Below are 144,179 nucleotides of genomic sequence, written 5' to 3'. Positions count from 1 at the left end.
CCCGCAGCACTTTTTTGCTGCGGGACGTCCCTTGGGGCCTTAACCTTAATCCCACCCACCTTATATCTAAATGAACAAGTAAATTATTTAATTTTGGTGGGTCAATCTAATCCGCCATTATTTTTTAACAACTTTGCACATTTCAAGTCCTGCCCTTTACCAAATAGTATCACCATCAAAATGGAGGGGCAAATTAATTTATACGCCATCTATTTGTGGCCAGTTTACAATGGACAGTCCTACAATAATAGTGACTGTAGAAGAGATAAAATTCAGAAATTTTCCCTGCAGAACAAAAGGCATAACCATAATGAACCTGCTGGAGCTGTTAAAGGGGTTTGTCTGAAACTGACAATTAATGACCTATCCTTAGGAAAAGTCATTTGACATCAGTGAGAGTCCGATACCCAGCCCATGTACCGATCAGCACAGTGTACGGAGCTAAAAACAGATGGCTCCTTACACTGTGAACTGCTCTGACTACACTATGACAGATTAGCTACCATTTAAAACTGCACAGTGTATGGGGCACTCTACGCTTGGCTTTACATTTGGCAGCTGCCATGATAATTTGACTCTCCATTCTCAAGTGGGTGGTGACAGGCAGGACTCAAGAAAGGGACCTTATTCTTAGCTTAATCCACCACAGATTGGATACTGTTAGAGTGCTCAGAATCACGTACCCTTGCCTGCACCTGCTTGAGACTGCCCAATAGACAGTACAGAGCTTAGCATATCAGACACAAAAAGTAACTGCACTGTTTGGCCAGGAACGTTGGGGGCTAGAGAAAAATTTGAAACTGAATTGCACCTATAAGGCCGGGCTCACACGGAGTATTTTGGCTCGTAATTTGGTACGTAGAAGCCGCGGGATCTTTTGCGGGCCGTATACGCTCCCATTGTTTTCAATGGGAGTCGGTACCGTATATGCGGCGCTATTTTGCGGTACCGGTACCAGCTCCCATTGAAAACAATGGGAGCGTATACGGCCTGCAAAAGATCCTGCGGCATCTACGTATCAAATCACAAGCCAAAATACTCCATGTGAACCCGGCCTTAAAGGATGCAAAGAGTTAAAGGTGATGGAGGTCATAAAAGGACCTCTTTAACCACTTCTAGACCATCCATAGACTATATACTATACGATAGACTATGACCCCACATTTTCGACATGGGGCCTTAGCCTGTGCCGGATTTGAGCTTTTTCCACGCTTTCGACCAGATCATTTCTTAATCAATACTGACCAAAACACTGAAGTGAATCAGGCCTTATAGGGTTGATGTTGCCGTAACTATTGTAATGTGGCATTCTATCATTATAAATTTGACTTGCATATTGGCCCAACATTTTTATATTTCAAGCATGCTGTAAAAATCGTATAACATAAGTGAAAAACAGGAGAAATGTTCTATTTTGTGTTTATTTTCACATAGTAAAAAAAAAATCCTTATGAGGAACAGCATTAGCTTGGCGATATAGGTTTAGCCTCAGGCGGAGATTACTGAGAACAGACTTGACGGGATGGTTGTACAATACGTTTCGTGGTACAATAGTCTTTTTGGAACATCTATGAATCAGCATTCTTATAATGCTTTTTATGGGGATATGTGAAATATATGAACCATAGAGCAACAATTGGAAGCAATTAGCTCTGAAGTGTTTGCATTTTATCCTTTTAGACACACAATCATTTTTCACGTTGAAAGCCGCGATTTAGTAACAGCCACCAAAGTGCTTTTGTAAATCAAAATAAATATAAAGTTAACAACAATCTGAATTGTCGATATAACAGAGGTTACATTGCCGCAACTAGAATATGTAAAAATGAGCCATCAGGGGAGAATTATGAGCCGCAAAACTCCCAGCGACTGGCTAATTATTCTTCAGAGCACAACGTCCGACTAACCAATATCAGAACTGTAAAATGAAGATTTTGTTTCATAGAAAAGCCTATGAGAATTATTCCTTTATTTCTACATCCAATTAATAGCCGGCCCCTGATCATAAAACCTTTTTGAAGTCTTTCTAAAAAGATTTCTTCTATTTTACCATAAGTTCTGCTTTACTCTTAAGCCTTGTTCACATGTCCGTATTTGGCGAACTTGTGATGTCAAACACGGAAAATCACAGGCTCTATGCCGGCACATTTATTGTAATGGTCTCATGAAGATGTCTTCTAGTTTTTCTAATGAAAAACGGACATGAACGGACATGATCTATTTTGTGTCCAACGAAGCTTAATTAAAGTTTATGAGTCCGTGAAAATGTCTGTCTGCCTATCATGAACCCACAGACAATAGGACAATATACGAAATGTAAAACAAAAAAAGTTGATTTGTTTTTCGCAGATGATCCAAAAACAAGCAGCATGGAGTGCAGATATAACAGATATCACATGTCAGCAAATACAGTTGTGTGAATAACGCCTTAGGCACCATAAGGGTAAGTTCATACGGGGTTTTTTGGTCAGGATTTTGAGGCCGTATCTGCCTCAAAATCCTGATCAAAAAGACAGCTCCAATTGAAATCAATGGAAGCCAGGCAGTTCTTTGCCTCGCAATTCGGCCTGAAGACACTCCCTCCTCCCATTCACTGGGCCTAATCTGGAGCAGAGTGCGCGACTGGATGCCAGTGCAGTGCACCAGCATTCAGTCACGGCTACCCGTTTTTTGGACAGGAACCTGAGGTGGCATCCGCCTCAGGTTCCGGACCAAAAAAACGAGTGTGAAGCCGGCCTAAGTGTCTATGGGTCTATTCCACATCAATTTCACGTGCCATTAAAACTGACATGCTCTATCTTTGTCTGTTTTCATGGTCACAGATACAGCCATGTGAAAAGACCTGGAGATATTCATAGATTTTAGGCTAAGGGTCAGTGCACACTATTGGGAGACTTTTTTTGGAGGCTGATTTTGAGGCAGATTCAGCAACAAAAAACTCCATGCGCACTGACCCTCAGGCCCCATTTTGCGGAAATGCAGGATTTTTCTTACAGATTTTGTTGTGGTTTTTGAGCTAAAATCAGGAGTAGATTAAAAAGGAATGTAAGATCTTAGGGTCCATTCACACGGAGGAAAATGGTGTGGAATTTGGTGTGAAATTTTCCACGCTGAAAAAAAAGCCTCCCATTGATTTCAATGGGTTCTGCTAACTTTTTTTTCCACTAGCGGAATTTTCCACTAGCAGAAAATTCCACTAGTGGAAAAAAAAGCTAGCAGAACCCATTGAAATCAATGGGAGGCTTTTTTTTTCAGCGTGGAAAATTCCACACTAAATTCCACACCATTTTCCTCCATTTGAATGGACCCTTAGGTGTTTCCTTTCTATTAAATCCATCCCTAGATTTGGCTAAAAAAAAAACTAGCAAAATCTACAACATAAAACAATGTGGTTCTGCAATGTGAAGCCTTAGCCTAAATCTATAAGGAAATCTGAAAATCTATAGGTAAAATTGAAATGCTGTGTTTTTCAAAAACGTGTTTTCCACAGTGTTTCTTTTCCCCACAATTTGTGGACGGGATTATCCAGAATCTCATTCACTTTGCTGGTACTGTAAAACACTTTTAGGCTAAGTATACACAGTCCTTTTTTGATGAAAAACTGCATTTGGCTTTTAATCATAGTATTGCATAGTGCATGTTACTGTTTATGTGCATGTTACTATGCATTTCACCTGTATATCAACCAGTAACGTAGAAGTTTTCAGTTTAATGACCATTACCATACAGGTGACATGTAGGCTAGGTTCACATCTACACTGGGCTTTAAGTCGTTCAGGTCTGCCAGATGTCCACCATATTCATACTGAAAATGACAGAGCGAAAAGTCCACCACTATGCAATGTATGGGGCTGTTGCAGAGCTTCTAGTACTTGAATAACAGTGGTGCTGCATGGGTCGCTTGTCCACTAGCGGCTTCCAGCACCTAGAAGTTGCTGGAACAGATGATTTATAGGTAGTGACAGTGTCCCCCTGTACACAGGAAGGGTGTGCAATATGTGCATATGCCCTAAGGACTGTGTGTCACTATGGAAAGTAAAGGAGGGCATTAGAACTGCAGCTCACCTTTCCAGAATTGCCAGATAGAACATCAGGACTCAGGATCTGTAGATGTCATAGGATCATAGCAGTTAGTCTGTGCCCAAGAGTTAAGGAAGGATGGAGAATGGTGTCAGACTGGGAAGTGTAGGACCCACCAGTGGAATTATTTCAAGGGGACCATCGCTAGCACCCCTGCAGTATAATGCAACACAGAGGCCGCCACACAGTACAATATGCTGGATGGTGGCCCCACACAGAATATGCTCCAAAGTGGCCCCCACAGAGTACAATGTGCTCCACAGTGGCCCCCACAGTGTACAATGTGCTGTAAAGTGGCCCCCAAGGAATATAATGTGCTTCACAGTGGCCCCCACAGAGCATAATGTGCTCCACAGTGGCCTGAGCGGAGTACAATGTGCTCCACAGTGGCTCCCACACAGAATAATATGCTCCCCACAGTAGCCCCAAACAAATAAAATGCTTTCAAGAGTCCACCTTAAGCCACTTCAGGCAAACCCCAACAAACATTCATGAGGTTCAGCGCTCCAATTAGTTTTAGTGCTATTATTATACACTCAGATCACCTTAGACCCCAGAGTATAATAATCAGAGATCCAGGGAAGGTGATGGAAAATAACAAACACTTATACTCACCTTACCTCACTTCTCCTTGGCATTGTCACTCCATTCACCTGTCTTCTGCAACCTCTCTTTCTGCATGCGACTGAAGTCACTCACTCCAAACATCACTGCTGGGTAATGTGATTGGGCTTCAGTGGTCATGTGGGGCGCTGACGATGGCACGCCCCACATGACTGCTGGGGCCCAAATACAGGACCCAGCAGTGACGTCTAGGGAAAGTGATGTCTGGAAGAGCCTGAAGAATATGCTGGGAGACATAGGAGTGCCAGGAGAGGTGAATATTTGTTATATTTAATCACCTCTCCTGGGCCTCTGATTATTAAACTCTGAGGTCTGAGGCAGCCCCAGTATATAATAATTGCACAATTGGAAAGGCGCTCAGCATTATGTCATGCCCTTGAAAACAGTGCTGTTATTAAAAGTGATATATAGCAGTCAGGGAATCAGGCTTTCCTCGATTGCTGCATGGCCTGGCCATCATCAGACTGGTAGGGCCCACTAAAGGCACAGGGGCCACTGGGTATTTCACTGGTTCCCCGGTGGGCCAGTCCAACCATGCAGAGCATACAGAAATGAAAACTATGAAAAAATATAAGTCATGTGTTGTCCAGAAATAGAAATACACACATGCTGTATTATTGATGTATGCGCAATTTGTTGAAAGGTTAGCTACGCTTTGCAGTTGGAGAATCAGACAGATTTGCTTATAACTGGCTATGATTATCGTGATTGTGCAATTTGTAACAGTAAACGCTGAAATATTACATTCATATGCGCCCTGGCTAGAACACACAGCTCTGCACAGTAGTCTATAGCACATACCATTCACCGGATCTAGGACAAACATTAATTATTTCCATAATGTGACAATTTTGGAGACATCTGTCCGACTATAAGAGAATAGTACAGACAGTCACAGCCTCAGCATGTGATAGTGTTTAGAAATGTCTGGCTATAGCTATAGCACAACACATGACAAGTGCGGGCTCTATTATCTGCAATGCTTACTACCTGGGGATTTCTAGATAGTCTAAAGCAAGTACCTAAAATTTACTAAATCACATTAACATGACTGCCATCATCCACATTATAAACAACAGAACAGCGGCACTCCAGATGTAGTAAAGATGAATCTAGAACATAAAGATATGGAGGTTTGGAGTATTTTTGCTTCATCGTAATTGGGGATTCTTCTTTCGACATCTGGAGTGCTGCTGTTCTTTTGTGCTCATATAAAGGCACATATTACTGTGTTTCGTCTGGATGTGAATCCCCCTGGAATAGTCTACAACTATTTTTTCTTTCTTTGCTGTTGCTGATGTTATACTTAGGCTGGGTTCACACTACAGTCGCTGTCTGTCCCTGAGTTTCCATCGTAAACCCCGGGGAAATTGGACAGGGAACGGTTTGCCAGCGGTCAGCTTTAAAACTCATTTATTTGAATAGGTTTTTAACGGTAACCGTCGGTGTCCATATGCGGCCTCTCCGTCTGGAAACCATTTTTTTTGCACGGACACAAAGTCCTACATGCAGGAATTGCAGGTAGGATAGCATGTCCTCATTGGTAGAGAGATCTGTGGCGTTCTATCTATAGCCTTATCCTACATCCTGGGATTGTACTTATGTCTCAGCAGCAATAGCCATGACTAGAGATGAGCGAACCTCTCAAGATTAGTTTCGGGTTTGGGTAGCTTAGGTCCAAGATTTTCTTTCAAGTCGAACAAGTTCGATATGAGTCACATGTCATATTGTAGAATACTGTCAAGGCTCCTAGGAGCCTATCTAGTTCTCTACAGCAAACACAGTCAAAATTATGGCAAAGAGAATGTGACACGAATATCTATGGAAAAACGTATGGTAAGCGAGAAGATACAAACTCCGAGATTAACCATAAAGTGCGCTGACACACGCTTTTACACATTTTCATATTAAAAATGCTCTAAAAAATACCATTTTACCCCATGTAAGACACGTGGTGGATATTTTGCAAAAAACAATCGTTTTGTTGAAAAATTTGTGCATTTTGATGATTTTTAAATTCTACAGGCTTGTTGTTATTTATGACATGTGTGGTAGTACTACAGGGAATAATATGATGGACCAGGCCACTTGGCATGTGTGGCTGAGCGGAATGGCACAATATTAGGGACCAGGCCACAGGCAGGATATGTGTGCCTTAGTGGTGGCAGTGGTGATGAGCAGCTGTGGCCACATGCATGGCAGTGAGGCATAATTTGATGGCTCAGGCCACAGGACTGCCTGGCTGAGTGGCAGCAGTGGCGGTAGCTGTTTAGGAGTAGCAGCCAGCATCAGCAGTACAGTAAATAGAACATGATGATAAAGGGAGAGCGTGACACCACTATTCAGAGGCATCAGCCTCTTTATTAATTTTGACAGAAGTAATCGTCTCCCTCTCCTTATCAAGTTTAAAGTCACAGTTCCTCTACCATAATGACCCTTACCCAGATCCCCATTCCCTTCCATCAACACAGGGAGATGAAAATGACGAAAATGTCTTCTTCCATCGCTCATTGCAAAGTGTTTAATGTAGATATACAATAGAGGGATCACAATGCTGGTGGCTAATTCAAAGGGCTTGAGAAGCCAACACACTTCCCTCATGAGCCTTCAATTACATATCTTGAAGTGACATACTGTCCCAGTGGTCTGCTGCATGCAGCATGTTTAAACTGAAGTTGCACCAAGCTGATAAGGTGGTGCAAAGGCAGACTGTTTTGTCGCTGTCACATTAACTTTTCTGGCCATGAGGAACACCCCTTTTAAGCCACTATACAAGTTAATAAAGTAGCAAAACACCAGATTAGGGACATGTGCCACACAATGACAAAGTGTTATTCATCCTAACTGCAGCACAGCAACAATATTATCACCATTAAGGCAACACGGTGACTCAGTGGTTAGCACTGCAACCTTGCAGCACTGGAGTTCTGGATTTGAATCCTGCTAAGGACAACATATGCAAAGAGTTTGCATGGATTTCTTCCCATATTCCAAAAGACATACTGATAAGGAAATTTAGATTGTGAGCCCTATATTGGACTCATAATCTACCTTACAAAAAAAATAAAAATATTATTGTCATTGGCAACACTGTCCAGTTGGTGGGGAACCATCCATCAGGATACTTGCTGAAGGATACAGCAGCACCTTCCTTGTGTGGTTCCAGCTTGCCCTGGTGAATATAGTGATGGTAAACGATATAGAGTGGAAGGTCCATAGGAGATGGATGGGTCATGCATGGTGTTGGAACAGGACCTGTACAATCAGGGAGGAACTACCACCAGGCCTTGTTGCACTTCTGGACTGTGGCCATTACTGTTTAAAACACTGACCCAGTGAGATAGGAAAGCCATGTTTTGTCCTTGTCTATAATTGCTGCTCAACATGTTAACAGTGTCTGGCACCATCACCAGAATGACATATCGAAAGGTACAGTATATTGTGTGAGCACCAAAAAAAAAAACACCATTGTATGAGGGCTACCAGGGGTTGTTATACTGTGTGGGTCAAAATGGGGACATTATACTATTAGGGCCAACTAGGTGGTCTTTATACCATATCTCTCAATTGTCATGCATTCATAAGGATGCATAAGGTCTAGGATTCCAGGTCATGTCTAGCCGTCCTGGTCGGCGGAAGGTATGTCGCAATGGTGAAAAAGGAGCCATGGGCTTCCTGCTTCAACACTTTGTACCTTTGTGTTCCAGCCCCGGGAGCTGTAGGTGTAATGTGATGACATCACTCACATCGTGCCGACAGATCCCTTAAGACTTCAGGAGCAGAGAGTTCTGAGAAGGGAATGGGGCTAGGTGAGTAATAGGTTTTTTTTATGTTTGTTAGCAGGAAGCAGACATTAAACTGTTGGGTCTGGAGGGGGATATTAAATTGAGGGGGACAGATGGAGGGGGACATTAAGCAGGGGAGGTAGATGGAGGGGGACATTAAACTGGAGGCAGCTGGAGCAGACATTAAACTAGGGGCAGATGAAGGGGACATTAAACTAGGGGCAAATGAAGGGGACATTAAACTAGGGGCAGATGAAGGGGACATTAAACTAGGGGCAGATAAAGGGGACATTAAACTAGGGGCAGATGAAGGGGACATTAAACTAGGGGCAGATGGAGAACGAGATAAAACTGTGGCAGTTGGATGCGGACATTAAATTGGGGGCAACTGAAAGGGAGCAGAGGCATTAAACTGTGGAGGTTGTTGAAGCAGGACATTAAACTGGGACAGCTGGAGGGGGATATTAAACTATGGTGACACCATGAGGATGACATTACAATGCGTGGGCATATCATGTTAGGGTGATTGAAGGGGCACAAAGAGAAATGGATGGGAATGGGCAGAGTCAAAGTAGAAATGGTTGGGGCTAAATTTGCGGCGACACACACAGCGCATCTAAGCTTCTGTCCAGCTTTCTGTCTTTTAAAATAGGATGTATGTTATATAGAGATGAGCGAGTACTGTTCGGATCAGCCAATCCGAACAGCACGCTCCATAGAAATGAATGGATGTACCTGGTACTTCCGCTTTGTCGCCGGCCGCTTAACCCCCCGCGTGCCGGCTACGTCCATTCATTTCTATGCGAGCGTGCTGTTCGGATCGGCTGATCCGAACAGTACTCGCTCATCTCTAATGTTATACTGTGTGACCCACAATGGGGACATTATACTGTGAGGGTTACAATGGCGTCATCATACTGTGAGGACTAAAAGGGGATTTCATACTGTGTGTGGCCATGAAGAGGCCTGACACCATGTTAGGGCTTGTAAAGGGATGTTGCAATGTACAGGGGCACATTGTTCGGGATTGTGGTTCAGAATGAGTGAGCCTAGAGGGTCGTAGGTGAGGTTGGAGGTGTGATTTATAACTAGATTTGGATTTTATCCTCCTTTCAGTCCTTTGAAAGTTGGGAGTTATCTACACCAGACCAAGAATTGTGAGGACTTCTACTTAATAATAGGTAAATAATAATAACACATATCCCATGTCAATATCAAAGCTTTCACTAATACTCCATGAATCTGGTCTGTTCTTCTATTGCTCCTAGAGAGCTCTAGTCAATGTGAAGACACAGAGAACTAGGCTGCTATTGCTTTATATTGCAAGTCTTTATAACCACCGGGTTCGTACAAATGCCACTAGAGGGCGCTCCTTCACTGAAGTCTGGCTGTACAGCGTCTTGTTAGTTCCAGGGTAAGATTATGGTTGTCCATTCAGAAGAGCCGTGTGCCCAGGGAAACTTCCGTCGTGTCGTGTTGTGGTGAAGCAGAGGCAGTTCCGGAAACAAGTGAGTAGTGTGTAGTGTAGTATATACTGTATACTATGTATAGGACTACACAACACAGCTTGTCCTGTATCTGTATCTATTTGTATGCACTGTGTGTTCATTGTATGTTTGTACAGTGTGTATCTAAGGCTTAGACCTGCTGTATAAGACAGATTGATATATATTATGTATGATGACATGTACATGTGAGACATGTAAATATATATATTATGTATGATGACATGTACATGTGAGACATGTAAATATATATATTATGTATGATGACATGTACATGTGAGACATGTAAATATATATATTATTATTGTTATTATTGTTTATTTATATAGCACCATTAATTCCATGGTGCTTTACATATATATATATATATATATATATATATATATATATATATATATATCCCGGAAGATATTAAAATAACAACTCTGTGGGGTCCTTTCCCTAAACAAAGTCAGTCATTTGATCAAATCCCCAAACTGTTTTAGTGAAATGATGAAATAATATTAAGATATGACAAGTATTTATTTAGTAAAGCAGCGTTATTACATGTAGAGCAAGTAATACAACAATAGTCATTGAAACACAAATTAGTCTAAGTAGTTGCAGCTAATTGTAAATTGTTCAATGACTGTGAAGCTTCTTTTATCCTTATTTGGGTCCACAAAGGTTTTATCATGCCACTTGTTCAAAACACGTCCTGATTAGAGATGAGCGAGTAGGTACTCGATCGAATACCACTAGCTATTTGCAGTAAATATTCGATTCAGAGCCAGCGTTGATTGGCCGAATGCTATACAGTGTATAGCATTCGGCAAATCAACGCTGGTTCTGCAGCAGGCTCGTCCTTCCTAGTCAGGAGAGCTGGCAGCTTGCTGTTACAAGGGAGCTGACTTTTTCTCATAGGAATGAATTGACCAGCGTTGATTGGCCAGTGTATAGCATTCAGCCAATCAACGATGGTTCTGCCGGAGGCTCGTCTGTGAGGAGGCGGAGTCTAAAGACCCATTCACTCTACGGATACGCTGACTGATTCTGAACATTAAAACACGTTCAGAATCAGCGCGTATAAAGCAGATCCCATTCACTTCAATGGGAGCGCTCGTAGAGAAAAAAGCAGCCCATTCATTTCTATGGGGAGCGCTCGTATGCCGGCTCCCATTGAAATGAATCGGATCTGCTTTATACGCGCTGATTCTGAACATGTTTTAACGTTCAGAATCAGTCAGCGTATCCGTAGTGTGAATGGGCCCTAAGATCGGACCACAGCAGTCTTCATTGTGGTCCAATTTTAGACTCCACCTCCTCACAGACGAGCCTCCGGCAGAACCAGCGTTGATTGCAAGGCTATTCACGCATATGTGGGGCTCTATCAGCATAATTTTGCTGATAGAGCCCCTATAAGTTATTTTCATTTAAGGTTTAGTTCACACTTGCGCCATGTACTTTGTTGTTTAGGTCTGCCAGGACCCATAGTTACCTACAGACCTCATAGTCTATAATGGTGTCCTTCAGTTTTCTGCTGTTTTTATACTGAAACTGATGAAAGAAAAGTTTTCCATGCAGGACATTTCTCTCCACTGGTGGAATCTGCAACGACGCCAACGCAGATGTGAACTTAGCCTCACTGTGATCACCATAAAGACTTACATTTTGCTGATCACAGTGATGATAAAAGAGGCAACAGTTTCCATAATCTAAGCAGAACTCTTGGACACATATAGATATATTAATTAATGTGCTATGTTTTCTGTTTTCACCGAGTTGTGCTTTCATTCCTAGCATAAATATTGTTACCATGGCTGAATATTCTCGTGTAAAATCCACCAAGCTGGTGCTAAAGGGAGTAAAGGATAAAAGGTAAGAGCCAAACAAGTCAGTTGTGTACAATAATAATGATTGTCTATTAGGCCTACTAACCATTTAGGACAAACTGTGTAGTGGCCAAACTGGGTTACTGCGGCTCACTTCACAATTACTAGGCAGCAGCTTATCTGCTGCAAGAGAAAAGGATTGCCATGTTGAAATTTAACTGCGTGATCATTCCTTCCCCTTTACATCAGCTGACAAGGAGAGTTGGGACACCCTCACACACATTAGATGAGTGGCAGGGTCAGGTGACATTCTATTAATGTGTATGACCAACTTCGACTGGCACATAGAATGGCAAACGGTACATATATAAAGTTATGGTATATACAGTGCCTACAAGTAGTATTCAACCCCCTGCAGATTTAATAGGTTTACACATTCGGAATTAACTTGGCATTGTGATATTTGGATTGTAGATCAGCCTGGAAGTGTGAAAGGCACTGCAGCAAAAAAGAATGTTATTTCTTTGTTTAATTTTTTTTTAAATTGTGAAAACTTTATTCAGAGGGTCATTTATTATTCAACCCCTTCAAACCACGAGAATTCTGTTTGGTTCCCCTAAAGTATTAAGAAGTAGTTCAGGCACAAAGAACAATGAGCTTCACATGTTTGGATTAATTATCTCTTTTTCCAGCCTTTTCTGACTATTTAAGACCCTCCCCAAACTTGTGAACAGCACTCATACATGGTCAACATGGGAAAGACAAAGGAGCATTCCAAGGCCATCAGAGACAAGATCGTGGAGGGTCACAAGGCTGGCGAGGGGTACAAAACCCTTTCCAAGGAGTTGGGCCTACCTGTCTCCACTGTTGGGAGCATCATCCGGAAGTGGCAGGCTTATGGAACTACTGTTAGCCTTCCACGGCCTGGACAGCCTTTGAAAGTTTCTTCCCGTGCCGAGGCCAGGCTTGTCCGAAGAGTCAAGGCTAACCCAAGGACAACAAGGAAGGAGCTCCGGGAAGATCTCATGGCAGTGGGGACATTGGTTTCAGTCAATACCATAAGTAACGTACTCCACCGCAATGGTCTCCGTTCCAGACGAGCCCGTAAGGTACCTTTACTTTCAAAGCGTCATGTCAAGGCTCGTCTACAGTTTGCTCATGATCACTTGGAGGACTCTGAGACAGACTGGTTCAAGGTTCTCTGGTCTGATGAGACCAAGATCGAGATCTTTGGTGCCAACCACACACATGACGTTTGGAGACTGGATGGCACTGCATACGACCCCAAGAATACCATCCCTACAGTCAAGCATGGTGGTGGCAGCATCATGCTGTGGGGCTGATTCTCAGCCAAGGGGCCTGGCCATCTGGTCCGCATCCATGGGAAGATGGATAGCACGGCATACCTGGAGATTTTGGCCAAGAACCTCTGCTCCTCCATCAAGGATCTTAAGATGGGTCGTCATTTCATCTTCCAACAAGACAACGACCCAAAGCACACAGCCAAGAAAACCAAGGCCTGGTTCAAGAGGGAAAAAAATCAAGGTGTTGCAGTGGCCTAGTCAGTCTCCTGACCTTAACCCAATTGAAAACTTGTGGAAGGAGCTCAAGATTAAAGTCCACATGAGACACCCAAAGAACCTAGATAACTTGGAGAAGATCTGCATGGAGGAGTGGGCCAAGATAACTCCAGAGACCTGTGCCGGCCTGATCAGGTCTTATAAAAGACGATTATTAGCTGTAATTGCAAACAAGGGTTATTCCACAAAATATTAAACCTAGGGGTTGAAAAATAATTGACCCACACTTTTATGTTTAAAATTTATTAAAATTTAACTGAGCAACATAACTCTTTGGTTTGTAAGATTTATGCATCTGTTACTAAATCCTGCTCTTGTTTGAAGTTTGAAGGCTCTAACTTATTTGCATCTTATCAAACCTGCTAAATCGGCAGGGGGTTGAATACTACTTGTAGGCACTAATATATATATATATATATATATATATATATATATATATATATATGTATATATATATATATATATATATATGTATATTATATATAAAGTTAGTTATATATAAAGTCAGCAGGTAACTGAAAGGAATCCTGAGGTCCATCAAGCATATTGCAGCAGATAAGCTGCTGCCTAGTAATTGTGAAGTGAGCCGCAGTAACCCAGTTTGGCCACTACACAGCTAAGGCAGGGTTCACACTTCTGTTGGATTCCATTATGGATTCCGTTTAAAAAAAACAATGGACACCTGTCATACATAGACATTAGCGGACACTAACTGATGTTAATGTGTCCGTTTTTTTTTAACAGATCCATTTAATGGATCAAGTTTAAAAAAAATGGACAATTTATCATCAGTTAGTGTCTGTTACAATGTCCGTTTTGTTTTGTTTTTTATTCTTTTGTTTCTGCTTTCTGAGCATGTGCAGAAAAAAACGGACAGTAAAAAATGGACATTAACGGACACCTGTCTGTTACTGTCCATTACCCATAGACTTTAATGTTAGAATAACTGATGCTTGACATCCGTCATGAAACCGTTTTTCTTAACAGACACAAAAGTCCTGCATGTAGGATTTTTTGTCCGCAAAAAAAAAAAAAAATGAACATGTGACGGATTGGATGTAAATGGACATTAGTGGACACTAGATAAAATCCCATTGAAATGAATGGAAATTATAACGGATTTCTGACGGTTCAGCTAGTGTCCATTGCTAAATTCTTGTAGTGGACAATAGCAACGGACACTACTGACGGTCACCAATGGTAGTGTGAACGCCCCCTAAGGGTAAGTTCACACAGTTTCTTGGTCAGGATTTTGAGGCCATATCTGCCTCAAAATCCTGACCAAAAATATGGCTCCCATTGAAATCAATGGGAGCCGGTCAAGTCTTTTTTCCAGGAGCCGGGAAACAAAGACAAGATGCTCGCGATTCGGCCTGAAGACACTCCCAACTAGGCCCATTCATTGGGCCTAATTCGGAGCGGAGTGTGCAACTGGATGCCTGTACAGTGCACTGTCATTCAGTCGTGGCTACCCATATTTTGGAACGGAAACTGAGGCGGCCTCCGCCTCAAGATCTGGTCCAAAATACTCCGTCTGACCTTACCCTAATAGAGCTGTGCTTCTGTCTCTGTTATCTGTGTTGGTTCCAGCCCCTGTGGTTGCAGCGAACAGCTGATTAGTAGAAGTGGCCCTCAGACCTCAGAATGGGCCTGAAAACCTCTTTCAGCTGTATCCTAGTGTATTTAGTGTACATAGAACTGAACTAATGATTTCTTTTCAGCAAGAAGAAACATAAAAACAAGAGGAAGAGAGAAGAGTCTAAAGAAGAAACCATGGATATTGTTGGTGAGTAAAGTATTGACCTCTACTGAATTTGAAAGGATTCTCTGACAAACACCACTTATGCCCTATCCACAGTATGCGGTGGGGGTAGGTGACTGGTCACATGGGGTCCCTGCTGTGAGTGTAGTGGCTGTATACATATGACTACTGCTATTTTCAGTATTATGGGACTGCACTATAATCTGCTACCTCTGTCAAAAGAAAATAGATTGGTGATCATACATTCATACAGGCGACTTGGTGGACCCCCATTTTCATGGTTGCTAGAGGTCAGACCTCCCAGTGATCAGAAAATTGTCCCATCCTAGGAGGCATGGAAAGCTTGACAACATTCTTAGCATGCAGCGAGGCGCTTCCGGTTGTAGTGTGACATCATTAGGCATGCATGAGGACAAAGGGCTGTCCTTCATCCTGTGGTGGGTGGACTGTAGATGAAATTAGGGGCTGTAATCTGCAGCGCTGTCCGAAGCCCAACCTTTCACTACCAACTTCAGTATTTCAGTAGGTACTTCTCCACTGGCAACATTGGAATATTTCTCCATCTCTCATTGTTTCCGAATAATCAGTACTGTTAGTCTGAGCACATTTATGCTCTCTGCTGTTAGGTGGTGATCCCTGTTTTACTGCTCCAGCCTAGGACCATTCACCCAGCAGTATATAGTATAATTGTTCTAAAAGTAACGTATATGATTGTTCTGTAGCAGTTGTGGCTTGTGAAAAAAAAATAAGATTATAGGGGCTCTATCAGCAAAATTATGCCGTATGAGCCACACATATATGCCTGAATAGCCTTTAAAAAGGCTATTCGGGCACCGTTAATGGTATTTTAACCCCCCCTGTTTTAAACTAATACCCTAAAAACCAATATGCAAATTATACTTACCGTGCACGCTGGGCGGATCATGCACTGGTCAACGTCATCTTCGGTCCCGCCTTCCGCTGGTGTCTTCTTCCAGCGACATCCTCCTGGGCTTGCTCTTCCCCGCCTCCATCTTCTTATCTTCCTGCGGGCTGTGATGAAATCCCGCACTTGCGCAGTAGCGCTCCGACGCCGTTTTTGTTAATGGAAGTTCAGAGTGCCCGCAGGAAGATAAGAAGATGGAGGCGGGGAAGAGCAAGCCTGGGAGGATGTCGCTGGAAGAAGACACTAGCGGAAGGCGGGACCGAAGATGATGTTGACCAGTGCATGAACCGCCCAGCGTGCAGGGTAAGTATAACTTGCATATTGGTTTTTAGGGTATTAGTGTAAAACGGGGAGTGGGGGGGTGTTAAAATAAGATTAGAGGTGCCTGAATAGCCTTCTTAAAGGCTATTCACACACATGTGGAGCTCTATCAGCATAATTTTGCTGATATAGCCCCTTTAATGCCTATTGGAGGATGCAGTGAGTAGAAGTTGTGGAAGAAGTCTTTAGCATGGCAGCATCCTTGTATTATGACCACATTAAAACTTAAACATTGGCAGAGATTTATCAAGACTGGTCTTCCCTACACCGGAGTAAGATGTGCCTGATGTATTAAGAGACTAGGAGCTGTCTGACCTAAATTATATTAAATCTGCTGAGCCGTGGGAAATCTTGCGACTTGTACATTCAGATATACTATAGCCTAGATACACTTGGAGAAATAGGAAATAACATAAAAACAGTCATGACTGGATAAACAGTCCTCTAGACATGACTTACTTCATAGTAACCTTGACCTCAGTGTGGAAATAACTAATTTCAGTCATCTTTGTGGTCAGCTTTGGAGAGTGTACTGGCCGGGGACTAAGAAACAAAGTCATGAGCAGCAGGAACTAGTAATAATTTTAAGAAAACTATTTTTTGCTATATAAATTCTAGATTATTACTTTTTGTCAGACCATACATATTTCACATGGATGGATATTTTAATAAGAGCTTCCTATTACTGGTCGTTTTTCACTTTTATGATCTTTCAACTAGTTTCCATAGTAGCTTCTATTCATTCATGTATGGCCACCTCTCTGTAGTCTATATGATTTGTTATGTATTCATCCACAAGACTGGGCTTTTTGTTCGTTTGTGTTACATTATAATTCCGCATCTATTTATTTCAGGAAATTGGTGGGTGGTCAGATGCTTTGGTGACATTTCAGGCACAGTGGCCATTGAAATGGACAAAGGAGCTTATATCCATGCTCTGGACACTGGTCTGTTTACAATCGGAGCCCCGCACAAGGGTGAGTATTTACAAGAACAGTTTGCTTTTGCAGCATTCCCCTCCAGTCATGTCAGTCGGCATGTGGTCTGTATAATTCACAAGGCCTAGTTTAGCGCTGACCACAACTGGGGTTGATCTGGGCAGTTCACCATGTGATCATGTGAGGGCGGGTTCACATCTGTTCCCAATCTCCGCTGTCAGGTTTCTGTCTTCTGCCGACAGGAGACAGAAACCCGGCAGTCAGTGTCCGCCTGTGAGCGTCTTCTGGTCTCCGCGGCGAAACAATTTATTTTTTTTTAACCAGACACAAAGTCCTGCATGTCCAACTTTGTGTCTGTTTAAAAAAAAAAAAAAAACGCTTTCACCGCGGAGACCACAAAACGCTCACGGGTGGACACTTCACATGAATGGGTTTGAAAAGTGACTGCCGGTTTCCTTCTCCTGTCCAGTTTCTCGGGCAGAAGATGGAAACCTGAAAGCGGAGACCGGGCGCAGGTGTGAACCCGCCCTAATAAAGGTAATTGTACTAAGGAGGTTTCTTGGTGAAGTAAAATTGAAAGGGAGCCGTCTCATCATTACTAGGCACAGTGCCATCCATTTAACAATTAGGTGAATGGGACAGAGCTACAAGTTAGGTCTGGGCAAATAAATCGAAAAATATCCAAAATCGACCGTTAATCCAGATAACCAATGTGATTTTGTGCACGTTGCTTATGTCGGTCTGTTACAGTATTCACAAGCTTTTGCCTGCAGTTTTGTTTAGACTAAAGATATCCGAATGGAAACTGCTATTATTATACTCTGGTTCTCTTGAGACCCCAGAATATAGTTATCATAGGCCCATGGGAGATGAGCAAACATATAAAACTGGTTTACTCACCTCCTCTGTGTACCGGCACTGGTTCTAGTCTTCTTCAAGTTCCCTGAAAGATGTGAGGCACTGCTGATGCCTCTGATTGAGTGACACACAGGAGCAAGCATGCCCAACATATACTCTAAAAGGAGTGTGGCCTAAATAATCAACATTAATTCGAATTAAGGTAAAATGCCCAATTGATTTAGGTCATAATAAAGCCCTACTACAAGTAAGTACCAGGTACCACCACTAAAGAACATACAGTGCTGTGACTGGTAATAAAGAGGCTAAAGCCCTTCCTGAGACCCCCTACCCACCATTCAAACAGCCAATAATTTGGGGAAACTTGCAATCCTTACTCTTTAGGTTGTGACATTGTACAGGGCTGTATATCTCGGGTCAGCCAACTTCGGCACTCCATCTGTTGTGAAATTACACCTCCAAGCATGCATACTAACTCTGCTGTTCTTGGAACTACCATATAAGTGAATGGAGCATGTTGGGAGTTGTAGTTTAATAGCAGCTGATCCCTGGTTATATAAATGATGTCATACTCCATTAGGTTTATGGGCAATTCCTTATGTAGCTGCAGAATTACAGTCTGTAACATACTCATTGCCTGACAAGAATAATTCAGTAATAAGCCAGTTCAGCTGAATACCTACTGAGCAGCAGGTACAAAATATTGTAAAATAACCTGTGTCTTCTAATGTGCTGTAGGGGAGTTAGTTGGTAAGTCGATAAATCACTTTTTTTCTCTATAATAACTTATGAATTATTCAAATATTACTTTTAAATAGGATCATGTTCATATCTTTCCTTCCAGATGATGATGGCCCAGCTCCCCCGGAGCAGTTCACAGCTATTAAGCTATCAGACTCAAGGTAATGGTCATGTATGACAATGCAATCATATTTCTACATATACTGAACTTTATTGGACATATATTATTTATTTATGTATTTTGAAGGATTGCACTAAAGTCTGGATATGGGAAGTATCTGGGAATAAACTCCGATGGCCTAGTCCTTGGTCGTTCAGATGCCATCGGTGCTAGGGAGCAGTGGGAGCCTGTGTTTCAGGATGTAAGTTCTAATATCCAGATAAATCTGTAGCGTGTATTCTCATCTAGTTATTGTTGGGTCAAAATGTAGCACGAATTAGGTTTGTAAGATATGTTTGCAGTGCTCATTGGTTTGTACTGCAAAGTCACAGCAATAAAAGATAACATGCTGGATGCTTGTTACAAATATTAGGGAAGCTTACTGCGTACTGTTAAAGGGATTCTATCATAATACAATAAATGCACGTAGGAATAACCTTAAGATAGTCTATTCTTCTCCTACCTTGATTATTCTGATCTGCGCTGACGTTCCTGAGAAATTTCTTCTTTTTTCCTTATGCAAATGAGTTCTCTCGCAGCACTGGGGGCGTTCCCCCTCTCTCAAACAGCACTAGGGGCGTCTCCAATGCTGCGAGAGAAAACTCCGACGACAGCCTCTATCTTCTTCTCTGCCTCACACCTCTTCTCTCGCGCTCCTCTTCTCTTGGTCCAAATGCACCGACTGTGCATGTCCGTCGGCCATTTTCCTGTCCCACCCCTTCCTTCTATAAACTGCAGCCTAACTTTACCAAAAAGGGCCTGCACACTGAATTGTGCAATTTTTGCAGGGAAATGAAAGAGCAGGAAAGTAGAGAAAGGCTTTTTACTGATAAGTTATATATAAAATTTGGAGACTGACACCAGGTTAATGCCAATGAGTACTCAGATAAAAATGACTGTGTATTGTATTACGACTTCCTGCTTCCAAAATGGCGCTTAGAGCAGTTTATGACATTTTCAGCATTTCTTATTAGATCTGTAATACATTAGGTATTATAATGCAGGTGCCGATGGATTAAACTGACAAGGGGTTCTCTGATTACTTTCAGGGGAAAATGGCCTTGATGGCATCAAACAGCTGTTTTGTCGGCTGCAATGAAGAAGGAGACTTGGTAGCATACAGTAAGACAGCAGGTGATGCCGAGATGATAAAGGTATTTATGTTCCCTATCTACTAGTTATTCCTTTTTTTTTTTTTTTTTTTTTTTTACAACAACATGCATTTTTCATATCAACATCATATTAAACTTTATTACAACCTATAACATTTTTTTTTATCTTTAAAAACTCATGACATGGTGGCACAACAAAGAGAAAGCTTTTAATTGTTAAGACGATTCATGCTCCCCTTCGCACTCCAAAAAGCAGTTCTGCAGGAGCTGAAATCGATATTGAGTTTGTAGTCGTTACATAAATGATTAGGAATATGAGAAGTCACCCTAGACTACTGTGACCTATAAAAGAGTAGCCTACAGTTTGTTTACCAAATGTTTAATTTTCTAACAATTTAGCACGGTGCGTCTAAGTTTCCTGCAAGCATCATTCATGGCTAGAGGAAAAATCTAAAAAATTCATAAAACCTATATGGCAAAGTATAGTAAATATCTCCAGGGGGGGAAAAAGATGCTTTATGACCTAAGCCCTTTTATGATGTGTGAAAACAACTAGAATTTTATTTCTAAAGCAGTATTCTAGATATTTTAAAGTCTTATTCTAGTTATTTTAAACTTTTGAACAACTTTTGATTTTCTGGCAGCATTTGTGGCAATAATAATTATACTTTAACAGATTTTGGCTCCTTTCTGTGAAATCCTGTGCTGAAATCTAATTTCTGACCATTCTGTATGCTTTCCCTTGTTTCTTTCAGCGCCTCTTCTAGAGTAGGGATGTACAGACTCTTTTATAATGCAGGGGAGCTGAGTCTGAGGGTCACTTTTGGGTTTGGTGACAATTTGGGATCAATTCGCCCTTAAGGAGTCTGTCTATTCTGTTTTATAACAGAATTGTTAAATGAAACTTGCCCCTTCTGGCGGGTCTTTCAGTACGGCACCCGCTCAAAAGCAAGAGTGAGTGCCCTAACTGCTGGATCCCTGTTGTCCTGCACTACATCTTGTGCCGCAAAGAAAAAGACACCTTGCTCAGTTGCATACATGGTCAGAAAAAAGTCAAGAGTTTCAGAAATTGGCAACTAAAATTCAAGGTTCAAATTGAAAATCATACCTAGGGTTGAATGAAATTGAGATGTTATTTTTTGTCAAAATTGTCCATTCCTACTTCAGATAGCTGTATCTCAGGCTTTGTAAAACATAGAACAATAATTCTGGTGACAGATGAAAGATAATATTCATATGACACCAAGATTGCAGCTTTACTTGTTTACAGTCGTGGTTGGGAGCAAGTGCAGCACAATTAGGATTGGCATGAGAATCTGTCAGCTGTTCTGTTATAATGCCTGAAATATGACTGTTTAGTGCCCCTTCAGCCCGCCTCAGCTTCCCTGCTTTATACAAGAGCTCTTACTCCTGTGAGAAGCAGTCAGAGAAACAAGGGAAAGAGTACAGAGAGGACAGAAAGTGGATTTCATGAGAAGGAGTAAAAATCTGTTACTAATGTACATTACAACATGTATTAGTGTCACAATTGCTGCCAGAAAATGAAAAGTTGTTGGAAAGTTTAGCTACGTTTTAGGTTATCCCCATCCACTGAATAGGGATTAAGTGATCTGATAGCTGGGACCCTCACTAATCTCAAGAATGGGGGTCCTGTTCCCTGACTGATCAGAATAGCAAATCAATCATATGCTTTGCCATTCCAGTCATTCTTGGTGACCCTGCCAGAGATGGCCAGGCCATGTCTAGTAGTAAGGGGAGATAAATGGAAGATCAACATGCATACTTGATCTCCTGCTCCATTGAGGTGGGTGAATGGGATCTCCGTTCTCATGACCAGATAGGGTACTAACACTGAGAAACAATGGCTAAACACAAGGAGGTCCAATAGAGTATACACATTGATCACTTAATTCTCCATTTCCAGGCAATAGGGGATAGCTTAAAACTACCAGACTACCCCTTTGTGTCATGTGTAATGGCAGTCCTGAGTAATTATAGAATATAATCTCTTTATGTTCTTTTCTTTCTGCAGATCCGATGCTGTACAGAACGTGAATCACAGAGAGAAGACAACTTAGCAGATGAAGATAGGGGCAATGTTAAACAATGTGAACTCAATTATGTGTAAGCTGAATCTTGTGCTTTTAATAGCTTTACAAGTAATTGCAGAAATACCATCTTTCCATTCCTCACTCTTATTTAAGATCTCTGGGAATGAGAACACTTTTGTTTACATCCAGAGGCTGAACATCCATAACTAGTCCTTTTCTCAGTGAATACAATTGTATCCAGCCATTGAAATGCTCTGTGAGCTAAACAACCTGGACTTGGACTGATAGATTTACAATACTTTGTAATAACCTGTCAGAGAGATTTATGCTGCTGCTGCTGCTCCTGTGTTTTTGGCTATAGTCACAGCTGCCATTTGGTACCTCTATCAGCTCCGTTTTTCCCTTCCAAGTGACAGGCACATTGGTGGAACTAGACAGACTCCATTATAGGTCAGTGGGATCTGTCAGGCAATAGCATTGGGGTTTACGTTCATAATGGAGAACACACCGGAGATGTGAACAGAGCCTAATTTACAGAGCATTGCCTAGGCCGATTACAAGTGTATCCACCTTTTAAAGGGCTATAACCATCTCTGGAAATCACTGCCTAGATGGAAGTATCTGTTCCCCACCCATGACCCCTTGGGCAGGACTTACAGGGACAGCAGAGGAGCACTGCTCTATGTTGTTTCCATAACTGCCATGGACGAGGATGGGAGATACAGAATTAGCATTGCAATGCTGAATTGGAAATAACATTTTTGTACTGAGAGCAGGACTAGCTATTAATAAGTTTGCAGCTTCTGAACACAAAACAAGTGGCTTCTCATTCACTGACAGCAAACAAAGATCTTTAAAATTGTTTGGAATTAAAACCCAGTGTATATTAGAAAGTAGCAGATTTTATTTTAGGATACATTCACACTACCGCTGGTGAGAGTCTGTAGTGTCCGCTGCTAGTGTCTGTTACAAGATTTTAACAACGGACTCTAGCAGAACTGTCACAAATCCATTAAAAATCCAATTGATTACAATGGGATTTTATCTGTTGTCCTTTAGTGTCCGTTTACGCCAAATCCGTCACATGTCCGTTATTTTTCAAAGACACAAAAATCCGGGGTGCAGGACTTTTGTGTCCTTGAAAATTAAGGGTTTTATGATGGATGTCAAGCGTGCGTTATGTTTTAACATTAATGTCTATAAGTAATGGCCGGGCGTCCATTATACAGTCCTTTATTACTGTCTGGTTTAGTTTTTGTTTTTTTCTTTGCATACTCACAAAGCAGAAAAAAACAAAAGCAAAAAAAATGGACAGTATAAAAACGGACATTAACAGACACTGACTGAATGTATCAGTTGAAAAACGATACATTAACCTCAGTTAGTGTCAGTTAATGTCAGTTATGATAGGTGTCCGTTTTTTTATTTATTTTTTTAACGGACACTATCATTGTGAACTCACCCCTACAGTGATAAATCTGGAGAGGGGAAATAATGTTAGAATTACTCCCTTTACAAGCAGTAGCGTACCATTTCCTGCACTTGTCAAGGAGGTTCCATATGCAAAAATGAACCACAGAGACTGACACATGTCAGCAGATCGCTGTTACTTACAATGGGAGTGACTCCAAGGTCTGTAACATCTGTGTGTCAAATACAGTGAAGGCCTATTCAGAAAAACAAATGGTGGCATCTACCACAGCGTAAGCTCCGGTGCGCGCTATCTTGTGAGCGATGTCATTCATTGAATTTGCTGTCTATTCACCATCATTACCTAGAGGATTATAGCTGATTTTATCTTCTGTAAGGATGAAGCTTCCATATCATTTTTTTGCATATTTGACATTAATGATGCTATGTCATTACTTTCTCGCCAAAGTACAGATTGTATAGAAGATATAAATAAGATTCAAGGGAGAGCACAAAAACCTTAGTTTTGAACTAGAAAATATGTGATGTTGAGATAGACATACGTATAATATGTAATTAAAAGACTGAGATTAAAATGGGGTCATCCCTAGGTCATATGCAGGGTGCACTTCTCTCCCTTCAATTGTCGGCCATGTTGCCTTCCCTATACAATAATGTCTCAGCCACAGACCTCCGCCATTATATGTTAACCACAGTGCCCCCAACCTTCCTCTCTGGTGTCAGCCGCATTGACCCTTCCTTCTCAGGTGTCAGCTGCATTGCCCGTCCCTTCTCAGGTGTCAGCCGCATTGCCTCTCCCCTCTCAGGTGTCAGTCACCTTGTCCCACAGTGCTTCTTTTGCTCCTAGATTTTAGCCACCTTACCGACCTCCGTTGTCCACCACAGTGTTACTTACTATACTGCACAGGCACACATACAGACCATAGTGGCCAGGAGTGAAAGATCACTACCTTCTTCCCAGTATGTGTGTTTATATCTAGGTAATATTTTTTTTTATCTGTGTGACTTCGAAAAAGCTCTTACTCTAGGATCACATTAGCGCTGGCCTATCCATTGTTCTGGGCCGTCAGAGGACCACCATAGTAGCACCACTTTGGCTAATGAGGAAGAAGCCCTCCAATTTCAGGCAGACATTGCGACAATGCAGAAGTGCACTAAGCCTTAGAAGGACAGAGAGGAGACTGCATGTCCCTGTGTACTGTGGATGGGAATCATACCTGTAAATGTGTACATTTATTTTATGCACTTTCTGATTATTTTGCAGTAAGAAATTTCAAAGTTTTCAAGACCATAAAATTAAAATAAGCAAGGAAGACCACAAGGAACTCAAAAAGGCCAGGAAGGACGGCTCTTTCCATGAGGCACTTCTGGACAGGTAAATTATGAGATCACTGTTTTTTATGCTACCGTTAAAATACAATACTGGGAAAAAGTTAAGGGGCTCTATCATTGGGAAAAGTCATTTTTAAGTAATCACATCCTTGCATAGCCCTTAGAAAGGCTATTCCACACCTACCTTTAGTATATAGATTGCCTCAGTGGTTTCTGAATAAGTCTGTTTTTATTCATATGCTGATGAGCTTCCAGCCAGCACAGGAAGTTCCCATCAGCACTCGTCCCTGCTATTATCTCCTATGTGTGTGCAAACAGGAAGCCGAGTCATCAGCAGCAGCCTGTGCATAGGAAACATTAGCAAAGGGGTGCACAATGCATCGTGCATCAGTCTAATTAGCATATGAATAAAAACGGACTTATTCAGAAAGCACTGAGGCAATTTACATATTAAAGGTAGGTGTGAAATAGACTTTCTAAAGGCTATGCAAGGATGTGATTAGTTAAAAATGACTTTTCCCAGTTATAGAGCCCCTTAAAAGGTGTGGAAAATTGCTGTAAAGTAAGAATGCTTTGAAGAATGATGGAGGATGCCAAGATCACTGGTCTGTGAGGTCCATATCATCACTTCCAGGACTCCTCCACCATAGGGAGGTCACACCGAATATTGATTTGGTTTAGATTTCTCTTTTGCTCATTCATTTATTTTTATTAAATGACAAATGTACTATTGACACTGCCTAAAACATTTGCACTGTATTGCATGTCACTTAAATATACATTGTATTTCTGTCGACATTTAAATACTGAATGTTCAAAGCTGTTCAGAAGTAGAACACATGAAATGAATACCAATGTGACATGACCTGATGTTATATACCATCACAAACATACTAGGGCTGGAGATGGCGGGCTTACACACCTCAGCTCCCCCATTATATGCTTGTCTGACTTTCACTAAGTCCTAATGATTTCTCCGCTGTTAGCTTGAAGTAGTCCATTAACATTTCCTATAACAAAAATTGCCTTTCTAGCTTTTTAATCCAGTTTTCTACTAACTGGATAAAATCTTTGTATGTGATTGTTAATATTAAATGCATTCCCTTTCATTATGGCTTGGTGGCAGTAGAGAAATGTGAATTACCTTACATATGGCGAGATGACACTGTTATTGGAATAATAGGAATACTCACCTGTTAGGATTAGCTTCCATACACTCACTGGTGACTAACCTGCTGCGATGTACAGTAGTGACAAAGTGGCAGGCACTATCAGCAGCATTGTCGTCCCTTTGTGTCAGAAAACATGAACACATGATCTTACATACACTAAGGCGTGTACTGTAAATTTTTTAAATTTGGACACCGTATAGCCAATGCCATATGCCAATGTATGCAATAGGTTTCAGTAGTAAAAAAAAAAATTATGCAATGCCAAAAATGAATGTGGCCTTAGGGATTCATTTGGCAGTGTGAACATTCCCTTACATTACCAGTTAGATTTGTTAATATGCTCCATAGTAATGTTATGTGATTGTGGCTGCCAGTGACCTCAGTATGGATGGACATCCCAACCGCACATACAAATAGTACTATCTGTGTAAGAGTAATACAAATTATTATTAATACTTTGCAGGTCATTGAAATATGTAATTCAGATGTGTTTATCAGCCTCATACTAATTTTTTTTCTGTTCTGTACAGGAGATCAAAATTAAAAGCAGATAGATACTGCAAGTGAAGACAGTACTTCTACACGTCCGTGTGGGGGATGGAGAGAATCAGTTTTGTTTATTTTATTCCATATTGTTTTGCAAAGTAATTGTAACTCATTAAAGATTTTATTAAAAAAAAAAATAATTAGTAGTGTGCATTCTCTATGGACCCTTTTACACACCTGTTAGGGCGGGTTCACACTTGTGCACGTGCATGCTTTAGGCAATCCTGCTGGGTTTCCGTCTTCTACCCCGAGAAATTGGACAGGGGACGGAAACCCGGCAGTCAGTTTTCAAACCCATTCAAGCAAATGGGTTTGAAAAGTGAGCGCCCGTGAGCGTTTTGTACCTCTCTGCGGCGAAACCGGGTTTTTTTTATGTTTTTATTCCCCGGGGTCTCCAATTATTATACTCTGGGGTCTGAAAAGACCCCGGAGTATATTAATTGTTTATGGGTGTCCACTATGGGCTATAATACTGTGTGCAGGGGCCACTAAGGGACATAATACTGTGTGCAGGGGACACTATGGGCTATAATACTGTGTGCAGGGGCCACTAAGGGACATAATACTGTGTACAGGGGACACTATGGGCTATAATACTGTGTGCAGGGCCACTATGGGGGATAATACTGTGTGCAGGGGACACTATGGGCTATAATACTGTGTGCAGGGGCCACTATGGGACATAATACTGTGTACAGGGGACACTATGGGCTATAATACTGTGTGCAGGGCCACTATGGGGGATAATACTGTGTGCAGGGGATACTATGGGCTATAATACTGTGTGCAGGGGCCACTATGGGACATAATACTGTGTGCAGGGCTTACTAAGGGACATACAGTCCTATGAAAAAGTTTGGGCACCCCTATTAATCTTAATCATTTTTAGTTCTAAATATTTTGGTATTTGCAACAGCCATTTCAGTTTGATATATCTAATAACTGATGGACACAGTAATATTTCAGGATTGAAATGAGGTTTATTGTACTAACAGAAAATGTGCAATATGCATTAAACCAAAATTTGACCGGTGCAAAAGTATGGGCACCTCAACAGAAAAGTGACATTAATATTTAGTAGATCCTCCTTTTTCAAAGATAACAGCCTCTAGTTGCTTCCTGTAGCTTTTAATCAGTTCCTGGATCCTGGATAAAGGTATTTTGGACAAACAATTCAAGTTCAGTTAAGTTTGATGGTTGCCGAGCATGGACAGCCCGCTTCCAATCATCCCACAGATGTTCAATGATATTCAGGTCTGGGGACTGGGATGGCCATTCCAGAACATTGTAATTGTTCCTCTGCATGAATGCCTGAGTTGATTTGGAGCAGTGTTTTGGATCATTGTCTTGCTGAAATATCCATCCCCAGCGTAACTTCAACTTCGTCACTGATTCTTGAACATTATTCTCAAGAATCTGCTGATACTGAGTGGAATCCATGCGACCCTCAACTTTAACAAGATTCCCGGTGCCGGCATTGGCCACACAGCCCCAAAGCATGATGGAACCTCCACCAAATTTTACAGTGGGTAGCATGTGTTTTTCTTGGAATGCTGTTTCTTTTTGGACGCCATGCATAACGCCTTTTTTTTATAACCAAACAACTCAATCTTTGTGTCCAAAATGAAGTTGGCTTCTCCAAATGTGCTTTTGCATACCTCAGGCAACTCTATTTGTGGCGTACGTGCAGAAACGGCTTCTTTCTCATCACTCTCCCATACAGCTTCTATTTGTGCAAAGTGCGCTGTATTGTTGACCGATGCACAGTGACACCATCTGCAGCAAGATGATGCTGCAGCTCTTTGGAGGTGGTCTGTGGATTGTCCTTGACTGTTCTCACCATTCTTCTTCTCTGCCTTTCTGATATTTTTCTTGGCCTGCCACTTCGGGCCTTAACAAGAACTGTCCCTGTGCTCTTCCATTTCCTTAATATGTTCCTCACAGTGGAAACTGACAGGTTAAATCTCTGAGACAACTTTTTGTATCCTTCCCCTGAACTACTATGTTGAACAATCTTTGTTTTCAGATCATTTGAGAGCGGGCTGTCCATGTTCGGCGACCATCAAACTTAACTGAACTTGAATTGTTTTGTAGAAAGAAATGGTCCAAAATACCTTCATCCAGGATCCAGGAACTGATTAAAAGCTACAGGAAGCGACTAGAGGCTGTTATCTTTGCAAAAGGAGGATGTACTAAATATTAATGTCACTTTTCTGTTGAGGTGCCCATATTTTTGCACCGGTCAAATTTTGGTTTAATGCATATTGCACATTTTCTGTTAGTACAATAAACCTCATTTCAATCCTGAAATATTACTGTGTCCATCAGTTATTAGATATATCAAACTGAAATGGCTGCTGCAAACACCAAAATATTTAGAACTAAAAATGATTAAGATTAATAGGGGTGCCCAAACTTTTTCATAGGACTGTAATAGAGTGCGGAGGAGGGGGTCAGTCGAGGTCTTCGGTGTCGGTTGGGGGGGGGGGGGCATGTCAAAAGTTCGCCACGGGGCCCCGCCATTCCTAGTTATGCCACTGAGTGTGAACCAACCCTTATCCACAGGATAGGGGATAACATGTTTTGTTACGCTTTTTTGAGCCAAAGCCAAGAATGGAGGAATGGAAAATATATGAGAAGCTCTTATACCTTTACCTTCTGCTCAATCCACTCCTGGCTTTGGTTCAAAAAACCACAGAAAAATCTGCAACAAAAAAGCTGCATTTCTAAAAAAAAAAAGCCGCAAAATATGAAAAACACATCGTGTGTATGACCTTTTAAATTTTACTGTTGAATACCCTGCAACATTTGGCACCTGGATACGGTTTTTGTGCCAAAGAAAGAAAAAAAAATGTACAACCACCCTAAGGGTAAGGCCCCTACGGGCCACAACAAAAAGCACTGTGGGAAAAACCATGGCGGCTGCAGGAAGTCCACAGAGGTTTCCTCTGTAGACCTTCTGCTTTTATTATACCTATAGTGAAAACGCCGGTGTTTCCGTATGTAAAATTGACACTCTGCGATTTCCAGAACCGATGTGCATATTTTTCAGCAATGTGTGGATGGAATTAGCTAGAAACCTCCCATTGATTTCAATAGGTTCTGCTGCTTTTTTTTACACTAGTGGAATTTTCTGCTAGTGGGAAAAAAAAGCAGCAGAACCCACTGAAATCAATGGGAGGCTTTTTTTTCAGTGTGGAAAATTCCACACCAAATTCCTCACCATTTTCCTCCATGTGAATGGACCCTGAGGCCACATGATGTGGAAAAGCTGCTTTTTTTTGTTGCAGATTTGGTGTGTGTGAGGTTTTTTTTTTTCTCTGAGCAATGTATGAAGACTGTAGCCATTCCTCTGGCCCCATCCACATCCCATCAGGGAATGCCCTTTCACACCACAGTGCGCCAACAAACCGTCCACTTTTGGGGTTAATTTTACCTAATTCCTGGACATCTATGGAATTACAATTACATACACGTCACATTGAACACACAGATATGCAGAACTGGAACTATGTTCAAAAATGGCTTAGGCTTGATGGTTGCACCTTTAAACGTGCAGTTCTTGGTGGTTCTAGTAATTTTAGTACAATGCAGCTTTGCCGCTATACAGCACATGGTCTTCACCGTTGCAATAGATGAAACTTAAGATGAAAGTTGAAACAATTGAGACACCAAGACCCACCGGAGTCTATGCCCGTGGTGTTGGGGATGGATTAGCTGTGATATTCTGTCAAAGTTGTCACAACTCCAATTGCGTCACTGACTACCTGGCATCGAGAAGGAATGGTATGCTTTATTGCCACGAAAGAATAGTGAAGGAGTCGGGGGATTTAAAGAGATTGTGGCAAGAGGTGATGGAATACTACTTGACATTGCCTAGGCTTGATACAGTAATTGTCCCCAGTGTGTACAGCTCCTTTGTTACCACTGCCTTCTAAATTCAAGAAACCTCCCTCCTTTCATCAAGATACGTAAAGCCAAGTGCAATGTCACATTGTATTTTTGGTATTAGTATGTTGCAACAATGTTGTGTCACATAGTTTACAACCTTGCATAAACTATTGCACAGCTATTACAAAAAATAACAAGAGGCAGAGCTGATTGCGCATGCCGAGATTTTAGATAGGTACAGCGTAGTGTCAGAGGCACAAGTAATGGAGAAAAGGAGGAGGGGATGGAGCACAAGCATGAAAGGGGCGGTGGCAGGTATGACACTGGGGGTGCTCAGAGCGCTGGGGGGAGGAGGCTTCCGGGGGAAGTAAAGGTAGGAGTAAGAATAGCCTTTTTAACGGCTATTCCAACGTGCCTTTAGTTGAAAATGAGTTTTTACAGTGATAGACTCCCTTTAAGTGACTGCAGTTTTGCAGATAAGCAGGCAATGATAATGGCTGCACAACTGAAACCAACTGGTGTGCAGGCCTAAAACTCACACAGCAAGCCACTTTGTGCTGCAGTTTTTTCGTTTGTTTGTTTTTTTACAAAGCATGTGAATGGGATTAGTTTAAATTCCATTTGCTGTACTGCAACAGTAAATCACCACGAGATAGCCGCTGAAATCCCAATGTGTCCCCAGCCCAAAGAGGCTTCCCTCAAATTAAATTTATCATCTATCCACAGGATCATGCAGATCCATCCACTGACTACTAGAGTAGTGGTCCGAGCACCCATTTCCTCTTTGCTGCACGACCACTAGGAGGAGATCAAATGGAGCAATGATTGGCTATTTCCATCTGTCCCATAGGCACTCAATGAAGCATTCAGACTGCTCAGGAGCTAGGTGATCGAAACCGCAGAATGGTACCAATAAAAACTACATTTTGTCCTGCAGAAAACGTGCCCTCACATAGCTCCAAATATAAAGTTAGAAGAAGAAATGTTTGCTTTTTTTTTTAGTTTCAAAATACTAAAATCTATCAAAACCATATACGGTACATTTGGTATTGCAGTGATATTATTGACCACAGAATATAGGTCACGTCATGGTGAACTAAACTCCTAGGTAAATAGGACAATTACATTTATTTTTCCAATGACACCACATTCAGAATTTTTTCCAGTTCCCAGTACATTGTACTGAACATTAAAGGGGTATTCCCATAACTCTTGTTCTGCAGCCTGAAGGCTCTGTACTCTCTTCAATTCCTGGATTTCTCGCACATTGGTGGGTGGGGTTTCACTTGCTCTGCTATCTGCTATGATCCACAGTATGACGCTGATGTGGAAACTGATGTAGCAGAGCTGGATTTGAGTCAGCTTGCATTACATACAGAGGTCTCCTTATCTCAGCCCTTATCAGCCAAATTCAATTAAACCGGCTGATAAGTGGAAAAACTGAAGATAGTCAGCACAGTAATCCAGGAGCTCTCACCTCATATATCAGGAGCTCTGTTGCTTGTCAGCCCCTCCCTCCCCCCCTGAGAGAAGGCAGCTACCTCACTTGACAAATGAGCAGATAATCCCAAGGGCCAGTGTCAACAATGAAGTGAATAAATTAAGATAGTGGCCAAACAAAGCAGTTTTGATAAACCAATGTATTTAAGAAAAGTCTTATATCCACATAAACTAGCAGTATAGATAAGATCCTTGTGACGGGACAACCCCTTTAAATGGTGCCATTATAAAGTGCGATTTGTCCTGCCAAAAAATAAGCCCTCATATGTCTCTGTGAATGAAAAAATAAAAAAAATTATAACTTTGTAAGGTGAACAGTAAACATGAAAACCCCCTTAAGGGGTTAAATATGTCAACTTATGCTGCATTTTTTAATTTTACGGCATACAGAGTATGGCTAGGATTACATGGTGACTTTGGCTGACGTGCAAGCAAAGATCGCCAAGGGACCCAACAACTCCTTCTCTAATGTTTGTGAATGGAGTCACATTGCGACCTTAAGGTTACTACAACCATGACTTCTAGCTGCAAAATGGACAAACAGAGCTTGATATTTTTGTGACTAAAAGCCATGGCAGCCTCGGGTTTGCAGTGCGACTATATTGACTAACACTAGTGAGGAAGTTTTCGGGTGCCCCAGTAGTTTAGCTATAGGGGGGTACCACAGAATTAATCACTACTGGGCCCTGGACCCCGAGGGGGCCCTGAAGGTCTCTCTACTACATACACTATACAACTGTTTATTGTAAATGGCAGATCGGTAGGTCTCATTGTAGATTTAGCATTGGGAGCTTCAAGTTACACCTTGTCCCAGAGTTGTGTAGTCACAGGACAGAAGTCACCATGTAACCCTATAACCCCTGCAAGTAGATGTAGCCAGTATCATGACAGGTCCCTGAAGGCCATTGTACATGGTTTAGCTGCATTAGTTCCACTGCAGGTCACACGACACACAACCACTATTACAACACTTCTCTCTGGTGAGGCACGGACGGTCCCATGACAGGCAGTGCTTCTGTTTTCAGAGGTGAATGAAGCATGTGACGCATTCACTAGCCCCTCCCCCTGTCGTGGTAAATGGTACATCCCGGGCGCGGTCATGTGACACCAAGATCAGGGAACTGCCAGGTTCTACACCAGTCACTCGGGAGATGTCGGGGGCAATGTCGGGCTCTGTGCTCGGGTCGTCCCTGCTGCTTGCAGTGTGTATGGTCAGCCTGGGCCAGGACGTGCCGCCGGTGAGTGGGGAACGATCAGCCATACCAAGCAGGGGGCTTGTCACTGGAGCTATGGCTGGCATGCTGCCTGTGCTGCTGCTGGGACTTGTAGTTCTATCACAGCTTCGGGTGTGACGCGTCCTGGAGCCCGCCCTGTGTGCAGGTTATGTGACTGTTGTGTAATGTACACTTCCGGGTAGTGCTGTATACATTACAGGTGATGGGTGCTTTATACATGAGTCCCCCTGCGAACTTCCGGTTGGCACATGCGCAATGGAAGGGCGGCAAGAAGACTTCCTGTTCCTTAGTGAATTAACCAGGGCTGGGTATGTACTTCAGGGTATGGTCCTCGGGTTACGACGAGCCTGCTGCAGAACCTCATTTTCTGAATGCTATACAGTGTATAGCATTCGGCAAATGAAGGCTGATTGTGTAGCAGGCTCGTCCTTGCTACAAGCAGGTAAGTATGCTGTTACCAGTTGACTTTTTCTCATTGAAATGAATAGACCAGCGTTGATTGGCCAGTGGCCAGTGATTTGGCCAATCAACGCTGGTTCTGCCAGAGGCTCGTCTGAGGAGGCGGAGTCTAACATCGGACTATTCATTCCAATGAGAAAAACTCTTGCCTGCCTGTAGCAAGGACGTGCCTGCTGCAGAATCAGTGTTCATTTGCCGAATGCTATACATATATATAGCATTCGGCAAATGAATATATATACTGTATAGCATTTAGCAAATGAGGTTCTGCAGCAGGCTCGTCGTAACCACGAAACAGTATGCCTATACCCCTGCTAGACATGGCAAACTCTCAAAACCGGAAAGAGATCTTCGACCGGAAATAGGAAGGGCGGGACTTAATCCTTTGTTATTGTTGTCAAAGGGGGACTCATGTATACAACTTCACTATAGGGGACTGACTGCACCCAGGGATGTCAATGGACAGCAGAGCTTATATGTGATGTATACTGGAGTGTATAGGCACTGCCATGTATATGAGAACACCTGGCACACAACATGCAGAGCTTATATGTGATGTATACTGGAGTCTATAGGCACTGCCATGTATATGAGAACACCTGGCACACAACATGCAGAGCTTATATGTGATGTATACTGGAGTCTATAAGCACTGCCATGTATATGAGAACACCTGGCACACAACATGCAGAGCTTATATGTGATGTATACTGGAGTCTATAGGCACTGCCATGTATATGAGAACACCTGGCACACAACATGCAGAGCTTATATGTGATGTATACTGGAGTCTATAGGCACTGCCATGTATATGAGAACACCTGGCACACAACATGCAGAGCTTATATGTGATGTATACTGGAGTCTATAGGCACTGCCATGTATATGAGAACACCTGGCACACAACATGCAGAGCTTATATGTGATGTATACTGGAGTCTATAAGCACTGCCATGTATATGAGAACACCTGGCACACAACATGCAGAGCTATAGAGCGGCCACATCTCCGGGAGAGAGTTATCATAGCTCAGATATAGAGTCGTAATCAGGGATGTAGTTATCCTTCCAATAATGTGTGAGGATAGGGTCCCAACCCGGCTCAATATAAGGATGGACTTCACATGAATGATATAGATAAAGAGCAGTCCTATCTCAGGTAGGGAGCCTGCACATCTTGGTTAGAGAGCAGTCCTATCTCAGGTAGGGAGCCTGCACATCTTGGTTAGAGAGCAGTCATATCTCAGGTAGGGAGCCTGCACATCTTGGTTAGAGAGCAGTCATATCTCAGGTAGGGAGCCTGCACATCTTGGTTAGAGAGCAGTCATATCTCGGGTAGGGAGATGCCACATCTCAGGTAGAGAGCAGTAATATCTTGGGTAGAGAACCGCCACATCTCGGGTAGACTGCAGTCACATCTAGGATAGAGAGCCTTTATGGACTTGTCCACCTATCCTGCAACGCTCATGTCTATCAGAAGAGAGCAGCGTCTGTGACAGCCATATTGTTTGTTACTTATCTAATGGAAGAGGAAGTTATACCTTGGCAGGACTTTTTCTTTAGAAATGTAATAAGACAGAAGAAAGCCTCCACCTTGTATTTAGCATAAAAGTGAATGAAGATGGAGGGTGCATTTTGTTCAAGTTTCAGTGCATCTCTTTGATCTAATGATGGATCAGAACAATTGACTTCACTTACATAGTATCGTAGCAGATAAGATAAAAACACAAGTTTATCAAGATTCGAATCGGGTCCGTGTGGTTTCCACTCAGTTTCCACATGAATCAGGCAGAGAGAAAGGTGCTGCTTGAAGTACTTTTTTCTCCGCATGTTTCTTGTGGTAAACCACATGGACCCTATTATGGTCTATGGGGTCTGTGGGTTTCTCAGGTAACCGCTTTTTAACACATATAGGTTTACGTTCCGACTAGAAACCCGAACACAGATGTGAATAGAGCTTAAGTCCCTGGATCAAAATCCTATTCCTAAAATTTCTAGTTCCTATAATCTATGATATTATTACCTTCAAGAAAGTCATCCAGGTTCCTCTTGAACCTGCACAAGTTTCAGTCTTAACCACATCCTGTTGTAGTGAGATCCATGGTCTCATTGCACTTACTGTAAAGAAGCCCTGCCAAAATGACACTTCTAAAACCTTTCTCCCTCTACATATAGAGGACATACATAGATCTTGTCATAGTTACAGGTCTCAGTATAAAGAGATCAATGGGAAGGTATCTCTACCTTTCCTTGCGTATACTTGTACATATTTATTAGGTCGCCTTAAGCTGTTTTTCTTCCAGCCTGAAGAGGTTTGATAACCTGTCTTTATACTCTAATCCACCCATCCTCTTACCGTAGTACCTTGGTCTCCCTCCTCCACACCCTCTCTAGTTCAACTATATCTTTCTATACATTGGTGATCAAACCTGTGTACAGTACATGTGGTCCGACCAGTGATTTGTATACAGGTGACATGCTATCCTTGTTCTGAGCATCTGTTGCTCTCTTGATTCAGCCCCAGTTCTTGGTGCAGCCCCTGATTTTATTTGCCTTGGCAGCAGCTGCCTGGCACTGGTTGCTAAAGTTAAGTTTACTCTCACCCAATATCCCCAAGTCTTTTTCAGTTGTAGATTTGCTCAGTGTTTTATTATTTAATACATAATTCTTGTATCCATAGCCCAGGTACATCACTTTACATTTTCCTTCATTAAAACCCATCTTTTATTTCTCTGCCCATGCTTCCAGCTTCTCTAAATTCCCCTGTAATATTTTACTATCCTCCTTTGTGTTGACTTTACAGAGCTTAGTATCATCATCAAATATTGGTATTGTACTCTGTAAACCCTCTACCGGGTCATTACTAAATATATTAAATAGAAGAGAACCTAGTACTGACCCGGTGACACCCCCACTGGTGACTGTAGTCCTGTAACACATACAATTGACAGAAGTGTTAACATAACCTTACCGGGAACAAGTGTTCTTACAAGTGCTCATTCCCTATAAGTAACCTCTGTAATATGGTCTTGATCTACTGCTTGGCTATTCTCTCCAACAACAACAGGATCTGCCAGATAAATCTTATGTATCGGGTCATTATATCTACCAGAAATCTAATGTGATTAGACTGTCACAGAGAGGAGTCCTGCACTTGCATGACCTGAAGTAACCTAAAGAAATGGCACATGTCAGCCTCGTGGCCGTGGTCAGCTGATAACTTCCACGTTTTCTATAATTCTACATTGGTGTTACTAGTGGAGATCTGATAATTGTTATAGGATTATGTTAATGGAAGTATAAGTATACTAGTAATAAATAAGAGATAATAACTGAGCTGTAAATGTCTTGTTCCAGTACACAGAAGATTGCAGAAGTGGAATGTATCCTCCCACTGGACCAACGTAAGTCACCATTACTTGTTACAGGAAGTATTTTCTGTTCTGTTCAGCTATGTTATCTGTATGGAAGGAGATAAGCAGCTGCCACACATACCTGCTGAACGGGTCTAGTCACATAGGTGAAAGAGGCCTCATCTGTGACCAAGCTTTAGGCTAATATACATGAGGCAGGTTATAGATATGGGGACACTTTGCATCTCAGATGCCACATATGACACTCAATAACATCTTGTTCAGTTCCCAAGCACCAGCGCACAGACAGGCATGACAGATAGTTCAGGTCAAAGGAGTGGCATTGCAGCATGGACAAGTTAGTGGAAATGGTGCACTGGTGGCTGGCATGGTTATAGGGCAACACTGTGGAGTTTGTTACTGTGTTATGCCTGGTGCAGTCCATGACCACCATTCTCTTGGGTACCGATTGAATATCTGTGTCACGCACCACGCCTTTGGCTCCATATTGCTTTTTTTAAAGGCTATTTTCATCAGAGACTTTTATAGCATATCTGCAGGATATTGTATAAATTCATCCCCTGGAAGTGGAACAATGTGGTCCTTGGTGGAGAAGATTAGTTGGATATTGAAAAGTACAATAAGGGTATGTTCACACATTGAATTTTATGCTGGTTTTAAGGTGGATTCTGCCTCAATTACGCCCTAATTGTTCCGCCCATCGTTTTCATTGGGAGACAGAGATTGAGGGCGCTGCTTGATCTTGTCGTGGATTCCATGGCTGAACACGTAGTGTGAGACATTCCTGTGAACGGTCCTATTCACCAGTGAGAGAAAGCCAAAGCTTCAGCTTACTCTCATGGGAGGCAAGAGGGGTGGAAATGGAAGAGAAAATTTAGGCTACAGTCTGCCTCAGTTTCCTCTTCCATTTCTAATGTGTGATCATACCCTAACAGATATACCGTAGTAGCAAACAGCATGGCCACCATTATTGGGGAGTTGGATATCTCCACCTTCTGTTATTTTATAAACTCCCAGATTTCCTCTCAATAGAATAGGACAACACAGTAACTTACATTGAGAGTGGATTTACTTTGTAACCCCCCTTTCCAAATATTACACGCTACAGCTGCCTGTTCATTGTCCAGGTAAGTATAAAGTACAGTATATATGTCACCAGGCACCCTGTGTCCTAAGGGTATGTTCACACAGAGTTACGTTTCAGCTTTTATGGATTTATTTTCTTTTAAGGTAACTGATAAAGTACAGCACTGACTTGGCTCACAATCAGCACAGCACTTCCAAAAACTCACTGTGACTATAAGTGGTACTTCTAGTCTGGAAAAAAAAATGTAATAATATTTTATTCCACATTTCTGCTCTTTCAGGTTCCAAGGAAATGCACCATGGTACACAGTAAATCTGGATCAACCACCAAGTGAAAGATGGAGGAAGATAATAACAGAGAAGAAGCAGCCGGTGAGTGTGTGGACATCTGCAGCTTTAATAGTGACTAGAGACATGGAAGGAAAGATGTCTCCCATGTCTGATCTGTAACTTGCCCTGTAGGACAGGGAGTGTGTATACAATTGTGGCACAATGATAATTACATTATGTATCACATGACTATGTTTATAGTGTCCCATTCCTGTGCAGGTATATAAATGACAACGTGTATATGGACACTGCACACTGCATGGTACTATTCCATGTAACCACCTCCATCACTCACTCCATGTCACTCCTTACAGGCTTTGCTGTGGACGTGAAATCTTATACTGCTTTCATGTGCCAGTTTAGGATTTTCTACCCATGGAAAAATGTTTCTTATCATTCCCAAAGATCATCCAAATAACTTCAGGAATGTGGAGGTGGAGTCCGAAAAAGTTCCAGACTCCAGCTTCAAAATATAATGATTATTGTTTATTATATCATATGATTACTAATATTCTATAATTGGATGTATAGTTTTATTTTACATATTTACTTCTATAGGAATTCAGTCAGTCCGCTTTAACAATGGCCATGTCAGCCATTTATGGAGTCGCAATTGGAGGTTGTGGAATAATGGAGGGGTTGGAGTTGGCCTACTGATTCCACAGCCTTATTAATGGTCCTGGATGGGTTCAAGAACTCTCTATGGATTTTCCAGGCTAAGAATTCAGTTTGCTGACTTTCTCTCCTGCATCTTGTATAAATGTACTGCAAGACATCAGCAATGTCTGTCGGTTACTTCATTCATGATTCGTTTCTCCTTTTTTCCTCTCCATAGCTGACGGCAATGATTCAGCATCTTAAGGACCTGGTGAAATATTTCTTTCACAGTGAAAAACTTATCGACTTAGTAGATACTAAATTGGTAAGATGACTGTTTGCAGTATATGTGTCTCATGGATATATGCAATAAATAGTGTAAATGAATAGGTATGCTATTTTCTTGAACAGTTCCTTCACACACTTATCTTTAGAGGTTGCATGTTTGTCCATCACTTTGGTCATAGAGACCCCTTTTTATGGTTGGTGGACCCACACTAACTAAGCACAGGATAGGGTATAGGTGTCTAACGCCTACTAAAGTAGCAAAGCCTTATTTAGAGCCCAAAGTATTTTTTTTTTCTTGCTTGCACCCTGGGCCTGCTATGATATAGACACAGAGATGACTTCAACTCTTCTTTCATATGACCACTGTACTGCGTGACTACTTTCATTAGTCTACTACTATGGTCGTTCATGATCACACACTACAGGGATCCAGGGTGTTATCATGTACCTGCTGCCATTGCATATATTAAATTGACCAGTAGGCCGTCCAGTATGCAAACAAAGGCATAAAGAGGGCTATTTTGCCCTTTGTTCTGCACTTCTGTTTTCTAACTGCATAGAATAGCACAGCGAACTTCCCTACTCAATACAGAGGCATCCATTAAAAAACTTAGGCTTCATGTACACATCTGAGGGTGCAGTCCAGGTTTTTTCAGGTGTTCTGTTCCATTCTGATTTTTTTTAGAGCCTATCCTACATTGGGAGAGATTCAGACTGCATCCTCTATTGTGTGCATGAAGCCTCACCCTGTGTGAGAATTTCTTTTGTTTACTTGGATCCTTCCAAAGTAACCATAGTCATGGGAAGGGGACACGCCATGGGTTAAATGAATCCCTGTAGTGGGTGCTTTATGGCTGTTCCTTGGTGTTTAAATGGTGCTCCCAATTGGGAAATGGGCAGTACTACAGGGCCATGCTACAGTCCTTAGCTATGTCCTTACAGGTAACAGATGTCGCTATATGGTACCCATTGCAAACCTCATTTAACATATACACAAGGAAGTTCCCCAGCAGTATATACTGTTACTGTGCATTACAATAGCTCCTAACCAACTTACACTAACTTCTCCTGGCTTCCCCTCTAAGGGTGTATTCATGCACTAGAAAGGAAGAGGAATTTTAAATGGACTTCTGCCTCTAATTCTTCTCCACTGCCGCTGCTTTCACTCACTGACTAAGCTCAGATGAAAGGCTCTAGATCAGCAGAGTGTCTCACATCAAAGTTTCTAGGGCTGGTATTCGCGGCAAGATTGAGGCGGACATTTCATTCTTTTTTCAGCATCCTTGAATACATGGAGGGCAGATTTAAAGCAGAATTTGCACAACTCTTCTCCCTTTTTCCCACAGAACACCAGGAGAATTAGTCTCACAGTGACATATAGGGAAGTAAGTGAGGACACATAAACCACACTACTACAGGCATACAGGGCAACATTTCCAAAACATATAGGAGCAGAAATGTAAATGGCAGTGAATGGAGGACCCCATTTACTCTAGTGGTGCCTGCAGTGTTTCCATCATTTACTGAACAAAATAGCACTGCATGCTGCACTACTTTGTCACTCATTTCTAGGAGACCTCCAACACAGATATGAAAAGAGCCTAATACCACCAAACACGGTTACTGTATAAAAGCCAGAACATAGAAGCTAGTGTTGTAATATATAACTTCTTTATTTTGCAGCCAGCTCTTGTTGGAACTCTACCACCACCATTTGATGAAGAAATTAAAGGAGTGGCCGATGCATCTGGACTACCACTAGGTAGCTATTAGCGGTAAACTGGTACAATGGGACAGATTTAGGATTGAAGATATGCCATAATTCTGGGACTGTTTGTCTCAATAATTGGGATGCATAACTTTCACCACATTTATTAATCCTTTGATATACTTTTTCCAACAAGGAGTCGTTGCATTTATCAAGGAGGCAGGGAGCAAGTGTAATACAAAGCAGTCTGACCCTCTCCATCCATTATTACCACTACTGGTTTCTTTACATGTAATTCTGCTATTCTGTAATTTCTACTATTTTATTGAAAAAATAGCCAAAAAAAGTGGATACAGCAAGTGGTGCCTTAGTCACAGGAGGCAGCGCCACCTACTGGAGCCATGGCATATCAGGCAGCATCGGATTTACCCACTCCACCCACCATTTTATCACCTACCCTATTATTACACTCACTGTGAATTTTGAGAAGCTGCAGACTCCTGTCTGAGCAGTGTACAGACAGGAAACGCATGTTAGCAAAGCTGCAGGTAAACAAGCAGAGGCTGTAAAGAGAGCCTTACTTGTGCCCCCTCCGCATCCCGTGTTCTGTGTTTAGCTTGTTGGTTTCTAAAGCTGAATCTACCCTAGTAACGGGGAGCGAACCGCAAATTAGGAAGGATAGAGACACCTAGCAGCAGTAATTTCAGAGAGGTTTTTCAGGCTGAAAACAGCAATATTTATAATTAAAGGACATTGCGTTTTGGTCCAGAATTACACCCCTCAATAAATGAGACTAAGTGACTAAGTTGTCTGAACAGTTAGTGATAGTGACCTTTTAAATGAGCAGTTGAGGAGACCACATCTACAGAATGAAATGTCCTCCCTTTAACCCTTTCCTGACATCCGCCGTACTAGTACGGCGCATGTCGGGTATTTAACTACGGCGGCTGCCCAGGAGTCGGGCGGCCACCATAGCCGCCGTGTGTCTACTGTTTTACACAGTAGACACCCAGCACTAATACCTCCGATCAGTCCCCGGACCTATCGGAGGCATAAACCCCTCCGGTGTCTCGGTCAAAGGCACTGCAGGCGCCATTTTCCTGGCAACGCGTAGGCGCCGCCATTTTCCCGGTGATCACTGGCGCCTGGAGCAAGCTCCAGGGCCAACGTCACGTTTCCATGACAGCCGGGAGCCTTGTAAAGGCTCCCCGGCCGGTCTGCAGTCTCTTTCTTTTGCAGGCTGGTCTATGCAGCCTGCAAAAGAAATGATTTTTTTTTTGCAATGCATTGGCATTGTAATGCATTGCATTAGTGATCAGACCCCCTGGGGTTCAACACCCCTAGGGGGTCTAATAAATGCAAGAAAAAAAATTTTTTAAAAAAAAAAGTATTAAAAGTTCAAATCACCCCCCTTTCCCTAGAACACATATAAAAGTAGTTCAAAACTGTGAAACACATACATATTAGGTATCCCCACGTCTGAAATCGCCCGCTCTACAAAGCTATAAAAATATTTTTCCTGTAAACTCCGTAGTGGGAAAAATAGTCAAAAGTGCCAAACCGCCATTTTTTCACTGTTTTGATTCTGATAAAAATTTGAATAAAAAGTGATCAAAGCAATAGCATTTCGCGAGAATGGTAGAACTAAAAAGCACACCCGGCCCCGCAAAAAAAGACGCCCTGTGCATCCCCGTACACTTACATATAAAAAAGTTGCGGCTGTCAGAATATGGCGACTTTTAGAAAAAAAAATGTAACACCGTTTTGGATTTTTTTTTTTAAGGGGTTAAAATGTAAATAACACCATATAAATTTGGTATCCCTGGAACCGTACCGAAACACAGAATACAGGGGACATGTCATTTTGGCTGCACAGTGAATGCTGTAAAACCGAAGCCCGTAAAGAAGTTGCATAAATGCATTTTTTTCTTCAAATCCCCCCATTCTGAATTTTTTTCCTGCTTCCCAGTACATTGTACACAATAATTAATGGTAGCATCATGAAGAAAAATTTGTCCCGCAAAGATTAAGACCTCATATGGCTCTTGGAGCGGAGAAATAAAAAAGTTATGGGGTTTAGAAGGAGGGGAGTCAAAAATAAAAATCAAAAAATGCCATCGGCGGGAAGGGGTTAAATATGGTTATGTTTATTGGAAAACCTCAGAGTGCTGTAGGTCTTGTCATAGTTCAATGTTTTCTTTCCATTTTTCTCTCCATTTCTATGCTTGATGATATTCTCTTTTGTTTTGTACTTTCTCATAGGAGAAGTCATGTTATTCAACATCTTCTATGAGGTTTTCACTGTATGCACGTCAGTGGTGGCAGAGGATATTTCAGGTAATCTTCGCTTCTTGCCCCTTTTTCAGCTCTATAATTTCTGACTGTCTTGTTTTTAATCTCAGTCTATTTAATATACAGGCAAGTTATTACATGCCAGAAACCTGGATTTCGGATTATTTCTTGGGTGAGTGCACTCATTTCCTGGTAATGTGAAGTGATCGCTTTTCATTATTTCCCATTTTGCCAACATATCCTGCACACAGATTGTAATCTCTCACATCATTGACACTCTAATTTATACATCAATACATCTCATGTCATAGCTGGCCACATTAGAAGAGATATCTGTATTTGTGGTCTAGTTTTTTTGTCCTATTTCCAAAGACTCCATATGTTTGACTCTCTGTATAGAAGCCAAATGACAATAACATTTTGAAAATCAATTTAAACACACAGTGACTTAAAGGGGATTGCTGAAATTAGAATATTGATAGCCTATCCTTAATATCAGATGTCGCCAGTCAGCTGGGGCTGCTGCCCTTGTGACATCAGTGGCCTCGTCAGTGTTTCCTTCAGTCTGTATGTCTGCACAGCATCTTTTTGTTAGAAGAGAAGGTTATTTCATTTAAGAAAGCTAGACAAAGCTGCGATTCTCTGCGTACAGGAAGACTTTCTAAGGTAAACTCTGCAGAGGCTTCAGACAACTGATCAGAAGGGTAGGACATCAATATTCTAATCACAGGACACCCATTAAATGGCTACAGGTTTATCTTGCGTTCATTTCCTCAAGGTTCCTTTGTCCTCGTCTAGGGGTGTGTTAATAGGAAACTCTAACTATCCCTTGTCACCAAAAGAAATTTACAAATTGAACACCTCATGCCCAGCAAAGCCATATATGACGACCTAGCCAGTTAAACTGCAGTACTTGATATTTTTATTATAAGTTAATAGAGAATGTAAGTGGTTGAAGCATAATTTCATGTCTGTAGAACTGTGCTTGTCAGTCTAATAGATGACAAATGTCCTTTTGTGTAGTTCTCCCTACCCCCAACCACCTCGCCAAGCCGTGTTTGTATACATGCATCATATGGCATGGCACCTTTGATTGGAAGTGATGTGCTAAAGGCATCATTCCCATTGGATGAAACCTAGTACAATAAACTGATTGCTATGAAATCATTCAGAAGATCTCTCATGTACTACATGTCCGGTGTCCTATTTAGCCAGAAGGGTACTTAAGAATTGAAAGCCGACAATAAGATGAAATCCTTAGTTTGGGGATCGTAAGAATATTCTACTACAATGTATATTCACATAACAATACTATGATATGAAGCTAGAATGAGCCTTTCCAACAATAGTCATCTCCTTGCAAGAAAAGAAGGATTAATAGGCTTAAGATAACTGTAAGGGAATGAAAAGTAGTCACAGATTTTGTGATTTATCTTGGTCTTATGGTGTTATGTCTATTCTCTATAGACTTTCTGTGTACTCTTATTATTCTTATTTCTTGTTATATACATAGATGGGATGTGAAGAACAACTCCTGGATGATCACCGAGATGCTCAGACCGTTAGTTGTCAATGTGAAATTCCAGCGAAACAATAAAACCGTTTTCTTTTCTACAAGTTTTGCTGGATATGTGGGAATGTTAACTGGAATGAAGCCAGTAAGTTAAATTGACCTTAGCCTGCTATGCTCTTTCACATGAAGGTATAGCCATAACGGGGCATTTGGTGAAGATATACATCAGGAGTCCTCTAATGCACAGTGAAAATGCAACATAAATGAATCCTAATGTGTATGGGACCAGCTAACGGATCTGTATTTTTTAACCTGCCCAAATCTTTGCGCCCCCATGGATATAAGCAGCACTAGATGTAATTGTCAGTTAGGTATCCCCCCATATATATATAAGCTTGGTCCATCAGTGTGAGCATGATTTTAATGTGGGAGTGGGGGGATAGAGACAGCTATTTAATCTGTATTGCACTTTAGTCTTCCCCAAGATCTAATGTTTTACATAGTGTTAGCATATATATTGTATCCAGTATCACAGTGGCTATATGAATCACTGCAGTGATTGGGGTATCGTAAAATTCTGTTCACACAATGCCTCATGACTCTGATCACTTTCTTTTTTTTCTAAGAGAAGTTCTAGGCACATTTTCTAGGACTGCTGCTGTAAACTATGACTGCTGATCAATATGAGTGCCATATGACATGTAATATACCAGGGGTTGGCAACCCCCGGGGGCTTATTTTCCTGGCATGGGCATCCCGAGTCCTCGCCAAAACGAAACTGCTATTATTATACTGTGGGGTCTCTTCAGACCTCTCAGTATAATAAGCAGAGCCCCAGGTGAGGTGATGAAACATAAAAAAATAATGTTACTCACCTTCCCTGCGCTCCGGAGCTGCTCTATTCTCTTTGGCACATCTGCCCAATGTAAGAGACCGCTGATAGGGCTGCTGAGGTCACATCAGCATCATTATGCATACGTGATCTCTGAGACCCAATCGGGGGTCGCTGACTTTAGGCAGAAGTGCCACAGAGAACAGTGCAGCTCCGGAGCACAGAGAAGGTAACATTATTTTTTATTTTTCATCACCGCTCCTGGGAATCCGCTTATTATACTCTAGGATCTAAAGAGATCCCATGAGTATAATAATATCTAGTGAATGTCAAAAATTGGAATATTAAAGTTGGATAGTGGCCCCTCCACTATGGGCATAATACTGTGTGCAGGGGCTGCTATGGCACATAATACCATATGCAGGGGCCACTATGGGACATAATATCGTGTGCAGGGACCACTATAGGACATAATACGTGTGCAGGAGCCACTATGGGTCATTATTCTATATAAAGGTGTGTTTTTCCACCATAAAGGGTGCTGTCATACAGTGCTCCTGAAGACACACATTTACCAATAATTGGGGCTGCACATGGACTTTCATTGCTTCTAATGGAAAAGTACAGATGCGTCCCAGGAAATAGCAGTAAGCGCATGTGTCCTGAAGCATCTTGTGGCAGCACTTCTGTGTTATGGTTTGTGGTATATGACTTTAATATGGGGGTCTTCAGCCTTACAATTATCTCCTGACACACCAAGGACCTCATCTGTGATTTTTATTTATTTTTATTTAAATCGGCATGCGGAAAAAAAAAAAAAGCTGCCTACACCTGTACTATACATTTAGTGGTGAGAGTCTTAGCCTCACCATTACTATTTTGTCTGCAGGGGATACTGACCCTCACCATGAATGAGCGCTTTAGTCTTGATGGAGGTTATATAGGTGAGTCTCTTCTTGCATATATAAGCACACCCCATGTAATACAGTACGTGCATCCATAACATGTCAACATAATTTATTGCTGTATGACACAAGTCCTTACTCCATTTACTATTACATTGTGTTCTAGTTTTACCTTACCAGGTACATTTAAGCCCCTCATGTGACCTGGTGTGCTGCATACCGTATATTGTATACTATATATATATTAGTATGGCTCCTACTCTGCTGAAAACTTATATTAAAGCTCTCAGATCTCCCTTATCTTGACGTTTGCAGCACTTATGACCAGGGCATCTATATACTTGGTTAGGCAGACACTTACACACAGGAATTGTTCATTCCTTACATGTTAAGCACCACTTCTCTGATATGGTTATGTCTGTGCATATGTAGGGGTTATTGAGTGGATCCTTGGAATAAAACAAGGGGCTTGGATGAGCTTTCTCACGAGAAGTGTGCTGGAGAATGCTACAAGGTATGGGTTACAGATTATGTACTTATATATAAAATACAAACCTTATATACAATAGGAAATCTGCCTCATTGTGTTTATGACGTGACCTTGGCGTAAAATGACATTTTGGTGCATTTAGTTTGAGATCAAATTTGTGTTGTTTGACAAGTAGGCGTATCTTTCAAAAAAAAAGTATAGAACGGTGCATGGTTTAAATGTGATAAATAGTAACAACATTTTGGCATTAAATTCTGTCCAAAGGTAAGCCAAGGTAATATAAATATAGACTAGTCTAAAGATGTATCATCCACTGTGAGAAGTATACAGAACCTCCATCGCTGTACACATGGCCTCATGGGAACCTTATCATGAATTTAGGTTCGCATTATACGCCGCAGCTCAGAGAAGATCTGACTTGTTATCCAATTATTATGCTGGGCATATAAACATTGTCTAGACACAGCAATTTTTTAGAAGATGCGTACCATTCCTTCCATAACACCGACCTAAGTCTGACATTGAGGGGACATTTGTTCTTATTCTGACAACTGGAAATGAATCATGAGTAAGTCCTACCTTGTGATTTACATAAATGAATGTTACTGCGTCTATTCCCACAAAGCTATAGATCGGCCTGCTCGCCTCCCAGTGCTGAATAGGAATAGAAATGTCCTCTGAGGCTAACCCCCACATAGCAGAAACGCAGCGTTTATGGCAAAGTGAATGAAACTTCATTATTCTCATTCACATATTGCAAAAAAAGAGCTCCGGACAAGTTGCTTTTTTTTTTTTTCTTTTTTTTTTTTTTTTTACAAACACAGGGACTTAATCGAATCGTGAGTGTTTTCCCCATAGATTTAATAGGGCAAGGAAAAAACTGAGAAAAATCCAGCAAAACGACAGTGAAAAAACGTTGCAGAAAAAAGCAATGTACTTGCTTAATTTTTTAATTTATTTTTTAAAGCTTTAAAATGAATTTGCAGCATCAGTTGTATCATTCTTTGTATTATATCAAAGAGGAATCTGATGACACATTCAGATATGTATTATATGCAGCCTTTGCTGTGTAGTGTAGACTTTGGGGTGCATATACCTTTAATTATATTAATGGCAGTGTAAGCTTTTATTATGACACTGCAGTTAGAATGGCAGTGGTTTATTAAAGTGTACCTCCGATTATAATATAGCATTCCATAAATGAATAGTACAGTCACTCATACTGTTTATTTCTATACAGTCTATCTCTATATTCACCTCATACACAGGAGTCTATGGAGAGGGAAGGTGATGGAGGAGGCTTGTAATTGATTTATTGCCTCATTCTGTGTAAGGCTTGGTCTACATAGGGACTTGGCTGTGACTTCTGTCATGCTACCAAAGATCACAGGGTCACCCACAACTCCTTCAATAAAGTATGGAGTCGAAATGCGACTCCATTCACATACATGAGTCCAGGAGTCGCAGGACAACACAGAAATCTTTGGTAGTGCTACAGTCGTAGTGTACCCCTAGCCAAAAAGAGCTCTTTCATTCAGTGTGGCAGAGTTTAGCAGCTGTTTGTATGTGTTTTCCAGCAGACTACTCCTTTCCACTCCATAGACTTCAATGTACTAGGAATGTGTATAATGATCATCGATACAATAATGATTGTTTTATTGCTACACAACAAAGCATTATGTGAAAACCAGATCCTGGACGTAGCAGTTTGCATGCCTGGACGTTTAGCAGAAGGACTGCTTCTATGTCAGCTGCACTCCTGCTGTGATGGAAAGGGGGCAAGACTTCCCCAGGGATCTAAGAATACCTATAATAAGTCCCAATATGCTGTCAATAAATGTGAATAAAATAATCTGTCCATGACAATCGACTGCATCCTACATGACCTATATATGGACTGTATTAATGTTTGCCCCACATTATGTTCTCTAGGAAATCACTTCTTATACGTCAGAGTTTCGCTACTTTACTTCTGATCATTTTTTCTCATTTGTATGTTTTGCACAGTTATGAGGAAGCGAAAACCCTTCTGTCCAAAACCGTATTGCTTGCTCCTGCTTACTTTATACTGGGTGGCAACAAATCCGGGGAAGCCTGTGTGATCACACGCTCCAGACAAAACTGCCTCGATATATGGGAGTGAGTATTAGATCGGTGAAGAGCCTCCTGTCTGTTGTATTGTAGAAATATTCACCCAGCGTGTCTACATTTTAGGCTCGATATTCAGAAAGGCCAGTGGTATGTCCTTGAAACCAATTATGACCATTGGAAGCCCCCCCTACCCATTGATAACAGAAGGGCGCCGGCCATGAAGTGCATGGATAGGACTACTCAAAAGGTAATTCACTGTCAGTGAGCATACAGTCTTAAAGGCTATGCAAATCTGTTTCCCAAGATGTAACTAGAGAAACAGTACCTCTGTTTGCTGCCTTCTAGGGGTAGCTCCCTTGAACATCATGCTCTACTTTCCCATAATCCCCCTAGTGGAGCTAAAATGGCTTTCTGTAAGACTCCACACACCTGAAAAGGTGGTCTCTCCTCAAGGAGAGTAGAATTGAAACTTTATTTTTTTATTCTTTGCTTTGTAACAGTAATGTTCTCGATAATCTACATGTTACTGCTGTATGGTCTTTACAACGGCTCGATAGCTGGCTGTCCTGTTGCTCTGTCTATGTTAGAGCAAAGTTATGGGAAGACGCCTAATCCTCAGTAAAATTGTCTTTTACAGAATATTTCATTTGCTACAATCTATGATCTGCTCTCAACAAAACCTGTCCTAAACAAGGTAAATTGTTTTGGTTTTTTTCCATCTTCTCTTTTACCTTCTGTAGATCTCAAAAAAATACCTATGGAAAAAAAAAGTACTGTGTGAACCTACCCTAAGGCTATAGCTACACACTGTGGAAAGATGCTTTTTTAGTTAAAGATATTTCTGCGTTTACTTGAGCTAAAGCCAAGAGTGACTTCTAAAGGAATGAGAAATATAAAGGAAGCCATTCTGTGAAATCCACTTTTGGTTTTAGTTTAAAAAAAAACTTCAACAAAAAAAAGAAAACCTTTTTTTCCACGACATGTGGCCTCAGCTTAGGTCAGTTTAACACAGTGTTAGGGTGCCCTCACACAGAGTAACACTCCGCGCATTTTGCTACATTTTACACGTGTAAAATGTAGTAAACCGTTGAGTTCAATGTTTTTTTTCGTATAACGTGCATCTTTTTGCACGTGCAAAAAGACACACATTAAAAAAAAGCGGTGCTACACGTGCTAAATGGAACCCATTGAAGTCAATGGGATTCTGTTTTGCGGCGATGATTCTGACACGAGTTTACGTGTCAGAATCAACGTCGCGTTACATCGTGTGAATGCCCCCTGACAGTCAAGGTAGTATGAAACACCCACTGTTTTTATTCAGTCTGTATCCACTGCATACGTAACACCATGCACATATATATTGATAGTCACTGAAGTGTATGTTTGGTTGCTTAAAGGGCGAGTTCACACGGAGTTAACACGCACCCATTCTAGCACGTATACACGTGTCAGAATTTGAGCGCTCAAAACAGATCCCATTCATTTCAATACGGGCGTATATTTGTGGCAAAATTACGCGCGTTATACACTTGTAACGATACATTGACATGAGTGGAATCTGTTTTGAGCGCTCACATTCTGACACGTGTATACGTGCCAGAATGGGCGCGTGTTAACTCCGTGTGAACTCGCCCGTACAGTCCATGTTTAGGCTAAAGCCCCACGTTGCGGAAATGCAGCTTTTTTTGTTGCATTTTTTTGAGCCAAAGCCAGGAGTGGATTGAGCAGAGGGTAGAAGTATAAGATCTTCCTATATCTGTCCCATTCCTTCTGTAGCCATTCTTGGCTTTGGCTAAAAATAACTGCAACAAAAAAAGCTGCATTTCTGCCACGTGGGGCCTTAGGCTTAGTGTATTAAGTGTGGGGTAATTCAGCTCATTGATCTGCCAGAGAGAAATCTGAGTTCCCACTATATCCATACATGTAACTACAGTCAGAGGAGTGGTTACAGGAAGTTTTCCATGCTGTACAGTATACTGCCTCTTTCTACCACACAGACTTGTATCCTGTATAGCAGCAGGAATCATGATGATATTCTAATAGGAACTGTGTAGTTTTAGGATGAAAACATAAAAGATAATAGGTAAAAGTAATGAGAAGAAACCATGGTATTAAGCCTAATATTGCTTTGTGCGTCTTCTCCACAGCTTACTACATATACAACAATGATGTCCGTATCTGAGAGCAAGTTTGAAACCTACCTCCGAGACTGCCCACACCCCTGCATGCCTTGGTGAAGAGACCCTGTACAAAGAAACCAGGCTTTATTGCACTATTCTCTCCTTAAACAGGCTGAAGTAACAAGTGATACTAAACTAAAGCTGCTATTGTAATTCTGTTCTCAACCAAATGCATTGGGGGGGGGGGGTAACATTTCAGCTCTTGTCAGTTATTTAATCAACACGAGACCGCCTGAATTATTTTATTAATAAAATCTGCACAGTAAATCCTGTCATTTAGACATGGTGGACATTCTAGACCTTTCCGTCAGAGATGATATTGACATTGTGTTGCTCTACTAATACAATTTTACCCGTCAGAACTATTGCTATGGTGGCCACTTACCAGTGAATTATAACTGACCCCCACAGCAGTTTCCGGGGTCCCATGTGCCGCCCGTCATGTTCCGAATGCCTGTTGAGATTTAGGCTTGGGCTACACAGGGACATTTGCTGTGTGACTTAGATGCATGACAAAAACATTCATTTCTATGGTGTCACATGCGACATATGCAACGTATTTGTGCTGGTGTAGACAGTTCATTCAGTCTTTTAAAATATTTTTAAAATAAAATTAGCAAATGCAGTGAGAAATCGTATTGTGTGACATCACTGCAACATTGCGTGGCATTAAAGTTACATGATTTTGGGGTCAGGGGTCTCTATTCTTAAAGACACGGAGCTGGAATTATACAGTTCACTAACTCTCCCTTTTCTCTAGTAATGTCTCTGCCCCACTTGATGAGTATTAACCCTGTCTCTGGTTGCAGCATCAGACTAAACTACTGAAAGCTTCTAACCAGCAGGGGGAGCATTGACAGTAATGCACTGAAACAGTAGATGTGCCTTAATATGATCCGAGCTATAACTAAGGGTAATGATAGACTGTATATATGGACCGCAATAATCGGAAGATGGTGATGAAGATTATATGATCAACAGAAATTGTTGCTGTAGACTTACATAAAGTGACATTAGCTGTTGCTTTTGGCTTATGTTCACATGTGCAGGATTTTTGGTACTCTCTAGAGCGGTGTTTCCCAACCTTCTCAGATGCAGGGCATTCCTCAGGGTACCCCATACCAAATAATTTTTACCAAAAAAATTAAAAACAGAACGCAAATGATGTTGTATGTAGAGTAGACATATGGTCATCTTGCCAACCAGAGTGTCTTGACATCATGGTGAGATTCCAAGGCACCCCTGGGTGACGCAGCTCCCGTGAATCGCTGCTTTAGACAATCAGGCTCTCCGAGAGCAAAGGATTTCAGGGCGTGACACATGATCTCTACTCTCTACGTGGCATGTTTTTATTATTTTCCATTGTTTTCACCAGGGGACACATAATAGGGAATCCACTTGGACAGCCATACTTACAGTATCCAATAGAAGCAGTGCCAGAGACTACTGTAATGGAAAATCCATCTGTACTAATACACACTATCCGGTTTTATTGTGATGCACCCCTGCAGCAGCCCTGCTTGTGTGAACGTGACCTTATATCATCCGTTTATTTTTCAGATTTTCCTTGCTGTATGCCCTAGAACAAAATCAGGTGCAGGGAACGTTCAGATTTTCTTTTACATTATTCATAACTCTATGGCCGCCTTTTTTCTTCCTGACACAGGTGACAGATAAAATGTCCGTCTCTGTTAAGACTGCGACTACACACAAGCTTTAGTCACACAATTGTAACAACATCCCATAACACAACTCTTACCTAGCTCAAGCCATTTCTGTGACAAAAGTTTAGAGTTGCTTCTGTGGATAACGCTAGAACAAAAATGGCGTCAAAGTCCTGTGTGAAATTGATTCATAAATGACATCCCGTGAATTTTAATGGACTGCAGCCATTTTGTGTCAGTTGCTAAGCCAGCTGTTATGTGATGAACGTTTTAGTAGCCGGAGTCTAGAATCTGGGGAATATATGCAAGTTTCTGGTCACAATTTACTGTACAGCTAGTGTCATAATCTGATTTCTATGACGTTCTTATCTTATTGTGATTTTATTCTGTAAAATAATTAAGAAATACATTTAATATTGAACTGTTTGTGTTGCTGTGTCTTTATTATAAGATAAATCCTACACACAATGAGATGGATAGATAGAAGAATAAATTAGATAGATAGATAGATAGATAGATAGATAGATAGGACCTCTGATGTTAGGAAGGAAGAATCAGACATTGCAACATTCTCAGTGCTTTGTTCCCATGTTAGGGCCCCTTCACACGGAGTTTACGCTCCGTGTATTCTGTCTACGCTGCGTTTATTCTGTCCATTTTACACGTGTAAAATGTAGTAAGCCATTGAGTTCAATGGCGTGTTCGTATAACGTGCGACTATGCGCGCGCAAAAAGATGCACATTATATGAACAAGCCATTGAACTCAATGGCTAACTACATTTTACACGTGTAAAATGGACAGAATAAACGCAGCGTAGACAGAATACACGGAGCGTAAACTCCGTGTGAAGGGGCCTTTAGATGAGCAGCTTCTTCCACACTGCAAATGATTGACGCTATTTACAGATTTTGGCCCATTTTATATCAGTCATGTCTGTCTCTACAAAATACTGCGGAGCTAGTGCTAAATTGGACCTTAGGCCTCATTTTACAGTGACATTTTTGACAAATCTAATGGCAGTTAAAAAGAGACACGTAGACTCCCCCCCTCCCCTCCCTCCCCCTCCCTCCTTTTTCCCCCTCTCCCCCGTTGTGTTGTTTATAAAAATTTTGGGAAAATCTTCAATAAACTTTAATGATAAAAAAAAAAAAAGAGACACGTAAACATCCGTTTTTAACAGCCATTCTGAATTTGTTCTGTTTTTGAAGACAAAGTCTCAACTGTTTTGCATCAGAGTTTAACATTAAATCTAAAACATTTGTAAGCCTCCTGCACGGTTCTCCCGGGGTGGTCGCACATTCAACCCACTGATCCTTCTACTTCACCAACTCTTTGCATCCTTTGGGAGACTGCTCCACTGATTCTGACACAGCTGGAATTTTTAGCTCTAGTCCACGCCATTCCTGAGCAATTGGTGATGTTGTTTTCAGCTCCCTGCTGTCAGGTAGGTGATCCTGGACTGGAGCAGAAAGTCTGGGACCACCCACCTGACAGCAGCATTATTTTAAGATTAAGGGGGCATTCACACAGAGTAAAGTGGTGCTGATTCTGCCACGATAACTCGCGGCAGAATAAGCGCTGATAAAAAGACTCCCATTGATTTCAATGTGTTCCGCACGGAAAACGGAATCCATTAATGTCAATCGGAGTCTTTTTGCGCGAGTTATCCGTTATCAGCGCCGTGTGAATGCCCCCTTACAGTATCAATTGCTCAGTAATGGTGGCAGATACTGAAAAAAATCTGTGCCAGAAACCGTGGAGCAGTACCTATTGAAGAATGGAAAGAGCCGGACTTAGTGGAAGTGGTGAAATGTTGTCTTTAATGTAAGGGATCCATTGATTTCTATTGGGTCAGTAAAAACCAAAAAAAAAAATTCTAATGGGTGGTCCAATATAACTTCACTTTTGTTAACACACTATTAAAAACGGGGAAGAGTAAAGTATGACAAAATGCTCACCCACACATAAGGCAGGTTTTCATTGCTTTTTTTGCAGAGTTTTCCTCTGAGGACTTTCTGCCTTTATTACACCTATATGGAAAATCCCAGCCTTTCTGCAGGTATAATTGACATGCACTGTCCCACTGCAGATTTTTGTTCTGCATTGTAATTTTTAGGGGGGCATTCACACAGAGTACAGTGGTACTGATTCTGCCACGATAACTCGCGGCAGAATTAGCGCTGATAAAGACTCCCTTTGATTTCAATGTGTTACACGCGTTAAACGGAACCCATTGAAGTCAATGGGAGTCTTTTTTTTATCAGCGCTGATTCTGCCGTGAGTTATCGTGGCAGAATCAGCGCCACTTTACTCCGTGTGAATGCCCCCTTACTGCGGCCAAAACACTGCGTTTTCACAACCAAGGATTGGAGAGAAGGTGCAGGGGTCAACATATAAAGAGGGATGATTGTAACTAGCCCTATTAAACCCTACTGTTGACCCATAATTCACCCTCAATTCCTAACTTCGGAACCGTGGACCTAAATTCACACAATCCCCAATGGAACCTGACCCTAAACAGCTCTGCCTATAACGGGTAGGGAACCTTCGGCTCGCCAGCTGCTGTGAAACTACAACTCCCAACATGCTCCATTCACTTCCATGAGAGTTCTAAGAACAGCAGAGCAAGTATGCATGCTGGGACGTTCCCTACCCCTGGCCTATAAGAATAAACGTCTGTATTAAACGTAAGAGAAGTAGAACGTTTTCATCAAATGTCCGTGGGGTGAATAGTAAATGTTTTGTCTATAATGCATAGCACTTGTCAGGGAAAACAAATTATAGGAAACTAAGTACATGACGCTTCACATTAAGGCTTTCCTGCCACTGCTGTACATTTAATTGACTTTGATTGGTCTGACGTCTGGCAGTCACAATTTCTTTACCAGGCACAGTTCCATATTTTGTTAGCTGTGCCTGCTACTGCAGCTCAGTCCTATCAATAGAATGGGTATGAGCTGCAATGCTACATATAACCACTACTAAAACTGTGGCACTGTTTCTGATCAGCCATGAAGGGGAGTCTGTCATCTGATAGGTGGGTGCACCAGGAGTTGAAGTTGCTGCATGATCTGATATTGATGGCCTATCCTAGGAATTGCCCATGAATATAAGGCTAAAGCTACACGCGACTTTCTCTATGTACTCATAGTACTTGATCTTTTGGCAACAATCGTAGGATTGCAATCTGACTCCATCACACAGATGAACACAACTATAGATAAATGTGTATGCATGTATTTTTCCTTTAGATTATTTTCACACATGGCAGATTTCTGAAACTGAAGTGTGAATACACCCTTAAATGTCTGAATGCTCACAGCTGATGGATAATTTTTAAAATGCAGGTGCAGGGAGGTGCTGCTAACCACTGAGCCAGGCTCTAGAGATTGGAACAGACTGATTGAAAAACCTGTAAGGTAAGTTACACATGGCAGCTGGAAGAGCAGCAACCAAGTAAAGCTATTGCTTTAGTATAAGGAAACCCACAAAACATTACATGAAGGAATAGACCTCAGCATGAGGAGATCTCTAAGGCACCATGCACACGGCTGGATTTTTATGGCCTCATGCACACGGCTGGATTTTTATGGCCTAATGCACATGGCTGTGTTTCTATGGATCTGTGTGGGGTCCATAGGACTGAGCAGGAAAATACGGAGCAGATCCTATGGCTGTTTGCTTTAGTGTCTTGGTACCTCATGTATTCCAGTGATCGGTTCCATGGCAAACACGGACTTTATACAGATCCCGTTTTACACTGACCCCATTGTCATGTGCATAGAATCGAAATACCGTATAACCCTCATCAATGATGGTTTTGTATACTGTCTAGTCAATGGATGTATAAGATTGCTGTAAAATGTACTAAACCCCCACAAGAGCCCTAATAATAATATCAGTGTATTTTTTCCTACAGTGTGTGTATGAAGTTCTAGCAAATCCTAAACTCACTTGCATTGCACTGTAGTTTAATACAGATTATGGCAAAATCACAGCAAATACGTCACATGTGAGCATTCCCTTAGGCCTTATACACACAGCCAAGTAACGCGATCAGTCTACAAAGCTACATCTGACACTGACATAACATAGTCTTCAGTGAATGATGCAAAGGGCTGAAATCCTAATGCCGTCTACACTCCAGAGTCCCATTCAGCTGTTTGTGGCCGGCTTTTGATAGAAAACCCACCAGGGAATAGAGCCTGAGGATGATACACAGCAGAGCGGATAATGTTCCATTGCTCACATGTGAAGTCAGAAAAGTCGCCATGTACATCTCGCCTAAATGTATTTCCCATGATAATTCACGCTGCGTGTTATATAGAGAACCATCTCCATCACCCCACTGCATAACCTTATGTCCTCTATTTGTCGGCTGTAGGCATCTGATGCCTGTCCTTTCACAATGGGAGACCAAGACACCATGACGGAGGTTCCCGCTGCCCTAAAACGACTGGCCAAGTACATGGTGCGTGGCTTTTATGGCCTAGAACATTCTCTGACCCTGGATGTGCTCATCAGGTATCCTTGTGTCAAGGAGGATGACATCGCTCTGCTCCTCAAGTTTGAAAAGAAGCAGCTCCGAGGAATCCTCAACACCTTAAAGGCTGACAAATTCATCAAGTGTCGCATGCGTATAGAAACCGGCTCCAATGGCAAGAGCACCAAGCACAACTACTATTACATCAATTACAAAGTGCTAGTAGATGTGGTCAAGTATAAACTGGATCATGTTCGCCGCAAGATTGAGTCGGATGAGAGAGAATCCACCATAAGGGCTTCCTTTAAGTGTCCCGGGTGTCACAGCACCTACTCCGACCTCGAGGTGAACCAGCTGTTTGACCCATTCACAGGTAATTGTCACATGTGAAGTCTGCCATTTTTTTTTCTAGGTTGTGTTTTCTGTAATAGTGGTTATAGTCACAAATCAGTGGTTTGTCCTTATAGGAGAACTTTTTGGCTAATACATTTTTGTCAGGTGATTCCTTAATTTATGGGGTTTCACCAGAATTCCATCAAAAACAGCGCCACACCTGTCCACAGGTCATATCTGCTATTGCAGCTGAGTTCCACTGAAGTGAATGGGGAAGATTTATAGCAGCGCACACAACACATGGACAGGTATGGTGCTGTTTTTGGAATAAAGCGGCGATTATTTCTGATCCTGGACATCCCATATGTCCAATATCATAAATACATACACGCGTATTATCAGTAATTACAGATGGTATACAGACCCGTTCATTTCTGTGGCCTCTTACACTCAAGATATGGAGCAGGATCTATTCCAGGCTCATTCACAGACTCGTACACTTGAATGGCAAACTGAAGCGACACATGGATGCCCATATTTAATAAGCAGACACAGTAATCCTCCTTGTACTGCTCAGTAGGGGCAGATGTACAGATCACACTGTAGGCCATGATGGCCACATATACATGGGCAACGCATACTCTTTTTATGGCTATGTGACTCTACCTATGCTCCATGTAGTATATCAGTCCAGGGGACCTGCTTGTCCTGATATTGTCACAGATCATCTATAATGCATTCGTTCTGTTTCTGTGCAGAGCTCTTTCGCTGTACTTACTGCAATGCTGAAGTAGAAGAAGACTTCTCATCGATTCCCAAAAGAGACGCCAGGACATTACTTGCTAAATTCAACGAGCAGATTGAACCAATTTTTCTGCTTCTCCAAGAGACAGAAGACATTGTGCTCCCAGGTGAATTGCTGGAGCCGCAGCCAACATATATCCCAGAGCTTGCAAACAGGTAAGTGCTTACTGGCATTGACCAGACCATCACCGCTTTCCCTGCCACAGTAAACTCTACAAAAGCATCTCTAACATATATACTATGTCATACGCTATTCTTATATATTAACATCAGCCATGATGAATATATCAATTCATTGGCCATATTGACAGTATAATGATCATATCATATTAGCCATGATACAAGCATCAAGTAACTATAATGAAAACCTAAACCGGATGTAGTGGCCACATCACTATCATTCCAGGCTTGATGTTTGCCACCCTAGCACTGCCAAGGTCCAAGCAGTGTGTGAATGAAGTTTTAAAGTTCTTGAATTTGAGGGACAGCTCATATAACAATTACTGCAACAGGCAATGTATAGTACCAATAGCTATCATAATGTCATAATCATCCAGTGGTGTAAATACCGTGGTTGCAGCTGCCACAGGGTCTGATGTCCCAGGCCCTGTTTTTTTTTTTTTTTTTTGTTAATAGGTCGTTACCTGCTTGAGTAACCCCAGCAGGTACCGGGCCCTATTTATTTACCAATCCCCGCTACTGCTCATGGGAAGCCGAGCCATTGTGAGCAGGAACAGGGTATCGGTTAGTGAGACCGCGGGTCCGCAAACCCCAACACTGCAATTATTATACCTCAGAGTATAATAGAGTATAATAATTGTTTATGGGCGTTCCACAATGGGGCCTAATAGTGTGTGCAGGGGTCATTATAGGGCGTAATAGTGTGTGCAGCGGCCACTATGAGGCATAATAGTGTGTGCAGGGGCCACTATGAGGCATAATAGTGTGTGCAGGGGCCACTATGAGGCATAATAGTGTGTGCAGGGGCCATCAAGCTTCTAAGGTTCCATGTTATCCAACTCTTAAAGAAGGGGCTGGAGAGCCCCCTAGCCCTGGGGAGGGAGAGAGGGCTCTATCTGAAAGCTAGACAATCTAGTCGCCCAAGAGAGCGTGATAATCGCAGAGGTAAGGGCAATGAGCAAGGCCTTCAAGACTAAATCAGGTTGCAAGCTCCACAGGTGGGCTCAATAGGAGACCTATAGCAAAAGATCCCAAAGGGTGAAGAGGACCAGGAACAGGCCCATGAGGTATCCCCAAATAATGTAGGGCCTAGCAAAGGAGGGTTGTCCAGGGAGTGAAGAATACCCACCCGTCCGATTGTTTTTGGGTGCTCGCAAGGTCACTACTTTGGTAAACTTGCACTCAAACTGCGGCTACAGACAAGTAGGGGGACAGTGTGACTGTCAGTGAGGAAAGACACAGGCCTGTGCAGGGATACCCTAGCTTCCAGACTGCTAACAAATACAGGGGGGGTTCAACTAATGTGGAGGACCTCCCGTAACCTGGACACTAGGCTCAATCAAAACAGATTGACTTCCTGTCTGAGGAGAGGGTACAGCCCAATTGGGTAGAGCCAATGCTTTATTTTCTATTGTCAGCACCTATACCCATGGTACTGTGTCCTCCAATGATATATGATGGTTACTAAACAAATCTTCTCACATTCTGGTGGCTGCTCTTCATAATTCAAGCCCATTTACTTTAGTTGTGAACAGAGTTCTGACATGTCAGCTATTGATATGCAAGGAATCCAGGGCAGATGGGCAAACAGAACTTCAGGGGACAACATGTATGTCCAAAATGTCACCATTAATGTCAACGAGCCTGAACTTAAAAAAGTAAAAGAAAAGAAGGGGAAGGAGCAGCCGGTGTGGATGAAGGAAAGTACTGTGTCTGTGGCTGAAGACCAACCCGAAGAAATCAAGTCTAATCCCTGTGAGTATTGTGAGAAGAGACTGAAGTCACTGGTGCCTCTACAGAAACATGGTGGTGGTGACTAGGATAATGGGGCTTTAGGCACTTAACTTGCCCGTATATTCTTTCACCACTAGGAAATCTTTATCTACACAAGTTGTCCTCATGTTCTGTTATACAACTGCACTACAATACAGATATCTCAGGAAGGGCCAATCCAACCTTTAGTCTTCTAGGCCCACTTCTCTAGAACTTCAAGTTCTATTTTTGTCCTGCTTTCCTTCCATCCCCTATAATGTAGACCTTGTTGTCTTGTTCATGTTAGAATATGAATGCAGAGGTTGGATTGGTTCTCTCAGCACAATATCATTCCCTACTTTGTTCATCGTTTTCATTTCTGTGAATTTAATACATTTATTTGATCCATTTCTGTATCCAAAGTACCTGAAGAACCGGAGAACGTGGAAGATAATGCCAATAAGGACACTGGCGCTGACAATGAAGTGATAAGGACTCTCTTAATCCATGAAATGAAATCCAGATCTGATCCAGTTGTCACTCAAATTACCAAAAGTGATTCAGAAAGTGATACCAGCGAGTCCGATGAAGACCGAAAACGCACAAAGCCAGCAGCGGGGAAGACTATGAGCAGTGTCGAGCAGGAGGAGGAGGCTGAAGCCGATGACCCAGTGGTCATGGTAGGTGGCCAGCCACATGTGTACAGCGAGGTCAGTGAAAACCCAAGCCTGGTGGCATTCATGACCGAAGATGAAAGAGAAATGTACATCAAAATCGGGCAACAAATGTTCCAGTCAGCGTTTGAGTGACACGTCCTTTACATAAACCCGGATCAAATCATCTCGATGAACTTGTGTTTATTCTTTTTGCATGATCATGGACTTTTGTTACGTTTTCTTTCACTTATTTTTGTGTATTCGCACAACTTCACTGTGTTTAATAAACTCACCTGGCATCAAATTTTATTGTGAATATTCAGTTTTACGAGAGGCCACCAAATAGGTAAAATAATGCACAATAAGAGGGGGGACCCAAAAGTTTCCAGAATGAGGCTGCTGCGCGCGCAGTTTTCGTAGTATGCGATTCTGCAGCTAGTTATTTGTTCAACCACGTCTTCTCAGTCAGTGTGCCAAGTGGCATTGATGCAGAAGGTTTCGTCTACCCACAGTGAATTTTCTTGCAAAAGCTGTTTCGTCCAGCCGTCATTTTTCTTCATGGAGAAGTTTTATGAGCAGCGCGCGGCTGTGAAGTTTCGCTTTCTGCTCGGGAAAAAAGCATCAGAAACCGTTCAAATGTTGAAGACCGCTTACAAGGATGACGCTATGTGTCAAGCTCAAGTTTACTTGTGGTTCACCTGCTTTAAAAATGGTGAAATGTCAATTGATGATCAACCGCGTTACGGACGTCCGTCAACTTCCCGAACGGACGAAAGTGTCCAAAAAAATCAACAAGCTCGTGCGTGAAGATCGACGACGAATCATTGAGGAACTCGAAGACTTGTCTGGAGCTCGATTTAGCGTATTTTATCTGAGGATTTGGGCATGTCACAGGTCGCTGCAAAGTTTGTGCCGCGGCTCTTGACTGATCAACAGAAAGAGCGTCGCATCGAAACATGCCGTGGCCATGAAAGAACATGCCGAAACAGACACAGAATTTTTTTCTAAAATTATTACAGGAGATGAGTCTTGGTGCTATGCTTACAACCTGGAAACCAAACAACAATCAAGCCACTGGAAGACGCCATCCTCGGAATTCATTCCAACAGGTCAGACCTTCAACCAGATGTTCTACTTGGGGGTTCTCAAGAGGTTGCGTAACAGTATGCGGTAAAAATGCCCGAAATGTGGCAGTCTGGTGATTGGTTTTTCCACCACGACAATGCCCCAGCCCACACCGCCATCTTGGTGACCATGGCTGTCTTGCCCCACCCACCCTATTCACCCGATATGGCTCCCAGTGACTTTTTTATTCCCACGAATGAAGAGGAACCTCAAAGGGAAGCGTTTCGCCGACGTGCTTGCACACATCAAAGTAGATGTGAACAATGTTGTGAACAATGACAGAAGAGATTTGACAAGTGTATTGCCGCTAAAGGAGAGGACTTTGAAACAGATTTGAAGGAATTTTGTACAAAAAAATATACACGCTTCAAAAACAACTTTTCTGGAAACTTTTGGGTACCCCCTCGTATATAACATTTGGTGAAACTCACTATACACAAGACACTCCAAACCCCTTGGCTAGAATATATTGTATGGAACTTAAGTCTTGTGTTTAACAATCTGTTAGAAGAAATATGTTGTTTAACCCTTGGACCTTCTCGGGCAGGAGAGATAAAAGGTTAAAAAAAAAAAAAAAAAAAAAAAAAAGGCAGATAAAAATAAGTACCATCAGAAATTGTGTGAAAGGTGCCATACCAAAATCTGCCAAAAAACATCTCATCTTTGCAATTGCAAACCTTCTGCAGATGAAACTACCTGCAATAAGTTACAAGTCCACAGCACAGGTCACTCTTCACTGCGGATTTTGGTCACAGTATATGGATGAGACTTGTAGAAATCTCATGTACTGTGATGCGATTTTATATATTGTAGCTGGATATGTGCCAGGAACTTTGCAGTAGGTAACCTGCTGTTATTATTACCCGAGTCTCCAGGCTTATGTTAGAAGTTTCTTTCCCCCTGTCGGTGCCATATTGAGAGATGTGACAGCCCGCAGCACTATAAAGCATGTCCACAGATATACCGTAGCTAGATATTATTCTAGGTTACAAAATGACCATAGAGAAGTGTACATTGACTTCAGACTCTCTCTACACTGCAGGATATTTCTTTAAAGGATATCTGCATAAAGTCCCCATTGTAAATTTCCCTAAAGGTTATCTATGCCCAGTCTTTTGCTTTGGTTTTTTTTTAGTCAGTCAGGAGCAGCTTTAACAGAAGGGGAATGTGTAAGAGCTTCCTTTATATTTTCCATTCCTTTTCAAGCTACGCCCGAGTTTGGCAAAAAAACATGCAGCAAAATCTGCAACAACAGACACTGCGTTTCCGTGGACTCCATATTTTCAGACACCACATCTGCCTTTGCAATGCACCTTATGCCAAAGAACTCTTATTACTCTACTGCTACAGCCCAATGTGCTCTAGATCATTGAGTTGATCCCATCCATCACATAAAGGGTAAAATTCACAAGTTGCAGAATTGTTACCCAAATTCCCATGAGCGCTCCATTCTCATCTGAACTGTAGATTTGCCCAGCATACCACCATACAACCCTTATGCAGAAGAATGGAATGGCTTTTCAGTTGAGGTTTCAGAAGCAAATCTGTTGTTCTTGAATATACCCTAAGGGACAGGTGTCAGGCACAAGGCCCACGGCAGAGGAGGTCCCTGAGGGGGCAGCACTGGTGGCCAATTCAGGTGCAGACAGTAAATGCAAAGTTCCCCCTAAGCTGCGACCTCTAAATATCCCCTCGTGCTCTGAACTGTACAATTATTGTACTTGCAGTGATGTGGCAGCAGGACCTGCTCTGTCCATAGACTAGGACACGGTATCATAGGCTACAGGTCCAAGTTCTGGGAGGAAAATAGAAGATGCACGCAGAACTCTAGCCAAAGAATGTCCCACCAGCTGTGTCTGCAGAGCAAGTAGCATATCATTATACAGTGCTAAATAGCATTGAATAGGATGTGGGGGAAGGGGGACTGTTACTGTAGTACTGCCACCCACAGGTAATAGCAGTACGTACGTACGTGTGTGTGTGTGTGTGTGTGTGTGTGTAAGGGCGCTATCAAAGCACTATTAGGGTCCATTCACATGGAGGAAAATGAGTGAGGAATTTGGTGTTGAATTTCAGCGATAAGAAAAAAAAAAAAAAAAAAGCCTCCCATTGACTTCAATGGGTTCCTTTTTCTGCTAGCAATGAATGAAGTCAATGGGAGGCTTTCCTTTCAGCACTGAAATTCCACATCATATTCCTCACCATTTTCCTCCGTGTGAATGGACACTTACAGTAATAGTGGGTGTGTGGGGGGGGGTGAACTCTATAAGGGCACTACTACTGTGCACAGTTCTTTGCATTGCCTACGTTTGTGTGTGTGGGCACTATTACTGTAATAGGTGCCCCACAGGTAACAGCATTACTTATGGGGGGGCACCAGTATGGAGTTTGCAAAAAGGAGTTTGACACCCCTGCCCTAAAAGCTTATACACACGTGTGGTGAGATGACAGTTTAACATTCTTTACATTTAATAAAAAAAATTAAAATAAAAAAAAAAAGTAAAAAAATAACTGGGTATGTTCTATATTTTTTCACTCTGGCACACACAGAACAGAGATCTGTGGGTCAAATTTTTTTACGGTCCATAAAAAACAGCTTGTTTTTTCTAGTTGAGTGTCATCCATTCTGCATCAAACTGACATGGAACGGATGCAAAAAAGCCTTCAAAAAATAAAAAAAATACAACAGTATTTCAGGACTATGAAACCGACCAAGTCATATGGTACGAATAATACTTAAGGCCTAGCCGGGCGCCCAAGTGGTGCAAACACCGCGGTTTGGCTGCATCGGAAACTTGGCGGCATTTTACAGTCACTGTGAATCCCATCCAGACATTGCAGAAAAACACGAGGAAACGCTGCAATTTGCAAAATTCGCAGCATGTCGATTACACCTACAGAAACCTCTGTGGGAAAATCTGTGACGTTGTTAAAGTGGGTTTTTAACCCCTTCCCGCCGATGGCATTTTTTGATTTTCGTTTTTGACTCCCCTCCTTCTAAACCCCATAACTTTTTTATTTCTCCGCTCCCAGAGCCATATGAGGTCTTAATTTTTGCAGGACAAATTTTTCTTCATGATGCCACCATTAATTATTCTATATAATGTACTGGGAAGCAGGAAAAAAATTCAGAATGGGGTGGATTTGAAGAAAAAATGCATTTCTGCGACTTTCTTACGGGCTTTGGTTTTACGGCGTTCACTGTGCAGCCAAAATGACATGTCCCCTATATTCTGTGTTTCGGTACGGTTCCAGGGATACCAAATTTATATGGTTTTATTTACATTTTGACCCCTAAAAAAAATTCCAAAACTGTGTTAAAAAAATATTTTTCTAAAAGCCGCCATATTCCGACGGCCGTAACTTTTTTTTATATGTAAGTGTACGGGGATGCATATGGCGTCTTTTTTTGCGGGGCCAAGTTTACTTTTTAGTTCTACCATTTTCGGGAAATGTTATTGCTTTGATCACTTTTTATTCAAATTTTTATCAGAATCAAAACAGTGAAAAAACGGCGGTTTGGCACTTTCGACTATTTTTCCCGCTACGGCGTTTACCGAACAGGAAAAATATTTTTATAGATTTGTAGAGCGGGAGATTTCGGACGCGGGGATACCTAACATGTATATGTTTCACAGTTTTTAACTACTTTTATATGTGTTCTAGGGAAAGGGGGGGTGATTTGAACTTTTAATTCTTTTTATATTTCTTTTTGCATTTATTAGACCCCCTAGGGGTGTTGAACCCCAGGGGGTCTGATCACTAATGCAATGCATTACAATGCTAATGCATTGCAAAAAGGCATCCTTTCTTTTGCAGGCTGCATAGACCAGCCTGCAAAAGAAAGGATTTGCAGACAAGCCTGGGAGCCTGTACAAGGCTCCCGGCTGTCATAGCAACGGGACGTCAGCCCTGGAGCATGCTCCAGGAGCCGGCGATCCCGGCCAAAATGGCGGCGCCCATGCGCCGCCGGGAAAATGGCGCCTCTAGCCGCGGCGCCAGAGGGGTTAATGCCTCCGATCGGTCCGGGGACCGATCGGAGGCATTAGAGCCGGTTGTCTACTGCTTAAAGGGGTTGTCCCATCACAAGGATCCTATCTATACTGCTTGTTAATGTGGATGTAAGACTTTTCCTAAATACACTGCTTCAGCAAAACAGCTTTGATTGTCCACTATCTTACTTTATTCAATTCTTTGTGGCCACAGCCCTGACTTAGCTGCTCATGAGTCAAGTGATGTATCTGCTGCTCTGAGGGGGGAGGGAGGAGGGGCTAAGTGCAGGGGAGCGAGCCTGTGTCTGTAGCTATTCCTGTGTCTACACCATGTGACCTAGCTCCCTGCTATCAGATAGAGGAGAGGAGCTGCTTTCATTTCTTCTGTTCTCCCAGTTATCAGGCTAGCTAATTCAATTGTGTTCATTATGGCATAGACAGGCAGTCTCTGTATGTAACACAGAATGGAGTTGCTGCTGCCTGTACTTCATAGTCCAATATGGGTGGGCGGAGCTACACATGAATTTGGGGGTGGAGCTAAATGGCAGGTTGTATGTGAAACCCCGCCCACCAAATGATGCAAGAAACCAGGAAGAAAGAAGATTTTACAGCAGTAAAGACTGATGAGTATGTGAGGTGGGAATACCCCTTTAAAGCAGTAGACACCCGGCGGCTATGGCGGCCGCCATAGTTACAGACCCGACATGCGCCGTACTATTACGGCGCATGTCGGGAAGGGGTTAAAGGGGGTTGTCCCATCACAAGGATAGCTATTCCTGTGTCTACACCATGTGACCTAGGTCCTGCACTCAGATAGAGGAGCTGCTTTCATTTCTTCTGTTCTCCCAGTTATCAGGCTAGCTAATTCAATTGTGTTCATTATGGCAGAGACAGGCAGTCTCTGTATGTAACACAGAATGGAGTTGCTCCTGCCTGTACTTCATAGTCCAATATTGTGCATATAGTGTTGTTTGAGGACCTTTGATGACATCACAGGCCCTTCAGCCGCCCCATAGGATCACGTCATGTGGTGGGCGGAGCTACGTGCTAATTTGGGGGCGGAGCTAAACAGCAGGCTGCACTTGAAACCCCGCCCACCAAATGATGCAAGAAACCAGGAAGAAAGAAGATTTTACAGCAGTAAAGACTGGTGAGTATGCGATGTGGGAATACACCTTTAACTATGCCCGCTACTTGTGGCCTCAGCCTAAAGGGGAGTTCCAGTTTCTGCCAGTGACAACACTCCCAGCACCTGTACAGCAGATTAGCTGTACAAAGACAACATGGCTCCCAGTATAGTTTACATGTCTGCTTACTCGCCGTACAAAATTAGAGCAGTGGGTTTTGGTACAGCAGTACTGTCCCACTGAAGTCTATGGAGAGTTGTGATACCCAATACCCATTGCTACAGTTTGTATGGCAAGTGAGCAACATGTAAACTCTAGGAGCCACGTTGTCTCGGTATAGCTGATCTGCGGGGATCCTGGGTGTTGGACTCCATAGACCTAATATTGATGGTTTATCTTAAGAATAGGTCAAATCAATAGATCAGTGATGGCAAACCTATGAGACGTGTATCCCAGGTGACACAGTCAGGACATTTTAAGTGACATACATCAGCGGTGAACTGTCCTCCACTTAACAGAGCAGCGCCCAAGGTGCAAGAGATGGGTCCTGGTTTCATCTCTGGAAAGTTAAAGGTTACTAAACTTAATAATGGAGCAGTGGCCTGTTGTTGTATTGGGAGCCCTGGCACATGCTGGTTATTTATAAAGGCCTAAAACCTTGTGACAAGAACCCTATAACTATGACCAATGTCGTCCATGGGGTACATCCAGGGTGATGAGACATAATGCCCATGACCAATGTGTTTTTCGTTTGCAGCCATTGTGACTCCACAAAACAAAACGCGAGTACAGATAAGCCAAAACTTTATTTAGAACTTCATTCTAACAATTCTGAATATACAAAAAGAAAACCATACAAAGACAAGAGATTGGGACATGGAAAATGAACAGTGCTCGGACTGACTTTTAGTACTGTAGAATCCCTTACATAACAGAGCTGTTCCTGAATGGCTGTGTCCTAAGATTATTTTTTAATTATTATTATTATTGAACTTTCAAACTTGGAAGGTATATAGTGCGGATTTTTCATGAACTTCAGGTCTGTATTATACTATATGATCTGTGTATTTCAGGCAGAATGGGCTCCAAAACTTTCTGCAATAAAAGAAAAGCACAAATTAAATCCCAGCAAAAACATTTCAAGGTTTTCATTTGGACAGTAAGGCATTAAAAGGTAGCCCAAAACAGGACGTGCCAAGTGTCTTCTATGTATCACCTGCATATCCACAGCCTCTTTCCAGAAACTTTGTATGATCAGACAAACCCAAATCATGTGCCAAAACTGCGACTGCGAACAGAGACCCCAAAGGCTATTCAGACAACCTCTGGGCACCTGCAGCTGCTGCAGTAAATGGGAGAAGAAACAAAGCTGCTCTTGCTCAACTAATAATAGGCTATGATTAAGGAGCTACGATAACGCCCCGAAACGCATCAGCCAGACGTCTTTTCAGCTCTGCCATCATGAATATCTGTAACTGATTTTATGGAGCGATTTATGCTCCGGAGGACTTTTCACAATAAAAGTTAAAGGGATTCTACCACTAAAACACTTTTTTTTTCTAGTTACCACGTCGGAATAGCCTTTAAAAAGGCTATTCGTCTCTTACCTGTGGAAGTGCTCTCCGCCGCGCCGTTCGTTCAAAATACCGGTTTGTACCGGTATGCTAATGAGTTCTCTCGCAGCGATGGGGGCGTCCCCATCGCAGGAGCAGCGATGGGGGCGTCCCCATTGCAGCTCGAAAACTGACCGCAGCGCCGCCTCTCTGGTCTTCGGTGTCCTCCCCTTGCTTCTTCAGCGTACTGTCGGACGCCTGCGCAGTACGCTCTGTTCGACGAAGATTGCCGAACGTACTGCGCATGCGCGAAATTGCGATCCCAGCCATAGTGCGGGCACCGAACTTTCGCGCATGCGTAGTACGTTCGGCAATCTTCGTCGAACAGAGAGCATACTGCGCAGGCGTCCGACAGACGCTGAAGAGGCAAGGAGAGGACACCGAAGAGCGGAGAGGCGGCGAGTTTTCGAGCTGCAATGGGGACGCCCCCATCGCTGCTCCTGCGATGGGGACGCCCCCATCACTGCGAGAGAACTCATTAGCATACCGGTACAAACCGGTATTTTGAACGAACGGCGCGGCGGAGAGCAGTTCTACAGGTAAGAGACGAATAGCCTTTTTAAAGGCTATTCCGACGTGGTAACTAGAAAAAAAAGTGTTTTAGTGGTAGAATCCCTTTAAGTTTTATTTAAGGAATTGATGCTGGATTTTTTCAATCATGGACGCTTGCATCTAATAAGTGAGGCTGCAGTTCCCCAGCACCACCACTATACTGTGACCAGGGTTACAGCACTGTGCCCATTACTTGAATAGGAACAGACTAGGCCCCTTCCCCATCCACTGCAGAAGCTTCTGGTGTGCAGGTCTGTGCAGTGACCTATCCAGGGGAGCCTTACTGCTTCTGTATGAACAAGGTTGATATAAAGGAAATGGAGCTGAAATGTGATAAAATAAAAGAGTTAGTGTTTCACCTCCCAACTCCTCAACCCTGATCTTCAGCTGTGAATTTTTCATTAAAGAGAAACACTGAAAGATGGATATCTTAATATATTTAATAACTCTGCTTTAAAGGGGACCTTCCACCACCTTCAGATCTCTGCAACATTTAATAAGGTTACCGATTCAAGCACAGTTGCAGTTTGAAGTTGTTGTTTTTTTTTTTTTTTTTTTTTTTTGGGGGGGGGTTTAATTTCTTCTGCATCCCCCACCATTCCCAAGTGATAAGTGCTGTTAGTTTGGGATCCTCACATAGTATTAAGGCTGTGTACTGTCAGGCGGGCAGTATCCGGCAGGAGCAGACAAGGGGAGTGATACTGAGCTTTGACCCTGTCCACCTCTAATCGGAGATCTGTATCATACCCCCCCCACACACACACACACACTGCATTTTTTGGGTGATTTTTGAGCGGATTAGGTTTCCGTTCTTCAGGTCCCTACAAAGACCTGGTCAAGGCCCCAAAACTAACCACACTATTTGATTGAGAATGGTAGGGGCTAGAGAAGAAGATTCCACCTGCACTGGAATGAGTGGAGGGACACCCATTACCAAGTGCTAGGAAATGAAGCTGGTGAAAGGTCCTCTAAGTCGCTGTTTGATTTTCAAATACTGTTCAAGAATACTTTGCTTACAGCTTACAACTCGGCCCAATGAGGTCTATGGAGAGGGGAGGGTGAAGAATGGACAGAAAGAGATAAAAGAGCCAGGCTGCATTATCCAGGGAGGGTTTTCTCCTCACAGAGCTGGATAATATTTGATAGAACTGCCACCTGAAGCTACGTGCCGCACTCTTACTATAGAAATTGTGCTCACAAACACACTTAATGCATCTGACTATATAATACATATTTGATCAAAGCAACACCAGAGAACTCACCAGGCTCTTTCAGGGACAAGGCATCGCCTGCCAGCTCCTCGGCACCATTCCCCTGGCCATTTATATTCAGGATCTCATCACATAAATTGTTTTTCAGCTCCTCTTTCTCCATCTCAGCCATTAGTTCTGTCTGCGTACAAGTAAGAGAAATCCTCAGTAAAATTCAATCATTTGATCTTACTCTTCATTGTGCTTTTCTTAACATAAATACCTTAGGTAAGGTTAGTTTTAGAGGCAAATCCTCAACTTTCACAAAGTCATCTTCATCGGATTTCTGACTCAAATTTCCAGAACCAGATTCCTGCTGGAGAAAAAAAAAAACACTTCTAAATAACAAGAGAGGAAAATATTACAGGACAGATATGTGAAGAGACAAAACTAACATGGTCAGAAAACAGAATCCACTTTTATGCTTTGGGATTCATCTGCTACTTCCTTAAGGGTAAGTTCACACAGGGTTTTTTTGGTCAGGATTTTGAGGCTGTGTCCGCATCCTGACCAAAAAGACGGCTCCCATTGAAATCATTGAAATATGGGAGCCGGTTTGTTCCGCTCCCAGAAAAAAGCAGTGATATGCCCAGTCTTCAGGCCGTTTTGCCTCGCGACATCCACCTGAAGACACTCCCTCCTCCCGACTAGGTCCATTCATTTGGGCCTAATCCGGAGCAGAGTGCGCAACTGGATGCCACTGCACTGCACCAGCATCCAGTTGCAGCTACCCATATTTTGGTCCAGAACCTGAGGCGGCCTCCGCCTTAGGTTCCGGACCAAAAAACCCCGTGTGAACTTACCCTAAAGTGGTTGTACCTGGTCACGGAAGCACACTTGAGCTGCATTCATTAAGAGGCTTTAAGGCAGGGGTGGGCAATTAATTTTCCCATGGGGCCACATGAGAAATTGTAACGGTTCTAGAGGGCCATGCGCACAGCTCCACCCACTTCTCCACTGACTCCGCCCATTCTCAATCATTTTTCCATGTGCCCACAAAGTAAAATCCTCCTACAGTTACCCTAACGTTATACCCCCCCTCCCCCCATTATAATGTTTCCCTCCAAATGTCCCACAGTATTAAGTCCCTCTCCTGGTGTCCCAGTATAAACCAGCAGAAACTAGAGGGGACATTAAACTGGGGGCAACTAGAGGCAGACATGTCTCCCTCCAGTTACCCCCCATGGTGATATCCTCCTACAGCTGGCCCAGTTTAATGTCACCCTCCATCTGCCCCCTAGTTTAATGTCCCCTCTACATGTGCATTCAGTTTAACTGCCCCCCTACATCTGCCTCCAGTCCTCCCTCTTGCTCACACATGCTGTCTCCCCTCTCTTTATCATCCAGCAGCCTCCATTGCCGGCAGCTTGTAGGAAGCACACAGTCCGTGTGGCTCCGCCCACTAATGAGTCATAGCCTATCCTGGTGATAGGCTGTGATGACATCATCACAGGTCCTTGAAAAAACTTCCACTAGCTATGCGGGCCGGACAGAAGCAGTCAGAGGGCCGGATGTGCCCAGGTCTGCTTTAAAGGGACTTAAGTTCCCTTTCCTCCTAATTACTGGGGGACCTGGCTGTTGGGCCAAGAGAATGGACAAGAGAAGCCCTTTAAGGGCTTAGTCACTTTTTTATTAACCTACTCTAGCAATCCCTCTAGACTATGGGTGTCCTCTTATTCTTGCAGGTAAATTGCTGATCATAGAAAACAAGTCTCTGGAACCAATGATGGAGTAAACTGCTGATACAGCTGATACAAATAGGTCACAGGTCATAGTTTTAACCAAAAAATTTTAATTGGACGGTTGTATCTCATTAAAGGGGATCTTTCACCACCTATAACTCTCTGCATCTTTCAGTAGAGTCACTCCCTTAATTCTGGCACAGTTAAAATGTATTCTGTAGCCCTTTCTTTTCTGAGTAAGCAGTTTCAGCAACTAATATGGTAATGAGGCCCTCTACTATCCGGTGGGGGGTCCCTCTACTGGCCTCTTTAGCCTAGGAACACCCACCTGACTGAGTCTGATCAGCATATTGGATGTTGAAACAGACAGAAATTACTACTCAGGAAAACTAGGAACTAGATAAACAATTCCCTGCCTTAGAACAGCTCCTGCCTTGGCGTATTTCTCGTTACCTAGTATTATATGGCTTAGCTGCATGGCCCACGGATACCCCAACAATAGCTGATGTCACGGTTTTAGTAAAATTAGATAAAACAAACAGAACACTTACATAGTCATTAACTAATACAGGAGAATCAGTGGCCGGACTGCCTGGTCCTGAGCTCTCTCCTGATGCCAGAGATGACTTGGTGTCCACATCTACAGATGAAGAGATATCACCCTCTTTATTCAGTAGCACTGGACTCGATACACTGTCTGATGAAATGTTTGCTGGTGAACTTTTCTGCTCTTCCTCTGATGTCTGGCCATCTACTAGATCAAGAATACAAATATGAAATGTACATATGGCAGGATACAAGAAATTGAGTCTTTTATTGAGATTTTCCATTTCATTAGTTAACACCCACAAAGGTTTTTCATAGCAGGGCAGTTTGTAAGGTGACTAATGCTGAACGACAGCTCTCTCTCCCAAATTCTCCTCCCAAATACATAAGCATGCTCAACATGGCTGCTGCATTTGTATTCTGAATGGGACAAGGGAAAAAGCTCAGCAAACAGCAGCTTATATGCTCAAGAAGTAGATCAGGCAATTGCAATCTGTGGCCGAGAGAGCACCATACACCATTTCTGTATAGAATGGCATCTCTATCAGTGATATATGGTGGGAAATCCTCCCAACATAGAAATCTGAGAGAAACTTCAAAACACAGTGTGAGAAGACCCATATAGTAAAATACAAAAATAACATTTTGTGAAGACCCCGCACATTTGGATTCCAAGTATCTATACAACCTTTATACTATAGACAATGGTAGATTAATACAAAGAACACATGGATTACAATATGCAGATAAGTTACCTGTCTCCTGCCTCGGCATCTCAGTATTTTCACATTTTGCCGCTTCCTTTGGACCATTGTTCAGGACCTGTATTGAGCACAACAATTTATCAAACACTGTGTAATAATCTGAAATCTCACTAGTAACATGTACATGGATCAGGCTTACAGGTTCCTTTTCATGTTCCTCTGGATTATCTTTGTTGGCTTCTAGTGATGTCTGTACATCTACAGGTCCTGCCTCAAACTCGTAATTCTCCTCCTCCTCCTCCTCATTTTCGTCTTCACCGCTGCCGTAATTTGTTAAAGGCTGTGTTTCTGCTTTGGACAAACCTAAAGCATAAAAACAATATATACAATTACGCTAGTCTTGCACATCTTCCGAGCATTCTTATTATGCACAAAGAACACCCCTACATATCATACCCAACATCACATTAGAGGAAGCTCTTAATATTTTTGAGATCACAAGAAGTCTATTGTAATAGAAAGCAATAAATAGTCCTAAAGGGGTTCTCTCATGAATAAGACTTCACCCCCTATTACAATAAGTGCCTGAATGGAGGGGGTTGCGCCTCTAGAAACGCCAATGATCACAAGAGGGAGGTCCTGAGTGCTCTTGTCTGAACAAGTGGCGATCCCTCATATAAGCTGCTCCTCTATATAACTATGTGACTGCTGGATATAACCGAGTGCTGTGACTACCTGAGATAGGAGAGTGCTGTATTTGAATAGACTGTTGATTGCTCTACGCAATAAAAATCTACAATTTGCACATCTGACGTGTGACGTTCCATCTTTGCTGAACAGACTGTTGATCACACATGGGACAATAAGCCAAACAGGGGCTCTAGGGACCCCAGTTCTCATATCTGGACGGAGGTCCAGTAAATCCAGCTTTATATGTTTAATTTGTGGTACAACTCTTACTATCGTTTCGGCATGACACAAATGGAGCAGCAGGGTGAAGGCTGCTAAACCTCCTCCTTGTTTATGTAGTTCAGGGGACCAGGTGTGTTCTGTTCATCTATAGCAGCGGTTCTCCACCTGTGGGTCGCGACCCCAGCGGGGGTCGAACGACCAAAACACAGGGGTCGCCACATACCTCCCAACCGTCCCGGTCGGTGGGAGGTATGTCCCGGTTTCAACTGATTGGCACCCGGACGACGCCGATGAGTTGAAAACACAGGCGATTAAAGCAGAAGCTGTCACAGCCAGCTCCTGCTTTAACGCTGCACCGCGGCTTCTGTACGTGTAGCCACGATGTGATGACGTCACATCGCGTCTACAACTATATGAGTGAGTGAGACTGAGCGGGCGGCGGGGGAGCGTTGGAAGGTGAGTGTAAATTTTTTTTTTTGTTTGTTTGTTTTAAACATTAAGGTGGAACATAATGAAGGGGCAGATGAAGGGGGGGGGGCATGACACTGGGGGCAGAGATGGAGGGACATGAAACTGTGGGCAGAGATGGGGGAACATGAAACCGGGGAACAGATGGGGACATGAAATTGGGGGGACTTGAAACTGTGGGCAAATGAAGGGGGGGGGGTACAGCATGACACTGGGGACAGAGATGGAGGGACATTAGCTCTGGGAAGAGATGGGGGGACATGAAACTGTGGGCAGATGAAGGGGGGGGCGGCATGACACTGGGGGCAGAGATGGAGGGACATGTAGCTCTGGGAAGAGATGGGGGGACATGAAACTGTGGGCAGATGAAGGGGGGGCACGGCTTGACACTGGAGGCAGAGATGGGGGGACATGAAACTGGGGGCAGAGATGGAGGGGGGACATGAAACTGGGGGCAGAGATGAAGGGGTTATATGAAACTGGGGAGAGATGGTGGGGGGACATATAATATACGGGTGACTGTTGGAGGATTATACTGTGTGGGAGCACATTAAAAATGAATGAGAATGAGCAGAGTCAACATAAAAGTGGGCGGAGCTAAATTCGCCGCGGCGCACAATATTTTGTCCCTCTTTCTAATCTTCAAAAGTTGGGAGGTATGCCTAAAGCCATTAGAAAATACATATTTCTGATGGCTTTAGCCACTGAGAAGCCGTGCTACTGTCTGCAGCAGTGCTATTCAGCTGGAACGCACGCCGTTATGGACGCGTGTTCCAAACTGAATGGGGTCACCGCAACATGAGGAACTGTATTGCTGGGTCACTGCATTAGAAAGGTTGAGATCCACTGATCTATAAAGGTCCCAGTGGTTGGATGTTTTCTTTGTAACATTTTTTTAAATGTTTGTGATTGGGAATTATGAATGTTTGAGACCGGAAAACGGCTTTAACTACCAACCTAAGGAAAAATTAACTGGAAAGTTACTTCTGTAGCGGTGGCTACTACATACAGCACCATAAATTACTATAATAAAAAGGACTACTAGGAAAAAACTACTCCCATATACCAAGTGAAAAGTGTTGTGCCCAGCACAAATAAGCCTGGTAAGTATAATGGATGTTTTAGGTTTAGTCAATGTGATCAATTGGAATTTATTACAAAACCAATTGGTTCAAGAGTCCAGTGTAAATGTAATCTGTGCACTGCCCAAAGGCACCATGTAGCTCTAGCCTTAAAGCCCATCAGACTGCAGCTCCCCTTCACTGTTTACCTAGGCACAGACCTCACTGTACACATAACTGCATCCATTAATACAGCTCTGTCCTATTTACTTGAATGTAGCGCAGCTGCAGTACCAGGTACAGTAAAATAGTTTGGTCAAAAAAAAAAAAAAAGTTTTCTTGCACATGCTTTATATAATATCCCCAACAAGTGTGTACACCAGATCTTAATGAAAGCCATCTACAACCAGTCCCCTCCATATAACTCTGACCTAATCTCCCGCTACAGGGCCTACAACCCCCAATAACACTATTGTCACCATATCACCATCTGTACAGTCTCTCCCCTCACCTTCTGTCTCTATCCCTCTTCCCTCATAGACAGTAAGCCCTTGTGGGCAGGGCCCTCTATCCCTGTCGGTCATTGATAGCATTTAGTCAAATGTAAAGCACCATGGAATTAATGGTGCTATATACAATATTAATAATAATAATAAATAATATGTGAAGTAAACATTAGAAGTCGTACTGATGGACACAGGCATGTTTTCATTTCCATCTTCATCCTCTGAAATGTCAGATCTTCCACTGTGAGCTTCAGACACATCAATATTTTTAGTTTGTGATTTTGCCAATGTCTCTGACTCATCTTTGTCCTAAGACGTAAAATTAAAGACACATTTACACAGAGCATGGATATCAAACTCATTCCTGCCCAGGGCCACATCAGCCTCACGGTTGTCTTCAAAGGATCATTAGTAATTCTGCAGCTGTATAAACGCTATGCAAGTTATGTGTAGTTACATTTCTAGCCCATTAAAGGCAACCCTAAGCCTGAGGTTGGTGTCCTAAGTATCTCCACATATAAATACTGGTGAGCCCCAAAGATAATGGCTCTCCCCACCCTACCTGCTGAGCTCTTACATGACCGTAGTGGTTTTTGTGGTCCGCAATTTGCTGATCGGCAACACTAAATTTTACTCCAAAAAGTCATTCCGCAGACATCCATGTCCATCTGCACGTGCCCATAGAGTTCTATGGGACAGTCCGTGCTTGTGCAGTGATGTCTGTGACTTTGCGGACCTGCGGTATTCAGTGTGGACCCCGGTAACAGCACGGCACACCACAGATAAAATATCCGATGGTGTAAGAGACAGCACTGAATATAATGTGTACGCAATTGAGAACCCACAATTGCGGATCATTTGCAGACTTAACTTGCGGTCAAGTAAGACCAGCGTAACTGTAGTACAAAAACATTAAAAGGAATTTCCAGGATTAGAATACTGATGCTCTTTCCTTAATAATCCTGCAGTCAGCGGTTTGAGGGGCAGCACGACTTATGTATGTTTACCATGGTCTAGTAATCTAGCAGGCTGCTGTACCTGGAATGGGCCTCAAAGGACACCACCATATAAAATACACCACTATTCTGAATGGAACAATTTAGGGTTTTGGATTTTACACGAAGGCCCAGGAGCTTTGATTTACACCTCTGTGCATGCTATCAATCACACATACAAATGCAAATATAATAAAATCTAGTATTTGGAAGGGAGGTTCCCCGAAGCCCTACACTCCTAAAACAGGGGACATGTTACCCACTACCTGTAACACCACATATACATACCTTGTCTTCATCATCAACCCCTCCAGTTTCAGTGCTTTCCTCACCTACAAACATTTTCATTGCCTAAGAGAACATGAAAATGAATTTACAAGCAGCACATTCATGGCTGGCCAATGACTTTTTTTTTTGGGAGCTTTCATTTTACTGTTGTTACTTTTTAGCATTCCTCTAATAAGCTTCTTGGTGCCGTGTGTACTGCTGGACCTGTTTTCTTTACCATGCCGATGCTCCATTCACCTCAATGGGGGCCTAAGACTGCAGTCCCAGGATCAACATTGAAATGAATGGAGTTCAAGCCACACAAGGCCACTAAGGGCTAGTTCACACGGGGGCAAAGAGGCGGATTTCACCTCAAAATCCGCCTCATTACTAGAGATGAGCGAGTACTGTTCGGATCAGCCGATCCGAACAGCACACACGCATTGAAATGAATGGAAGCACCTGGTACTTCCGCTTTGACGCTGGCCGGCCGCTTAACCCCCCGCGTGCCGGCTACGTCCATTTATTTCAATGCGTGTGTGCTGTTCGGATCGGCTGATCCGAAGAATACTCGCTCATCTCTACTCATTACAATAGTGGTCTATGTAGACCGATAGCTTTTTTTTTTCTAGCAGTTTTTCGCCGCTAGCAGAAAAAATAAGCAACATGACGTTTCTTCAGGCGTTTTCCGACTGAAGAAAGCAATAGAAGTGAATGGGAGGCGAAAAACGCACGTGTCTTTTTCCACACGTTTTTTTCACAAAAACAGCGCGGAAAAAAATGTGACGCGTTTTTTGCGTCCCATTCACTTTATGAGAGGGGAAAACCGCCTGGCGTTTTTTGAAGCAGTTTAAAAAAAAAAGCTCAAAAAAAAAAAAAAAAAAAAAAAAAAAAAACACGGCAAGGTCCAAAAAACGCTTCCTAATTAGGAAGCTTTTTTTTCAGGACCAAAATAAGCCACACGTATTTTACGTGTGAACTAGCCCTAATACTTTGTTCACAAGAAGACTACAGGGAAAATTTTTAGCCCATTCTCTTGATTGTTGAGTGACCCAGAGGTTGGACCATCAGCGACTTTTTGATGTATTCCCTATCCTGCGGATCCAAATTTAGAACCCTTTTTACATTTACAAATAAAAGGACATCTCAATACATGCTATGTGACTCCCATGGTAGATCATAGAAAGACAGATGCAGACATACATTAGACATCCTCAAATTATTTCATTTGGTTTTATGTTATGAAAAAAAGATAAAAATCATTAACCTCTTTTGACAACGAAGGGAAAAAAGCCACAGTATCAGATTTCTGTTGGCTTCTGCTTTGCACGGAGCTGCTGGTATTGTCCAGGTCTTGCATCAGCCTGAAGAAGGCTAACTCATTGAACAACACTTCAGAGATTTCAACAACAAGATCTTCTCCACAATCCTTCAACTTTTTATTACTGAACTTTGCCAATGAATCCTACAAAAAAAAAAAAAGGATAATCTGTGATGGATACACAAATATTAGTAGTTTCCAGTTATGTACAATACACTAATATGGGTTCTTCTGCTTTTATGAATAAAACCATAAAAGTCACTGTATGAATGAAAAGCACTTTCTTATATACTTTATATTTCAATAGCTCACATTTGTTTATGGTCAGTGACCTTTAGTTTGTAATCAGGGCAGGAAACTTTTAGATATCGGATACAATTGTATTTAGTCAATGCAATGCTCTGAACGAAACAGCCCCAACTCCAGACTGATGCTAGGGAACACCAACGACGGAGAGACGGACCCCTGTTGTAGGCCACACTTTCAGTTGTGTCATCAGTTTATAGCAGCGGGTGCTGGAGCAAGAGGTATTTTATCCTAAGATACTATCCCATATCTCTACCCTAGTTATCCTTAGCACTTGCCCTACAAAAAGATTCCCACCCTTACAAAGGTAGTATTCACTCTGTCCTTATGAGTGCGGAATATCCCTGATATTGGCTAAAATGAGACATAATGAATATCAATTTAACAGATCTAACAAATTAGTAACAGAAGATAACCCTTAATGAGATATCCAGAGGCGGACAGCAAGGAACACCTACAGACCGATCAGTAACACGTTAATCCTGACATGGCACATCAATAAGATATTCTGATTGTGAGTCCTATTAAACACTATCAGCATTTACTGGTACAGTTGGATAACGCATCAATTTCTAGTAAAATAGAAATTTTGAGGATAATTTAGTGTCGTCGACTTAAAGATAGAGCCATACAGCATGGCATTACTTACCTGTAGTATGCTGCCTAATTGTTTGTGAAAGAATTTCACAAATTCTTTGCTCTCGTCATTCTGCTGGGTCAGAGTCAGAACCATTCGCCTGATAGAAGTCAGGAGATGAGGAGAACACACTTCTTCCATATGTTCCTGCAAACAGGCAAACAAAGTGCTTTAGTGAATGACGTTACATATATGGACAGCAGACACACTGGTGCACATTTACTAACTGGATCTAAATATCTAGACAGTGTAAACTTAAGTCTATGCAGTCTAAAGAGACAGTGGCTTATGTTAGATGAAAAACATGCTGCATCTTTAGACACTGTAGTCCTTTTACAACACCTATTGTTTGACTTATTGTGCTCCAGAAATCTTTGCACACAGAGAATTGCATTTAAAGCCCCACTATTTTTTTTATTTTTTTTTCCAAGTGGGGCAAAAGGTGTCTGGTGCACGGCATACAGGCCACATTTCTGGCACAGTTAGCTTAGTAGATGCAGCCTATTAAAATGAAAGTCTATTCTTAGTTCAAGTTCAGAGTCCATTGGACTCAGATCAGTCACAAATCACTGGACAAAAAAGTGCTGGAAGCATTATAGTCCATGGAGTCACTCGGGACCCGCTTGTGATCACTATTTTTGCTGTCCATTTTTTCGTTCTTTTCCTCAGCCAGAATAGAAGAACGGACTACGCGGAGCATATGTGATCTTAGCCTGACCTGTTCCTCCAAGTAATCCAGAAGGTGTAAATAAAGGATTGTTGCTTGGGGAGAAGGGATATTATGTAACATGCCACTTCATCTTTATACTGACAACTTGGCATGATTCACAGCTTTCCATGCCCAGTCACAGATAAACCAACATCTGCTCATGTCCATACAAAGAGATTTCAGCTAGAAAAGTTCTTTGACTATTTGTGACTTCTCCAGATATCGCCATAGATGTGCACCTCAGGAAGTGTGCTAGAAAGTAGAGATGAGCGAGTACTGTTCAGATCAGCCGATCCGAATAGCACGCTCGCATAGAAATGAATGGACGTAGCCGAAACGCGGGGGGTTAAGCGGCCGGCCGCCGTCAAAGCGGAAGTACCAGGTGCATCCATTCATTTCTATGGAGCGTGCTGTTCGGATCGGCTGATCTGAACAGTACTCGCTCATCTCTACTAGAAAGGTCTAGAAATGCTGCAGCTGACAACTCCTATGAAGCCCAATAGAAGTACACTGAAAACAAGACATCTAAGTAAGACTCCTTTATAATTTTCATATTGGGCTCTGGTGAAAATCGAGATCACCTAAACGTTACAGCGATATAGTTGACAGATGGTCAGCGGGTGTATGGTCCAAAATGAATAACCATTCTGGGTATTTTAGCAATTCTAGTGTCTCAAAGAATACGCAACATTCATACAGACAAAAATTTGAGCTGAATATTTCTTCTTTAATTTGTTAAAGCTTAATGTATTGAAATCTAGACAGTCCCTTTAAAGAGATGGTCACTGAATTACAGTCCATTGCACTGACATGAGGGATTCGCTTTATTCTTTGAGCAGTAACACATTATGCAGTAAACAGCTGGATGTAACAGATGGAAAAGGAGTAAAGAATACCAAGTAGACTATAAACCAAACTGCAACAGATGCTGCGAAAGGTAAAAGCTATTTGATGCATAAAATAGGCAAAGATGTGAACAAATAAGTCACTAGTCATGCCTCATGCTTTTCTGTGTACCGGGATCACGGCAGACAGGTTTATTTAGCGTGGGCTACATGAATAAAGAGGAATATTGGCTGCTTGGCAGTTTTGCTATTTTCGGGGAGTTCATTTATATGTACATCATAAACCTGCAGAAAGGTCCTTTTACAAAACATCATTCACATGCCAGGTGGATGTGACTGCATGCCGGAAATCTGGGACTGCACAAAGGCTTCTGAGACCTATAGTGCAGCCATCTAATTGGGACTGGGATCTGGGACTGCACATTTCCCATACCTTGGATAATATTGACGGACAAACGTCTTTCTTCAGCCATATTACACCTATGTAACATTTCACATGTTATATTACCACTGCTAAAATCTGTGGAGAACCCATGTGGACTTGCATGGTGATTTTTCAGGTCAGGCTGCGAACCTTCCACTCAAATCACAATCTATAATTCAAGTTTTGCAAATCAATCAAAAACAAACAGATACTTTTCCTATGAACACCACTTGTCCACTATCCATCAACCAAACCCCAGTGTGAATGATGCAGTAGAATGCATGCACAACCAATGTGCCATTTACTACCACAGGCCTGACAAATGGTTAAGCACAGCGCTCTCGTCAGTCCTATAGAAGTAAAGAGATTGATTGTCACGCATGTGCACTACTGCTCCATTCACACACAGGCCTTAGGGATGGCTGTGGGCCCCAGTGTTCACATCTCCAGTGATTAAAGACATGTCCTGTGGACAGGGGGAAAAGAGCTGCTTGTGGGGAAAACATTTTCTGCTTACTTTTCTTTCTACCTTGTGTAATAGTTCAACCCTGCATCCATCACAAAACACCAATATACCACAAATATCCAGGCCGCTGAACTATGACTCTCTAAGGTAAACTACAAAACTACCATGGGTCCGGAAGTTTTACATCAAGAGATTTTAGAAGGAAGGTCATTTATGAGGAGGTCTACCACCACCAAAATCTTCTAGCACACGTATATGCTGTTGGCACACGGAACATATGTTTTTTTTTGTGTCAAAGTGCTATCTTGTGGGCAGAAATTAACTTTTAATTTGCATGCAAATGAGCTGTTTGGTGCACTCCGGGTGTTGCCGCATCTGCTGGAGCACAAGCTTCTTCCAATGGTTCCCAACACATTGTGACCTGTCAATCTTTATGTTAGAAAGCAGGGATTACAGGTGACAGTGTGTACTCTAGCAGGTGAGGCCACACATCAAGTGCACTAAACCTTTCATTTGAATAAGCATTAAAAGTTAATTTTAAAAAAAAATAAAAAATAGTATGCTCACCATGTCCCTGCCAATTCAACTACACTTAGATGGTTTTGAGTACATTTCAGAAGAGGTAGACTCCATACAACTACAACAAATACGCCCCATGTTGCAATCTGTACATAGGATGGGAATGCTTGAATGTTACCTTTAAAAATGGGATGACTTCTTGCATAATTGCCTTAATTTGTCTGTCGAGCTGCTGGGTATCAATACGTGGACAAGGAACACCAGATCCCTCTTCATGGTACAATCTGCTGCGCCCGGACTCCTCCTCATTGGAACCTTTTCAAAATTGAAGAATGTGATATTACACAGACAATATACCACACTACGTCATTGTGACAGATTTTCTATAGCCAATTGTATGAAAAATTCCAAATCAATTTATCTCCTCAAGTTATTCAGAATTTCTCCTTGTGCTCTAACTAAAGGACAATGCAGCTGGTAATACAGAAGTGATTTTCTTCAGCACGCAAATCTACGTTCTCTGTTCCACTTTCTCTCACAAATTATATAATGAATAGAAGTCACCCCACAATCACATGCTACGTGCACATTTTAACAAAACAAGCAATGGTAAGTTGCAACTTATACTTAGTGAAAAAGCTGAAAAAGTTTCTGTACTTTTAGAAAACTGTGCCCTATAGGCAGAAATCAATATAGCATGCAGCTTAATGTATAACATATAATATACATTGTGCCCCTGTTCAACAATGGAACATTTCTGGTTTTCACCATCCTGGCAGCCCCAATGTAAATAAGATTCCTTTCATAAATGATTTTTTTCAACGTTCAATATATTATGTATTGTAAAGAAGACAACTTGTGTACTTGTGCATTAATTGGGTTTTATATTAAAATGTTCTGTTCTCTAACTATCCACTTGGCCATATAGCACAACGTTTAGGTCACTATTTAGCTTCTCTCAAACGCAAAGTGTAAGATCTTTAATAGACATTGCATATACCGTATTTTTCGGACTATAAGACGCACTTTTTTCCCCCCATATTTGGGGGGAAAAGAAGGGTGCGTCTTATAGGCCGAATGTGGCGCCTGGCACCCGCCGTAATAGAGAGGCAGAAGCCGGCAAGTGATAGACGCCATTACAGGTGCCGGGGCCTGCGACATCGCTGCACTCCTCTGCCCTGCATGAAGCCAGCAGCGGGAGGAGTGATGCTGCTATTCCGCTCCTCCGTCCCCCCGCCACTGGCTTCATGCAGGGCAGGGCAGCGATGTCTCAGGCCCCGGCGTCTATCCCTCCCCGGCATTCGCCTCTCTAGTACAGCAGATGCCGGGTCAGTATCAGCGGCCCCTTCTCCCCCGGGGCCGGTCCCCACCGGCCCCGTACCTGTAAAGTTGCAGGCCGGCTCCTGCGCGGCGATATCGCAGGAGCCGACCTGGGGGGGGGGGGGGGGGGGGGGGGGGGATAAAATAGTAAAAAAAAAAAAAACAAACAAAAAAAACACACTTTAAAAATATATAATAAAAATATGAAATAAATAAAAGTTCTAAATCACCTCCTGTCCCTAGAATATACATATAAAAGTAGAAAATCATATGTCATAAACCACCGTTTTTTTTTTCAATAAAAGGTGATCTAAGCAATAGATATTCCCCAAAATGGTATAACTAAAAAGTACTTCTGGACCCGCAAAAAAAAAAACACTCTATGCGTCCCCGTACAGCTGCAGGGTCACCTGTCAATGTGGCCTTGCAGCTGTTGCAAAACTACAACTCCCATACATTAAATATTTTACCAGTTTTTGCTTCAAAATTTTTTTTCCCTATTTTCCTCCTCTAAAACAGGGTGCGTCTTATAGTCCGAAAAATACGGTAATTCCCTAAAGAAGCAAATAGCATGGACAAGGCTTACATATAGTATACGGTCCAGAAGTAGCCCATTGGGAACTAGTGCCTAGCCATCCCATTAAAATTAATATAACCAAGCTGCAGAATGACCATGTGACCAACAAACATGATGTCACTTCCTGAGAAGAAAGCAGCATACATTCAGAGTCCTGCACAATCCCTTTAAAAGTGGTCATTCAGGGTTAATTTTCCTTAGGATTGGCCAGAATACCTGATTGTTGGAGAACCACTTGGGTCATTAATATGTAATCTGTGGGAGGTCCGACACCTGAACCCTGCACAGATCAGCTCTTGAGGCAGCCTATGGGTACCAGAAGCTGCTAGTAGAAGGGTAGAGCATGCAGTGTCGCTCTTATTTATGTACCAGGAGGGCATAGAAGCATCATCTGCTGTACTGCGGTAGTTCTGGGGACTTGTAGCCATGCTACCTATCCACTAACAATCACCGTGCCTGATCTGGTTTGTTGTGACAGATACCTCACAAATTGCATAATGAATGACCTATCCTGTGGATAGGTCATCAGTATAAAATAAAAATAAAAAAACGTTAAACTTCAGCAATTAACTATCAATAATTAAAAACACTAAAGATTGCCTGAATACAATTCTAGATAAATGAAAAAAAAAAAAAATTCTCAGAAGGAAGCCCAAAAACCTGAGAGGGTTTCTCCCTACTAATAGAGTACGCTGTGGATGATTTAATACAAACATATTGAGGTGCACCTTCATGTTTCCAGTATTGATAGAGGGAGACGCATTTGCAATAAATATAGAATAGATTACCAGTGCCCAATGAATAACTGCATTGTTCGCAGGATGTCTCCTGGACTGTAGTACAGTTATTAGTTAGTACGGCCCATACAGCATTACACAACTTTGTATGCAGGCTTCACCCACAATGTTACATAAGAAAAATGTACCTTCTAGGTTAGTGGCAGCATTGTTAAGGTTATTGCAAGAGTCAGTAGCTAAATTATTTTCACTCTCAAGTTTCATGCGCTCATATTCTCTCATTCTTGCCAATGCTTGATCTAAATGGATCACTGTGTTACCTGCAAATAAATGGACACAACACAAGCTGAATATTAACTCCGAAGTGGCAAACACCAGGCAGTGCTACAACTAGGGCTGAGGAGTCCGTCATGAAGTCGGGAATAATTTTGGGTGGAGTAAAGTCACCATTTCAAAATACCTTTTTATTATATTGTACAATAATTAATATTTCATAATAAATTTGATGCATAGTTACATTTCATAGGAATTCAATCACTAGTTTTTTAATGAGAGAATTGTTACTGCTTCTGTCTGCCCATGGCTGTCATCCATTTATAAAGTCAGATGCGGAGCAGGAGTTGAACGGTACAAAAATAAGGATCCCGTGGTTTGGACTCCACAGCCCAGGCTACAACAGGTACAGCTAAAATACAGAATACAACACTGATAAATAAAGACTGAGCCTACCAAGATCATCTGTAGCAAAAGGTTCAAAATTAGACGACGCTGATAAATTGCTGAGATTGTCCCCATCATTTTGTTCACCTTCATTACAGGCTGGATCATTGGAGGTTTTTGTAAACATTTCCTAAACCAAACAAGAAAATATGAAATGACATTAGATCCCATACAGAAAGAATTGCATACAATGTCTATTAAAACACAAACAAAACACAGAAACACCATCAGCCTTCACGTAATAGTTTATTTGGCTTTGTTCTGCTTTCACAGAGCGCTGGAGTCCTCTCAATGATGTGTGTGACATTCATGAGCTGCCAGCAACTCCCATCACTGACTGGCAGCTTTCTCACTACGCACAATCAGCAATGGAAGGGAGGGAAGAAGCCCAATACCCATGGATATGAGTAACACAGCACTTGGCTGGACACAATAAAGATTTGGTAAGTCATCTGGCAAGTGACTCAGCGCTGGATTCAGGATGTCAGCCACCAGAGTGGACCCCAGAGATCACCACATGATGCAGATACATTCACTTCTGCTGGTGGTAGCAGACTGAGATTTCCATCCAGACATCCAGATTGTGACTAAACTAAGGAGTAATGTGTCCAGATTGAACAAAGTTTTCTGACTTGTTAGACATGTGGGTGCAGCTTCTCAGAAAAGGGGGCTAGGCTAAAGTGCAACAACATGTGCCAAAATCCTACTATTATAAATGAGAAAGTTTGTGTGTTTGTTATTCAATCACGCAAAAACGGCTGAACGGATTTGGATGAAATTTGGCACATAGATAAGTTTGTAACCTTGATTAACATATCAGCTACTTTTTATCCCGGTAAATGACATGGTTTCACAACTGTTATGAATTTATTTTCACATACTACATTACACTGCTCCTGCAGCAGCTTATCTCAGCTAGGTCTGTTATTTCTCTCTATGTAAACACTCATCTAACCCTCAGGGATTCTGTACAAGCATTTGCATATTATCTGATCTGCTCCAGGCTGTCCTGACACACTGGTTGGGAAAACACCTTTAATCCAAATTGGCAGTTTGCTACTTTTAAACATGCCGGGAAAAAGAAAATCTAATTTGTTGCAAAATTCTAAAACAACGACAGCTATGAAGGAGCCAGAAGTCAACAGAGTTCTCCTCAAGCGGAGCTGAGGGGGATCATCGGCACCAACAACACGCTCATTATATGATGTCCCAGCAAGCTGCTGAGATGCCAGAATAATCACGGGCACAGCGCAATGAACAAGTTTAGCGGCAGGCCAACTTGACAGCTGCCAAAACGCCGGAATAGGCGGATTATCAAAGCCAACAACACAATCACTATATTGCGAACCAGTGAGCTATAATAAAAACGGATGCAGAACTGCTTAAATACATACATCATCTGTTGTAGCCAGGCTTTCACTTGGTGTGAGCTCAGAGTTGGATGCCATCCACCCAATGGAGTCCACAGGCTTGGTACTGTCATGTTTCTTCTCTGCAGTTTCTGTGACACGTCTGGTCACAATATCCTAGAAAAATTGTACAAAACAGCTTAAAGAGGTTGTCTGAGAAATAGCCATCTATCTACATACGCACAATTTCAGAGAAATTACAATGACAGAAAATTTTAAACTTTTTTAAACTCAAAAAAACAATTCTGCTGTGCACAAGTGATATTACCTGCAGGGAAAACAGTGCTTTCTGCCTTAGATAGTCCGTATTCAGAAGCTGAAGTTCATGGAAGAGCTCAATAAGGAAATGTGGACGGCATTCATTTTGGGAAATCAGTGTAGCAACTTCAGAGTAAATGGTATCACGTAATGCTTCAAACATAGAAAAATCACTCCCTGCCTCTGTAAAGTAAAATATAATATTAACTTCAAACCACATTTACAAAATCTTTTACCAGCTTGTGCAATAATCACTTACATTCGCTTTTAGGAAAACAGAACGTCACAGAATACACAGAAAATGTGCCTGGGGCGGTCACGTAACAGCCCCAGTGATAATGGCAATTACTAAATTTTGGTCAGGTAAGTAAATTTATAAAGTAGGCAAGGGGGGGGGGGGGGGGGCGGTCAGGGAGTTCAGTTTAATGTGTAAATGTTGCTTTATCCCAGACAACCACTTTAATGGTGACTGAACTCTAAACAAACTTTAGAAAAAGTGAATTGTAGAATAAGATTAGAAACTCTTGTTACAGAAAAATAACTTTCTCTGCTTATCAGCACCTTTCCTTCTCCTGACTTTGTTTCCTAAACTTCCTTTGTATTGTAAAATGTTTGCTTTAAAGTGCTCCAATCCACAGGATAACATTGGTTTAAAAAAAATCTATTAAAATTTGATTTATAACAATATTTCAGCAATTGATATAACAGAGTAAAGAACAAACTGATAACATACCTGAAGACGCATCAGCAGTCCTATTGTCCTTCCTCAGACGTTCTATGTGATCACAGCTGGGAACGGCTTCAGTCATTTCCTCAGTTTGCGCATGCTTGTTGCTGCTCTCCTTAGATTTAGCAGTGCTGGAAACACTTGCACTGTGGGGATCTGCCCCAAAAAAATTACATAGTAAATAAATTTAAAAATATTTTCAAAATAAAACAAAACATTTAATAAAAAAAACAAAAAAACAAACAAAGCTTAATTTTACACTGCTTAATAAACAAATTGTCAGAGGAAAAAGGTCACATGGCCCATCTGGTCTGTCGCAAGGCTAGGATTACCTCTGCGTTTGGGTTTCCATTTGTGGGATCTGCTTGAGGACACCAAGAATGGAAACCTAATCCACATAAAAAAGCAGTTATGGTAGGAAACTCGCAACCCCATAGACTATAATGAGGTCCGTGTGGTTTCCACTTAGTTTCTGCTTGAAACATTATTTCCATTGGCATGTTTGGTTGTATCGTGTTGTGGTCTGACAGGTCCTAGTTGTTTTGGTCCTGTATTGTTCTGGTTTGTCTTCTGGTTTGTTTATTTGTATGTTGCTTTGAATAATTTATTTAAAAAAAAAACTTAAAAATCTTATAGAAAAAAAAAAAAGAAAAAAAAAAGCGCTGCTTGCAGTGCTTTTCTCTCCGCATTTTTTCATGTGGAGTGGGGAACAGAATCTCCGAACGAAATACAAGCGCTGGTGTAAACCCAACATAAAACGCCACCTTTAAACACTTTTGTGACTTAGTTAGATAAGCAGTTCATCAAGCAAAACAGTAAAAAAAAAAAAAAAAAAAAAAAAAATTAGTTACCGTAGTTCTTCAATACTTTACTCTTCTGTAGGAAAATTTTTCTTTTCTTGTTCTTTGTCTTTGGAGTTTTGTCCTTAGATGCCAGGCTTGCTTGGGCCGAGGCTTTGCGAGATTTGAAGGTTTTAGTAACGGTTGTGGGATCTTCTGGGTCAGGCATACTGCTCAAGCTCCCCACAGACTCCTCATCATACTGCCTCAGCTGCTTGACAGAGTTTCCAAAGGATGAATGTCCAGAATCTATAAAGGGAGATTTTTTTCCTTGGTCTTTATTTTGGTTTTCGGTCTGGTGACCTCTACTGTGTTCGCCTTCATCGGCTTCTTTCGGAGAGTTTCTGAGGGAGATTTTAAAAGAATTTTAGGTACTGTGGAGGAAACTGCAAACTGAATAGAACTTAAACAGAATGTAAAGCCAGCATAAGTGAATGAATACTAGCTATCCATCTAGATATTTATAGATCATAACTTGTTGGAAGAATTGTTCACATGCTACCGCGGGAAACAAAAGTTATTCACACACCTATTTCCAAAATGTCTGCACTACAGCAATAAGAGAAGCACTTACACATTAAACAAGGCTTGCTACAAAGAGAACCAGTATACTAACTTAGCAGCCACTTACAAATAACAGTATGGCTGCCTCTTACAGACAGTAGGCTAACACAAGCTAGTATAGTAGTCCAAGGATAGCTGACAAAAAAATAAAAGATAAAAATAAATGAAAACACATACCTTTGCTTGTCTGTTGTGTTGGAAGAATTACTCTCAAAAGGCTTGGGAAAAGCCATATACTCCGTTTTTCCTGATGTGTTTGGGTCGTGAGGCTGGAGTTGTATATCAGGCTGAGTAGCAGAATTATGGGTGAAGTCGCCAATCCCAGGCGGAAAGGCTGGATTAAAATTCCCACCTATATCAAAATCAGTATTGGAAAAAAAAAAAAAAAAAAAAAAAAAAAAAAAAAAAAAGATTTGTCTGATGTACATAATGAAACCGTAAGAAGTAGACAGCACGTAACAGAACTGACCAAATAAGTTAACATACCTGGCATCATATTAGGAAAATTGCCAAACGGGGGCATGTTAAACATATTCATAGGAGGGAGGAAACTGAAATTATTAAATAGATTTGGGGAGGAAGGAGGGGGTGCACTGCTGCCCCTTTCTGGTCTTTGTTGGCTGCTTTGTTGAAAGTGTTCCTGCTGCTGCTGGCACATATCATTCAGCAATTGCTTCAGCCTGCAAATAGAACCAGAAAAATACAACCATTAAAAAGGTGAAACTAAGTATTACAATATACAAAGTGGAACAATAAATCAAACATGATATGATTTTTATCAGATTAAGTGGATAGGTCACATTAGATTGGTGGGGACAGACTCATGGCACCCCCAACCTGTGGGATGTTTTCAGGAGCCAAAGTATACCAGAACTAACAAAGCTAATACATTTGTAAGGGAATGGGCTGCAGAGCATGGCAGCTGCTACAGAGTATGGACCTGTACGGTGTGGTGCATTACCACTCCTGTAGACAGATTATCAGTAGAGATGAGCGAACACTGTTCGGATCAGCCGATCCAAACAGCACGCTCCCATAGAAATGAATGGAAGCACCTGGCTCGCAGACTTAGCCGGTGGCCGGCCGCTTAACCCCCTGCGTGCCGGCCGCTTCCATTCATTTCTATGGGAGCGTGCTGTGAGCGTGCTGTTCGGAACGGCTGTTCCGAACAGTGTTCGCTCATCTCTAATGATCAGTAATTCATTAAGAAAGTTCTAGAATACTTCAACTCTGCTCTTAAACCAGGCATAAAATCCTATATTATAGGATGTGGGTAATCTGGCCTGTGAAGTGGAAACTATGGCCCACACAAGCGCCAATGCAAGTAGCTGATCTCTGGGGATTACAGGTGTCCGCCTCTACTGATCACATAACATGACATATCCCACGGTAGGTAAACAATTAACGCTAAGGGTAAGTTCACACAGGGTTTCATTTCAATGGGACGCCGGATTCACACCAGCGTTCGGCACTCCATATTAGGTTTCCGTCTTCTGCCGGCAGAAGACGGAAACCTGTCATGCCGAGTCCGGCCGTGAGCGCCGATGAGCGTTTTGAGCTCTCCGTGGCAAAACAGTTTTTTTTCAAACCGGATACAGAGTACTGCATGTCCGACTCTGTGTCCGGTTTAAAAAAAAACAAAAAAAAAAAAAAACAAACACACGGTTTCACCGCAGAGAGCTTAAAACGCTCACAGCCGGACAATTTCCAAACCCATTCAAATGGATGGGTATGAAATATGCTGGCAGGTCTCCGTCTCCTGTCCAGTTTTGTGCAGGAAACGGAAACCTGCAGAACTGAGTCCCGGGCGCAGATGTGAACAAGCCCAGCCCGGAGCTGTCTTTTTGGTCAGGATTTTGAGACGGATACAGCCTCAAAATCCTTACCAAAATACCTTGTGTGAACTTACCCTTAGGTTACCATAAATGTTTGCAAGATGAACTATAGCACAAGTGTCCAATTGGGCATGTACCTGAGAACATTGTTCTGTTGCCAGTTAAGCTGTGCATAACATTGATTCAGCTGGTGCATTACAAGGTGGACTTGAGGAGTTCCCACGCTGCCAGGTAGCACACTATATGGATTGGTGAACAAGCTTTGCAATAAGTAGGAAAGTGACTAGAAAGAAAAACAAAAAACAACAACAACAATATATGAAACAGACATCTATAAATTAACTTTAGGAACTTAATACAACTGTTGTCCTCTGCTATTATGTCCATACAGTCATTTCATATGTTTTGTGGGGGATTTCCATGCTCAGGTTTCCAAACATGTTCTTCTCTCAAATGTCAGAAGGTTGGCTTTCAGAAAAAGTTTATTTACTATGTTTAATATTATTTAATACTAAAGGAGTAATCCAAGACATCTAGTTACATACCTTTACAACTCCCAGATAGATAGATTAAATAACTGGGCAGTAGAATTGAGGATGAATATAGGAGGAAAGAATGTTGCAGTAGTCTAGGCATGAGAAGCTGAGGGCATGGACTACCATATTTGCGGACTCAAGTTTGAGTATTCTGTGCATGCCAATTTAGAGAATAGAGGGAAAAACTAATGGAGCAGATTTATCAAGACTGGTGGATTGTACGCAGGGACCAACAGTGGCTGGGGCTACTTCACAAACCAGTCAGACATCCCTGTGCCAGAATAGAAGTCTATGGCAGTTAGGAATGGCCATGCGTTATATCGAAACTGTTTGGTCAACTTCTGCCTGATGTCAGGAGAAGCAAAGCATGCATTTATGTGTCATATCACAGGCCTCAGCGGTCCCCGACATCAGGAAGAACCGGCAAAAAGAAAAGGGAGCTGCGCCAGAACCCAGAAGAGGTTAGTAACATGATTTTTGCATTTGGTCACCTCCCCTGGGACCCAATATATTATACTCACTGGTCTGAAGAGACCCCAGAGTATAATAGCAACGTCGGTTCAGATGTGTTCTGTCTAAACGAAACTGCTGGACCCATCACGCGAGATTCCTACACGGATCACCCAAACACATACTCCTACTTTAAAAAGGACCATTGTTTTAAGAGGGGTTACCTAAATAATTGCCATTAATCGTAATTGAGGTACAATGCCCAATTAATTGCTTTTCACCGAATGTGATTTGCTCTGAATAGGACCCCTGGACTTTTACACAGAAAGCAAGAACTGCTTGCAAAAGGTTGTTGCCAGTAATCTTTAAAGTGAACCTGTCAGTAGGATTTAGGACACTAAACCACTGTCATGTCCTTATGCACTTGTTAAGTATCCCAAACTTGTGAACTCTAGACATCTCTCAATATGCATTGAAGACTATTCGTTAAGAGCACAGGGGCAAACAAGGGCATATTTTTATGCATAAAACCATTTTTGTGAATGTGTGTGCAGGACCTGCTGACAGGTTCTTTTTTTTTTTTTTTATTAAGTCTCGCTATAACAATAAAGACAATTCAAATGTGAACTGAGGGGAAAATAAAAGAAAATCCCCATCAGATTGTAATGTGTCAAGAGTTGGGTCATGCAGTCATAAGACTTGAGTCACAAGATGCAAATAGACAGACAGAGAAAGCATAGATGGGTACAGTGACAAGGCGAGACATCTCTACACTACCTGCTGATCTCTCATCAGAGTCTGGCACATATTTGTGCTGAATTCTATTTGTTTCTTCAGCTGGTTGATCTGCTCCTGCCAGTGTTCTTTCTCCTCCACATGGGAAAGCTCAGACACCCACTGGACATTTTCTTGTCGCCTCATGCTTATATTCTGCTGCTGTCTTGTCTTTGGAGAGGGACGATAATTGCCGTCAACAGAATACGAACGTTGCTTTTTCCACCTGGAACAAAGGCATTACATTAAACAAGTAATACACTATAGGGAGAAAAAAATATTCACTGAATTCAGGCATTTGCCACAGGTATATAAAATCCAGCACCACCCATACAGTCAGTCTTTACAAACATCTGTGAAAGAACGGGTCGTGTTGAAAAGCTCACTAAAATACAGCTTGGTACTGGAAAAGGACCAGTCAGGATAATATTCCGTGCCTAATCGCACTGCTATGACATGTCATTTTGTGAAAGTTCTTACTATCTAGATATCACACCATCCACTGCGAATGAGACGACTGAAAAGTGGAAGTGTTTAGGAATAAAAGCAACTCAAATCACCCAGTGGCAGACCTTGTAAAATTATAGAGCGGGGCTCCCAAGTGCTGAGACAGAAAGCATATAAAATCCAGGCCTCTTCTAAAGCTGGTCAGCTGCATGCAAGCCTTACATCACTAGGTATGACTACAAGGGTCTGGCAGAGTGGTGTATAGCCCACCGCCAATGTGGAGTGATGAATAGTGTCTGATGGATCAGCTTTGCAACTTCCAGGAGAAAAATTAGCTGCCCGACTACATTGTGCCAAGTGTAATGTTATGACGTTGTCTTACAGGGGTTTGTCTAGGTCCTTAGTTCCAGTCAGGATAAATCTTAATTCGTCAATGTACTGAAACATTTTGGACTGTTCCAACCTTGTGTAAACAGTTTGGGCATGACTGTGACCTACTTCACAAAGCACGACCCATAAAGACATGGCTGGGCGAGATTGGTGAGCAAGAACTTCACTGGTGCACGCAGGGCCCTGTCCTCAACCCCACTGTACCTCTTTGGGATGACTTAAAACAAAGACTGCAAGTCAGGTCCTCTTGTCCAACATAGGTGCCTGCCCTCACAAATGGGCAAAAATTCCCACAGACACACCTGAAAGACTATATAGGGTTCACAGAAGTCTACTGTGTTTGGAATAAGTCCCAGAGTTTTCAAGAGACAATAAAAAGGATTGGTCGGAGAGAGAGGACTTTACAAATACAATGGAGTCTGTGTTCTTTGTCTTCCCCAGCCAGAACATTTCCTTTGCACCAGATGGGTACTCACAGACAACAAGGTGAGATCCTTAGTTTATGTCTCAAACAAATTCTATCAACTCTAAAATCTTTTAGAAAGCCTTACCAGAAGAGTAGAAGGTGTGTTAGAAGCAAATGTTAATATTTACAACCATTTTTTACTACTCCAAAGTATCAAAAATTACAAAATTAAGTAACTTCACACACAAGACTGATTCTCCTACTGATACTTGTCTGCAGATCTTACAGACCTATCAGACAACTACCTGGAGAGTCGTCAAGGAAGTTTCATTCTAAGTAAATTCGGCAGCTGGTGAAGCATCGGCAACATAAAATGTAATAGGCCAAGATATTACCTTCAACAGCCCAGTTATACTAGCAACGACGTTCTTTGATAAGAAACATGCCATCTTTAAATATACATTCACTAACCCATTTTTATTGCTCTTCCCACTAAAACCACTCTGATTTATGTTGCTTGGGGGATAAGGGATATTTTCTCGGAATGTATTTTCTTGTTCCTCTTCCTCCTCCTCTTCTTCTGCCTGATTGACATCAGATATGCAAGCTTCATCGTCGTCGTCATCATCATCCTCATCATCAAGAGCACACTGTGTGGATCCCCCCCAAGTTGCCATTGTTCTAATGAGAAAAAAAAAAAAAAAGTGAAATATAGCCTATGAAATGAAATCAAACAATACTACTAGCCTTAGGCTGGCCATACACGTGATGTCATATCAGCGGAACATGCGGTATCAGCGGGTCATCTAATGTTTTAGGGGCCTCCCGTTGGCAGAGGTCATGGAATTTATCAGGCCATTTCTGTAAACAAAGGGGATTTCAGGCCTTTTAAGTCTGATGACCTATCCAAAGTACAGCACTGTGCTTTCAGTATAGAGACCACCACGCTCACCCAAACAATATAGTCTCTTCAAAACAGCTGATCAGCTGGCTCCAGGTGTAAAAACCCATTGAGGATAGGTAATCAATGCAGTTGGGCCAGGGAAGCCCTTTAATGCTAGCCACACATGTCACAGCAGTAAAATGAATGGTTAGAATAAATCTATGCACCATGTTTAGGACTCACTTCTCAGTTCTGCTTTGGTGCTGGAGACTATGTGACTCAGAGTCATCACTTCTTAAAGAGCCAGCTGAAGTGGTGTCAGGGATTCCTTGTCTTCTTTGATGCTCAGCCATCAATGACTCAAGCTGTTTCCTTCTTTGCCGCAAATCTTCTCTTAAAATTTGGTGTCTGCGTATCTCTGTCCATACCTGAATAAAAAGTGTAACAGATCAAGTATTAACCCCTTCCCGCCGATGGCATTTTTTGATTTTCGTTTTTGACTCCCCACCTTCTAAACCCCATAACTTTTTTATTTCTCCGCTCCCAGAGCCATATAAGGTCTTAATTTTTGCGGGACAAATTTTTCTTCATGATGCTACCATTAATTATTCTGTATAATGTACTGGGAAACTGGAAATTTTTTTAGAATGGGGTAAATTTGAAGAAAAAAATGCATTTCTGTGACTTTTTTACGGCCTTCGGTTTTACGGCGTTCACTGTGCAGCCAAAATGACCTGTCACCTGTATTCTGTGTTTTGGTACGATTCCGGGGAAACCAAATTTATATGGTTTTATTTACATTTTATTTATTTTTTAAATGTAGATTGTGAGCCCCACATAGAGCTCACAATGTACATTTTTTTCCCTATCATTATGTCTTTTTTGGAATGTGGGATGGAAATCCATGCAAACACGGGGAGAACATACAAACTCCTTGCAGATGGTTTTTTGCCCTTGGCGGGATTTGAACCGAGGACCCCAGCGCTGCAAGGCTGCAGTGCTAACCACTGAGCCACCGTGTGGCCCCCTTTATTTACATTTTGACCCCTAAAAAAATCCAAAACTGTGTTAAAAAATGTTTTTCCTAAAACTCGCCATATTCTGACAGCCGTAACTTTTTTATACGTCCGTGTACGGGGATGCAGAGGGCGTCGTTTTTTGCAGGGCTGGGTGTACTTTTTAGTTCTACCATTTTCGGGAAATGCTATTGCTTTGATTACTTTTTATTCAAATTTTTATCAGAATCAAAACAGCGAAAAAACGGCGATTTGGCACTTTTGACTATTTCTCGCTACGGCGTTTACCGTACAGGAAAAATAATTTTATAGCTTTGTAGAGTGGGCGATTTCGGACACAGGGATACCTAACATGTATGTGTGTCACAGTATGTAACTACTTTTAGATGTGTTCTACAGTAAGGGGGGCACTTTGAATTTAATACTTTTTAAAATTTTTATATTTTTTTTACTTTTTTTTTTTTTTGCATTTATTAGACCCCCTAGGGCAGTGATGGCGAACCTATGGCACGCGTGCCAGAGAGGGCACGCAGAGCCCCCCATGCTGGCACGCGTGCGGTCGCCCGGATCGCTCACTAACAGGGAATCCGGTACAGGATTCCCAGTTGATGAGCGATCACTGCCTTCAGTTGTATGTGCAAATGCACATACAGCTGAAAGCTGTCAGGGTAGGCCGCGGATCGCGCGACCGCGGCCTACACTGGCTGCAGAGTTTGACCTCTGCCCCGACGCGGGCGCGATGACGTCATCAGCGCCGCCAGTGACAAGAAGGTGGATGCCGGCGGCTCTTCAGGGGTGAGTATGAGAGTGGCTCACTGTGTATATGATGTTGGGGGGAGCGCTTATAATACTTGGTGGGGTGTATGATACTGGGGGGGGAGTGTATAATACTGGGTGGGGTGTATAATACTGGGGGGAGTGTATAATACTGGGGGGAGTGTATAATACTGAGGGGGCTTATAATACTGGGGGGGAGTGTATAATACTGGGGGGGGCTTATAATACTGGGTGGGGTGTATAATACTGAGGGGGCTTATAATACTGGGGGGAGTGTATAATACTGGGGGGAGTGTATAATACTGAGGGGGCTTATAATACTGGGGGGAGTGTATAATACTGGGGGGTGTACTAAAGAGCATATAATACTGGGGGGGGGGGGGCCTATTTATAAGCACACAATACTGTGTGTGGATGCCACTGTGGAGCATATAATCCTGTGGGGGGACACACACCTACTGCGGAGCATATAACACTGGGGGGCTACTGTGGTACTGTGGAGAATATAATATTGTGTGGTGGGCCCACTGCAGAGCATATAATACTGTCTGGGGTCCCCTCACTATTTATATCACACAGTATCTGTTTTATAGCAGACGTGATATTAGTACAGGATGTAAGAATATTACACGGTAACTATAAAACAGATCCTGTGCGATGTAAATAGTGAAAATTAATTGTTCAAAGTACCAAATGCCGAGACCTTTACATTTCAGTACAACGTTGTTTGTATTATTGAAAGCTCTGTAAAGCCCCACATGACTAATTTTTGGTCAGTAACTGTCCGCAATTGTGGATCCGCATAGTATTAAGTCTATATTGTCGTGTTGGCACTCCGCGAAAATTTTTTGGGTTTTGGGTTGCAGTTTGGGCACTCGGTCTCTAAAAGGTTCGCCATCACTGCCCTAGGGGTCTTGAACCTCAGGGAGTCTGATCACTAATGCAATGCATTACAATGATAATGCATTGCCATGAATTGCAAAATACCGGCACTTCTATTGCAGGCTATGTAGCATACCCTGCAATAGAAGCAATGTAATGACAAGCCGGGGAGTCTTCACAAGGCTCCCAGCTGTCATAGTAACATGACGTCGGCCCCAGAGCTTACTCCGGGTGTCAGCGATCACCAGGAAAATGGCGGCGCCCACGAACCGCCGGGAAAATGGCGCCTCAGTCAAAGCTGACATTTTTCATGCTGATAAAGATCTCCTTGGCTTATACACGAGTCAGGGTCCACGAAGCACAGAAAACTGGAAGGACCTGGAAGAGGGAGGTCCTTTAGTGCTACTGCTCTTTTATTGGCTTGTCACGAGGTCACGTGACTGTGATGTTATCAAAGGTCCTGTAGCCACTGGTATGTAACATCTGCAGATAAGGTTGAGTCTAAATCCTAGTAGCTCCGCCCACACCAGAGTCCGATCATATGGTCATGACGCCATTAGAGGTCCTTTAGCCCACTAGGATTTAGCATCTACCCTGCAGATGAGTGGCCAGGATTCATTGTGTCTTATGGAAGATGTCTGCTGTATGGAGGAGAGGAAGCTGCAGTAACGTGACACACACAGGGACCTGCTGTGCCTATTACTCTGCCTATTAATGTCAGGCATTTGGGATTATTAATTTAGTTTCAGTAACTCCATGTGCCTCACATTAATAGCAGTTAACCCCATCATGTCCCTCATATTAACCCCTGTGTGTCCCATATAATATGTGTGCCACATGAGGGTTCTAATGAAGGACCTTAATTATGAAGATACCGAATTATTACCTCCATATCTCCCACATATCAGTAACTCTTATGTAAGTCACACAGGGGGTTAATGTGAGGGACATGATGGGGTTAACTGCTATTACTATGATCCCCATGGAGTTACTAAGCTGTAAAGCACATGACCAGACTTTTTATCTGCAATGGTGGATCCCCCCCCTCCCTAGGCTTATACTCGAGTCAATAAGTTTTCCCAGTTTTTTTGTGGTAAAATTAGGGGTCTCGGCTTAGATTCGTGTCGGCTTATACTCAAGTGTATACGGTATATATTAATGTATATTGGATATATGAAGTAGATTTATTACGGAAATTTCTGTGAAGGTCTAAATTATCTGAATGGGAACGGAAAACAGCCATACACATGCTACAGAAACAACTCAATTCAGACATATAAGACATTCCCCTTTAGATTTTTAGGATTCTTGACACTTCTTACTTCATTATCTACAGAAGATGAATCTTCAGGATCTGGCATGCTTGGCATGACTTCAGGACAGATATCATTAACCTCTGGAGTGGACGCTGTTGTTGGCATTCGTCTTGATGTTCCAGCAGTGGACGTAGACAACTAAATGCAGAAAATAGGGAAGAAGAAAAAAACGGTGAACACACTTTTGTAGTGTGCTATATTGCAGAATCGCCTTGGTTTTCATTCTATTCCATTCTACTCTATCACCGTGGTTTTCAGAAAATACAGCAACACCACAGGGAGGAAACACTGCAAAAATGAAGCAGGAAAATGCAATCCAAAAAACAGTTATTCAATACTTCTACAATGAATTTTCCATTTTTGCCTCCTCCCATACAAGCATTTTCTGCAATGTGGAGATGAGGTTAGATAGTTATTCACTTAGCGCGGAATGTGAAATGCAGTACATTTCCGCATCGGTCAACAATCCTGCATTTTCATAGACTGGTCACATCTGTGTGAGATTACTAGAACCTTAGGAATAAGCTGATCATTGCAGGCCTGGTAGATTAAGACAACAATCAGTTATTTTTTAGTGGCGGAATCTATATGGCTACTCACTGCAGCAGCTCATACTGGCTCAGACATAAGCTGGGACAGAGGATACAGAAAACGGACATCTTTTGTAAATACATGCAGAAAAAGCAGTTTCCTTCTGAACAGATTGATAAAGCCGATATTAGCTCTTTCCATTTGGTTATAATTTTTCAAGCTAAAGCCTGAATAAATGTATGGCTGCAAATGCTATTTTGGTATTGCTACGCTTAAAGAGAACCTTTCATATTCTCGGGCACATGAGGTTTTATATACCGCTAGAAAGCTGACAGTGCGCTGAATTCAGCGCACTCTCAGCTTTCCCGTTATGTGCCCCAGGAAAAGAGATGCTGGCGCATTTACCGATAGCTCTTCACTGTCAGAAGGGCCTTCCTGACAGTCTAGCTGGGCTGTGAGGAACGTCCCTCCTGACAGTACTTTTTCATAGCCCTGTACTATCAGAGGGGGCGTTCTTTACCGCCCAGGAATGAAACTGAGCGGTGAGGAAAGACCCCCCAGTACTAGTCTATGGACTAGTTCTGTCAGAAGCATCATGGCTGGGTGTTAAGGAACGCTCCCTCTGACAGTACAAAGCTACGGACAAACTGTCAGGAGGGGCGTTCCCAGCTAGACTGTCAGAAGCAACCTTCTGAAAGTGAAGAGATATCAGTAAATGCACACTCTCTCTTCCCCCGGGTCACATAACGGGAAAACTGACAGTATGCTGAATTCAGAGCACTTTCAGCTTTCTAGCGGTATATAAAACCGCATGTATCGAGGACATGAAGGGTCCTCTTTAAGGTCTCTGCAAAAGCCACCTCACATCATAGAGGTATAAATTTTTGGACCCACACTATAAAAATTTCACATACCTGGAGGTCAGGACACGCTTTCCGCAAAGTTTGAATTTTTTCCTGAATTTCAATAAGCTTTTTCCTTTCTTCTTGTAACTGTTTCAGCTCTTGCTGCTGCTGTTGTAGTTTAGTTTCATAGAACTTTTCCCTGTAACATCAATGTTTATATTGATTTAACAGCTTAAAAGGCTAACAAAACTCGGCTCAGTATCATAGCCAACCGGCTGCAGGGCACGTCACGCTCTAATATCCAGTCTTCAGACCATCACTGTTGCCTGGTTCTGGTCCTTTTGTTGCCTCTGATGAACTGGCTTGTTCAGTTGAAACACATCAGGCCTTTAGACCTAAAAATTTATATGTGATTGTGCGTGGGGTCACTCCAATTGTGACTGTATTGAGTGTGTGGTTTTGGACAGATTTAGAACACAGGGGTGAAAATTATCCTCCAGTCTAGTGGCTAGCAAGGGATTCGTCCAGTCTTGCACTGGTCTTAGCTAGCTTGTTGTGTGATTGCCCTGCTACTATCAGGCACGATAACGGTGTGTATGCATGGACTCCTAATAAAACCTATGGGTAATATCAAACAAGAGGAATCCCGGTGCTAAGTCTCACTTATACCAATTATATATCACACAGTAGTTTTCTGTCCGAATACCCTTTTTGCCCTATTAACACTGGCTGTTTCTAATTTTAGCCATTTTTTTTTACTTTTAGCAATATTTATTAATAGTTATATTTTAGTGTACTTTCACTATTTATTTTTGAAGAGCTTAAAAGGCTAACTTAAACTAAGCACAGCCGCCCTGGATAGCCTGACGCTAGGTTCACACCTACGTTTAAGCTTCTGTTGGGGGGGTCCGCTTGGGGACCCCCAAACAGAAACCTAATCTGTTTTAAAAAGTAGTTACCCACGGAAACCTGCAGGCCTCACAGACTATAATGGAGTCCATCGGGTAGCCACCCGAAAAGGGCAAAAAATGAAGAGGGGGAAAAAAAGCATTTTTTTAAGCAGGTTCAGGGATGAAAACCCTGAACGGAGTTTAAGCACTGGTGTGAATCCATCCTCAGCAGAAGTCAACTCACGGAGCAAGGGGTAAGAGTAAAAATGCTACAGAACGGTCTTGTAAATCCCACAGAGTCAAAGCCATTCTCTCTAAAGGGAAGTAAAACAGTTCAGACAAATCTCCAAACTGCAAAAGGATAGAAAAAAAATAAATGAACTACCGTTACCTTGCTTGTTCCTTAAGTGCAACATCTTTTTGTGCTTTAGAAGCATTGGGACGGGTATTATTTGGTTGCTGATTTGCATTTGTCTCTTCAGGTAAAACATGGGCGCCAATGGTCGGCCTCTCAGCAGCTGTTGTTTCAGACTCTGTATCATCGCCATACTTAAAAAGAAATCACAAACAAAGAGTTAAGATAGGATCCTACGTTACATACTGAAACATATCCTTACTGTATAAAAAGCTTAAAGGGGTTGTGCCGCTATGTCACCAGAAGTGAATGTGAAGTGACGGTCAAGCCCCCAGTGATTTGTATTGCTGTGTATCACAGCTTCATCAGGGACCACTGTGAATACACAAAACATATAGAAATCTGCAATCCAGCAGGTCTCTTAAGAAATCTAAAGTAGCTTTATTTATGTTCATAATAAAATCATCATGGTGCAAAATGTTGAGAGATACTTTGACTGCACAAAGTCTTGATCATACACAGCGAAACGCCCGGGGATCCTACAACTGCAGTTTCCCATCATTAACAGGATCAATATTCAATACAGTAATATTATTTATGAACCTCTCATACTGGTTTTAGATTGTAAGCCCAAGTGGGCCCTCTATCCCACTGTGCCAGTCGGTCACTGTTCATATTGTATTTGTTCTGTACACTTTGTGTACCATATGTAACCCTCAGATGTACAGCACCATGGAATTAATGGTGCTATACCAATAAATAAATAATAATACTGTATTATTGTGGTGATTTAAGGTTTTATTTTATTAACTTATGATATGAGACAGTTTATATGTGATATTCTTACCCTGTATATGGCGTTTACTTGCATTTAACCAGTAGTAGGGTATAGTAGAAGTTTCCCTTTGCTCTTTTTATTGGGGCTGAGGATCTCGATCTTTGGATTTTTTTGTGTTCTATAATAAAGATTTATTTTTGGATGTGCAGCCGGTTATTGCATATGTTACAATTTGCACTTACTTTGTATGGAATTTTACTCACTTTAATCTGATCTAAGGAACACTCTACTGGGGTTAAAACGAGACAGATTCTTTATATGCTGTTCCCACAGTGATCCAAATATACTGCCCTATTTTAAAGATGGATTGTCATCATGACAGGTATTTGAGCCACTACAAACTTAGTATGAATGACTACTGTGAGAAGGTGAAAGGCGAAGTGCTGGAGCCCCGCTATATCAGCCCCAGATTCCTGACTTATGTGTGGTCCAGGGCCAGGTCTGGAGAAGGCCTCAGCCCAGCTCGTTATTGGGCCATAAGAGTCTGCAGAGCCTGCACTTCATGGCAGATACTGGGAGAAGAGGAAGTGACTGGGTCTGTCCTGTAACCCTAAGTCTGGAGAGACCAATTTGTGTTTTTCATGTGGCTGGTAGTAAGGTAGGTTATTACTTTTGTTTCTTTAGTCACTCGGACGAGCAGGAATTTGTTTTATTTTTGCCTGAAGTTAAGGCTGTGTTTTGTTTGGCTTATCTGTGCCTGAAGTCAAGGTTTGTTTATTTTTTTTTTTTTACAAATAAACCAGTTTGCTGCACATTTTTGCGTCCCTGTCTTGTTTTTTGGGTCCGTGTCACCGAGTAACCTTCCCCACACTATCTTGCTACATTTTCTCGGTGAAGGCATAACATGATAAAGAATAAACACAGTAAAACAGATCTCCAAATACCACCACATACCATTGCGACAAGGTCCTGTAGCTGCCTTAGTTTCTGTTTAGCAGCGATCAGTCTGTTAAACTTTTCTTCAAAATCATCTTCATTTTGGTCATCTTCTGTGACACTACTTCTGCTAGACAGAGTAGCTACACTGACCGGATCTTCATCTACATCTTCGTCAACAAGCCCTTCAATTCTATCATCTCTTTTATCCTTTGTATCTCTGTTATAAAGGCATTCTACAAGACAGAAATCATCAAATGAAATGTACTATTTAATATTAACAGCAGCATTTTCAGACTCTGGATGAATGCACACAGACATAAAATGACCACAAGACCAGGCCCTGGTTATATTGAACTGAAATCACTGTAGGGCAGGGCTCAGCAACCCTGGCACTAGCGCTGGACTCGGCACCCAAGGCATATCTATGTGGCACAAGGCTCTCTTCTCCTGGTTTAGTCACATGGCAGTGCCGAGGCATATACATGAGGCATGATGCCCTAGTGCAGAGGTGTACAACCACTGGACCACGGTACAGACCAAAGCTATGGATCACCTTGTACTGGGCTGCAGGTTCCCTCAGGTGACCTCCCCCGACCCCCTGCTCTGAAATGTACAATTATTGTACTAACAGAGCAGTACAGGGGAGCATGGGATCTCCTCTTGCATCATGACATCAATTGACGCTGAGGCCCTATCGGTAATCCCTGATGTCAGTCACAAGTACAAAAGACAGAAGGAGTTGTGCAGGAGAGGTAAGTAAGGCCAGTTCACATCTGTGCATGGGTTTCCGTTCAGGGAGTCTGCTTGAGGACCCCCCGAACGGAGACCTAATCCGCATGAAAGAAGCAGTTACCTAAAGAAACCCGCAAACCCCCATAGACTATAATGTTTTCTCCACGAAAAATGAGAGAAAAGCGCTGCTTCCAGAACATTTTTCGTGCAAGGAGGGGAATGGAATGGCCCAAACGCAGATGCCAACCAAACCTAACATTGTTTCCTTAGCTTCTCACAGTATATTAGTTTTTGCTCGTTCCAAACAAAAGTACAAATATTGTAATAACTGATGTGAACAAAGTAACATTGGTTATCCAGGTTGACATTCAGTTTTGGTTACATTTCGATTAATCGCCCTGCCTGATGTGCAGCATACTCCATTAGAGGTCATAATATTTGCTTGATGTCTGTAAAAGTCACCGAAGCTTAGATAATATGGATCAGTACTGACATGTACACACAGCTAAAACAGAAGTGGAATTTTTTTTATTTATTTATTTTTTAAATGTAGATTGTGAGCCCCACATAGAGCTCACAATGCACATTTTTTTCCCTATCAGTATGTCTTTTTTGGAGAATGGGAGGAAATCCACACAAACATGGGGAGAACATACAAACTCCTTGCAGATGGATTTTTTTGCCCTTGGCAGGATTCGAACCAAGTACTCCAGCACTGCAAGGCTGCAGTGCTAACCACTGAGCCACCGTGTGGCCCCTTAAACAGAAGTGGAATTTAAGGTGCCTTTAGCTTTCTGCAATGGAAATGACTTGGGGATAATCAGGAGAACAACTTTGGCCACAGACTCTGAGGCTGAAACTGTGGAATTTGCAGTAAAATGCAGAATCCTGCTTCAATCTCAGTCTGCCATTATAAACCACGGATGGAAGACTGACTGCGGAATTTGGTGCTGATTTTTCACGCATTTGTATTGAGGGAGTAAAATTTGTGCTGCAGATTTATGCCATATCTGTGACATAATAAGCATGCTGCTGAAAAACCATGGTATGCTTGTTTTTTTCATGTTTATTTCTGCGACATGGATGGACTTGTACTACGGTGAGCAAAATGCATCCTGTAAGTGCAAAGCACGTATACAGCAAACTAATTCAACCTAAACAGTAGCTCAGAAGTTCCATATACAAATATATAAATAAAAAATAAATATAAATAAGGCCTGGGGTATTACATATACATGGACAGAGAAGCCCAGACATTTTGCTGGATGTGAATCCAGGAGAAGTTCAAACTAAAACAACAACTGAAAGAGAAACAAAGGAAGAGAGCTTAAAACTGATAATGGACATATCTAAGACCATGGCCGAGGTCACCGGCATCAGATTACAGACAGGCATTCACAATATTACTCGCTGGAGCATACCTAATGCAGATGACACATTGAAGCTTCTTAAATTCACTGCAGATCTGTTGTTTATTTCACAGTCCGTATTACACGGCCTTTCATCTCTGTTATTTACACCACACTGGGAATTAGTGATGCTATTTACTGCTCCCCAGCTACTCATATGCTGCGGGTTTCTATAGGAAGAAAGAAAGGTGTACATGTAAGAATAAGCCACAGGTTATCAGTCTATGCCTTGTACAGGTAGATCAGAGCTGCATTTTACAGTACTTAGTCATCTATTTCTGGATGTCACTTGACACCCTCTAACGTCTGACATACATGCTATATACTGTATAGTTCATGATTTCCATATGGACTATTAGGTTATATATATTTTAAGTTTTTAGTGTCTCATTTCATTGGCCAATAACTTTTATGCATGTGAGGCTGAAGGGATAACTTGTGCATGAATAAGTCTCAAAGCTGGAGAACATCAGTGTGCTCTGACCAATCCAATTCACCATTCTGGGTCAAGTGATCTGATGGACAAATAAGAGACAATGAACAAGAGCATGAACTGATCCCAAATAGCAGCCATTTTATTAAAGTGAATCTATTTCTTATAAATCCCATTTCTGTGGTCATGCTTGACTTGAGCTCACAAATCTAGCGCCCATGCAGTATAGCACGGCGTACTAAACATGCACCGTACGCTTGGCTATGACCCGAAATAGCTGAGCATACTTCAAGTCACAGCCAAACCTGCTCAACTGCTCAGGATTTGCAAAACACCCGACATCACGAAGCTGCCAGTGACACAGCTCTAAAAAGAAAGACAGGGATAGAACCAACGACTAAAAGAGGCGTTTTGCTACATGACGTGGATGTGCTCTAGTAAGTTTGTTAACGCCCCCCTGTGCTGCCTGGACCTGAATAGCATAGCCAAAACAACTGCATTTATAAGAAAGGTATGGGGAGGATGCAGATTGTAAAGGTGTGCCCGGACTTTGGCCTTATGAAGGCTACGTTACCATGGCAATAGTTTAAAATTGATAAGTTGGGTGATAAACCCCCTTTAAGATACCCAGATACTATTCAAGGACAGGCTATGTTCTCCCTGTCATCGTTCTGTCTACATTTTAAACAGTCATAGGATAAGAACAATACACTGAAATGTTTGACTAAATGAGGGGTGCAGAGGGAGCACCTTCAGACGGTAATAGCCACTCTTTTTTGGGATAGTCAACTTTGGTCTAAGGAATTTTTAGTTTTTTACATCGCAGTATTTGGTAGTGTATGTATATATGTATTTTTAGGCTCCGTTTCCACGGAGTAACGCGCCGCGCATTCAGACACGTATACACATGTCAGTGTGAGCACTCAAAACAGATCCCATTGAAATCAATGGGAGGCTTTTTAACTCATTGATTTCAACATTGAAGTGAATGGGATCTGTTTTGAGCACTCACACTCGGACACATGTATACGTGTCTGAATGCGTGGCGCGTTACTCCGTGGAAACTGAGCCTTACACTGACGTTTGCCATTTTTCTAAGGCGCCTTTAGAGCAGGTTTGGTTGCTGCAAACTCCAGGATTACTAGACCTGGGTGTTTTTGTGTTTTAAACAGGCTGGAACCACAACTGAGGGTCCTGAAAATGGAAACCAAACCTGTTAGACATAACTATCCGATAGAGATAAATTCCTTTAATAGGAATACACTTTTAAGTTGATCCACACTGGATTGATTCACTGATAAACTTACTATAATTATTACCATTTGTGGCTGTTTATGTGAAAAGGGCCCACACTGTCGATATGGAGTTCTTGGTATCATTGTAACGGTTATGGTGTAACATTGTCCGAAACAGCAAAAAAATTTTTATTGAAAGCACAATTGACATATTTTTAAATAAAATTTTTGCATAAAACAAAATTGTGATTTTTTTACCCAAATATGTTTTGGACTATTTTCTCTATAATTAGTATCAACGATCTGGGCCCTTTTCACGTAAACAGCCACATTTTTTAAAATCATTTCCATATTCAGCAAATTACCTTATTTATTTTTTAATCCCTGTTTGAGGAGCATTATCACAATGGGGAGAAAAAAGTGTAACTGATGAAGAAAAAAGAAAAAAAACAAAAACAAAAAAACTATACAAAGTAGGAATTTTCACCTGATGTTAGTGACTGGCTGATTCACTTCCTGATCAGATTCAATCCATGAATCTTCAGTTTCTTCATCTTCCTCATCTTTAGTGTTTTCATTGACAGCATCCGTGATCATGTCTGAGGTCTGCTCATAATATCGAACCAAATCCCGCAGCTCATTAAGCCGCTTACGAACTTCTTTCAATTTTCTGCATAAACAGAAAATGAGAATTTAGTATCTACACAGGAAGGAGCTGAAAATGCTTTAAAATTGTTTGAGTTTCAGAATGGCTAACCAATTTTACCCTATTTGAAAGCTAACATCATACTTGTTGATACCACAATTTATCCCATCCACAGAATAGGTCATCTGTTTGTGGGAATCAGAAAGCCAGACCCCCACACAGATCAGCTGTTGAAGCAGCCTCCTGATACTAGGAGCTACTACTGGATGGCCAGTGTTTGCTGCACCTCTCTTATTCAAGTAATCAGAGCAGCGTAGCAGCCCTGTCCAATGCACAGCGGAGGTGCCGGGGAAATGCTGCACCACTCCTATTACATGCTGCACGCACTGTCCATCCAATAGCAGCTTTCAGCGCCTGGAGGCTACTGCAACAGCTGATCTATGTGGGATCTGGGCGTCAGATCCCCAAAGTTCTCATACAGATGACCTTTCCAAGGGATAGGCCATAAGTCATCAGCATGAAAAAATAAAAAAAAATAAAAAAAAAATGCCATGCCCGTCGATCCAATATTGATAAGATAAGCATTAAATTGGATTATATCCTACAGCTACAAGTTGTTACTGGAAAAATTTAGTCCTAAGGAAAGGTAAATCAATTGGTTGATAGTAATAACATTTTTTATTTTATGCTTATTATTTTCCAAGCACACATCCATTAACAACAAATAAAAATTCAAAGGAGAGGCATTTTCACTGTTAAAGGGGTATTCCCAAGTACATTACCATTTTTAAAATTTGTAGATAATGAAAAGTGAAACATTTTTGCAAATACAAGTGATTAAAGGGGTATTCCCACGTCGCATACTCACCAGTCTTCACTGCTGTAAAATCTTCTTTCTTCCTGGTTTCTTGCATCATTTGGTGGGCGGGGTTTCACATGCAACCTGCCGTTTAGCTCCACCCCCAAATTAGTGTGTTGCTCCACCCACCCATATTGGACTATGAAGTACAGGCAGCAGCAACTCCATTCTGTGTTACATACAGAGACTACCTGTCTCTGCCATAATGAACACAATTGAATTAGCTAGCCTGATAACTGGGAGAACAGAAGAAATGAAAGCAGCTCCTCTCCCCTATCTGAGTGCAGAAAGCTAGGTCACGTGGTGTAGACACAGGAATAGCTAGAAACACAGGCTCGCTCCCTGCACTTAGCCCCTCCTCCCTCCCCCCTGAGAGCAGCAGATACATCACTTGACTCATGAGCAGCTAAGTCAGGGCTGTGGCCACAAAGAATTGAATAAAGTAAGATAGTGGACAAACAAAGCAGTTCTGCTGAAACAATGTATTTAGGAAAAGTCTTAAATCCACATTAACAACAAGCAGTATAGATAGGATCCTTGTGATGGGACAACCCCTTTAAAAATTCTGCAAAGTTTAAAAGAATTTCTTTAAATATCTTGCGGTTATAAGTTTCTGTCTTGATCGTTTGCCAAAATACGACAACAAATGCAGAAACTTTCTATGGTCTGGGACTTGTCAGAAACCCGGCCATGACTTTCTTACTGTAGCCGTGTTATCAGACAGGAACACTACATGTATCAGAAGATATCCCGGCTACAATAAGGAAATCATGGCGGATTTTCTGACCTTAGAAAGTTCCTGCATTCATGGTCGTATCCACTGGCAACCGATCAAGACAAGGTAGAGTCAAGACAAGACAAGACTAATGTGTAGGTGATTCACAATATTTACATACTTTTATGTGTGTACTAGGGAAGGGGGGGTAAATTGAATTTAACACTTTTTTAATATATTTTTTTTACTTTCTTAAAAAAAATCTTTATGCATTTATTAGACCCCTTAGGGGTCTTGAACCCCAGGGGGTCTGATCACTAATGCAATGCATTACAATGCTAATTCATTGCAAAATAGCGGGGCTTCTATTGCAGGCTACACAGAGGAGACTGCAATAGATGCCAGTGAATGACAGGCCGGGAAGCCTTCACAAGGCTCCCCACTGTCTTGGCCGCATGATCTCGGACCCGGAGCTTGCTCTGGGTGCTTACGATCGCTGGATAAATGGTGGTGCCCACGCGCCACTGGGAAAATGGCGCCTTGGTCAGCTTTGACCAAGTCGCCGGAGGGATTAATGCCCCCGATCGGTGTGAGCACCAACCGGGGACATTAGCACTGGGTGTCTACTGTATAAAACAGAACAGTAGACACCCATCGGCTATGGCGACTGTCATAGTTAAGCACCAGGCATCCGCCATACTAGTACAGCAGATATCGTGTAAGGGTTAAAATTATGCAAAATGTTTAATCACCTATATTGCAAAAATGTTTATCTTTTAATTATCTACAAATTTAAAAATGGTTATGTGCATGGAAATACCCCTTTAAGGAAACACACAATACACATCCTGTTCTTTTCTTGTATTCTTTCCTGTTTCTTCTCAGATTCGCATGCTATTAAACGCTCTTCTTTTTCCGTTATGAATAAAAATAAATGTAGTAATATAGAAGCTGTAGTAATATAGAAGCATAAAGTCACCTTAACATTTACTGTACAAATAAAACGGAAACAATAGTAATGTAAGGTGAACAGCATTTGTTGTGGATACTGATCTTAGGCAATGGCAGGTATAAGGTTACTTTATCACGTGTAGGTGACGGCAAGAAACATACTTAAGCTTTTCTGCAGGGTTTTGGTTTTCTTCATCTTCACTGCCATTCATGGAAACTGAAGAACAAGCTGCTCCTCTGGCTGGACTGTTCAATGCCCTGTTTTCAGGAATTGGATTAGTAGAAGAAGTTGAACCTATGCTCCTTTGATCCATAACTCGTTGAGGAGAGCCAGCAGAACACACAACTGAAAGAAAGATAGGTTAGTCGCATACCGATAAAAGAATGGACAATCGTCATTGCTTTTAGTCAAAGACCCCTGTTACAGAGTATAGCTGCATGAGAAGAAAAATGTACACGCTGAAGACCCAAAATCCAAAAATATGAACAGTTATGCTCATACTAATACCATTTCCATCATCCTATTCCCAATATAAACACAAACACATTCTTAAAGGCGTTGTCTGGGGTCAAAAACACCAAATAAAAAGCAGTCAGGCTGGGGGGATGGTGTCTATAAATCAAATATGCATTTATGCTTCCTAATGCTACCTAAGAAAAGAGCAATGTTTGGCTGTAGGGGTCACATCAACACTGCACCTGTTTGGTATATGAAAAAAAGCACAAAAACAAAAAATAAAACAAAAAACTGTTTAAGATCTCATGCGGGCCGAGGGTGTTTGTACGACCCCATTCACATTATTGAGTCCATTTTCAGCAGTCGGAGTCTACTCTAGACCATAAAACTCAGACTGCATAAGAAATGTTAAATTGAGAGATCCCTTACTAGAAAAGGCTTCCCAGATTGCAGACCCCCGAGCAGGCTTACCGCTGACACTAAAGCAGAGCTCTTCGTTAAAATAGACAATAGCAGATATAATAAAATAGGCAAGAAAACGTACAAAATTCTACATTTTTATGTAAATGTTTTCTATATTTAGTCTTTCATTTTAATGTACTTACACGTAGTGTTATTCAGATGGTGATCCTGTAGTGTATGGAGTTCTCCCAATATGGAGTCCATTTTTTGTTTCTTTTCTAACAACACTCCCACTTTACTGAAAAGTGGACCCCTCTCTTCAGAAGCAGGCTCTGATATGGAAGAGTTTAAACTTTGAGAAACCGCTCTTGTTAGGGACAAGCTTTCGGCTTGTCGTCTGTTATCTGGAACTGGTGGACTCTGAAAGCAACCACAGAATTAAATCAATACAATATAAGCTACAGAATGTTATATTTCACATATTTGAATTAGATAAAATAGAAAACCAGGATGCTGCCATGTCATAGGAACACAGGAAACAAGAGAAAACGGTTGCAGGACCCTTTTCTAAAACACTAAGTTGTGCTATTGACAGGGCTAATCAAATCTCCACCCCCACCTCAAAAATAAATAAATAAATAAATTAATTAATTAATTACTCACCTCTCCATAGTCCCCCAGTTCCAGCAGCAACTGTTTACAGGCCGCCTCGGCAGATGTTAGCCGTGATGTCTTGTGCTAAGTAACCCGTGGTGAACCACAGGCCTCATCGGCGCCCTCATCACACACAGTATGTCACTGCAGTTTATTTATTTATTTTGACTTTATTGGGCCCTATCAGCAGCACAACCAAGTGTTCTATAAAAGTGTCGGGCAACTGCTTTAAGTTCTTAAAATGTTAACGTGTTTTGCAAGATCAGAATACTGATCATGTATCATCAGGAAAGGGTCAGGTCAAGAGGAGTCCAACTCCCAGCTTGCCCCTTTCCCCCCCGAAGCTGTTTGAAGGGGCAGTAGCACTTAGTAACAGTGGTGCAGGGTAAAGCAGCTTTGTCCCTTTCAACTGAATAAAAGTAGCAGTCTGACCCCCACCAATCTTATACTGATAACTTATTTTAAGAAATAAGCCATCAATATTCTAATCCTGAAGACCAGTTTACATCTTATGCAAATTGAAAAACCTTCTATATAATGTGCTTAGCCTATTTCAGACTCAGTTATGTCATACTGATGCAGCAAGACATAAGGTCAGAAAGGAAAGGCATTAACATTGTGCTACATCCCTATTGGAGTATATGGAAATTGGTATAGGTGCTCCCCTGCACTCACAAGCCACAGTTCCAGCTCAGTTGGCAACTCAACCTGTGTAGGTCATCTATGGACATCCATTCATCTGAATACCAGGAACTATGTGGTATTACACAGTGGCCAAAGTCTGCATTTTGCCAGAGTAAGGCTCAAATAAAAGGGGTGAACTAATCAGTCAACATTCTATATGGGTCGTATAAAGTTAGAAAAACAAGTGATTATACAACAAAATTGAGACATCGCTGTATCGGTAACCAATTGACCGCCCTACGTACCTAAGATGGGATAGTTTTCATCCTAAACACATAAAGAACTCCATTGTATACAGCCAGGCCATCAGATACCATCGCATATGTTCAAACCCTGCAGATAGGGACGAACACCTTGGGGGCCTCAAAAACACATTCTTGAGGCAGGGTTACCATCCAAGAACAGTTGATAACCAAATCACCAGAGCCACCAGGATACCAAGATCGGAGTTATTAAAATACAATACCAAACAGGAGAACACTCGGGTACCCCTGGTTGTCACATACAACCCCCACCTGGAGACGCTGAGAGGAATCACACGCAAATTACATCCACTACTGCAAAAAGACAATCGTCTAAAATCCATATTTTCTGACCCCCCTCTCCTATGCTACAGACAGCCACCAAACCTCAGGAATATGATTATTAGCAGCTCACTGTCACCTCCAACTAACAAAGGAACATTTCCATGTGGACAGAAGAGGTGCAAAACCTGCCCCCACATACTGACCACTGACAAGATAGAGATACCAAACTCTAACAGGGAATATCAAATCCCAGGTACGTTCACCTGTAACACACCTAATGTGGTGTATTTGATCATTTGCACCAAATGTTCCACTGAAAATCTGTATGTTGGAGAGACTGGTCAGAAACTCAGAATGAGAATTAATTCACATCGCCATACAATCAAACAACAGAGAACTGATCTTCCCGTGCCAAGTCATTTTTGCCAGGAAGATCATAATATCACCAATGACATGAAAATCTTGATCTTAAAAGGGAACTTTAAATCAAGGAAACAGCGACTGATTTATGAGTACAAGGCCATGACCCTATTCCAGACGTTGGACAATGGGATGAACATCTCACGTGGGTTTATGTCTTTTTATACACATCATTAAGACAGCCATTAAGATAAGAACTGAGGGATCTGGCAATTGATTGTTTGTTGTTATAAGTATATAGTAATAAGCCTCTTCCCCCCCTCCCTCCTGTAATTCTAGCCCTGTGTCCTGTTGTACATAAATATGCAGCCTCTAGAAAGTGGTTTTTAGTTATATCTGAAGAAGCAGCTCAGAGGAAAGCTTCGAAACGTCATATTCTGTCATCATTATGAGTTAGCCATTAAAAAAGGTATCACCTACTGAAGACTTGCAAAGTTTTTTTTGTTTTTTATATTTTATAACCACTGGCTAACACGGTACCAAAACAAACATTTTCCTTATACTGAATTATATAATAGAATTATTATTACGATTATTATATAAAATTATATCATGAAATCTAAGCCTACGAAAGACTAAATATTTTGTGCAGTACCTGAACGTCATGTAGCTGATTGTGAAAGCGTTGAATAAGGTCATTCAATTCTTCATTTAGCTCAGATGTTAAACTCAACCCGGACACACTTCCTGTAGTTTCTGTAACAACTGAGACAATTAAAGAAAACCAATTAAAACAGGACTGGATATTACTTGTATCCGATTGAGGTGTATTAAGCGTGAATACTAATGGAAAGCTTAAAGGCTTATTCCCATCCCAGATAAAACAAACTTGTGCTAGAAGACAGTCTCTACAATGTGGGTTCCCTGTCCTTCAAGACACGAGGACAGAGGTGAACACTGTAACCTAGCCCCTTACCAGATTCATCCATGACAGCAATAGCTTGCTCAGCCTTGTGCTGTAAAGCGAGGAGAGCAGCTTGCCTTCCCTTCAAAGCCCTGAGTTGCTCTTGTTGCTGTAGCATCCTAGTCAGTAGTGCATGCTGTTTCTTCATATTTTTCAGTTCTTCCTTGGCCTCCTGCTGAGGATCTATTGCCTGAAGATAAAATAGTAACTATTAGAAAAGATGAACTTGCCACAGCTGAATCTCTGAGAAAGCAAGTACTAAACCAAACTAGTCCTTCCTGAGGAAAACTATACAAGGTCCCTAAAATACACAAATCGTAATGGATTTATTATAAGTGCAGGGCAGATGACGCTTTTATCTACCATGTGCTGGACTTCACTGACCCATCTTAAATCCACAATTTTTCTAGCTTTTTTGCTAAACAAGTTGAACATGCATGCAGACTGATATGTCCCAAGTAAAAGCTCAAATTCCATTTTTGTTAAGAATCTCTTCTAACATCCCCATATACACGCAGGCCCTGCTTGGATAAGCATGCGTGTATAGCAAAACCCCAATTTAATTGTTCATACATACAGATGTAGCAGAGTTAACTGAAAGTCATACAGTTGGCTAAATCGCTGCAGTGTCATATCATATTACAAACGACCACAATAACAATTATAGAATTAAAAATAATTAGATGTTTAGTTTGTTACATATTTAGTTTCATAGGAACTCACTAGCTTTTTTCATGCATTAGAGGAGCTTTGCAGTTTGTCTGAACATGCCTGTCATTTATCAAGGAGTCAGAGTCTGGTTGTGGAATTATAGAGGAGTCCGAGTCAGTGGTTTGGCCTATCGATCCCGTAGACCTGCCGCTGAGTGTATAACTAGACACAATCCATAAGCGCCAATGGTTACTTTCAGACAGTAATGGTAAAATGAATGATGGAGGCTGAAGATGTGATTTCCCTAGAACATTATCCCGACTTGTCGTTCCTAGCCTTACAAGTCACAAATATAAAGATTTAATGGGAGTCTATCATGCCTAGATCTTTTTTTTTTTTTAATAAGCTTATCTTTACATGGCCTTTAGAAAGGCTATTCTAGGCGTACCTGTCATTCCTTAATCCTCGCTGCAGTTTTTTGAATATCAGTTTTCTTCATAAAAAATTGCTCTTTAGGGAGCACCAGGGGTGTTATCCCTGTGCCCTGAGCACCCCTTCGTCATCAGCCGCCTCAGTTTCTCACCGCCCCCTTCTTTAAAGACAATCCCTCCTTCTACACCTTTCTTCTGCTTCCAGAGCAGCTAGTCATGTACAGCGCAATTAAAACCTCGCACATGACAGGTATGCCTAGAATAGACTTTATAAAGGCCAGGTAAAGATATGCTTATTCAAAAAATGATCTCGGTAATGATAGACTCCCTTTACAGCGACAAAACACATGACGTGAAATTTAGTCATATGCTGAACTGTAACAGGCTTATAGGGGATGCATGATGCCAGCGTTTGGAGACTACTGGCGGCTCAGTTTTTACTTTTATAACAGTTACAGCCACTGGTTTAAAAATTTTCTTTTTTTTTTTTTTTTTTTTTTTAACACTCAGTCAACTCATTTATCTGTAAGCAAAATAAAGAAAGCTGCACAAACATTACCCAATGATCTCAATACTAATAATAATATAGATCAGAAATGACAGCAACTCATGTGTAATGTGAGAGTCCTGTAGGAAACTAAAGATGCCGTTTGCATTATCCGTGTGCTAGCACAGTTTTTAATGTTTAGCACACTGACCCATTATATTCTTATGGTGAGTGAAGGGGACCACACTCAGGATAGGTCCTATTCCTATCAGTCTCACAGCCTGGGCTCATTAATGTGTCCTTAGAGAACCTGCAGATATCACCCATGTGTAGTCTGTGCCATTTTCCTATAAACACGTACATGCAAATCTTCGTGTATACTTAATCTACAACCTGCATTTCTCAGAGGATCCTCCCTCTGACACACATTAGATTACACTAGTCGGGGGAGGGGAGTAACACTGGCTTAATCCTAACTTTCCATTGAGAACATGTGCACACTTAACCAGGTGTGCAAGTGCATGGTGCAGTTGAAAGGAATAGCTAGCATTCCAAAAAAAGACACCTTTAGAATTTACAGGGAGAAAATCCTCAGTAACAAACAAGATGAAGAGAATAGCTGATGTGCAGGGTGCACACGTTTTTTCTCTACTATATGTAAGTATTCTTATGATACCCTGCTTTAGGCTGAGGCCCCATGTTGCAGAAATGCAGCTTTTTTTTGTTGCAGCGGTTTTTTGAGCCAAAGGCAGGAGTGGATTGATCAGAATGGAGAAGTATAAGAACTTCCTATCAATTTCCCATTCCTTTTTTTAGCCTTTCCTAGGTTTGGCTTAAAAAACTGCAGCAAAATCTGCAACAAAAGAAGCTGCGTTTCCCCAAAGTGGGGACTCAGCCTTAGTCTAAAGGTTACTCCCTATTGGATGTTACAAGCATAAGGCAGGGCAGGGTAGTATGTGCTGTGTGATGCTACTCTGCTACTACATACAAATAGGGCAAGTTTTGGAAGGGATCTGACAGATGCCGAGTTACCCCTGTAGTGCAAAGTAAGTCAGCCACACAGCACAGGACAGAAAAGGAAGCTCTGATCTAGTAGTCAGATAGGTTTAAGAAAAAATAAAAATGTACAGATGCAACATAAAACAAGTTAAAGTGTTAGAATATTGCCAGTGAGTTTTCACAAGAAGGAGTGTTTAAAAGCCTGATAGTCCTTATAACACACATATATATATTTTTTAACAGGTTTTTTTTCTGGGCATTGTAGCGCTGTCCCGTTCCAGTGTAGTGCTCAGGACACCATATTTTTTTGGTTTGGGCTTTTCTGGATATTCGAGTGAATGGTACGAATCCAGGGTTGGAAGTCCATCAGTCTAAAATTGATGAACAACCTCCTTTTATTTATAAAAAAAAAAAAAAAAAAAAAAAAAAAAAGATACGCTTTGCGAATGACTAACATACACATAGCAACAGAATACATACTCTAAGTAATGGGTTATTATGATATATACCTTTATCTGTAATCCATGCTGCTGAAGACAAGTCTTACTTGACCTCATTTCCCTTTTATTCCCGAGCGGTCTCTTACTCATTGGAGAAGTATTGATGACAGGGTGTGAACATTTCATTTGTGACAACGAGCTCCCTAGATTCTCCTCAATTCGTGGTCGACTAAGAGATACCTCCTTTATTGAACAATTTAGTTTGTTAGACTGCACCAAGTTGAAAACATGCAAACGTAAAATGTAACACCACATGAGGCTATCGCAAAGTGAACTGCACTGTCCTCGACCCTTTAGACTTATTGCCACTGCTTTTATATCATACCGTATATACAATATAGATCTTATATTATAGTTAGTCTCTCTAAACATTCATACAAGATTTTTAAACAAAGATTTTATTCTTCCATCTGCCTGACTGGAAGGAAACTACAGACAGGTGTTTTGTTCACTATGAAAAAGCTGGTATAAAAAAAAAAAAAAAAAATATCTGAAAAGTTGTTAAATATTTGCCATCCATGAAGCTAAAAATTGAGGGGTGAAAAGTTGGGAATGGGTTTCTAAAGGCCCCTTTACAAGGGGTAGTGATTGTGCCAATTATGGAGAATAAGCGACCTTAAGATGACCTGTGTAAATATACATAAGATCACCCGGAGGACACCTGTCCCTGCGCTGGACTATGTACAACAATGCATGTTCTGAAACGCTGCAGTACTTCACACAGTTTGGAAAGAAGGAACCTGTTGCGACTTAATGCTGCCAGTAGTTATAGCACAATGAAGATGATGAAAGAATCCCTTTGAACATCTCAAAAACCAAAGTGCTACAAACCAGAAGGAACATATTGAAGGTTCCAGAAACAAAATTACCCGACAACTCAAACCATTCATGGCAAATAGTTATGTTCAATACAAGATCCCAGCAATCTAAACATTTAGAAGAATATAATGTATAGAAGATATGCTCACAGACATACAGCAGTTGTACTTAAAGGGGTTGTCCAATTGTATAAACAATAACTATTTTTGCTGTAAGGAAAAGTTACTGTATATACTCGAGTATAAGCAGAGTTTTTCAGCACAGTTTTTGTGCTGAAAAAGCCCTCCTCGGCTTATACTTGAGTCAAGCAAAAAAAAAAAAAAAAATTATTTTCTTTTTTGGGGGGTGGCTAAGACCAGCCGCAATAGTAATGTATAGATTCTCCCATAAAATAGTGAATTAAAAAAAAAAAAAAAAAAAAACAACCTTTAAAAAAAATATTATAAAAATAAAATAAAAGCTCTAAATCCCTCCTTTCCCTAGAATACATATAAAAGTAGAAAATGACTGTGAAACAAACACATTAGGTATCCTGTGTCTACTGAATATAGTGTATCTGCTGTGCTCCTCTTCTGTCAGGAAGGGGTTAATAGGGGCACTACAGATACCCTATATTCAGCCAGGCTGAATTCCAAATGGGGGGGAAAAAAAAAAAAAAAAAAAGTCCTCAAGCTTAGGGAAGGGGCGGGCAGACAGACAACCAAAACACCCCCTCCCCTTCCCCAGCATCTACTGCACCCAAAAACTCCGAACATTTTAATTTTTGAAATTTTCCAGTAGCTGCTGCTCTCTCCCCCCCCCCCCCCTTATACTCGAGTGAATAAGTTTTCCCAGTTTTTTGTGGTAAAATTAGGGGCCTCGGCTTATATTCGGGTCGGCTTATACTCGAGTGTATACAGTACATCATTTTCCAATATGCTGTCTACATCAATTCCTCGCCGTTTTCTAAATCTCTACTTGCGGTTTACTTCTGGTGAATAAAATTCATGTGATATACGGTCCAAGGACATGTGCTGGGCATAGCTCACTACAAGACAGATGATGGATTACTGTGCTGTGACTATAACAAGCTGTGCACTGGTGTGTACATTATATGATCACGGATTGTACAGTTGAGCTAAAAAGTTTACATACTTCGGCAGATTTTTTGGCCTTTTTTTCAGAGAATATGAATCATAACAAAAACCTTTTCTCCACTCATGGTTAGTGGTTGGGTGAAGTAATTTATTGTCAAACTTCTGGGTTTTCTCTTTTTACATCAAAATGACAACCAAAAACATCAAAATGACCCTGTTCAAAAGTTCACATACCCTGGTGATTTTGGCCCGATAACATGGCCAGAAGTTGACACAAAGGGGTTTGAATGGCTACTAAAGGCAATATCCACGCCTGTGACCTGTTTGCTAGAAATCAGTGTGTGCTTAAAAGCTCAGTGAGTTTCTGGCAGCGAGTCATGGGGAAAGCAAAAGAATTGTCCACGGATCTACGGGAAAAGGTAGTTGAACTGTATAAAACAGCAAAGGGATTCATTAAGATATCCAAGGAATTGACAATGCCGGTCAGGGCTCGTTCACATCTGCGCCCGATCTCAGTCTGTTGGGTTTCTGTCTTCTGCAGACAGAAGACGGAAACCCGACAGACAGTGCCCGGCCATGAGCACCAGGGAGCGTTTTGTGCTCTCCGTGGCAAAATAGTTTTTTTTTGTTTGTGTGGTTTTTTTTTTAACTGGAGTCCTGCACGTCCAACTTTGTGTCCAGTTAAAAAAAAAAAACAAAAAAAAACAAAAAAAACACGGTTTCGCCGTGGAGACCACAAAGTGCTCACCAGCGCTCATGGCCAGACAGTTTCCAAAACCATTCAAATGAATGGGTTTGAAAACTGACTGCAGGTTTCCGTCTCCTGCCCAGTTTTGTGCAGGAAACGAAAACCTGCATAATGTAGGCTGGGGCGCAGATGTGTAACGCCCTCTGGTTCCGTGTCTTCCGGCTTCTTCTCTTCAAATCCCGCGCCTGCGTAATAGCGCTTCCCTCCAGAGCGCTACTGTGCAGGCTCACTCGCCATTTTACTTAATGGCAGTTCGCGAGTGAGCCTGCACAGTAGCGCTCCGGAGGGAAGCGCTACTACGCAGGCGCGGGATTTGAAGAGAAGATGCCGGAAGACGACATGGAACCAGAGGGCGTTACTACAAGAAGACAGAAGAAGCAGGCGTGCCTGAAGCCGACGTCACATCGTGCATCCCCGCCCATGGTGCACATTCGGTAAAATTTGCATATATATTTTAATGCTTTTATTTAAAAACGGGACCGGGATTTAATATAACATTTACAGTGCCTGAATAGCCTTTTTGAAAGGCTATTCACGCATATGTGGGGCTCTATTAGCATAATTTTGCTGATAGAGTCCCTTTAACATTGAGGTCTATGGGCAACAGACATATAACGGACAGTAACTGATAGCCATCAGTTACTGTCCGTTTTTTGTGTCCATTTTCTGCGCATGCTCATAAACAGAGTAAAAAAAAAAAAAAAAAAAACCAAAAGACACTATAAAAAAAAACAAAAAACCAGACACTGATACTAATGTGTCCGTTTTTTGTTTTTTTTTTAACTGATCCATTAAATGGATGAGTTAAAAAAGCAGACACATTACCATCAGTTAATGTGTGTTGTGATAGGTGTCCGTTTTTTGGGGTTTTTTTTCTTTTAAGGGGGTGTTTACACTAGAGTCTGTGTCCGACAGCTAGTGTCCGATGCTAATGTCTGCGCAAGATTTTAGCATTGAACACTAGCTGTGTCCGTTTACAATTTGCATTATTTTAAATGGGACATCATGTAGTGTCCTTTACTGTCCGTGGATGTCCTTAAAGAGGACCTTTCACCATATCTGGGCACAGGCAGTGTTATATACTGCCAGAAAGCTGACAGTGCGCTGAATTCAGCGCACTGTCGGCTTTCCCGATCCGTGCCCGGTGTAAAGCGCTATCGGCGTTCCTCCCGGCTCCACAGTACAGCGCGATTGGTGCCGCGAGGCAGAAGGACGTCTCTGGCTAACAGTCAGAAACGCCCTTCTGACCATAGAAGAGCTACGGTACCGGGCCGTAAGCTCTTCACACCGGGCACAGATCGGGAAAGCCGACAGTGCGCTGAATTCAGCGCACTGTCAGCTTTCTGGCAGTATATAGAACTGCCTGTGCCCGGATATGGTGAAAGGTCCTCTTTAAGTGTACGTTTACAAAGATGTCCGATTTTTTTCAGGCGGAAAGCTAAATTCTACTTGTGCGCGGACATTAGCATCGGACAACGACACTTCTGTGGACCCAGCCTAAACGGACACCTTCATATTGGAATCCAACGGTAGTGTGAACCCTGCCTAACAATAAATGGCTTCAACCAACCACTAACCATGAGTGGAAAAAAGTTTTTGTGTTATTCATACTCTCTGAAAAAAGGCCAAAAAAACCAAAACAAAATGATGCTGGGGTATGTAAACTTTTTTTAGCACAACTATATATCAAATGACCACGGACTGTATATCACATGATTTTTATTCACTAGATGTAAACAGATTACAGCAAGTAGAGATCTAGATGAACGAGGAATTGAATCAGTATATTGGAAAATTGTAGAAATTTCAATATACGAACGATAACATTTACTTTCTGAAACTGGGCCACCCCTTGAAGAATGGAATGAATATAATTGCCAGACTTTTAGGGCATAAAGAAATGATGTGGCATGTTCTATAATGAATGTTCACCTTTTCTGCACTTATTAATCTCAGAAAACATTTTTACACCAATTGTAGCTTCTGTTTTATGGACACAGCTCAAAATCTCAAAATGTGGTCGGATAGAGCTCCGTCTTTGGTTGGCACTAGAGGGATCTTAAAGGCTTTCATCCTACTGTCTTACTCGGGCTACTTGTGAAAAAATGTTATAATACGTGTGGAATTTTGTTGCCAATTTACAGCAGGTTTCACCAACATAATGCATATGGATGAAATCATCAGTAAAAACATCACTGAGGGTCCTGCTAATCATGAGACTGGGGTCACCTCTGTTTTTAATGGAGTCTAGTTGCCTCTCCATTCATTTCTAAGAGACTGCCATAGCTAGAGTACAGCGCTCGGCTACCTTAGCTCTATGTCTATGTAGTGGATTTGGCTCTCTGCGGCAGGAAAAAAAAAACAAAAAAAAACACTCCAAAAAGTATTCATTTACACAGCTTTACCATATTCCACATAGAACACACATTCCGTTTCAAACAAGCCAACATACTAAAACTGACTGAATATTCAGAAAACTTCTTACCGTGGTATCTGAAGCCTCAGACCGCACATCAATGTTTAGTGATGTGCTCTCAGCTACAGATCCAGATCCCACTGCTGAATCTATAGTCCGCGCATCCTCCTCATTTTCGCTAGCCTGAAATATTGCGTTAGCAAAAATCATCAAGCACAAGCTCACATGATCTGCATTCAAGACACAGTATGCTCTCAGTAAAAGTCACACTTACAAGCACTTTTTGCAGAAATTTTAGGTAACTTTTTTCTTGGTCTTTTAGATGCTCAATTAAGTTTGATAAGCGCTCGACATTCACAGACCTTTCATTTTTCTCGACAAGGTCATCTCTCAGGGAACTGGCCTTGGTGATATAGTTGCGAATCTGTACAAGTCTACTCGCAACCTACAGAAAAAGGCATGAGATATAACTAGAAAGGAGTCTGCTGGGATCATGTCTACAGGACTGACAAACAGCACAGATAAGACAAAGCATAGGGACCAAAAAACAGTGCACCAAACCCAGCAGTACAGGGCGGCAAACACAAGGAGACAATATTAGATAGGCCACTAACCCATATGGATATAGAATGACTTCCTAGTGCAGGGAACTGGCAACCTGGAGAAACAAGTAAGGGGAGTAATAACAGCATGTACCAATATGCCCTCTGCTCTACAGCCACTGACCACAGGAAGTCAAACCCCCCCCCCCAAGATGGCTGACAACCCCCCTCATGACTGAGGTCTGCGTCTTAGTTACCACTTTACTAGCAGCTCTGTTAGAGCTAGTGGAGGGGTGGCATCCTGATCTCACCGGAGCAGAGGGAAAGGCTGTGTAGGTCCGGTGAGCTCTCCTTGCCAACTATCAATAGGGGGACCTAGTATACAGAAATTTTGGCACCATCATCAGTAACCTTCTAACTGGAAAAAAAACAACCCACATTAACCCGGCTGGATCATAGCCAAGTCCCTGTGTTTTTAGGACGAGGTGACTTCTTACTGCTGGTGACAGATCCTCTCTACACACATGATGACATATCTCACTGAATATTAAAGATTAAATATAAAAATATTAAATGATATAATAGCAGCTATAGTTATGGATTGTGTCCCAGTAATGCTTATAATGTATACAGTACAGTAACAAAGACCAGAGTTACTTCATGCAGTTTTGTAAAAAATATTACCCCCATTGTTAAGGCAGCAAAACAGACTGCTGGGAGCAACCAATCTCCACATAGCTAAGCGGCCCCCTGGTGTAACATAACAGCACACATTACACTGCTCCATATACAAGACTGGGACGTCATTTAGTATATAGTTAGTAAGCATGGTGTGAACAAAAACAACAAACCTTTACTAAATAACCTGCATGCAATTTTGCCTCGTTATTTCAATGCAGTTTTTTTTCCTATGTTTTTTTTTTAACATGTGAAACATGCAAAATAAATTTCACGTCAGTCTAAGACCTTGTTTTTTTTCTTTATGCTTGCCAGAGGGAAAGCGTACGATGCACACAACTCATGTATCCATAGGGCCTAATGCACCTGATGCCTGACAGCCAAGTGTCATTCTGACATATGCTGGGACAGTATGATTTGGCATAACTTTTTTGAATGTATAGGAAAGCATAGTTGTACTTTCCTATACAGAAGCATAGTACTTCTTTCATGTGTAGAATAAATAAATAATATATATATATTTTATCAAAAACGTGAGTACAGAGCCTAATATATGCCCTATGTAATGTTCAGGCTTTACATATGGCTAGTATAACAAATTTTGCTCACAACCATGCGAGGGTCTCCACCACACACACACACTTCACTATGTTCTAGACTTGTTAGCTGTACAATAACTACAGTAACCCAATAGCCGGGCTCATGATACAAAACTGCAGCCAAGAGCATTCACTTGTCATCACAAGAAGCCTTGGCTTGCATAAGGCAATACTATGCCTTAGCCTAGTGGAAGAACGTGTTTATAGCTGCTACAACTACTACTATAATATGGTTGAAAACATTAAAATGCAGCATACCAACGCTTGCAGTCCTTTGCGGCTGTACAAGCTCCCGCTCCACCTGTTCATTTAATGGCTGCTCAGTAAAAATGCTCAAAGGAAAACTAAAAAAAAAAGAAAATTTAATGCAACGAGTAAAAAAGGAGATATTCTGGCTCGCATTCTTTATTTAAAAAAAAATAATTTAATTTTCCTAATAGTCTTGCAGAAAGCAAGGTTATTCTCCTGCAGATCTCTTCCATTTTTAACATGTCAACAATGTGGGGCACAAGTAGGGCCATGGCTTAACCATCTGCCTGTCCAACAGAAGACAAGGGAGCCAGTTGTCTTGCAACTAGACCCAGGTCAACGAGGGGGAGGAAGTTCTTCTCAGACATGTACATGTGCACTCCTTACACTATACAGCTTTCAATACCAACTGCAATATAAGAAAAAACAGGAACAAGAGAGAGAAGAATAAGTGAGGAAGGGATTTTTTTGTGTGTGTGTTCCCTTAACACAAAGTATACTATATGCTATTAACACAATAGCACATGGAGTATTGACACTTTGCAGTATGCAGTTTTATTTCCAACATTGCAAAGTGAAGACAAGCAATTCAGTAACTTACATAATCGCCTTGCATCAAAGGGTGAGTGCTACTAAAAGATTTACAGTCTTTGTAATGTTAGTCCAACTGGGTGATGTACACCGATTACTCAAAATCACATTCAAGTCAATTGGGGAAATTTATCAAGACCTACAGTATGTCTTAATGTCCCCTGAAATGATGGAGGACGGACTTACTTCATGACCATATGCATGCCTTGTCATGAATCAGACACACCCTCTGGGGGTATGTGCGTCTCCTTTGGTGAAGTAGATTTCTGGTGTCATTTGCCGCACAGAAGTGATAGGCATTAGGATTTTGGCACAGTCAATTGCCTTATATACAGTTTGAGGAAAAAAGCAAAATGGTAACAAATGGTATTTTTGTGCTGCCCTTAAGTTGTACCACCGGTCAGCAACCCTTTTACAGCAAAAAAGTAGCAAATTAATAATAGATTTCTCAGTATATCAAAAGAATAATAATTCATGTTCTTTCAAGATCTTCTTTCATTACAGTAAATACTGAAGGAGTTTCCCTGTTCCCTATATACTTTCTAATACAGTATTGCCTTGTGGCGAAAACTCTGATATGATCAGGGTATGTTCACACAGGAAAGAAATGCTAAACAACTGGGTGTAGAAACTCTGCAGTGTTTTACAGCAGCAGCAAAGCACTTTGTAAACCAAACAGATCTTAGGAAATCTCAGACTCTTAAAAAAACAATGCACATGATGTGATCATGTGTGCTGCAGACATCAAACACAGAACTTAGCCTTTGCAATGCAAATGATGAAGTCTGTGGCAAATCTGCAGCATTTCTGCAAAGAAAAAAAAAACACCACACTTCTTTCTGTTCTCGCACTTACAGTTAAGTCCGCCCCAACATCTACTCAAGGAAACAAACCCAGCTCTCCTGACTTCAAACAAGTGCTACACCCAAAACTTACACCCTCAGCTTTGATCCTGGTTGTAGTCTGCCAAGTCTGCATTTTAATACTTAGATCTTAAGGCCATGTTACACAGGCCGATGCAGGGCTGGATAAGCACTAATCGACAACATAATGCGCTGTATAGATTCTGTCGTGTGTGCTGGGAAAGTTCCCAGCGTATACAGCAAATGTATCCATGGACTCCGATTCATCAGTGTTCTCCATCAGATTCTATTGGGTGAGTACATGTTTGGATCTTCCCCCCACCCACCAATTACAGATTAGCCTACTCAACTATACTATTCTATACAAATGCATGAAGCAAACACAGAAAAAAAACCAACAACAACAAAAAGAAAACCACACAGCATGCGCAAGGGCAGCATGTTTGGATTTTTTTCATTTTTTTTTTTATTTTAAAAAAGGTATCCTATGGTGGATGGTGCTATATGTTTGTACTATGTGAATGTACCTTAAAGAGTAGCTCCGGCTCTGAACAATTTTTCATAAATGAATAGTGCATGTGAATAAAAGAAACTTTGTAATATATCTTATTACAAAGAGTTGTTTCTCTTCTCCACTTAGTCTATTACTCCATCAATGTATTACACAGGACCGATTCTTGGGCTATCCCATTCTTCTGTGCAGAAAGGGGTCTGAGGTGATATACTAAACCAAAAGGAGTAGAGATGAGCGAGTACTGTTTGGATCAGCCGATCCGAACAGCACGCTCCATAGAAATGAATGGATGCACCTGGTACTTCGACTTTGACGGAGGCCGGCCGCTTAACCCCCCGCGTGCCGGCTACGTCCATTCATTTCTATGCGAGCGTAATTTTCGGATCGGCTGATCCGAACAGTACTCGCTCATCTCTAAAAATGAGCAGCATATTAAATGCATGGTTACAATTGTATCTATAGACCAATAAATAAGAAAAAATAACTCTTTGAAGACTAAAGGCTAAAGCCGCACATAGCTCGCCACAAGAAAAACCGCAGCGGGGGACACATCAGCGTTTTTACTGCAGTGCTTTTCACAGAAATGCCGCACAGGTCCTTCCGCTTCAATTATATCTATAAGGAAACTGAATGTGTTTCCGTATATATAACTGACATACTGTGATTTTCAAAACAGCAAAAGTTTTGTAAATCGCAGCACGTACGTCATGCATGTTTTATCACACTGCAAGGACGGGATTCGCTACATCCACTACAGGATCTGTAAAAAGCCCTGTTTACGCTAAGTGGAGGCCGGCCTAAACGTAAAATCATCCAATCACAAATATCTACACAGTACCTAAAACAACGTACAAGTCAGGAGCCAAATACCATTTTCATGCAATATTAGTTAAAATTTTGCACCACTAAATGAAATAGGCAAGAACACAGGTTGACATGAGAAAATGGACCGAGTTGCATATAGGCAACGAAAAGGAAATTACCTGACTACTATCAACAGCTGCATCTCCCCGACTATCTTCTCCCAAAGAAGCCTGGTAATTTTGTAGGAGTTCCTTGGAGAGAGGAGAAGTCAAGAAGTCTTTGGGTAAGGATGAGACGCTAGTTTCTCTCTTCGGCGGGCTAGGAGCAGCAGCTTTATCTTTGTTAGTGTTCAGCTGGAGTGGCAGAAAGTTGAAAGGCTTTCTGTTCTCGGAAAGCTGGCGCTTATTGTTTGCGGCGGTCGCTCTTCCTTGGGAATCACTTCCAATGCTTCTCTATAAAGTAGTGAAAGAATAACATTAGAATTCATCAACTGATAAATAAAAGGTTATGCAAACAGGAAAACCAAATAAGACATGCAGAGTAATGGTTATAAAGAAGGGCACCTGATCCAAATCTCCAAAATTGATTTTCTGCTTCAGTCTCTCCAGCTCTGCCTGCTCTGGGACAGACATCTGAGATACATATCTGGTATGTGGATAAGTGTGCGGCGTTCTGGTCCTCCGACGACCAACTCCAGGAGAAGACCCAGGAGAGATATCATTTGTGAGCCGCGATTCACAGTCCATGCCAAACTTTTTCTTGTTCTTTTCGGATGATCTGTTTGCTTTCTTTTGTCCACTCCACTCCTGATCAAAAGAAGAAAAAAAGTAATGATAAACGATAAAACATAGTACTATACAGGAGCTAGAAAAACACTAAACCGAACTGAAAGCTGCTTTGTTGTAAAAACAGCATTTTGGAGCTTCGAACAACAAAGGGAATTTACTGATACAATCAATAGACATACAAGATAGTGGAAACGCTGCAAATGTGAAAAGTGTTGCTATAAAGGAACTGACATAAAAAAAGCCATTTTTTAGGCTTCCTTCATAACAGGTTTTTTTTTTTTTTTGTTACAAAATGTTAACATATCAGTGCCAGTCTTTGGCAAAGTTTCACCTGCCATTTTGTAGCACTACTGATGGATTTTTAAGGAGTTGGCCCTTAATTTTTATTTTTTTCCCACGCTAGACCAGGTGGTTTGGGGCTGATCAGTACATGCACCTGACCCCAGGTCTCCTATTTTCACAGGTAAGTTACCTTTGCTATACAGGCTGGCTTTCTATAGTCATTACATGTGAAAAGAGAAGAGGGTAGAGGAGTAGCAACCTGGTGGCCAGGTGCCTGTACCAACCACGTAACCAGGCTCAGAAGTAGCCCAGAAACTAAATCCAGCATGAAAATCTGAATTTTTTTGTACTCACCATATAATCCTTTTCTCATTGTATTCACTGAGGGATACAGCATCATGGGTATAGGCCTGGCCACTAAGAGACTTGACACTGTAAGAATGAAAAGCTGTCTGCTCCACCTCTGGGCTATACCCTTCATACAGACACTGCGCTAGCCAGTTTGTACCACAGCAGCAGGAGTAAGACACCAAAGAGCAAGAAGAGCACGGAACCAACAAACACCAACATTTCCTGCACCCGAAATGAAGCAAAACAGCTCGGGCATGATCAGTGTTCCTCAGTGAATACAACAAGAAAAGGATTTTACGCCGAGTACAAATAAATAAATCACATTTTCTTGCATATTTCACTGGGGAACACAGCGCCATTTGATGTCCTAATGCAGTCCCAGAGGGTGGGAATTACACGGCCATGCGGACAACCGAGCGCACAGTCGCCACAGAACCACATGGCCCAACCTGCAGCGATAGAGGCCACAGAAAGGTCCTGGAAAAACTCAGAAAGAGTGAATGAAGCCAGGGAGGCAGCCTGTAGACTTGGACAGCAGAAACTGATGCAGAACATCCCAGGAGGCACCAACAGCTCTCACAGAGAAAGCAGACACACAGAAGGGCAAACCCAAAACCCTAAGCTATATGCCTCCCAGATCGCAGACTGGAGCCATTGGGAAAGGAAGCCTAAAAAGCAGGCGGGTTCAGGTGAGGGCCCTCAGGGACGACAAACAAAGCGTCTGAACGAAGGAAAGAAGCAGGGCAAGCCAAAAGGCCAGGATAACATCCAGGCAGGGGAGACAACACTAACATGGATGCTCAAGATCTGGGCAGAAAGGTGGCAAGCTATGCTCTGAAGATGTCAAAGAAGAAACCACCTTAGGCAAAAGGATGGAGGCGGACAACGACAGTGTGGTCTCTGAGGGAAACTGGAAAGGGTGGCTGCTGGCAGGACAGTCAGCACAAGGGGCCTGCAGCTGGAGGAAATCGCCACTGGGAAAGCAACCTTCCATGACAAAAGTAAAGGTGGGAATCCCGAAACGGCTAGAAGAGCGCTGCGCCTGCAGGTGGGTACGACTGGTGTGGCGTACACGCTAAAGACCCCCAAGCAGCTGAAAGAGAAACGACGCAGACAGAAAGACTTGAGTCAGGTCATGTCTGCCTCCTACGGACACTAGGTTTAAACTGACTAGCACAGTGTCTGTGAGAATGGTATGGCCCAGTGGGCAGAGGCTGCAGCTTTCATTCTCCTAGTATCAGCCTCCTAGTGGCCTGGTCTATACCATGGTGCTCTGTCGCTGTAGAACCACTTGTCAAGTAACAGCTGGAGTTTTATGCAGTTGTAGGCTGTACAGGTTAAAAAAAAAAAAAAAAAATTAGAAAAATAGCCTTTCAGTAGTCCTATAAAAAACCTTCATGTAGCCATGGGTCTTCAGTAATTCTACACAACTCTGTTCTTTTGCTTTTTAATTGTTATTGGTTGGATAAACAGACATTCCTAGTCTTTTTACTATAGCACCAGCGACACTGACACAGCTTGGCTTATGATCCCCATCTAGGTTTATTTTCCTTGTACAGACAAGTCACTCCCTGCTTACACTGTTTATAGGAAACAAAGAACAAAGGGGTAAATTCACAAGGCTGAATACAACACTTCCAGCTGCTGATAGGATTCTGCTAAGTGGCAGAACATAGCATGTTCCTGTATCTACTATCAACTGATCAGGAGAAAAGACCCTCACCACTAAGGCTGGGACCACTGAAAATCAATGGACAAGAAAAATGCTGCAAGTCCGACTTTTTCATCTGGCAGCTTCCGTTTAAAAGAACAACCAACATCTCATTGTAGTCAACGGAGTCCGCTATTTTAGAGGTATGAGTGTCTATTGTTACATTCCTCCGAAGGACCAGAACAACGGATACTTGGGCGCCGATAAACAGTACGATGGTTAAAGAAAATCTTTAAACGCTTTGCAAAATATATAATTATTTATATTAGCAAAAAATGTTTAACTCAATTTTGTACAAATGTAAGTATAGTTATATTTGTGGGAAAAGCCCTTTAAAGTTACATTTTCAATTTTACCTATAAAGGAAATCGACTTAAAGGGTTTTTTTGGGGCAATTAAAAAAAAAAAAAAAAGTCAATTAGAGCTATTAATAAGTTAAGGTTAATAAGTGCACCCAAATACCTTGAGCAGTGTTTTGAGTGATTTCTGTGTTTGTCTGGGAGCTCCTAACTAACCCACTGCCCACTAATAGCCCTTCTTAACCAACTCAACCCACTCCCCCACCCCATCATACCTACCTGTGTTACTGTCCAGATCTTCTGGGCACAGATCACTTCCTTCTCTGGGTCCAGCTCCTCTTCACGTCTAAAGAAGAGGAGCCAGCCCCCCAGAAGTGCCTACCTAAGTAAATCTAGGCAAACATACACTTATTGTAAACTAAGCAAGTTAAAAAGTAGGGCCTTGGCTTACTGTAGAAATATAATTTTATCCCAGACAACCCCTTTAATTATTGCTCTGGGTTCTAGAATTGCTAGATCTCTCCTATATCTATGGGTAAATACTAAAACAATTACCATATTGTTCAGTCTGTCCTCAAGTGATTCATGACTCCAGTTGGGTAGATCCTGGTCAGTAATGGATTCTTCAGGGAGACCTCCTCCAGTAGCCATAATATCCAATACTCAGAAAATAAGACAAATCTGTGATGACAAAGGAAACAAACATTAGAAATTCCCAGAACAATAAACATAAAGCATATTGTATCCTGACACACCCTAGAAACTCCCCTTATATTAAACATGCTCATTTCACAAACAATATTATGGGCATGCAACCAATACTGCAGTGGGACAAACAAGGTAGTAGCAGTGTTAAGGTAAGAGGCAACAACGGACACCAGGACTTCTGAATAGCGCTTTCCATCATGGACAGTAAGAAAAAGTGGCAGTTTATCTTGTCAGGCCTGCCGGACGGGGTAAAGCCCTTCTCTTCCGCCCCAAAAACTGTGGTGGACTATCCCTTCCAGACCTGAAATTCTACTACTTGGCCACCCATCTGGCACAAGTTGTGGACTGGTGCAGACACTCAGTGTCTAAGCCCTGGGTTTACATTGAGCAGGCATTCTCCCCAATCCCACTGCAGGTTGCCCCATGGTTATACTCTTCCTCTTTATCGTCCCTCTTTCCACATCCAACCATTGGTCCCACGCTCCGGATCTGCTCTAGAGGCCTTGTCCGCTCCACCCTCCTTCTCAAGGACTCCCCCTTTTTTCCAGTACAAGGCAACCCTGACTTTACATCCGGACTACTCGACCGCGTCTTCCGCAACTGGTGCCGCCATGGGCTCTTCCGTGTCTGCCACCTCTGAGACGACGTGGGATGGAATACGCTCCTGGGCCCTCAAGCCTCTCCTGATTTGCCTCCGTTGGACACATCGCGGGAGAAGCAGCTCCGCCACTTCCTGTGCCCCCGCCCCACTACGGAATTCCTCATTGAACCTACCCCCTTAGAGAGGATCTGTGTCGAAAATGGCCCCCTTCGCCACTCCCTCTCGCTGGTCTACCAACTCCTGATTGAGCCCCCGGAGGACTTTGTCCCTCCATTCATGCTTAAGTGTGAATCTGATCTGTCCCTCTCCTTTTCCCAAGACCAGCGAAGACGTATCTTCTGCCTCTCTCATGCTACCTCTATCAGTTCCCGCTACCAGGAGGCCAACTACAAAATCCTGTCCCGCTGGTATAGGGTCCCCACGAGAATAAAGGCTATGTTTCCCCAGACCTCCCCTCTATGTTGGAGATGCCGCGAAGAGGAAGGCACCATGCTCCATATTTTCTGGTCTTGTCCCATCCTGTCATCCTTTTGGGAAGGAGTCAAACAGATCATCCTCCAACTCACTGAGACCTCTCACCACTTGAGCCCTGCTCTGTTTCTCCTCAACCACTGCGAGTCTCCTGTAAAAGTCTTCAAACGCTCCCTGCTCAGATTTTTGGTCCCCACTGGCGGGGAATGTATCCCGCTTTTCTGGAAGCGAGTTGAAGCTCCCCCTCTCTCCCTCTGGATTTCGAAAGTTAACGAGATAATGCGCATGGAGAACCTCACCTCCTTCCTGCATGACACAACTGAAGCGCACACCAGAACCTGGGTTTACTGGTTCACCTTTTAGCAATCTGGAGAGTATCGGACGCTTCTGGGCTCTGATCCCCCTCAGACTGACACTATTCCAGCACACCACAGTCACCTGGATAATGGTCTCTTTTAATCCTCCTTCACCCCACCCCCAAGCTGCCTGGCGGAAGTGGGCAACCTAGCCTGTCTCCTGTCTCTTACCCACTCGCACCCCCCCCCCCCCCCCCCCACACACACACACACTACGCCCCCCCCTTTCCTTCCCCCCTCCCCCATGCACTGCCCCTTATTGTTTATTGGACTTGTTTTAGGATGGTTACTATGTAGCCTGAAGTCCTCGAGACGTTTGTTAACCCTGTTACTGTCTGTTCTATTTTCCCCTTGCAAAATCTTTAATAAAAATTCTGAATTAAAAAAAAAAAAAAATGGCAGCCTGAGGGTTCATCTGCGAGTCTGTAATTGGTTTATGATGAAAGAATTGTGACATCACGTGACTGTATAAAATGGACTTGTGAATGGGCCATGAGGTCACATTCAAACTTCAAAATGAATCCACAGACCCCCCCCCAGTCACCCAAAGAAGGCCAGAAGAGTCCTCTTGGACGCTGTTGGGCTGGTATGTGTCAATATAGCTTTCATCTGCTGTATGAAATATCACAGGTTGTAATGATATTCCATTCACAGGCATCCAGTAAAAAGAAAAGGCATACTGTGGTATACAGTTTTGTTTTTAATCCTTCCAAAAAACTGTAGACACCAAACATTAGATAGAAGGTGACAATAGACAGATCAAGTAAAGCCTTTCAAGGTAAGGCCACGTTCACACGGCTGTATCCTGGTCAGTATTTTACTTCAGCCAAACCAGAAGTGGAACCCACAGGGGGAAAAAAAAAAAAAAAAAATCTACACAGCTCTCCATTACTTATCAATGTTGTCCAGCATTTAGAAACAAAATAAAAAAAAATAATAATTTCAATCAGGCTGGGTGGGGACTTTTGCCAGAGGAAAACACTGAAGCATCAGGACTCGACCATTATGGTGAAACTGACAGGACAGTAGGTTTTTTCCCCCACCTTCCCCGGCCTAATTAAGCTTTTTTTTTTTTTTTTTTTTATCCCATTTAACTCTGAGGGGAAATCTGGCCCTAAAAACATAGTCCATACATTGCCCAGATCCGAACTCAGTCAGGAGGTCAGGGCTCCTTGCATGATGGTACCCCATGTACAGACAATAGAGCCCTGAGGAGCCAAAGGCTCCCAACACCATAGGGCACTATGTGAAGGAGTCCGAGACTCCTGACTGGGTGTGGGCCAGGAAATCCAACCAACATACATGCAAGAATTTACAGCCCAGATTCCCCTATGAGCATAGGACCTCAATGACCCCTCCACACAAGTTTAGGAAACCTGCATACTTAACTAGTCAGGAGGGAGGGAACGTAGTCAGAGGTCAATGATCAGTGAACAGCTCTGGAGTTCATCTTCTACATGAACGTTTACACGACTTCTGTCAGTGACTACTCTCACAGCTGCACCAGACAACATAAGGGGGAGCACCAGGTAGCCATGTATGTGTAAGAAGTGGTAGTCACCATTAGACAAATACAAAGATGTCCACTGCAGGTTACAGTAAAATAAGCCAAACTCCCAGGATAGGGCATATGTGTCTCGATGCAGTTACCCTGTAAAGGAGGATCCAAGTTGCCTGTGTGACTGCAGCCATAGTGCATACGTGTGACCATCTGTATGCGAGTGCTCATCATGTACACCACTCATACAGAGGACTTGTGCCCCATGTCAGTGCCAGTGGTCAGACCCTCATCCTCTATCATTACAGGCTTACATGGTCTTACCCAGTACTATACATATACACTACCTGTATCTCCTCCGGTAGTCACAGGCTCCGCCCCTCAGTGTACAGCTACGGAGTGTTTACAGTCTCCACAGCAACACGCAGAGAATACAGACAGCCCCGTGCATATACGGCACAGGCCCCCGTGTATATACAGCACAGGCCCCCGTGTACATACAGCACAGGACCCCGTGTATATACAGCACAGGACCCCGTGTATATACAGCACAGGACCCCGTGTATATACAGCACAGGACCCCGTGTATATACAGCACAGGACCCCGTGTATATACAGCACAGGGCCCCATGTATATACGGCACAGGGCCCCATGTATATACGGCACAGGGCCCCGTGTATATACGGCACAGGACCCCGTGTATATACAGCACAGGACCCCATGTATATACAGCACAGGACCCCATGTATATACAGCACAGGGCCCCATGTATATACGGCACAGGCCCCCGTGTATATACAGCACAGGACCCCGTGTATATACAGCACAGGACCCCATGTATATACAGCACAGGGCCCACACTCACCTACCTAGCGGAGAGCCGCTCCGGACAGACACAGCCGCGCCATGGCAGCTGTACAGGAATGCACCGTGTACTAGGGGCGGGACCACACACACTGGGGGAGGGGCTGCACCAAGCCGCGCCATAGCGACCGCGCTAAACTCACACAAAACCCGCCTCAAACTGGCGGCAAAACTCTGAAGAACAGCGAGCAAATAGCGGCCACCTGCCGCCTGGTAATGGCTACGCGCCGCCACATGAGCCTCTAGCGCAAGTGAGATGTGGGGCACTTGTCATGGCAACTGTCACATGATCCCCGGATACAGACCATGTAAGTAAGGATACGAGTAGCCGTCCTGGCCTGTATACACCAGCACTGACTAGGAAATGCCGGGACAAAGCGGCCAGCTACAGAGCAGGGATTCTCCACTAGATGGCGCGCCATTCATGAAAGTTACTACAAAGAGTAGGAGAGGACGGCATGTACCATCCTAGAGCAGGGAGGCTGAGCTCACCCCCCTACAGTCTATAGTACATCACTTGTGCTCTGTGCAATACATCAAACAGATCTCCATTTGCTGCACTGACTTGTCACAGATGGCAGACAACTGCTGAGGCCTTATTCACACCACCATGCTGCAACTACTCGCACCCCATGTGCATTTGTTGCTCCCGTCTCCACAGATCTCTCCTAGACTTGGGATAACTAATTGACCCATGAAAGGAACAGAAAATAACGTGTCCTGTTTGAGGTGTGAATAGCTCCATAGAATTACGTGGGTTTAGTGCACCGTTGAGACACTCATGGTCTAAACCACGCATGCCCAGTAGAGTACAGTACAGCTCCTGCTATATCCTCAGTGAAGGAAACAGCTGTATCATTTGGGCTGGACACAGACTTACCCCATTTATCTAACTGCTTTTTTCCTGGCAGTTTGGAATCTACTATGACATCTAGTTTTTAGACTGTATTCACAAATGGTCTGCTTTACCAACGGTTACAAAAACAAAAAATAAAAACACATCTGATCCATAACCATGTCTGATCCAGGTATCATCCAGCAAAATTGTAGGTGTGCTGGACTGTCCCTCCAAGAAAAAGGGGATTTCATGAAAACCGGTGTCTCATACATTCACAGGTGCAAGACATGCCAGATTCAAAGACCTTCTACTCCACTCTTATCTGCTCGCACACAACCGTCTCCAAGATTTCTCCCCTGCATCCCCAATAATGAATATAATATACAGCACCATGGAATTAATGGTGCTGTAAAAATAAATAATAATAATTTCTAAGAAGCTTCTGTCTCTTAATTCTTACCCTTGGTTTACATCTGCGTTTGGTAATCCGTTCAGGGAGCCCCCCCCCCCCCAACGCACTACCGAACACATTTGCAAGCGCTGTGCAGTGAAAGCACAGAGACCCCATAGACTATAATGGAGTTCGTGTGCTTGCCGCAAGATCTCCGCACAAATCATGCGAACAGGAAAGTAGATTGTGAAGTACTTTCCTGTCCACATGTTCCTTGCGGAGATCTGGCGGCAAACACATAGAAAGGTCGCAGAGGAAGAACTTTTTTTGGTTGTGTTTTTTGAGATGAAGCCAGGAGTGGATTGAGTAAAAGTATTTCCAATTCTTTTGTAGCCAATAAAATGCCACAAAATCTGCAACAGAAAAAGCTGCATTTCCACAATGTTGGGTGTAGTTAAAACGGAATGAATCTGTCAGGGTGATTTGGGACACTAAACCACCCACAGGCCCTTATGGAACAGGGATTAAATATTCCAGTCTAGGGGGTGTTCACACTACCATCTGTGTCTGACAGCTGGTGTCCGATGCTAATGTCCGCCCTACGGTTTTGCTGTCCGCTTGAAAAAAATCGGACATCTTTGGGAACGGCATGGACTGTAAAAGAACGCACCCGATGTCCATTTAAATGAATGAAAATGTAACGGATACAGCTAGTGTCCGATGCTAATGTCCGCACAAGATTTTGTGCGGACATTAGCATCGGACACTAGCTGTCAGACACCAACGGTAGTGTGAACGCCCCCTTACCCTGTAAATAAAGGCACCCATGCCCACAATAAAAAGAAAAATGCTTTATACTTACCCTGCAGCTGTGCCATTTGTGTCAGTGCACATTGGTTTCAGTGCGCATGCCCCATACCTCGAACACTTGTGCAGTTAAGCCGGGGTGTAGGACTCATCTCTAGGTAAGTGTAAAGGGGGTTTTTTTCAGTTTTTTTTTTTTAAAACTGTGGGCACAGATTGCTTTATAACAAGGTGATTTGGGACACCAATCTCAGGTCTATAAGGACCTGTGGGTGGTTTTGTGTCCCAAATTAACCTGACAGGTTCTTGTCAATGCTAAGGCCCCACATTACAGAATGCTGCCAAAACTGCTGTGGGAATAAAAAGGCAGCAGAAATTTTTGTTGTCGTTTTGGTTGTATTTTTATGAGCCAAAGTTATAAATGGATCCAGCAGAGGATTGAGCCCTTTTCCACTTGTGGCCAGTGACTTCCCACAGATTACAATCCAGGCAGAAATAAAATAGGTCTCTAGAAGCAGTTTATATTCCAATAGGATCTTGGAGGCAGATTTTCATATGAATAGTTATATGGAACAGATTAGAATGCTGAGGTCTTTTTGATGCTTTATATTGACTATATAGGATACTGAATACTAATAGAAAAATTAATGATTTTTTTTTCCAATCAGCAAGCAGAAAAAAATGGTCAGACACCTCCGATCACCCATTGAAATTGATGGGGGGTAGATTTGAGGTGTCTTGAAGCAGAGTTTGAAACTGAAACAATGACAAATTCTGTTTGGAACCCCTCCGTGTAAATAGGTGATAACAGGTGATATCAGAGAAGCAGGCTCAGGTTCCCAATATAAAAGTATGAACCCCAGTGATCACACCAAGAAGAGGAATCATATCATATATGTCCATATGTTCTCGATTACAACTGTATAATACAATTCAATATCTGTCATGATGTACTTTACTGAAGAAATGTAAAAGGACTGGGCCTGAAGCTGCCCATAGATTCTTATTTAAGGCATCTAGGTCATGAAGGAGGACGTAAATTCAGGTTAGGTTACATCTGTATTTTACATGGTTTTTAACCTTTAAACTAACTTTGTATAAATCAACTTTTGGGTGCATTCACACTACGGAACGCCAGCGTGTGTCACAGCCGTACACGCCGGCGTTACAGCAGGGCTGCCGGACACTTCCAATTCATTTCTATGGGAGCCAGCATGCGAGCGCTCCCCATAGAAATGAATGGACTGCTTTTTTCCATTCATTTCTATGGGGAGCGCTCGCATGCTGGCTCCCATAGAAATGAATGGGAAGTGTCCGGCAGCCCTGCTGTAACGCCGGCGTGTACGGCTGTGATACACGCTGGTGTTCCGTAGTGTGAATGCACCCTTACAAGCAAATAAATGTAATCCATGTCATCAGAGAGGAATGTTATCTTCTCCACATATCTTGTAGCTCTCTCTCCTAACCTGACATTAACTCCTCAAATCTTTGCTGAATCCAACTTATTACAGCAAGACAAGACCAACTGGACTCACAGAGATCTTATATTACACAGAGGGCTGTGGAGACAGAAGGTCAAACCACAGACTCTTCTATGTTTACCAACTCCAACTCATTCATAAATGGGTGACAGCTATGGCCAGTCAGAAGCAGGAAAGCTGTAAAGTCTGAGTCAGGAAACTATGGAGAATGAAGCATGACCTGAGAGAAAGAAGAAGACAACATAGACAGAGTCTGCTGAAGCCCCCCCAGAGCTTTATTCACATCCATACTGGTCAGTACTTCTCTATAATGTTCTACATGAACCTTGCAACCAGCCCAATCATTCCCCTGTAAAAGGGACATTTCGGGAACAGAATCTCCCCTATGTTGTGTGCTGCCTATGGGATACATAGCAGGCAGTTTCCACCCAGGGAGAACTAAGAATCAGGGCAAAATGGCGTAGATTTTGATGTGGAATCCGCCTCAAAATCCACCTCCTCATAATAGAGTCCTATGTAAACCACTAGCGTTTTTTTCCCGCTAGCAGAAAAAAGCAGCAACATGACCTTTCTTCAGGCAGATTCCGCCTGCAAAAACCAACGGATAAGATAAGATACCCTCAATGGATCTGGGGCACAGGTCCTTAAATAAATACAACAGTTACGGCATTGAATCCTTCCCTGTGGTACAGATTGTACCCTCTTTCACCCCTGCCCCCAACACCTTCAGTAGTCACATCAGCCCCCACTTTTTCAGTGGCCACGGCAGCACACCTAAACTCCCTCCTGTGGTCACAGTAGCCCCCACCCCCTCTACTAGTGACAACAATATGTCAACCCTTTCCACTTTATCAGTCTAATAGCAGGATCCCTATTGTGAAAGCTACCAGCAAATAGATAATGTAAAAGTCACACAATATGTCTAAAGATGCACCAAATGTATCCTCCATCCACTTATATAAACTGGTCACATCAGAAATGTACATGTCAAATATTACAAGACCTTCGAGAATCTTCCCTACTGACATTACCGCACAGAGTCATACACACAATTATACCAGGTTGACACTACGGTCACAGCCATCCATTGTTCTGATGTGAAGGAGGACCAGGGGCAACAAACACGCATACAGCACCTGCCCAACATCGCTGGCTATAATGGGGTCCATTGCGCAGCCACTGTTTTTGAACTAAAAGTAATGGATGAACAAGCCAAGCATGCAGGACTTCATTCATCCACATATGTCAGGCAGACATGGTGACGGAATCTCCCAACAGTAACAGTACTATTACCTCAATGTCTCAGCAGGGGAAAAGGGGGGAATTTAGCAACCCATCCATGACAGTATTTTGGGCATTATTGTGGCCCATCTTTGGCGTACAGCCCTTTTTTGTGCAAAAAATGTGCCACATACCTCTTACCACCTTGCTCACAATTTTCACGAATGTGGACAGAGAGGGAATGGGCAAAAACACCTCAACCACACATTAATCTTAATCATAACAGAAAACGGTCTAGAGTTATACAAGCGATACAAGCCAGTCTTTGACTGGTGTAGATTTCTATTCTGCTGCACAAACATTTTCAGGCATTGATAGTCGCTGTCCCATATAGGGGCTCACAATCTACATCCCCTATCAGTAGGTCTTTGGATTGTGGAAGCATAACGGAGTACCCGGAGGAAACCCACGCAAACACAAGGAGAACATACAAACTCCTTGCAGATGTGTCCTTGGTGGGATTCAAACCCAGGACTCCTGAGCCACCGTGCAGGAAAAGCCAATCTTAATAAATTTGTGAGACAACGCGAAAAGTGATAAATATCAAATAGGCAACTGTTATCCAGCCGACAACAGCATGGACCATAGTGACTAAGGATGGTTTACAGTAACCTCTTGAAGATTTTATAGGTTTTATTCTTAAATTCCCTTAAAAGGATTCTATCATCAGAATTTCATTTCTTTTTTTTACGAAAAGGCTATTCTTACTTTTATTATTCTGATCTGCACCTCCATCCCTGAGAAATTTCTTCCATATGTAAATTAGGTTTCAGACAGCACACGGGGCGTCCACTGCACTGTCCGAAAACTCTCCAGCGACGTCATCCTCTTCTCCCGCATCTTCATCCAAAAGCGCTGACTGTACATGTCCGTCAGCCATTCTCCTGTGGCCTCTCCCGTTCGGGACATTAATCCATCGGTCTATAAGGACCTTGGGTAGTTCAATGCCCCAAATAGAAGTGATTAGTTCCTCTAAATTAGGGGTAGGCAACGTTTGGCACTCCAGGTGTTGTCAAACTACAACTCCCAGCATGCATACTTGCTCTGCTGTTCTTGGAACTCCCATGGAAGTGAATGGAGGATGTTGGGAGTTGTAGTTTCACAGCAGCTGGAGTGCGGAGGGTTGCGGACCCTGCTTTAAAGGGTTTCTTGTATATGGCCAAATTCTGACCACCACAGTTTACAGTCACTGTAACCATGTCTTAGTTCAAGGTCTATAATGAAATATACAGTAGAATGGCAGCCATTTTCCAAGCACTTCTCTCCTTATGTTGTAGTAAACAATAAGGCATATAATAATAATAAATACTAATAAAGGGAAGCAGTCATAAGTAGTTTAGGAAGTGAACGAATACCTTGAATGTTCAAATTTTCCCTGTAAGGCTAAAATTTGCAGCATATTCTCCTGCAGGTTGCCACCACAGCTTTCAACAGTCACATTACAAAGAGCAAAAGCTAATAGAGGTGAACAATAATGTCATGATTCCATCCTCAGCATGGGTTTATCTCGCCCACTAGACTGATACATGTAAGACGCTAACAAGCTCATAGCAGGTAACATATATTGAGGCAAAGTTATTAAGACTGGCCGATAGTACAACAACCTTAAGAAACAAACCAAATGGCAAGGAAATGGGACCATCATAAATCCGTACTAGAATGAAAATCTACATAAAGAGGGAACAGACATCAATTTCCATTATAACTAATGGCAGAAAAGTGGAGATAGAATAAATGAGTCAGGCCTCGGCCCACCATGCTAACATTCACCCATGTGGTAGGCGAGGGGCAGAGAAAGTTCCCTGAGCCAAAGCTTGTCTCAATATAGGAGAAACCTGAGGTAACCGGAGTGATGAAGCCCCCCCTTTGTGTAGTGGAGGAGACTGGTACTACAGCTCCCTCCATACTTCACATTGTAGTCTCACAGTAAGTGGTCAGACACAGATAATAAACAATGGCTGCCGTCCAGTTCCTGTAATACCACAAGTAGCACACAGAGAATGTGCCGGACCCAGCACCGGAGAGGCGACACTACTGAGGACATCAGACTGTGTGACCTGAAGCCTCCGATCACCCTTCTCCCTCCTCCTGAGCCAGCCCGGGCGCTCACAATGACGGCTCTGCACATAGACTCGGCTCCCAGGCCCAGCTCCTCCTCAGACACCTCCACAGCTCCCTGGCAGCCGGCACACTCACCTAGGGCTGCCTGCGCAGAGTGCTCAGTGCTCCGGCCTCCTTCACTAGACGTTATGAGCCGTTCCTCTCAGCTAGCAGCCCGCCATATTGGGAATCAGTTTCGTAAACTGACGCGTTACGGAAACACGCCGGTTACCCCAGCAACCAAGGAAGCGCCAGACAGGGAAGAGACGGCGGGAAAACGCTGCGCTCAATCACGTGACTTGTGCCCGGAAAGCGTTGTCCAGCAGCGCAGCGCCACCTGTGTGTCGGGAGTGGTCACAGCAGGGAGCAGTGGGACGTTGTACATGGCTAGTCACATACTGTACAGGGCTGGATAACACACATACATTCTCTTATTGCTTTTAGGAAAATGTCTGTTATTTGATATTCATTGAATACAGTTTATTATTAATAATAAACTGTATTACGTGTCTGTGGTCGTTATATCTGTTCTATTTATAAACAGTAATAGCTGCTGTAAGACCCTGTTCCCGCAGGAGAATTAGATCCTATTCCCACTGGTATAACTAGGAATGGCGGGGGCCCAAGGCGAGCATTTGATATGGGATGTCACCAAAACCTTCAGGAGCGCAGGAGAGATAAGTAACTGTGTTTTTTATGTTCTCCTAGCCCTCCGATCATTATACTCAGGGGTCTGAAAAGACCGCCGAGTAT

At 42.2% G+C, this 144,179-nt stretch overlaps 4 protein-coding genes across 9 annotated transcripts; 3 read left to right on the top strand and 1 right to left on the bottom strand.

Moving 5' to 3' along the window:
* Nucleotides 1-9,909: 9,909 nt before the first annotated feature.
* On the top strand, nucleotides 9,910-26,838 carry FRG1 (FSHD region gene 1). 2 transcript variants are annotated; one of them, XM_075258794.1, is made up of 10 exons: nucleotides 9,910-9,997; nucleotides 11,774-11,851; nucleotides 15,107-15,171; nucleotides 17,248-17,370; nucleotides 19,034-19,091; nucleotides 19,178-19,292; nucleotides 20,140-20,244; nucleotides 22,235-22,326; nucleotides 24,949-25,059; nucleotides 26,719-26,838. In XM_075258794.1, the coding sequence occupies exons 2-10, from the start codon at nucleotides 11,790-11,792 to the stop codon at nucleotides 26,753-26,755; spliced, it is 768 nt and encodes a 255-aa protein (XP_075114895.1). In that variant the 5' UTR covers nucleotides 9,910-9,997; nucleotides 11,774-11,789; the 3' UTR covers nucleotides 26,756-26,838. The 2 variants fall into 2 exon arrangements, with proteins under 2 accessions (XP_075114895.1, XP_075114894.1); XM_075258793.1 differs by having other exon boundaries at nucleotides 9,912-9,997; nucleotides 11,756-11,851.
* A 6,358-nt stretch (nucleotides 26,839-33,196) lies between these two features.
* On the top strand, nucleotides 33,197-53,549 carry ASAH1 (N-acylsphingosine amidohydrolase 1). The gene is made up of 14 exons (XM_075258785.1): nucleotides 33,197-33,363; nucleotides 37,176-37,222; nucleotides 38,560-38,650; nucleotides 39,444-39,530; nucleotides 41,177-41,255; nucleotides 43,464-43,538; nucleotides 43,620-43,665; nucleotides 45,007-45,151; nucleotides 46,728-46,782; nucleotides 47,176-47,257; nucleotides 49,241-49,372; nucleotides 49,448-49,571; nucleotides 49,962-50,018; nucleotides 51,472-53,549. The coding sequence occupies exons 1-14, from the start codon at nucleotides 33,277-33,279 to the stop codon at nucleotides 51,559-51,561; spliced, it is 1,197 nt and encodes a 398-aa protein (XP_075114886.1). The 5' UTR covers nucleotides 33,197-33,276; the 3' UTR covers nucleotides 51,562-53,549.
* A 4,029-nt stretch (nucleotides 53,550-57,578) lies between these two features.
* Nucleotides 57,579-61,531, top strand: LOC142195887 (general transcription factor IIE subunit 1-like). Its single transcript, XM_075265982.1, has 4 exons — nucleotides 57,579-58,026; nucleotides 58,745-58,946; nucleotides 60,496-60,725; nucleotides 61,146-61,531. Exons 1-4 carry the CDS (start codon nucleotides 57,579-57,581, stop codon nucleotides 61,529-61,531), a joined length of 1,266 nt encoding a protein of 421 aa, XP_075122083.1.
* A 6,895-nt stretch (nucleotides 61,532-68,426) lies between these two features.
* Nucleotides 68,427-143,683, bottom strand: PCM1 (pericentriolar material 1). 5 transcript variants are annotated; one of them, XM_075258771.1, is made up of 39 exons: nucleotides 143,523-143,683; nucleotides 132,588-132,713; nucleotides 129,165-129,407; nucleotides 128,781-129,053; nucleotides 124,036-124,206; nucleotides 123,831-123,944; nucleotides 115,647-115,824; nucleotides 115,326-115,435; nucleotides 112,649-112,865; nucleotides 111,749-111,932; nucleotides 108,903-109,085; nucleotides 106,760-106,917; nucleotides 104,622-104,839; nucleotides 102,926-103,083; nucleotides 101,714-101,843; nucleotides 100,275-100,406; nucleotides 96,521-96,705; nucleotides 95,866-96,075; nucleotides 94,155-94,377; nucleotides 92,529-92,674; nucleotides 91,043-91,236; nucleotides 90,734-90,908; nucleotides 90,005-90,336; nucleotides 89,160-89,309; nucleotides 88,437-88,609; nucleotides 88,154-88,285; nucleotides 86,769-86,889; nucleotides 86,228-86,359; nucleotides 83,584-83,720; nucleotides 80,455-80,589; nucleotides 79,446-79,643; nucleotides 78,200-78,262; nucleotides 77,099-77,225; nucleotides 74,169-74,332; nucleotides 74,021-74,087; nucleotides 73,271-73,470; nucleotides 71,261-71,353; nucleotides 71,050-71,179; nucleotides 68,427-68,717 (listed from the first exon to the last, which is right to left on the bottom strand). In XM_075258771.1, the coding sequence occupies exons 2-39, from the start codon at nucleotides 132,681-132,683 to the stop codon at nucleotides 68,692-68,694; spliced, it is 6,078 nt and encodes a 2,025-aa protein (XP_075114872.1). In that variant the 5' UTR covers nucleotides 132,684-132,713; nucleotides 143,523-143,683; the 3' UTR covers nucleotides 68,427-68,691. The 5 variants fall into 5 exon arrangements, with proteins under 5 accessions (XP_075114872.1, XP_075114868.1, XP_075114870.1 ...); XM_075258767.1 differs by lacking the exons at nucleotides 123,831-123,944; nucleotides 124,036-124,206 and having other exon boundaries at nucleotides 73,271-73,473; XM_075258769.1 differs by lacking the exons at nucleotides 123,831-123,944; nucleotides 124,036-124,206 and having other exon boundaries at nucleotides 71,261-71,350; nucleotides 73,271-73,473.
* Between the last annotated feature and the right edge of the window lie 496 nt (nucleotides 143,684-144,179).

The sequence above is a fragment of the Leptodactylus fuscus genome, chromosome 1, assembly GCF_031893055.1.
Source record: "Leptodactylus fuscus isolate aLepFus1 chromosome 1, aLepFus1.hap2, whole genome shotgun sequence".
In the NCBI taxonomy this organism is placed as follows: Eukaryota; Metazoa; Chordata; class Amphibia; order Anura; family Leptodactylidae; genus Leptodactylus; species Leptodactylus fuscus.
Note: the sequence above shows the minus strand (reverse complement) of the source record. Positions and strands in the feature narration are given on the sequence as shown.

Excerpts from the sequence above, each read along its gene's own strand:
- FRG1 (XM_075258794.1), top strand. The coding sequence starts at position 11,790 with ATGGCTGAATATTCTCGTGTAAAATCCACCAAGCTGGTGCTAAAGGGA. Across the intron at positions 11,852-15,106 it reads AAGGGAGTAAAGGATAAAAG|CAAGAAGAAACATAAAAACA; the intron begins GTAAGAGCCAAA and ends ATTTCTTTTCAG. Across the intron at positions 22,327-24,948 it reads CAATGTGAACTCAATTATGT|TAAGAAATTTCAAAGTTTTC; the intron begins GTAAGCTGAATC and ends ATTATTTTGCAG.
- ASAH1 (XM_075258785.1), top strand. The coding sequence starts at position 33,277 with ATGTCGGGGGCAATGTCGGGCTCTGTGCTCGGGTCGTCCCTGCTGCTT. Across the intron at positions 37,223-38,559 it reads TATCCTCCCACTGGACCAAC|GTTCCAAGGAAATGCACCAT; the intron begins GTAAGTCACCAT and ends CTGCTCTTTCAG. Across the intron at positions 50,019-51,471 it reads CAAAACCTGTCCTAAACAAG|CTTACTACATATACAACAAT; the intron begins GTAAATTGTTTT and ends TCTTCTCCACAG.
- PCM1 (XM_075258771.1), bottom strand. The coding sequence starts at position 132,683 with ATGGCTACTGGAGGAGGTCTCCCTGAAGAATCCATTACTGACCAGGAT. Across the intron at positions 100,407-101,713 it reads AAGCGTGTCCTGACCTCCAG|TTGTCTACGTCCACTGCTGG; the intron begins GTATGTGAAATT and ends TTCTGCATTTAG. Across the intron at positions 79,644-80,454 it reads AATTAGGCAGCATACTACAG|GATTCATTGGCAAAGTTCAG; the intron begins GTAAGTAATGCC and ends TTTTTTTTGTAG.
- LOC142195887 (XM_075265982.1), top strand. The coding sequence starts at position 57,579 with ATGGGAGACCAAGACACCATGACGGAGGTTCCCGCTGCCCTAAAACGA. Across the intron at positions 58,027-58,744 it reads GCTGTTTGACCCATTCACAG|AGCTCTTTCGCTGTACTTAC; the intron begins GTAATTGTCACA and ends GTTTCTGTGCAG. Across the intron at positions 60,726-61,145 it reads AGAAATCAAGTCTAATCCCT|TACCTGAAGAACCGGAGAAC; the intron begins GTGAGTATTGTG and ends CTGTATCCAAAG.